The 144,179-nt window shown below is 39.7% G+C and overlaps 6 protein-coding genes across 13 annotated transcripts; 4 read left to right on the top strand and 2 right to left on the bottom strand.

The window, feature by feature from the left end:
• Positions 1-38,782: 38,782 nt before the first annotated feature.
• Positions 38,783-51,513, bottom strand: tes (testis derived transcript (3 LIM domains)). Its single transcript, XM_086299576.1, has 7 exons — positions 51,301-51,513; positions 46,958-47,043; positions 44,142-44,718; positions 42,455-43,174; positions 40,993-41,208; positions 40,693-40,851; positions 38,783-39,570 (listed from the first exon to the last, which is right to left on the bottom strand). Exons 1-7 carry the CDS (start codon positions 51,325-51,327, stop codon positions 39,379-39,381), a joined length of 1,977 nt encoding a protein of 658 aa, XP_086155702.1. The 5' UTR covers positions 51,328-51,513; the 3' UTR covers positions 38,783-39,378.
• Positions 51,514-56,912: 5,399 nt separating this feature from the next.
• Positions 56,913-63,061, top strand: LOC147325190 (carboxypeptidase A1-like). The gene is made up of 11 exons (XM_086299575.1): positions 56,913-57,111; positions 57,970-58,051; positions 58,252-58,386; positions 58,481-58,582; positions 60,655-60,756; positions 60,930-61,031; positions 61,165-61,275; positions 61,529-61,619; positions 61,867-62,066; positions 62,193-62,277; positions 62,726-63,061. The coding sequence occupies exons 1-11, from the start codon at positions 57,044-57,046 to the stop codon at positions 62,911-62,913; spliced, it is 1,266 nt and encodes a 421-aa protein (XP_086155701.1). The 5' UTR covers positions 56,913-57,043; the 3' UTR covers positions 62,914-63,061.
• A 1,077-nt stretch (positions 63,062-64,138) lies between these two features.
• LOC147325189 (carboxypeptidase A1-like) lies at positions 64,139-76,282 on the top strand. Of its 2 annotated transcripts, XM_086299572.1 has the most exons (11): positions 64,139-64,272; positions 64,837-64,918; positions 65,094-65,228; positions 65,335-65,442; positions 67,879-67,980; positions 68,270-68,371; positions 68,499-68,609; positions 70,880-70,970; positions 75,034-75,230; positions 75,389-75,473; positions 75,725-76,277. In XM_086299572.1, exons 1-11 carry the CDS (start codon positions 64,196-64,198, stop codon positions 75,910-75,912), a joined length of 1,278 nt encoding a protein of 425 aa, XP_086155698.1. In that variant the 5' UTR covers positions 64,139-64,195; the 3' UTR covers positions 75,913-76,277. The 2 variants fall into 2 exon arrangements, with proteins under 2 accessions (XP_086155698.1, XP_086155699.1); XM_086299573.1 differs by lacking the exon at positions 65,335-65,442 and having other exon boundaries at positions 75,725-76,282.
• A 3,620-nt stretch (positions 76,283-79,902) lies between these two features.
• cep41 (centrosomal protein 41) lies at positions 79,903-89,186 on the bottom strand. Of its 3 annotated transcripts, none has more exons than XM_086299570.1 (11): positions 89,153-89,186; positions 87,707-87,770; positions 87,557-87,604; positions 84,757-84,818; positions 84,438-84,507; positions 84,210-84,345; positions 82,386-82,552; positions 82,235-82,302; positions 82,010-82,124; positions 81,540-81,755; positions 79,903-81,177 (listed from the first exon to the last, which is right to left on the bottom strand). In XM_086299570.1, the coding sequence occupies exons 2-11, from the start codon at positions 87,765-87,767 to the stop codon at positions 81,059-81,061; spliced, it is 1,062 nt and encodes a 353-aa protein (XP_086155696.1). In that variant the 5' UTR covers positions 87,768-87,770; positions 89,153-89,186; the 3' UTR covers positions 79,903-81,058. The 3 variants fall into 3 exon arrangements, with proteins under 3 accessions (XP_086155696.1, XP_086155695.1, XP_086155694.1); XM_086299569.1 differs by lacking the exon at positions 89,153-89,186 and adding an exon at positions 88,085-88,248; XM_086299568.1 differs by lacking the exon at positions 89,153-89,186 and adding an exon at positions 87,851-88,025.
• Positions 88,448-140,107, top strand: poc1b (POC1 centriolar protein B). Of its 4 annotated transcripts, none has more exons than XM_086299565.1 (12): positions 88,448-88,970; positions 89,480-89,564; positions 89,967-90,138; positions 90,292-90,471; positions 91,668-91,775; positions 92,143-92,258; positions 92,452-92,585; positions 92,670-92,738; positions 92,848-93,000; positions 93,172-93,249; positions 102,935-103,024; positions 103,109-103,292. In XM_086299565.1, the coding sequence occupies exons 1-12, from the start codon at positions 88,956-88,958 to the stop codon at positions 103,286-103,288; spliced, it is 1,380 nt and encodes a 459-aa protein (XP_086155691.1). In that variant the 5' UTR covers positions 88,448-88,955; the 3' UTR covers positions 103,289-103,292. The 4 variants fall into 4 exon arrangements, with proteins under 4 accessions (XP_086155691.1, XP_086155690.1, XP_086155693.1 ...); XM_086299564.1 differs by lacking the exons at positions 102,935-103,024; positions 103,109-103,292 and adding exons at positions 136,824-137,132; positions 137,875-140,104 and having other exon boundaries at positions 88,460-88,970; XM_086299567.1 differs by lacking the exons at positions 102,935-103,024; positions 103,109-103,292 and adding exons at positions 136,824-137,132; positions 137,875-140,107 and having other exon boundaries at positions 88,462-88,970; positions 90,082-90,138.
• On the top strand, positions 97,492-102,014 carry LOC147325187 (sterile alpha motif domain-containing protein 3-like). Of its 2 annotated transcripts, XR_015130296.1 has the most exons (3): positions 97,492-98,425; positions 98,528-101,587; positions 101,618-102,014. XR_015130296.1 is itself a non-coding variant. In XM_086299571.1 (2 exons), the coding sequence occupies exons 1-2, from the start codon at positions 97,670-97,672 to the stop codon at positions 98,690-98,692; spliced, it is 921 nt and encodes a 306-aa protein (XP_086155697.1). In that variant the 5' UTR covers positions 97,492-97,669; the 3' UTR covers positions 98,693-102,014. The 2 variants fall into 2 exon arrangements, 1 of the variants encoding a protein (XP_086155697.1); XM_086299571.1 differs by having other exon boundaries at positions 98,528-102,014.
• Positions 140,108-144,179: the final 4,072 nt, after the last annotated feature.

The following is a 144,179-nucleotide window of genomic DNA, read 5'->3' as shown; positions in this document are numbered from 1 at the left end:
TCTACTGGTTACTCTACTCTTCTGAGCTCTCAAAGCGCTTTACACAACTTTTGCATTCACCCATTCACACCAGCACATTTTCTTAGTGCTTTCTAACAAACATTCACACACATTCATACTCCGATGGATGCATCGGAGAGCAATTTGGGGTTAGTATCTTGCCCAAGGATATTTGGCATGCAGACTAGGGGGAGCCAGGAATCGAACCACTAACCTATGGTTTACACATTTATTTATTTATTTAGGACAGTGCATGTTAATGAACATAAATGTAAAAAAAAATTACATGAATGTAAACATACCAGATTATAGCCAAGGGCTAATTTCCATCTGTTGTCCTTAAGCATAAAAATAGACATAATAATTCATAAAAATTCATCATTCATTCATAATAAAAACTCCATCACCAAACTTACACATACACACCATTCTGTTCCCAAATAAAACCTTAAAACTATACAACTCATACATGATCACACACTTGATTTGTCCATAACCAGTTTTTAACCTTTGCCTTAAACAAATTGAATGTCGAGCATTCTCTAATGGGTTGAGGAAGACTGTTCCACAGATGGCCACCCTTAACAGAGAGGACGTTCTGCCCAAATGCTGTCCGTCTGTGGGGTATAAACAAGTCTCCTCGGATTGAAGCTCGAGTGGTCCTGTCTGAGCTTTCTTTATGCCTAATGAACTGCTTTAGTGGTTTGCCAAACAAGAGAAACATCACTGGTTCAGTGCTAGGAGACGACACAAATCCCTTTGAACTTGCTCTAGAAGGCGTATGTGGTGTAAAAAAAAGAAGCAAAATCAAACACGCAGAGCTGCTTACTGAAAGTCCAGCTGCTAGAGCAGCTCTAGTATTGGTATACATATAAAATGCATGTGCTTGTTTGACACCCCTGTTGTGTTTCTCTTACACCATCTTTGAATGTTACTGTTGTGCCGGCCTTCTGCTTTGGGCAGGGCCTGCTGTCCCTTTCTGTTTGTCACTGTGTCTTCCATGTTCCTGGTAGGCGGGGTTAATCAGTACATCTGGGAGCACCTGGCCAGTCTCTCTGGAGCATTTAAGAACAGACTGTCCTCGTCTCTCATTTATCTATCACATATTTGTTGGTTTGGCTTTGGCCTAGTTGTTTGAGGTTTTACAACACTATGCATACTTAACAATCCATCGCCCATCTGTCATGGTTCCTGGGTCATACACCCAGTGTTATGGACTCTCTGGTTTTGTTCACTTTAATATTTCTAGTAATTCTGGCATGTTCCTGGGTTTTGGCCCCAGCGTTCTGTGTTTTCAACTGATGATTTTAATGTTTTGGCATTTGAATTATTAGTTCCAGGTTTTAGTTATAGGTTAAGTCTATTTGATTTGCTTGGAGTCCCCTTCTTGCCTCACTATGTTCCCATGTCCATCCTTGTCTCTCTGTATCTTGTCCTGAGTCTCAATAGTGAAGTTAGACTTGTCTCTGTGTCTGTTACCCTTTGTCAATGCAGTTGTGTCCCCGTGTCTGTCTGTTCTGTCTGTGCCTTGTAGTTTGTGTTGTTTTTCCCCAGTCAGTCATGTCTCCATGTCTGTTTCCCTTGTTGTCCATGTCAGTTCATGTGTTGTAGCCTCTATGTTTCCCTTTGTATTGTGATCGTCTCATATCCTTTGTGCATCGTGTTCAGTTTTGCTTTCCCTTGTCTCTTTACTGTATTCAGCTCAGCTGTTTTTTTCCTAGGTATCGCCACTTTGCCCTACTCCCTGTTGTGTATTTAAACTCTTGGTTTGAATTCCTCATTACTCTTGCTGTGTAACCCTCAGCTCCTGGTTTCCTAGTCCAGCTCTGTCCTGGCTTATGTATTTTTTATATTTCGTAAGTTAACAGTAATAAAAGTTAAAGTGGTTTCACATCCTGTCTCCTGCGTCCTGCACTTAGAGTCCAAAACCTGCCTTCAGCACAGCGATACATGAGAGCATCCAACTACTGACACACTGATAACTGATTAACACACCTCATGGAGTATTATGGTTTTCCAAATTATCTGGTCGATAAATCGCTAAAATTTGGTTTCATTGTGTTCTCTCCCATTATTTGTCATGGCACTTGAGCCAGACTCTGACACTGAGAAGTATGTTTGAGAAAGGTGGCTAATCACATACAGTACCTAAAGTGATATTGATACATTAACAGTTTGACAGTGTTTTAATGATGCAGATTGCTAAAGCCTAATTTGAAACATTTTAGAAATGCATTATTATAAATTTACCTTTCCCCCCCCTGAAAACTCTTGAAATAGTACAGACCTGCTCAAAATTTAGAAAACATTTACTCTAACTTCATCAGTTTACGAGTGTTTCATGGTAATTTTCTCAGCGTGGAAGATATCAGTCTTCCACAATCTACTAATCTTTTTAAAGTCAAATGATTTCTCATCTTATGTTTCCAAAGCTGATCCAATCCTCCTGATAGTGCAGAATCCCAGACTTCATATCCAGACAGAGAAATCTTTGTGCAAATTAAACCAAAGGTGAAAATGTGAAATCACTCAGTTGTGCAGCGGAAACTTTTCACAATACTGTGGCCATGAATGGTGCCACCTTTTTAACTCTTGTTCTGAATCACTTGTTATTTACAAAAAAATACACTAGACAGCCTCTTCCGCCCTTTCTTTTTCCTTGTCTTGAATACATCCTTCATAATCGGTAATGCATAATAAAACAAGATATAATCAGAAACCCTTGAGTGTGCCCAAGAAACCATTTTTAGTTTGCACCCTGGAAATCCCATTATGACATGGACGCACATGGACTTGTACCTCCACGATGTGCATAAGACATCATTCTCCGTGTTGGTGTTGCAATAGAACATCTGCATGACACCTTAATTTTGTCTTTAGATACTTCAGCAACAATAAAAGTGTATTAAAATCTGACCCAAAAGAAAAAATCACACAGCATAGACCCATGAATGTTGCTAAACCAAAAAGCGCATGTCTGATCGAATACCTTCAGGCTTCAGACTGCTGTTTGGTCTCAAGGTCATCACCACTGATACAGTTTGATCTTTTAGAGGTCCATGCTGGAACCATAGCGTGCTTAGAAGATTTGTATCTGTTGTTTTTCTTTGTTGGTCAAAGGAAAGCTGAAAGACTCAACATGTCTCCATCATATCTCCACGAATCTAAGCTTTTCTTTTGCTCCCCAAATGCTAAAAGTGTTTAAAAAATTTTTGAAAAATTAAACAGGTCTTTAGATGATGCTGGGTTGTACAAAAGATGCAGTGAGGTACATGGAATGACATTGGGAGTGCACTAGAGCCACCGAGGAGGCCATCTCTTGTACAAAAGGAGTGAACTGATACATGAACCTTGTTTATGCTCCAGCTAGACACAAGCATATCTACTCTAATTAAAAAGTAAAAAACAATTCCACAATCTCATATTTCTAACATTTATAATGGATAATAATGTGTCGTTGCAAATTTTCCGTGAATTAGAATGTGAACTTCATCATTCAGGAGGTTTACACTTCTTTCAACCATAAAGTCTTACTCGTGCTTCAACCATGACACAAGTATAAGGCTGGTCTGACACACCCGGCTCTTCCATGTGAATCAGCACATCCTCCTCAAGATGTACGTACACACACACACACACACACACACACACACACACCATCCCACGTACTGTATCCCAAACCACAGCAGTTCTGACTGGAAGCTCTGAATAACCGTTTAAAGATGTCTGTTTTTTCTTTTCTTTTTTTTAGCTGTGTGTGCTCCATCACACTCCATTATGCAGAGGAATGTGAGGACTTGGCTTTTACTTGGCAAAAACAAGATTTGAGAAACTATGCAGCTGAAGGATATAACAAAAACACAGCAAACTCATTTTTTTGGCAGAGGAATTGTCATTATGCTCATTAACACAAGGTTGTTTATGTCAAATGCCAAAGCTCCAAGAGATTTGTAAAACAAAGCGTCCAAAAAGGCCAAAGAATAGAACTGATATCATTAAACCTGAATATTCATCAGCTAAAATGTGGCTTATAATGTTCATTATCATGGCAGTCTTGAACACATACAAATTAATCAAATATAAAAATAATTTAATGCTACAGGCAAGTTGGGGTTTCTAATTCGAAAGACCTGCATTTGTGTAGACTGTGGCACTCAAAGACCCTGGAGGGGAATACATATTGAAAAAACCAAATACGGCTTTAGTCATGAAAATTCTCTGTTTTTTTTTTCACTTCAAACTGGAAAATGACCTGCAAGCGTTTGATGACTTGAAATCTGATCACAAAGACTTCATGACTTCCTGTTCTGCCTGCAAGTTATTGTTTATATACCAAAAACCTAAACTGTTCCCAGACAGTAGCTGATAGTTTTAAGATTGCACTTTGGCAATATGAGCAAAAATGTTTTCCCTCTTGGCTCCCTACATAGGCTGTAAACAAGAGCCTACTCAAACATGATTGGTCAGTAGTCCTTGGACTAAAAATGGGCTGCAAATCACAACGATTTGGTACAAAACATGGGGCGAACATGCAAACTCCACAAAGAAATGCCTTAGCCAGGTTTTGGAATTGAACTTAGGACCTTTTTCCTGTGAGGCAACAGTGCTAACCACTACACCACCATTCAAACTAATGGATAACATTCATGCAACTAGCATTACATGTTGAAGGTTAATGAAAATCACAGTTATGGCACAAAAATAGTTTAGCTTTAGGCAATAAAACACTTGGTTAAGAGTAGGGAAATACTTCAGAGATGAAATGCTATGCTAACTATGTGTAGCTTATACACCACACCAATTCTTCTGCCGGCCTTGTCCTTTGTGAGTGTTTGAAGACTGAAAAATGAGGTATTGTCTGATATTTATCTCATTTCTAAGAATTTTCAACAGGGTTGCAAAATGTTAACAGTGGTTTTTAGATCCTATTTTTATTCTCTTTGGCGGCTGCAAAATATTGGTTAAACTAAAAAATATATGACTGCAGGTGAGATTGCAGTGGACTGTTTTCAGGCCACGGTGGGTTGAGATTGCTGAGATTTATGGGAGTAGTAGTTTGAGACCACTTGAGTCTCAAGACCACCTGAGACCACCTGAGTTCAAAGTTGCAGATAAACCCTTAAAACCTCAGACTGCACAGAACAATTACCTTTTTGTTCTGTTGCCATTGTGATAAAGATTACTGTTATGGCGATGAGGAGCTAAGTGCCCTACTAGTTCAATAATGCTGGAGATAAACCTTTACAGGATGTCATATTCTGAACAAATGTGCTTTTTTTTAATTGAGTTTCTGACTTATATTGTTTAGATTGTGAGCAACATTTTTGATAATAAATGTATCCAAGTGCTTCAGTGGGTCAGTAATGCAGCAGATAAACTGTTAAAAACACATTCTTCACCTACCATGTAAGGCTCCCTGCTATCAATGTGCTGTATTCTCATTCCTGAAGAACTCCACACCTGATACACACATGGAGGGTGTGGTGAGCTGAGGAGTTATGAGCCAATAGACATCCTGGCTCACTCACACATAGATGCATGCACACACACATTCTCCGGTAGTTTTCCAGAGAAATCTAACCCTTGAGATGTGAATGATGCTTTCACACAAAATGGCCACCGTTGGACAGCTTTCAAAATGCTACAAAGCTTTCTTTTTAACACGGTGGGGGAATCTCTGGTTTTAATGATGCTACTTTGCGAGAGGGTTTCCCCCTTAAGACATAGCATGCGACCTGCGTAACTTTCACAAATACAGCGCTCCATTGTCTTCGCTGTGTGCACACACTGAGCCCCGGCTGTTAACCTTTTATTAAAAGTAGATAAAATTGACTTTGAGACTTTGATTTAAAAAAAAAAGACTTTGATAAGTCTAAGTCTTTGATGCATGCCCAGTAAATCTTCTGGCAGGAATTTCTCTTGGTGAAACTGATCCAGAGGCAGAGTTTATGGAGCTTTTAATGCAGTCCTGTTATAATAAGGTGAAGCTCTGAAAACTGTGCAAAAGTTTCTGCAGGAAGGAAAAAACAATCAAAAGTATGGAAAATTATCACTTGTGTCTGTTGGGTGAAGTGATCGAAAGTAGACATTTCATAAACTTAAACTCGTGTACTACTTACTTCATCTTCTAAAGACTGCACTACAAAGCAGGATTTGGGGCTTAGCGAGATAACTTTGGCATTAACGTTCGGGTGGTCCACTTCTAACTGAGTGTATTACCATGGCAACTTAGGCTACACACCTAACGTGCACTGAGGAGATTATGTTCAAGATCAGAGATTATTACGTGTGAAATCACTGTAGTGGTCGACTCTAGTGAAAGCCAATGGACCTCAGGGCACGGATGTTAATATTCCCTTGGGGATAAATAAAGTCTTTCTGATTCTTGCAGGGTCGGCAGGTTTTCAACAGTGGTTTAAGTGATAGTTGGTGTGTGTAGCAGTGCAGCGAAAAGAATCTTTTCAAATCAACTGACATAATAATTTGCATTTGTTATAATAGAATTATAATTTCTATTGTGAGCGCCTGTAAATTTTGAGTGTAATCAGCTGACTTATATTGCTGCTGCTGCTGTAAGATTCAATGCTCTTTGTGAATTCATCTAAGTGAATTCAATGAGCTATGAGCAGATGTTACTACAGTTGTCGTGGCTAATTTCCAGCACTGGCAGTATAAAGCTGGAATAAAGGTGGAATTTTATCAGACTTACTCATTTACTGAAGAAACCAGAACACCAGCACTTGTGTCCCTAATTAAAGCCTACTTTAAGATAGAGCATAAAGTTTTTGTCCATGTATTGCTGATGTAAGGTTTATTAAAGCCAGATAAAGACATCCTGGTTATCCTGAACTTGCTCCACAGTCCAGGCTCCCGATCTTATTTTTGAGAATTAAAGTTAGAGCTGATGAATCGCATAGAAACACTTTCAAAGCTGCACTGTCAAGATTTGTAAGAAATGTGTATCACAGAACATGTGGGTACATTGGACAGACACAGATCCCTGCTAATCGAGGAAAACTTCAGTATAAAGACTAGAATTTCCCACTCTAAGACTGGAGCATAAACCTCTTGGAGTGGTTGCCATTATATTTGTGAAATAATTTAATTCAAATTACCCTTAAGGCAACAAAATTGCAAATGAGGCGTTCATTTCTCTGACTGGAATTATCCGAGAAGATACCTGGCAAACAGCTATGGCCTGCAGACACCTGTGTTAGCACCCTTTAAATTGCCATGTCTGATTTAAAGTTCAACATTTGACAAAAAAAAAGAAAGAAAAATAAATTCTAAGTAGTGCTGTCAGCGTTAATCTTGTTAAAATGACGTTAACGCCATAACCAGGATAACGCGGATCGCCCTGTGTGTGTGGGCTGCACAGCTAATGCGTTAACGAGCTATCTGCGCTAACGAGCTAACGTGCTAACGTGCTGACTCCGTGCAGCTCCACGCATTGGGATATCCGCGTTAACTCGCTAACAGAGATTTGCTGCGTTAATGCGGTTATGGCGTTAACGTCATTTTAACGAGGTTAATGTTGACAGCACTAATTCTAAGATTAAAATCATAATTCAGAGAAACAAATGCATTACCTAAGAAAAGGTTTATTTTTTTCAGTGGCCTTCTTTCTCTTCTGCATTAGCTTATCTGTACTAGCTCCCTCCTCTGTACTAGCTTGGCAACTTTGACATCTGCTCCATGAAAGCACATGGAGCAACTTGAATTTAGCTTATTTCCAGTTTGTTGTTTTAAATAGTTACATTTTTCTGTAAACCATGTGTAGTATAGAGTACACCTAAGACTTGTACTTGCTCAGCTTACAAAAAAATTGCAAATAAATTTATCACACTTATAGCTTTTTTCCACTACTCCCTACTTGGGTTGGCTCCGCCCCTCGCGTTTTCAGGGTTTTCCATAAGGTGTTAGTACCCGGTACCAGATACTTTTTTAGTGTCTACTCGGCCGGGATTCCAAGCGACCTGAGGCGATTCGAGGTCAACAGACTGCATAGCACCGAGTGACTCGTCAGTGGGCTCACTCAATGACTCATGAGAGCGTTGCCTTCACAAATATCAAAACCACCATTTTTGAAACCCGGCAACGAGGGAAATGACTGCACTAAAAACAACAGAAAGGCCCCTCAAGTCTGATAAAAAAGCCATTAGGTATCTGCTTTCTGAGACAGCCTCAAGTGGACACTTGAAGAGCTGCAGTCTTACGTGTTGAGTTCACGTGCTGACTCAATTTTTCTGCATAGGAATAACACCATGACATTCAGTAGCAATTTACAAATGATCAGTAAAAGAGATGGTTTGTGTGAAATTGGCAATGTTTCTGAAAACCATCATATATCCAGAATTTGAATATACAGGACAAAAGTACCATGCAGAGTACAGTTTGTTTGCTATCGTGTCATTTACATCTAGGTTTTGGATATTTAAATAGCCTGGGAAGCTGAGCTCACTGCCAGGGTGATGCGAATGATAAGGACAAGTGTCTGGTTCCCATTTAATCCCAATGGTACGTTCTGCTGAGGAATCTCCCTGTGGTGAACTGGTTTGAGTGGTTACTATGCTGCAAACAGACGGTTGCTATGTTGGGAAGCAACCACAGGGCCAGTCAAACAAACATCCCTTCTCTGAGTCACAGGCCACCTCCCCCCCATCCTCTCACTAGTGCACGGAGTTCCCTTCCTAAACCTGACTCGTATGTAATTACGCCTGATTTCTCGCTCGCTTACATTCAGTTCCCCTGTAATCTCACATCATCCAAGCCCAGACACTGCCCCCTCTGTTACCTTCTTCCTTACCCTAGCTGCTCTCTCTTCACCATCAGATAGGCTTGACAAAATAGCTTCTGGATGATATTTTTAGGGGGTCACCCCCTCCCATTTTCTTTCCACCTTGCTCCACAAATAAGCAGTCCACTCCCCTTCTGGAGGAGGAAAACTCAATTGACTCACTCATTACGGCCTCATCTGGCACGCATAGTTCAGCCTACTGACCAAGTGCAGCTGTTTGCTTTGCTTTCTTCATCAACAGACGATGAGATGAAGACCAGATCAGAGCAGCGGAGAGCCGTTAGAAATCTGCCACCATTTGGACTGAATTTGAGCCTTATTTCAGAATGCCAGTTGGAGTGCCTGCTGGATAATGTGAGGAATCTAATGCCAGAAACACGTGGAAGCAAAAAATGATCGTCCATCATAAATTCTACATATTTATTTATCCCAAATTACCACCAAATATATGTCAAACTACATTAAATGCTGTTTAACGACAACTTCAAGAATCCGATTTTTGTTTTCTTTTAGGAATATCCTGTCCTAGTGGCTATCCTATACACTTTAATCCTTATCTTATTTTCCTCTGAAGTAACGGAAGCAATGGGATTTTATCTAAAACTGTAAGTAAATGCTAAATCTGCCAGAGAAACTATTCACAGGTCAGCCAGGCTTTGTATTAGAGGGCTGGACTGTGTTCTTTTGGGTCTCATCGTCACATGTGTGCAGACAAGGAACATTCTCAGAAAAAAGGGAGTGTAAGAAAGAGAGACCACACACCACAACCTGCAGAGTGCAACTGAATGTGTTTGACTCATTTTTAAAGATTACATGTGGTGAGAATAACTCAGAGGAAGAGAAGAGGGAGCCATTAAGCAGCAGCCTTTCAGGGGTGTGAAAGGTGACAAGAGACAGAGGGTGGAGATAAAAAAAAAAAAGAGGAAGAATGTAAAATGAAAGACTATAAATCCATACACATTTCATAAAAGCTGTAACAATAAATTTTGTTTATCTGGAATGGTGGGAAGATACTGATGAAAAGAGTGCCTTTAGGAAGTATTACATCTTTTTTTTGCTGCAGCTGTTGACACACCAGTTTGTTGTCTCTGCATGTTTCATCGGTGTTGAATAAAGGAATGATATATTAGTTAAAGATTATGAGGGAATAAATAAGAAGGACATGGGAAATTCTGTCATACTTCAAAAGAGAACTCAAGACTTGGTTCAGTCTTACAAACAATCAGTGGATCAGATCAGACTGAAAGGTGAATGATGGGATTTTAGCACAATCATTTTGGCAGGAATTAAGATGATGACTATCATAAAATAAGCAAATAGCCATTAAAAAAAATATTGCACATTATTGGGCAGAAATAACCCACGACACACAAGCAATGTGTGTTTCTTTTGCCTTGAACGTACTTGGGCATTTACTGAACTTTTTCCCATGTGAAGGAGTTGACTTACCTGCGTATTAGCCAAAACACAGGTCTGTGTTTTTTTCAAAGTACAAAGAGGTGCTTATAAATAAATATATTACCAAATTAAGTTTACAAATCCCTTTCTTACCATCCTTCATAGTGGCCCACCCATCGTAGGGTACACGATATGACAACCAGCAACCTCAAGATCTGAAAAATGAAAGTGGCAAAAACTGCAGTTCCTGCAATGGTCATTGGTGACAGGAGAATGATGAAGCTGAGTATTTTAGAATAGACTAGAATAGCCCTTTATTGTCGCTGTTAGGGATGGGTATCGTTTAGGTTTTATCCGATACCGGTGCCAAATCGGTACTTTTGAAACGGTGCCGGTGCTCAAACGGTGCTCAAACCGGTGCTTAAAGAATGGAGAACACAAAATTGGTCCAAAAACCTCTCATGTTCAGCTGGTTTTTTGTAAAAAGATAACAATGTTAGCCTTTTCTGCAGCTATGGGGCATATATGGTATCACTCTTGGCTGGAAGCAGTGCTTAATCAATGGAAAAAACACAAACTTTGTCCAAAACCTCTCATGTTTAGCTGTTTTCCACTTTTTCCTTGGTCATTTTAGCCTTTTTGGCCAGGGTGAAGGGAGTATCTGCCATCAAACAAGAGGACAGCCGCATGTAGTTATGATGATGTTTGCTAGTTCACCTTACATGCATTAATGTAATAACGTGGTTAGCCTACTCAACGTAACTTACACACGAACATTAAGCTACTCACGCAGAGAAGAACGGCTGCTGCTGCCATCATCATCCTCATCATTTCTGCTACACTGGCAGGGCTAGGGGCCAGGACTCTACTCTTCGGGGTTTTTGGGGGATATTGCTAACTCCGGGTCAGATAACAGGCAACCCACGCACAGTAGATGCGCTTGGTGTGAGGTCTTGCAGCAAGCTATCAAATACGGCGCATTTCTGGGCTTTAAAAAAAAACGCTATGCGTCGCCAGGTGTTTCATCAGATTTGAGGTGTTACCTCCTTTGACAGTATCACAGTATCAGCTTAAAGCACTTGTTGCAGGCTGCTGAGTTTGCATATTTTGCTGTGAAGTACAGCCAGACTTTTGACCGCTTCGCCTTGGGCATTTTTAATCTGTAGCTCTGCTCTAACAGAACGTACGTACCTGGCCCCGCCTACTATCCTCGGAAACGTAAAATTATTGGCTAGAAGTGTATCACAGCTCAGGAAAAAAAAGCACCGAAATAAAGCACCGAAATGTGCGCTGCTTTTCGGTCTGGTTACTACCGTTTATGTCAGAACCGGTGCCATCATGGCACCGGACACCGGTACCCATCCCTAGTCGCTGTACATGCACAATGAAATTATGTGTTAGGGTTAGAGCTTTACAGCTTAGTTTTAAAATAATGGTTTATAACTAATTTTCTCCTTGATAGCAGCGATGCTGAGGGATGAAGGGGAATAGTTTTAAGGCTTAAAGTTAGAAACTAGGTTGCTTTAACTAAAAGGTTTACCCACATGGGGATTTGAAGTTGATCACTCCTTGGCTGCTTCTCCACTAAAGAACCAAACTAAGTTACTGAACCGGAGCTCTCACATCATCTATGTGGTCTTTTGAACCTTTATAATTTTAATAAACTAACATGTAATAAAGTTTTCCCACGCTACATCATTGCAATAATACCTAATTTTACAACCATTATTTATCTCCCAGTAAGATTTCTGATAGTGTTAGTGCTTTTTTTAAAAATGTAACCGCACCAAAGAAGAATTTATGATCGGTAACTGCTTATCAAAATTTTACTGATAATAATAATCCACATTAACCTTAATTAGCTCTTGCTCTCATTGCCGAGACCTTGTCAGATATGAACTTCTTCAATTCTTGTCTGTCTGCTGGAGCAGAAACAGTGACACTGAGTTTTTGTTAATTCATCTTAAACCCTCGTGTTGTCCTGGGGGTCATTTCTGACCACAGAATATTTTATTTTCACTCAAAAAAACTTGTCTGGCAAAAAAAGTAAAGTTTCCCTGACAAAAGATGAAAGAATATATTTTTAGTAAATGTGTTGTGTTATTTAAAATTTGTTGCACATCTACATCATCCCCAAACACCAATCACAGACTTAACATCTGGCTTCTAATTCGCTCCAGTGAATGTTTAGTTTAACTGGTTAGAGAGTCATTATTTAAAGGGATTATTGCACTTGCAAGCAGATGTAAAATGGCTGCAAACTGGAACATTCAGCTCCTTTTATAGAAGACATTCTTTATGACTTTGTCATAAGAAAATTACTCCAGCAGACACTGTGCACATGGACTCTGACATTGTGCATCAAATTTTGTCTGATCGCATGTTTATTTTCAGTTTCTGTTAATTTTAGAGCAAATGTCTGAGCTTTGCATCTCAAATTACTCAGTTCACTTTTGGCCGTTGACGTTCTCATTTCCAGAGAGATTATTTGTAGATGAGACTCCCCTGTGAACCTCTTGAGCTTAATCATTCATCATGGACCATGTGGATGTTTCTGCTGAGTTTATTACTTTTTATCAGCACAGCTTGTGGTGTGTTATTTCTGCAAGACTACTAAATCAAGTCAGTCAGACAGTGCTGAATTAAATTTATAATTTATTTAACTCGTTTAAAGTTCATTTCGGTAAGGGGTCTTCTGAAGGAACACAGAGGACTGATATTTATTGAACATTTGTCATGCAAAAACTTTTGTTTTCCAATTTTAGTCCATTCTGCAGGTGCAGATCTGCGTTTATGAAACCCTATTATATGGTGTATGAATGTATGTGACACACAACCAGATTATAACACTTTAAGTTACTTTAAAACTATTCTTAATACTACATTTAAAATGCACTTCCAACTATCAAGGACCTTACATATACCATACAATAAATAGTTCCCTCACAGTGCTCTGATATGTCCTCCGGACTGTGATATAGTCAATCTGTGTCTCAGTAAAATCAGTATTTGCTACATATTAGGCACTTCCATTTAAAAAGCTCTGACGAAACAGAAAGTTACCACTCAAACACAGTATCTTGTTCTGCCAGAGATGTAAACACTGTGTCAGACTGAGACAAGCCCTCGTCAACATCCCACTCAGGAAGTGGTGTAAGGCAGATAAGGAGGCAACGGGAAGAGGGAGCATCGTACAGATCAAATGTTCACGTATTTGTATCTGTACACAAATTAGCCATGAACTAAATACAAGCGGCTAAGTTCAGGCTAATTAATAACAACCAGGAAGTGCAAGGTTTGTTTTCTTTGTGCAGCTGAACATGAAGTCACAGGCGTTATCTTGGCCTCTCAGCTCCCCGGTCTCCATGTCTGCCAAGATTTGATGGGATTTTCTAATTGAGCTGCATAGGTCAGAGGTCAGGCAACTGTAGAGCCGTAAAGGTCTTCTGAAGGTCACCTCACTAATACTGGCTTGCAATAACTAAAGGAAGAGAAAACAGTATTATAGTGGTATCCTAATTTTGTCAAGGAATTAAAACATTCTCATTTCAGCTGTATGCAGCTTTGGTAAAAGAGAGGGAGCATTATCAGCCCTCTTAGCTAGGTAACAACAGTGCCACAATTAACCAAATATACAAAGGCAACTTGAAATGATTATAAATCATATAATGCATTTGACTTTGCATCTCTCTGATAATTTGTGTGTCTAAAAACAATATAAATGCTTTTTTTTTTGCTTACACAGCAGGAGAAAAAAAACATTAGCTCTTCAGTGATGGAGGTGGTTAAATCAAGCGCTCTCATCAGTAATGCTTAGGGTGTTAGTTGTGGGGTCAGGCAGTCTCGTTCAGCCATGGTAGCTGATGGACACTAATAGCTCTCCGTGTTTTTCTTTGGGTAGCCTGTCACCTTTTGCTTCATTAGTTGCCAATCTGTCTCTGCTGCCGTTTTGTTCTTTTGCAATTTTTAACACCCATTGCTCTATTCATCAACCTTTCACTTCTTTATTTCCTCACTCTTTCAGAGCACTTCTAGCTCACTTGCTTCTCAGCATGCTCTGTTTTCCTTGCTGTTTATTTCTCTATCATCCTTTGCCTTTCTCCCCTTTTCCCTCTTTCTGCAAGGCTTAGCCACTAACATCAGCAAAGAAGTGTCTATATAAAGCCTCCCTCGCCCATCCTTTGCCCTTCCCACAATCCTCTGTGCCTCTCAACCCAACTGACCGACGCAGAGTTTCCTGGCTTTGGTTCAGGAAATTGCCGCTCCAAAGAAGGAGGAGGAGAAGGAGGAGGAGGAAGAGGAGGATGGAAACTTAGAGACGGCTTCTTTGCCTTGGATACAATAATAAAACACACGCAAACACACAGTCACACAACCACACGCAGACATTCAGAGATTGAAGGAGAGGAAATACACACGCCTTTATAAGCTGCCTCGACGTCTCTGTTATCAGGACATACTGTGAGAACACGGAGATACTTGAATGATCAAGAGAAGGAAAGGCAACATTCTGGAGGTGTTCCTCACTTCTCTCTTCTTCACTCTGTCTTGCATTACACTTGCTCTCTTCTCCAGTCCTAGCGTTTCTCCATTCCATCACTTTTCTTTCCCAACTTTTCAGATTTGTATTCTCTAACTGAATATTTGTTTGGGAGTTCAACAGCTTCTGTAATAGAGGTGTAAAAATGTTTGCATATACAGAGCTACAATGTTAAGTATCCCATCAAAGAAACACAAGAAGTTGTGTTTTTATTTCTCACACAGAGGTCAAGTTTATACTCAACCCAAGCAACTAATACAAATTTTGATCAGCAAGGATGCTTTCCCTTCTCTCGCTTCATCAATCTCCCTATTTCTTAATTGCAAAAGTTTTCTGTTGCCACTTAACCTAAAGTCTCACTATTCTTGAGCTAAAAGCATTAAGATGTAGTGATCGTCATTTAACTTTTTGATAAGATTTTGTTGACCTGACAGTTAATATGAGGAAAACAAATTTACTTTGATATAACAATATACATGTTTTAAATTCTTAATAACAGAAATAGAGCGAGATAGCGTCAGCGTTCCCCCTTCATTTTCCTCTAAACACATCTCGGTGTTGCCATTTTAGGCAGTAAAAGAAAAATGCATATTTCTTCTCTGGTGCTCCTCAGTTGGGTTGACTCATTCTTGCCTTTGAGTAACAAAGTTCCCTTCTTTCTCTCTGTATGACTGACCAGTGTTTTGTGTGCTTGTCGTACCATTAAAAAAACATTTAAAGCTGATTAACTTAACAACACGTATGTAATTTGGTGAAATAACTATCCACAGGATCATTACAATCTAAACAAAAAACTTTATGGAGGTGACAGTGCTAGTTAATGGACGGACCCTTCAACAAAGCATGCAGCAGCAGTGGCCATGTGTAGCTCCTTCCCCTCATCCCTCACCAACTTGTGCCAACTGGGAATCCTCATCCCCACACTATGGAGTCTTGGGTGGTAAGTAGGCTACGTGTGTACGAGCAGGCCTACACACATTCTCTACAACGAAAACCAGGGAAAAATGTGCGCTAACACACGTTGCCAATCCCTTTAGAAATAAACAGAATTACTCAATGAGTAACTCAGATACACATGTATGCACTCACTAGCTCATGTACACACATGCTCACAGTCAGAAACCACAATGCAGCCAGTCAGAATACTCTGCAGCTGACGTACATCCTGCCCTGCTCTGCCTCTTGCCTTTCTCCTTTTCTGTCATCAGCAGTGGTTCCTATGACAACAGGTTGCTTTGGTAAGGAGATTACATTTTGGATGGGGGCAGGACAAGTTTGGATACTGTACTGGGCTCTAGGACAACACAGGTAACAAATAAGACATCAGACACAAAAAATGTTCTGTAGAGAGAAAGCATGAATGAACTGCTGCTTTTTTTTTTTAATAGTTGTGACCGTGATTCAAATCGGCTCAAATTTTAACCAGAGCAGGATTCAACATATGCTTTTAGTAAAAATACTACAAACTTCAGTGGGTTTTTAGTCGATTTTGATGAGTTTCTTTACTTTGATCATTTAAATTTCAAATGAATAGAAATGTTGTCATGCATGGAAACCCCAAATCTTAGTTCTGACTTTAGCAATAGAAAACACACACTGAAAATGAGCTGCAAAACTAAAGAAAGATGGATTGTTATAAAGGAAGAAAAATGCGACTTTATAAATGAGCCATCAAATAAAACCCCACAGAATAAATTGACAGCCTCTGACAGTTTATGCATTTGTTTAAAAATTGTGAATGTATCTTTAAAATTTGGCAAGAAAAAGTTTTTTTGTGATGCAAACTGTAGGATATCACAGGGTAGTGTGGATGCTGGAACTACAAGTTTTAGCTCCATAAATAGCTGAAGTCTAATTCAGTATGAGAATGATTGCAGTGTCTTTATAGCTCAGAGCCACGGTGATGGGCTGCAGTATCATAGCTTTGTCACAACTAACTCACAATCAGAAAAAAAAAACAAGTGGCCAGAAAGACTAGAAATGTTGTCTGCCACATCTAAAGGAACTCCGTGGGATGTAGTACATTTGGTCAAAAGCCTGAGAGGGAAACCCTATCATCTCACGAAATTCCTTCCACAGCCTCTTACCACACCCTCACTCAGTCAGACACACACACACAGACAAACGCAATGTTCTAACATATGCATTCCTGTGACCTCACATGCGCTCTCACACTGGAATCCAACACAGCCTCATGCTCAATCGTGGACCTAAAGGGGAAAGCCCAGGAAAGAAAACAAACAAAAAAAACCAAACAGAGTCTAGATTGGGAACTTCACAGTCCCTGCATTTCTGAGGACAACCCTTCAACCAGATGGCTGCACGAACTACGTGATGGAATACAATTTGTGTGCATGACCACGTTTTGGCCAGGAGCAGGGATTTCCTCAGTCTGTTAGTGGAACACTTCTTTGCTAATGGGGCTTTTACTTGATGTGTGTAAATCTGTCCATAAGCCCGGCCGTGCAGGCATACACCCTTATCCTCTGGCTCACTTTGTCCCATGTCAGAGTGTTGTCTGCTGCCTCGTAGCAGTGAGGATATGACGGAATGTTTTGGAGCGTTGGATGTGAAAATGATACCCCAGAGAGTGTTCTTGTGTTACCTAAGTAGGCCTCTGCTGACTGCTTCCATGTATTGTCACCACAGGGGGGAGAAGGAGGGGAGGTGGCTGCAGTGGAGGGACTTGGCAGAGACTCCTCTAATGGATTCTTTCTAACAACTTAATCAGGAGGGAAAATATGAAAACACAATAGAGGAAATGATCCCAGAGGGTGTAAACCGTACTGTATACTTTTTCCTTTGAGCTGACATGGGAAGACATGTCACAGATTACCAAGAAAAGCTTTGATGTGATTGGACAAGCTTTTCTTGTGCCTGAAAACAGGGAATCCTCTGAAGGGCTCTGTAGAAGTACAACCAACCAGAAAACAGGCCAGCCTGTTTACTTGGTCCCCACATCTGTGCCTCTATTTTAGTGCAGTCATTCAGTAAGTAATGCTCCATTTAGCTAAAAGTATGTTTGTTAGGTAAACAAGCATACATGCGTGGAAGAAACTTTTTTTTAACGTTTTTTGCAACATTAGCATTGCTACTTTTAACAATCAAAATTTAAATTAAATTTAAATTTAGGATAAATAGCAGACATACGAGGCTTTAGACCAGTATGTTTTACACCAGGGCACTGATTATACCAAACACACTCACATATTAAGAAATACTTGAGTTTGTGTCAGTAGGGCGTCTCTGTAAATTACTTGTACAGTGAGCAGTTGCAGTTGTAAATGAGAAAGTTTGTGATACTGGCAGTGTTGGACAAGAGTATGCCCACATCTGCTCTGGGTCTTCTCTCTTGTAACTGGGGGAGCTGGCCTCAGGCCCAGATCAACCAAGGTTTCTAATTAATTTAAGGGGTTAATCTTGTTCTGCTCATGATCAAAGTTCAGCCTGCCGTCCCTAGCTGACCTTCCTTTTTGCCAAATACTGTTTAATAGCTAGCGATGAAGCATCTGGAGTTAATTTGGAGGTTTCCACTGCTGGGTAATGTCTGCTTTTTCTTTTGTGTAAGTTCAGACTAAAGGAACAGGAAAAAAAGACAGCGAGAGAGAGACAGAGGGATAAAGACAGAGAGAGAGCGAACCATGAACTTCTGTAACCAGATATTAAACCATAAACGGCATTATCTAGTTCAGGGCAGCATCTGTAAAGCAACAGGAAATCATACACGTCAAACATGCCTTTTGTGTGGAAAAGGACATGTTGTCATTTTAAATAGCTCGATGCTGTATTATTATCACTTTGACCTTGAGATTAATTTGCTGACCTTGAAGTTTCTAAGGCTTTTTTTCTTTGACCAATAAATCATTAAGTGGACCTTGAAAACCTTGGAGGATATCAGGCAAATTGTAATGGATCGTTAACATGACCCCACTCTACCACTCTACAAAACTGTATTAGAATTCATTCAAAACTTTTTGAGCTTACACACACACACACACACACACACACACACACACACACACACACACACACACACACACACACACACACACACAGGCTACCAAAAACATTGGTGGTGGTAATAACTACTTTTCTTCATGCCACTATGATATGTTATGACACTATTATAAACATACAAGTAGACCCCTGTAGGTCAATAGGTGGAATTAGAGGAGCTGTCACACAGCATAAACTTTCCATGTAAAAAAATTCTTTGACATGTATCCTGTGCGATGGTTTTGGAGAGTAACTTCAACAGACAAAAATAAACAGCTGGAGCAATAGTGCAGATAATATCATGGAATACACATTTGTATTCAGTCTGCTGAGTTCATCTGGAAATGGTGGAGAGCAAGCTGGTTAAAAAAAACCCCACACATACACAATCTGTGTGAAGGTTGTACACACACATAGCCCAAGGTGGTTCAAACATTAATGTGCACTTTATGTGAGCAGAAACAACGCAACACTATTTACCACTATTGTGAACAGGTCCACACACAGTAACACATTGTTCACAATCTACTTGGACTGAGTGCTAAATACAGAGACATGTGTGGCCACAGTGACCACAGGAAGAGCTAAAGCACTAATTCCTTCCATGGCTCCATGGTACTTCACATTGTTAGTAGATAGGATTTATCACAGTGAGCGGAGCCAAGTGTATTCTCCAACAGCCGCACAGAGAAATATTGAGGCTCCACTCACTGCCTGAAGAGAAATGGTAAGGGCTTTACAGTTGGGATAATAACTGTCCTGTCTCCCTTTGCAAACCCTCTTCTTGTACCTTTCACTCTCAGTCTGTCATGGCAGATTGTTTCCCCTCCCTGAGCCCAGTTCTGCAGGAGGTTTCTTCTTGTTAAAGTCGCTAACTAAGAGATCATCCTTCTTATCTAAAGAAGGCTTCAAAGTGGGACCTAATCAGTAATGCTATGGTGCCTATGCTCATCTTTTAGATATAGCTCATGGCATAAATCTCTGCATTGCCAGTGAAAACATTATGGCAAATGGTAAAAGCTGACAGTATGTTGCACAGAAAGAGAAGCGAAAATGAAGGTTATCTATCTTTTGGTGTAATTTATTTACAGAATCTCCAGGTGACACACAAACTGTAAATAAAAGATGAATACAGCCACTGTGACATCATCCACTGGTTATATACAACCCGTTGTGAAGCTAGAGATGAGACTTTTTGGTGTTACATTCTTCATGTTGTGAACCGGTACCAGATAAATAAGACAAAATAATCCACAGATGATTTAAAACTTTTGCAGTCAGAGAAGTTGCCTCCTGCTGGCCATTAGAAAGACAGCTTTTATTCATCTGGACTTAACTGTTGCATTTTGTCATACAGTTGTTTACTTACTGATAAAGATATGTTAGTGTCTTACTCAGCTGCTCACACAATCCTTAAACCAGGGCAAAGAAAATACAGTACCACCAGGAGACAGAAGAAGAAAGGAGGAGCCCAAAGGGAGAGGTATTCTGCACGTGTTTGGATAAGGGTGTGCTGGGTTTTGAAAGCACGAGTAGGGCTGGGGAATACCTTTCTTAAAAAGTTAGCGAGATTGCACAGGATTTTCCAGTGACCTGTGTATTACACTGAACACTTCTTATCTTTTAATCACCAGCTGCAAGACCAATGTGTGTAATGAACAATCACAGAAAGAGGTAAACACATTTTCCTAACATTCTTTCTTGGGAATGGTGCCAAAGTACAGCAGTAAATCACCAGGCATACAGCGAAAGCTGGAAATTCAACAATGACTGCCTTGTCTGTGTTTGTGCATTTGTGTAATGCACTACAGATTATGCTACATGTGTGATTCTCATTCTCCTGCTGCTGTGCTTTCATACCTCAGTGACTTTAATTGAGTCCAATCATGGAGACAGAGTCTCACTTCGACTTGAATTAGTTGTGGAAAATGAGTCGGCTGGCTCAATAGATGCTTGTTTTCAGGGACAACACAGGGAAACACATAGCTCAGTCAGCACAGCAGTCTGCCTGGGCTGCCTCGATGCTGATCTGAGCTCCAGATCAACATGTGAAGCAATCTGTCATGTTGAGTGAGATCTATTTAGAAAGGGGAAATCACTTAAGCAATCAAGGATATAAATACAGCCGAGTGCAAACAAATTATGGTTTTGTTTTTATATCTAACTGGTGTAGTTCTAACTTTTATTTATATTCCATATCTAACTCTAACCATAACACTTCTTCCACTGTCATGACTTGGAGTGTAGCTGAGGTGAGGACCCAAGTGCACAGAAGCAGAGTGCAGGAATGAAAAACAAGCTGTCTATTTAAGGCTGTTACAAAGTCTCTAAGATGAAGATTTAATAGGAAAATAAAGAAAGTCCACAATTTTACAAAAGCACAAAATTCAGAAAGGTAGACAATAAAAGCTAGAAGCTACAAACTAAACAAACTTAAACAAATCTTGCTTTTATTAGACAGTCCAGGTCATCATTTTATAGATTATGTTTCTTAATCTCCAACAGACTCACAGTGTTTTTAACTTTTACTTTACTTTAAAGCCTGACAGCTTGTTATGTTTTCCTTCAAGTCATACAACAAGCCCAAGGCCAATAAGCCCAAGTAGTAAAAGACAATGGATTTTTCTACATATAAATTGTGACATGTTTGCAACATCAAATGTACCTAGAAAGTGGGACCATAAAACGTACTGTACTGGATGTTCTTGTGAGTTTCAGAGTGTTACACCAAAACTCTGAATTTTCTTAAGGTATGATGTCTTCTCCTTCCCTGCAACAGCTTTGTTGCTAAATGAGTACTTAAAGCTGATGTCTGTCTACTCCCAATGCCAAAGACATGCTCAGCTCTGCCCATCAAGCCTGAATGTGTCCTAACTATTACCTAACTTCCAAAGAACGAGAGGAAAAATGACAAATGCTGCCAAAGGAACTCTTTTGATGTGTCTCAGTTTTATCAGAAACATAACACTTAACTGTTCGAGAGATCAGCGCAGGCCAAGAAACAGCAGAGATTAAGAATTTCACTGTCATCTGACATCTGTGTTTTTTGTAAATATACTTTCCCCGTATGCCTCTCCTCTCTGGAAGGTAACAGGTCCAAGTATGAAATGTGGTGTTTACGTCAGTGACCTCTAGAGTGCTTTCTTTACCTGCTGAGTATGAATGTTATGCAAAAAGAAGCACTGACAGATGATGCAGAGCAGGTTGGCCCAGATGCAGACAGCCAGTGTTAAACACATGGATTTATAAAGCACCGGATAAACATGACGAGAATTATAAGAATGTGAGACAACAACTGCAGCATAGTTAGGTTTACCAGTTCAAAGGTTTATGTATAGTTCTTTGTCATGCTTGTGTGCGTGTTTGTATGCATATATGTTGCACCTATGCACGACCTTGTCAGATTTTCATATTACAAAACTTTTTGGCTATGGAGCTTAGCTGATAATTATTTGAATGGAAACATGCAGTTGCAGAACTGACAGGAGCCGGACAGTTGAGGTAAAAGTTGAAGTGATTAAATTAAAACATAGAGTACACTGTTATCTTGTTCAATTTCAGATGCATCTGGTAACATTAATAAAATAGTTTTGGAGGATAATCTGCGTTTTACCTGTGTGTGTTTTTTAATCATAACTCTAATAATTCAGTTGTTATTCAAAATTAACATCTGTATCTAATAATTTCCTGTGTGAGAGTTGATTTAGATTACGGAGCTCTCATAAAGCAGGATTGGTATCTGGGAGACTGTAGGTTTGACTCATGCCGTACAGCATTCAGCTTCTGTTGTATTTGGCAAAACAGCCTAATCTGTGCCAAAACAGATAATACCACAATGTGACAGCGGTTTATAAAACTGAAGAAACATTTAAAAGATGTGAAGTGAAAAAAAAAGCACCTCAGGCCCCTCTACTTGTAATACAGACTTGATATCAATTTGTATATTATAATGGAACACATTCCATAGAGTCTTTTATGGGAGCAACAGTAATCTTTTCACATGCTCCTTACGCAAGATAACTTGTCCTTAACTCTTTAAAGCCAAGAGTATCGTATTTGATACGTGTTTTTTGAGTTTTTGAGACTTCTACATCATCAGCGTTACTTTGTTTTACCCTAAAAAATAATATAAATTGCATGACAAATTTTCAGTGACTAAAATGCAAAAATATAGCTTATGTAGCAAATGTGATACAAATTAAAACTCATATATGCTGATTAAAATTTGAAGTATTTTTATATATTTTATCTAAAGGTTCAACAAACACTCCATTATCAAAAAATTAAAGATTTCTGAGAGTTATTTCATGTTTCAGGTTTTAAAGGTTTGTACATGCCCATAAACAACTAAAGCTTCATGGGAATGTTTTGCAGTTGTAAACATCTTCTCAGTTGAATCTCAGTGTGGTATGTAAATTGCTTTAGACTGTGTGGAGTCGCTGCAGTATCTGTAAGCCACTTTGCAACCCACATCCTAGATGCTGTTTTTGACTTAAGCAATGTTATTTATACCTGATGTGTTCGCTAAGATCCCATGAAAACATCCTTACAATATACTCAGACTGGTACACATGAAACATATAGTATAAGTCAGATCTAGACACTGTTCATTGGAAAGCGTGAATATAAGCAGTGTTAAAACAAGTCGATCATTTTGATAACGTCACCTACATCTGCAAGCTGTTCAGCAAGTCCTGTAATTATGAAAAACTAATCTCTTACAGAGATATGACTTTAGACACTACTTGTGCCAGGAAAATGAGCTGCTCCACAGAGATATATGAAGCAATTACATTGCTAAGTGTTCAATCTATGTCTTCTTATCCGCGTCTACATTTCTCTTCACTTGCCAACAAACAGCTGATAAGTGCACACAGAATGGCTCATTTGTTCCTTTTCACTCAGTGTGCATGTGGGCTTTCCTCCAGCTATTCATGAAGAAAGTAGTGCAGGGCTGCCCATGGAAATCTTCACTCACTCAAACAGGAGATGTCTGATTTTGGCAGGTCAGTGCAAAACTGCATCAGCCGGAGGAGGTTTGCAGGGGATGCTTTGTAATGATTGGTGGAGAAGGATTGGGTTAGTGTGGGCTGGGTCAAAGAGCGGAGCTGATTAAATCTAGCAGCAAAGATTTTGGCATTGGTTAGAAGCAAGTAGTAGTGTGTGTAGTCAAAGGTCAGAAGGCGAGTGCTGGGCCCACTCCCTGTGAAAGCAGCGAGTGAAGAGGGATAAACCATTGCAAACACACTTTAGAGTAAAAGTAAAGTCAAATGCAGGGATAAGCCTCAAACAAATTATTGCACCTGATTATTGCAGAACTGCTCTACAAATCTATGTGAATCTGTTTATATGGTGGAGTTACGTGAAAGAAAACAAAGAAAAAAAACAGCAATGTAATAGTACACTGGTTTCCACTGTCTTTGCAATACAATCTGATAAGTAGACGGGAGCCTACACAGGCTTAACAAACTCCTATACACAGAAGCTGTAGGTCAGATTCTACAAGTTTATTTTCAACTACTGCCTTCCTGTTAAGATGCGTGGTATCATCTCATTTGCTTGTTTAATAGAAGCTGATTTAGAAAAGTTTTTTTTTTTAAGTTGCCATTCTCAGCTGTATCTTAGTCTGGCAAGTTTGTACTTTTACGGGCAGAGACAACAAAAATGTATTCTTCTCTCTCGCTGCTGATCAGGATGACAGTGTAAGGGATCATATTGTTACTTTTATGCCTGTAGCAATGGTTGTACTTGTTAGGATTCAGGTGGGGGTTTCCCATGGGTGTAATTAACACAGTTGGCCTGACTAAGCCTGTTGAACCTAATGCATTCTTAAATTTCTGAGGTATTCTGGTAACACATCTGAATCTGGAAACGGATAAACAGAAGTAGGTGGAGTAAAAATTCTATGGCTATATCCATAGCACCATTGATTCAGGTATAACATGCTCTGTATTCTGTGCAAGAACCATATCAAGAGCTATTGATCTAGTATATATATCTCACTGTGGTGAGGCTAAATATACTGGCCAGTCACATTAAAATGATTAATTGGTGGGACTGGAAAGTCTCCACAGTGTTAAGTCTTCACTTTAGGGAACAGAATATTTAGTGCATGCGTGGCACTGGGAGGGGACAAAGTAAATAGTGACACTAGAAGAGAAGTAGGTGTTATGGAGCCATGATCTTAGAGTTATCTGTAAACATCTCACACTCATTACCATCTAACTTACATGTATAAATGACACATTATGTGCTGGGTAAAAGGATTGGCCAGACAATGATGAAGAATTGGACAGAATATTTTAGAGAGAGTTAGACAGAAAGAGGGTTTGTTTCTATAAATGCATTCTTATGATTGACAATATTAAACATGTTGCTGTTGTTGTTTTAATCTAAATCAGGCACCGACTGTAACCAATCCCTATTTGTTACTGTATTCAATTCAATTCAATTCAAGGTGGGACACGTATAGATGAGAACCAGAAGGAGCGTGTTTCTCGCTCCTGAAATTCTGATACTTAATCTCCAAGAGTTTGCCAATTAATAAGAAACATGTAAATAAAAAGTGTTGGAAATGAGAATGTGTTTTTAGTTTTGATACTGAATGACTGGCTGCACCTACCACAATGTAATGTTTGCATGATGCAGTTTGATTGGTTAGAATATGCTTTGGAAGGTTTTAATAGACATAATTTTGAGTGGCAATCACCTGAGAGTTAAAGTAACAGGCCCGCACTTCAGTTTAGGAATCCCCAACATCACACCAGTTCAAAGTGAGTGTTATTTAAAGCCTGCGACGTGTTTTGTCCAGTCGCTTTCTGCTTTTTCTTTTTCCCCTCAACTACCCCTTGCAGCAGGAGTTTTTTTTCAGGTGGTCATGTGATTGTTGGGGTTTCTTTCCAATACTGTAGGATTTTTACCTTGCAATATAAAGTGACTTGAGGCAACAGTTGTTGTGAATTACGACTATATAAATAAAACTTAGTTACATGGGGATAGTATAAGTCCTAGACATTCTTTATGTGGTATCTTGTTATGTTATGTTCTCCTTATTATACAAATCTTTTTCCCAACTGTATGAAAAAGACACCAAAAGTACAAAGACAGTCGAAAGGAGTAACACTGTGTCTTTGTGTATCTGGACCAAGCATACAATAAGGTGCTAAGACAGGAGCTGTGGTACTGCATGAGGGAGTAATATAGAATATAGATAGTGTGTGGTTGGAGAAATAAGTGATGGTGAGATTACATAAGGGACCGGCTCTGAGCTCCTTCCTGTTTGCAGGGGTGATGGACAGGTAGACATAAGAGTGTCTGTGCACTTTGATGTTTGCAGATGGCAATGTGATTTGTAGTGAAACCATCATGGAGAGCAGTATAAAGAAAGCCTTCGAGGGTGGTGGTAAAGTCAGTAGAAGCAGGACAGAATACATGTGTGTGAATGAGAGGGAAACAGGTGTAACAGCGAAGCTGTAAGGAGCTGAGGTAGTGAAGGTGGATGAGTTTAAACGCCTGAGATCAACTATCAACCAAAGCAATGCGCAACGCTCAAGAGAGGTGAAGAAGAGGGTGCAGGCTAAGATGGTTTGGACTTGTGCAGAGGGGATTAATAGATGGTGAAGAATGCTGAAGGAAAAAAAATGGGAAAAGTAATAAGAAAATATATCAATCTGTAAGACCTATACATGTAACTGCAAGCTATTGAATTTATAACTGGAATAGCAGGGAAAAAAACTTTCTTATGGTAGCCTAACTGTTCATTTGAAATATAAATATAATAACCAGAAAAAGTGATGGGAATGGTCAGGTGACACCTCTTTGCTTTGCATTCGTTTACCTCCCATGTGGGCCCACTTCTTCATGAAAGTGAAACAGAACTAGCCCATCCTCAGTGAGGAGGGAAAAAAAAGACATGAGTATAAAAAAAGAACTAGCAGTCAACTTTTATGACCATACAAGGCTGCCACATTCCTGCCTCGGACATTTACAGGCTCTTAAACTGGAGCCTGGTGCTTGCCAAAAGTGAAGAGAGGAATTCTTATCAGTATTTTCATAGTATATGGAGGGAGTTATGGGAGCATGATGAGTAGTGGAAGAAAGAGTAAGTTTATATTAAAGGTTAACAAGAACAAATAATTGTGGAGACAAAATGGGATCAAATAGACTAATGGGAATCTTGGTCTAAAATAAAAAAATTCCTTGCCTGAGGGTTCTATTACACTTTCATAATATCCAGTACTGTGTGTAGCTGAAAATGCTTATAGACAAAAACAGGGAAATTTTTTATTAAAGTGTCTTCATTTTCTATATTTAAAAATTTGCTTCATATTTCATACTGAGGAAAACCTGTTTTCAATGCATGCGTAAAAGAAACTTGACCACAAATGTCTGTACTCAATATTTTTATCATCAATCAGTCTGTGCGTATCATTAATCATCACCAGTATTTGTTTAATTTTAAATTATGTGCAAGAAGTAATAATTTCAAATGCTGTAGCAGGTCATTAGGTTAATCCATGCTAGTCTATGAAGAGATACCAGACTGTCAACTAACACCCACACACTGGCACACTTCAATATCACAGTGCTGTTCTATGTCATGGGTTCAACATTTCATCTGTGAGTGTGTGAGTGTGTGGGCTTTAAAGTTAAACATCTTTGTTGTAAATATGTATTGACAGATTATACACTTTTTTCATCATTATTTATAACTTGCTTCTTGGAGTTCTCATCGTTGCTATTTCCAGCTTCAGAAACCAGCAACAATTTCAAATGTTCTCTACTTAGCACCAGTTAGTACCAGGCAGACAACAGTTGTTGTGGAGACCAAAATCAGTGGAACAAAAGTAAATGTTGCCCTTATACTGTATTTTGGTCAAGTGGGCTGAGTGTCCTGAGTGTCCTGAGTTTGATTCCACCACCAGGCCAGAGCCTTTCTTTGTTGTATTTGCATGTTCTACCTGTTTGTGTGGCTTCTCTCTGGGTAGTCTGGTGTTCCCCCGCAGTCCAGAGACATGCAGTTATTTGGGTTTGGTTAATTCACCCATAGGTCTGAATGGCTGTCTGTCTCTATGTGTTAGCCCTGTGACAGACTGGTGACCTGTCCCAGGTGTACCCTGCCTCAATTGAATTGATAGGCTGTGACGCTGACAAGGATAAGCGGCAGAGGATGGATGGATGAGCCGAACGTCCAACTATCTATCCATCCAGCTTCTTTCAATGTGGGGGAGTAACAGCTCTACACTGAGCTGCTCATCCTGTCTTTTTTTTTCTTTCTTCTATTAATCTAGCTAAGTGTAAACAGCAGTAAATACTAAATATTCAATGTTGTTGTGCAGCACGCAGGACAGACAGCGCACAATGTGCTTTGAAGTAGCAGCCAAGAAAGGTGTAATTTAAGTCTACGAACAGTGAACACCCATGTGCACACCTGTGTGGATCAGCGCGCTTGTATTCAAAAGGTTTCCCCCATGTAACGGTCTGCTAGAGGATGTAGAGAGCCATAGCCCAGTCCCCCAGGGCATGAAGCAGGCATGGAGGAGATCCAGGCCCCAGAGTGCGAGAGCCCAAGGAGGACCACCGGAGGGGCATCTGTGCCACCCTCATGGGAAGGGCTGAGGATCCCCAGACGAGGTGTCACCCAGTAGCCACCGAGCAGAAGCTAGAGGGGGCTGCACCGGCGTGCCCGCCGGCTCTGCCGGCAGCCAGCTGTGCCAGAGTGAACCGAGCCGCAGGCCCAGAGGCCGGAGGCCTGAGGGCCCCCGCACCCCGGAGGAGGCCTGACCGAGCAACAGACGCCAGGCCCCGCCAAGTAGCCACCGGGAGTGAGCTGGTACCTGAGCGCCCAGCCCCGGACACCAAGAACCACCAATGCACCGACCCCTGAGGGCATCAGTCACCGGCAGGGAGTGTGGTGAGGGGAGGCCTTGGAGGGCCTGGGAGTTCCCAGAGAGGTGGAGTCTAAGACCCGACCTGACATATAGACACAGACAAACAGGCACACACAGACACAAACATGCATTCCCACCCTCATGCACACATATACAAACACTCAGCACTCACCCAACGTAAGGATTGACATAAATGGACATGTACACACAATCACACTCCCCAAACATACTCTATATCCCGGGTCCAGGTACCCTCGCCCCCAAAGGGGGAAACAGAACCCAGACCCAAGAGATGTTACCCTTCCCCCCGGGGTGGAGGCAAGCAGACCGTCCCAGGCTCCGCAGCAGCAGGGAGGCCAATCGGACAGCCAACATCTCCTCCCAGCCCCCCCGCCCCAATGGCTAGTAGAGAACGGGGGTGTGTGAAGACCCCATACCTCCCTCCTCCCGCTCATGTGTAGTGTTGCTGCGTGTTGCTCTAAAGTGCATTTAAAACAAGGGAGAGCATGGTGCTGCTGCCAGAGAGCAGCAGGTGTTAGCACGGCCCCTCCCGAGAACCCTCAATGTCTACATGGATTTAAAATTGAGAGGTGGGCACCGGCGCCAGAGGTAGGTTTGAGTACACAGACCGTCCACTGGACGCCTTTAATGTGCCCACCCTCAAGGCCTTATATATATATGTGTGTGTGTTATGAGAGTGTAAGTAATGTGGATGTCTAAGTTGTGAGAAAAAATTGAGGCACAGGTGGCCAGACGGGGACAGAGGGGGGGGGGGGGGGGGGGGGGGGGGGGATGTCTCCCCTGCACCCTGGTGACACACCCGCACCCCAAGGCCCTACCTGTGTGGGTGAGTGTGGTGGAGCGGGAAGAGGGAGGTAGCCGGGGATGGGGTGGAAAAGGAGGGAGGGGAGGATGCCCCTCCCTAGGGCCAGCTCCCCCGCTGACCCCAGTAGGCACCCCCGTCCTCTGGTACCCACCAAGGCAAGGGAGCCCAGGTCCATCCAGACCGAGGCCTACGGTAGCAGCACTGCCAAGCCCCACAGGACCCGGGGCAGCCCACCCTACCCCACTGCAGAGGAAACTGTACCCACCCCAACATTCAATCATCTCCCAGACTACACACGACAACAGACACCCAGGTTAAGTTAAGCTCATCCTGTCTTTAAATGAGAGCACTTCTCACTTTTCCTGGCAGAGTACTAATTAGGGTTGCCAATTCCTATCCCAGCTGCAAACCACAGACTGTTGGTACACGATCAGCACTCAATTAAACAACAGAACCACATCATCTGCAAAATGCAGGGATGAAATCCTGTAAGGCCTTACTACTTTATAGTTAATATGCTAGAGGCAAGTGTCTTTCACACTGCTGTACAGCTTTTACTGGTCCGAATCGGTAAATAAGTAAAACATAATTTTTGCTATTCTTCCTATTCTCTCTAATATGCTTACAGTTTTTTGGGGAATCAACAGAAAAATTCCCAACCCCAGCCCACTGGAAGACGTGGCCTTAAAATTGCAGATAAATAATGTAGATGAAACTACTTTTGCAGGTATTATTAAGTAAGGGTTGCAGATTGTCAACTTTTCCTTCTCCTTTCTTTGAACTAAATGAAAAGTCAGTGTTAAGGGGGGGAGGGGCATGTGTATAAGGTTGAAATGAGTCATGCACATAAAGTAATGATGCAGTCAGGACGTGATACTGCTTCCTTTGTTCTCAAAATGCTGCTGTTATCCAACAGTAAATTAAAAATTCCAAAATGCCATTTAGCAAAGACAGAAAATTGATGCATATGTGAAAGCCAAACCCATAAGGACCTGTTGAGAGAAATTAAAAGAAAATACATAATGGCCCTCAATTTAACATTTTTAAATCATCGTTTTGATTAATGCCCTATAATCCTGAAAGACTATCACCATCATCATGGTGCACTATAACCTTGAGTGGTATTCTGATTACCTCTGTGAGAATTTAGCTCCAGCCTTTTCGAGCTTGCAGAATGGAAAGGAGGAAGTCTGTGGTTAACAATGGCAGGAAAGGGAAACTTGTTTTGAGAAGCTTGGCACATTAATGGCAGTGCAGGCTTAAAATAATTGGAGACACTGTAAATGTTAATTTCTTGGTTGTAATGTGGTGTCGGTAGCAAACCTATACTTTGATGTCTCATTATATTTTTAGTATTTTGTTCCCTTAATCTCATTCTTGTAGGCATCTAAGTAGATTTAAATCAAATTGGTCATAACTTAAAGTTTTAATTATACTTTATCCTGAGGGTGGAAAAAATGCACAGCTTAACTTATTTTGCAGTACAAACCCACTCAGTTACAGTGCATCCGGAAAGTATTCACAGCATTTCACTTGTTCCACATTGTGTCATGTTACAACCTTGTTCCAAAGTGGATTGGATTCATTTTTCACCTCAAAACTCTCTACGCAGTACCCCATAATCCAGGCAGGCAACTCTTGGTGTTCAAACTTCGCCCATTTATGGACGATGGAGGCCACTGTGCTCATTGCAGAATTTTTTTCTTTATCAGATCTGTGCCTCAATACGATCCTGTCTCTGAGGTCTACAAACAATTCCTTGGACTGCATGGCTTTGTTTGTGCTCACTGTCAACTATGCGACCCTACATAGACAGGTGTGTGCACAGGTGGACTCCAGTCACTTCAATCAGACAGGTCAGTGGAAACAGTATAAGCTCATTGTTGTGCGTCATAGCAGTGCCTGTGAATACTTACATACATAAATATTAACAGGCACTATGTCTTCATTTTGCAAGAATTTTAAGCAAACATTTTGTCAGTTTGTCATCATGGAGTATTATTGTGTGAAGAACTTCGAGGTGAAAAATCCATTTAAAACATTTTGAAATGAGGAACATGACACAATGTGGAACAGGTGAAGTGCTATGAATACTTTCTGGATGCACTGTATACCATACTGCTGTCTGAAGTATTTCCACAGTAACTCGAATTACTGCTTTCTCACTAGTATCAGTTTTACTCCCTCTTACAATGTGTAACAGTCCCATGACATTTGACTTAATAAATGATGGATCTTATCTAAATATGAAACAGAAGGCACCAGGGAGCACCCAACTCTAAGAAACCTCACTTGAACACAGACATGCGAGTCCTCGCAGAGCAAATCATATTTCGAATGGCTCTAAACACACCTTATCAGCATGTGTAACTGAAACAAATATTGCCAGCTGTAAGACACAATCATTAACTGGTGACTTATCGTGAAATGCAAACAGTAACCAAGCAACCCAGACTCAATGTGAAGTAGCTGAGAGCCAATAATCCTGCTAAAACAAGCGGGGCTCTTTCCACTCACTATTTTTCTACAAAAGAATAAATTAATTACTTGTTATCTTAGAGACAAAAAGCAAAGCTTGTCAGGTAGAGCAGCACTGTAGAAAAAAAGGATGAGCAGGTGAGATAATGGAGATAATGTTACAAGCTGTGAAGAGAAAGCGCTTTCTAAAAAGGTGCTCCTACATTGTCAGACATTCTTTGAAGTCTTGAAATCCTTCCCTGAAGAAAGGATTTCCAACACAAAAAGTTAGTCCAACAGAGAAACTCCAAATTATAAAGCACAAGCCTATAGGGAAGAGTGACTCCTGCTGGAAACAACAAAAAACTGACTGGTTCTAATGTTAGCCCATAAATGTCTCTTAAAATGTCCTTTGGGAGAAAAATGCCTAATTTTAGGAATGGTTTAGACGTTTATCTTTGTTCCTTCTCACCTAGGCATCTTTTTCTTCTTTTCCCCCTTTCTTGTCTTTCGTTCTATTATTTGTAAGAGCTTCTAAAATGTTCAGTAGTACCAGTGAACTCTATATTCTACTTCAATTTTAATTGCATTCATAGATAAAATCATGTAAGTCACAATGCTTAACAATATGTAACTACAAAACATAGCTAAGCAGCTATACAAAGAAAGCATATTGGAGCTGAATGGTTGTTTTTTGTTTACCTTTGTTTGCATTACCTTCATATAGTGTCAGAATGTTGACACCCTGGTGAACAGGTTCAGTGAGACTGATCACAACTGGGATCTCTGCTAAGGATGATTTTAGCATGAAGAAGAACCATGTGAGCCATACATATAACTTGTGTATCTGGAAGTATCTGTGCATGTGTAATTCACACCAAAATAACCCTGTGAGGCTTCTAGCACTTTAAAAACGAGGAAGACGTTGAAAGTTGATTACAAAATGTGTTATGGAGAAGATGGTAATGATCTGTATAATATTCAGATAGACTATAGGAGAGAGGTTAAAAAGAAGGACGGATATGGTGAGGGCAGATGGAAGGTGGCAAAGATACTAAAGAAGATTTGTAGGTTGGATGATCAGATAAGAGAGCAATGACTATAACTGGGGATGGAAAATAAAAATAAGATGGATGTCTTAGCTTCAACGAGCCACTAAATACTCAGGCTTGACAATTCCCCAATTATTTGACCTACTTTCTCAAATGGATTGGATGGATTATATGGAAATAATCCCTATTCAGGATCAGTGCTGTTTTGTTAGTTTAATGGAACATAGTTTCTTTTAAATGAGATTTATTTATTACGCATATTAGCAAGGATAATGGCAGATATCTCATAACCTTTGTGGATAAGCAGATTTCCTGTTATCCTTTAATCTTGTGTTTTTGTACTACAATAATGGCAAAGGTGAAATGAATCTCAACTGAAGTCTGAGTTTGTGAGCCACACATGAACATAACTTGTCTGATGCTACGATTAAACATGACTGCTCCTGTTGGCTGCTGTTAGCCTGTAATGCCAGGCCTGCTTTATAATGACATTCCATTAAACTGAATCACTCCTGCTCACTGGCCCCCTCCTCATAGGAGGAATGTGGGTGGTGAGTTATCGAAGTTTCATGTATCTGGCATTTATACCATCTGGGTTAAAATGCCTGCCCTGGCTGCTTTTTCTGCTCATCTTCAGCTTTAAGATTCCTGTGTGCAGTATGTCTGGGTTCAACCTGAATTATCCACAACTGGATGTTCTTTTTTAAATAGGAAGTATGAAGGTCTCACATTCTCATTTTTAATATCCTTACAATATTTTTTCCACAAGTTCAGTGAAAAAAAAAGTATCAAAGTGTATCTCTGCATGTCTCTTCTTTCCACATCTTCTCAAATTCTTTATCATAGTTATAACAAATGTTTTGCATACAGAAACTGCTACCTCAAACATATCCTTAAGTTTAATGACTGGTTTTTATTTTGCAGTCACGACATGAACTAAAGAATGTGAGATCAGATGATCTTCAGGTGCTCTCACCTCAGCGCATTTGGGGCAGTCCCAGTTAGCTCTCAAAGAAAAAACTCACGAGAAGCAGCACTTGTCTGAGATGTGGTATTCATCCAGATGGGCATCTGTGAAACTACACAGTTAGTCTAGATCCTGTGTTGTGTTTAAGGCGCTTATTTTTTCTTTTTGTTTTTTTCTCGTTGACATTTCATATAGTTCCTCCCTTAATTTTAGTTTATGAGGCAGTGGAACTTGGATTTGACTTCAAGGTTTGTTGCCAGTGCAGCTGAGGTGTGAAATTAAAAATATGGATGTAATCAGGAAGATTTCATCTGAATATATCTCCGAATAATTTTTCTGGAGAACTAAAACAGAGTGAGCATGGGTTATCTAACTGAGCTAAGGAAAACATTTACAAGAGCTCCATTTGAAGGCTTGTGATAAGCTATGGAAGTGGCTCCATGGAAATACTGCAGGTGCTTCCTTACAGTAATTAGAGATGTTAAACTTGAGCCCGCTTATTTGCATTTGCCACTGGACTCAAGCATTACTCTAGAGTATATTCTACAGAATGCCGATTTCTGAAACTGAAGAAATGTAATCTATGCATAGACTCCGTTGCAAACAGTCTCTGGTGCTTTCCATGTGTTTCTCCTCACCGCTCTACAATTCAATTCAATTCAATTTCTTTATTGTCCCACAAAGGGAAATTAGTTTAGCAGCAGGAGGATAAGAACAAACAGAACAATACTATAAAACAATAATAACAATAATAATGATAGAAAATTCAAGGACAATTATTTGCCATTAAGGAGACAAGACGCAGTAGGGATAAAAGAGACCTGGAGTCTTTTAGTCCTCCTCGGAGGTACTCTAAAACGGCGGCCGGAAGGCAACAACTCAAACTCACTGTGAAGTGGATGGTTCACACAATTAATAATAGAATGAGCCTTTCTAAGCACATTTCTATTGTAAATGGCCAAAAGTCCATCTTGCCAGCACCCTGAAATTTTGCTAGCAGTTTTTACCAGAAGTCCCAACCGATTCTTATTCTTCACCGTCAGGTTACCAAACCAGGCAGCGATACAAAAAGACATCACAGATTCGATAAAACTTCTATAAAACAAGGACAACATCTCAGATGAGACGTTAAAAGATCTCATTTTCCTTAAAAAGAACAGTCTTTGTTGAACTTTTTTAGTAGTGGCATCAGCATGAGATTCAAAACACAGTTTATGGTCAAGTACCACACCTAGATATTTATAGCTCTCAACGATCCCAATATCGGCAGTTTTAATGATAGTGGGTGATGAGCTATAAGAGGACTTCCTAAAATCAATAATCATGTCTTTAGTTTTTGACACGTTAAGTGAGAGGACTATGGTGAAAAACTACACAAACAGAAAACTCCAATTCCAAGAAGCTCATAAAATCTCATCTTGATGCAATCTTGTATGTCTCCTCATATGAATATGACTTACTGTTTGCATATTGGATAGACATAGATGCTGCCCTACATTCATGCATTTGAGGATTTATGATCTGTAAGCAATCAGTCTGAATTATGGAAATCAGACCTGAGTCAAAACTATTCTTCAACTAGACAACAGCTTTTAAACATATACTCCAACACACAAATGTGTTATTATAGAGACACAAATGTTTTTATTAAAGTATACTGCAGCTGGTTCTATAAACAGACTGACTAATACGAATTCTGGTGACAGCACCATGTAAATTCAGTTATTTATTTAAAAATAAAAAAAAAAATAAAAAAAATCACATTCAAGTTCCATCCTGTACGTATTACAGGAAGGTGACTTGTCCCCTTTTTTTCCGCTTCTTACAGTTTTAACTGTTTCCTTACTCAAGATACCACGTAAAACAAAACTTGATCAACACTTCAGTGAAATGCCAACAATGACCTGACTTCCTATGACAGAAGAAGTGGCCATGGAAGGAATCTCTGAAATGAGAAAATCAGAACAAGGTCACGGGAAGATGTTGGAAAGAGGTAATGAATGTGTGACCCTGGCCAGGCAATTCAGTCACATGAAGACTGGTAGAGTTGTGGCTGAAAGGGGGGAAATAACAGCACAGTTCTGGGCCGACTGCCATTTAAGACAATGGGCCTCCTCAGAAATGGCACTTCCTTGAATTGTGCACACTTTCCATATTGTAAATGAAAATACAAGCCCCTGAGTGGTGTTTTTTCCATCATGGTCAACCTACCACTGACTTCCCAGAGAGTAACAGGTGATTCATCAGAGAGAGCAACATCGGTCCTGTAGGAGTTAAAGTGAGCTGTATTTGGATTGCATACTGGTTCTCCTACAGCGGATAAATACTGTTCCTAAATGTTTGTGTACACTGATCACGCTCTGCATACTGTAGCATTTAGTGTACAGCACATGTGTAGTGTGGAACAGTGACAACACCTTTACAGTATCTTCATCAGGAGTAAATCTGCATCCACAGGTACTTGAAACCATGCTGGAAGTTACACGAGGCCAAGACAATAAATCTAAAAGATCCTTTTCACACAGAAAAAGCATCACTGTAGTTGGCAATTTATGGTAAGCAGCATTAATGATGCATTTAGTGAGTCACTGTGATGATTTAACATTTCAAAGATCAACCTGTAATTTTGAGAATGTGGCTGTACAAAGCTATTTTCACACATAAATTTCAGAAAATGTATTGTAATGCAGTTGGGATACAGCTTTAGAGCCACTCACAAACATAAAACTGAACACACTGATCAATGTCTCATCTGACTGACTACACAGGACATTTGCATGCACCTTTGACAAGTGCTGAGAAACAGGAGTGTGCAAAAGTCTTGAGCCACCCATGTCTACTTTATACTGTTGAGGTCCATGCTCACGGGGAGACCAACCCATGACTGAGATATGCTTTTACTGCATTTGCAGTGTGTTAGGGATCATTGTCACACTGAAAAATGAACCTATTGTCAATCAGAGGCTTTCCAGTGAATGGTGGTGCAAACTCTGACTGTTCTTTTCTGTGTTCATAATCCCATCAATTTTGACAAGATCCCCAACACCACTCGTTAAAATGCAGCACTAGACATTTACAAATAGCTGTAAGCACCATCTCCTGACCTCCTCCATACGTGTCATCAATGATTTGAACCAAAAGTTTAAAATTTGGATCGACCACTCTGAAGACCTGCTGCCACCGATTTTCATTCCAGGTCAGTCATATAGTCATACACTATCCTTTTCTCCCTGGTTCCCAGTTCAACAATATAAGCAGATGGTTAACAAGCTATATAGCTGATTTCCATCCCCAGACTTTAAAACTAGTATAAAAGGAAGCATTTGGTGAGTAAATCTAATAAACATAACCTTAAAGATACATTTATGTCTGCTACTGGTTAATGTAACACTGAACAACACACCCTGCTCTGCACCAGTCCAACATCACGGTGAGCGTCACCCTAACCAGTTTAGCCTTCACTAAGCTGTACCAAACTTCCTAGTACATTTTCCTGCATTCTTTAAATAACGTATAATTATTATACATCACATAGTTTCGCAAGACCTCTCACAAAAACATAATTCAGTAACACATAGATCCAACATCTGACATAAAAGCTCTAAAAAATGGGCCATTGCATGTAGGCTTTAAAATTCCATTGTGTAAAATTCTACTTTGAGAGCAGCCCTTACCTTTGAACATTGTATCTCATCTTTAAAATTTAATTTTTTTTCCTCAATGTAGGCAAAACAGCAACAGTACATAATCTAGCATACACGTTGTGTGACAAGAAACAGTTTGTGTTTTTTTGATATTTGTTATCTGCCACTTAAAAATACTTTACTCCATTTATGCATGCTGTTCTTCTGTGCCGCTAGATGGCTGAAGTACTGCAACTTTCTATACTACGAATGCATCACAGTGATAACAAATGATGTTATTATATTCTCATTACTGAGCAAGCGTCTCCATGCCAACACTGGAAGAAACACCAGGCAGCAGCACATTAAAATGAACTAGTTTGACAGTACCCTGATTTAATTGCTGGTTAATTGAAGGTTTCACAATGTCATTCCAGATAGTTTCAGCTCACTTTAATCCCTGGTGCTGAGGTCCCTTCCATGACAAGATAAGTATAATGCAAAAACCTCTGGGTATTGCAGCCTGGATACTTTGGTTAAACTGCTTTTTTTCCTATAACAGTAGGAGGTGAACAAACAAAGCACGTCTGAGATTCAGTGTAAGGTATGAAGTCACTCCAAACGAGAGTTTCTGGAGATATTTTTATCTCCTAAAAGCTTAATGCCTCTGACAACCAGTCAAGCTGCAGTTCATTTGTGTAAACACTTTATTACTGTATCCTTTGAGACATTTGTGGGATTTTCATTTCTCATAAACTATTGTGATAGTTTCAAGTTGCCTCAACATTCCTTGTATCCAAGAAAGCATTGTATTAAATGTGACAAAACCTCCTTCAAGGTGCTCCTGAGATACTGTGATCAAGAGCATGGAACAGATGGATAATCTGAAAAGAGCCACATTAAAGTCTAAACTCCGTAACAACAAAGTGCTCTTCAATTGTTGTCATCCAATAGTTTTGTAATCCAAGGTCATCCAAATAGAAGAAACAGCAGAACAATCAAAGGTTAAAGCTGTAACTATATTTGTAGAGATCCTATTAAGACCTTGAAAGGCAGGAATTTAACCATTTTAGCATTTTGTTGTATGTGAGAGAAGTAATTTTAGAAAAACCTGTTTTTAATACCACAAATAAACTAACAAGGAGCTATTTGCAACACCTTGTTGCCTTGATATAAGTATGAAAATACTATGATATAACATTGCTGGCTGACAATAAAACAAGACAGTATATGCCATTTGTAGACAGAGATGGAAGAATTTACTTTTAATGTCTCGTTGAAAGCACAAATTTAATTCATCAAAACTTCAAATTTAGCTACAGACTGCAAGTTTGATATTACATTGATTATTTACTTTCAACCAGCCTCAAATCTGGCTAACACTGACAGTAACGTTGGTGCATGGAAAGGGAATGTCAGTAGTTTTTATATAAAGTAGTAAAAAGGTGGCAAAAAACAACAACAAAACAAACAAAAACCCAGCAATAGGTTAGTGGTCACAGGTTTAACAAGAAAGAAATCTCATCTGTAAATAATAACAGTGCACGAAAAGCAAACAAGAAATTTAAGGCTGGAAAAAAGTGGAAACCCCCTTTTTTTTAAAACTATCTGAGACTACAAGATATATCAGTGCTGCGATCTTTCTGGACTTACAATAAGTACCTGAATTCAAACGGTTTCACTGTTACAGTAGATCTCCATACTACAGAGATCAGGCACTATTTCTGTTAAAAGAACCATAACAGACTATTGTAGCTGTACCAGTGTTCTCTCTGTACGATTCCTGGTTTCGCAAGTGATCATGAAGAAGATGAAGGACTTGTCTTGGCCCTTTAAGCCATGATTTTCTTCTTGCACTCCACAGAGCAGAACAGGAAGTTCTTCACTGCCATGAAGCGCTGGCCAATCAGGCATTTGGAGCAGCCGGAGCACTTGAAGCACTGTGGCTCGGCATGCCAGTGATAATCACCATAGGAAACCCTCTGGGCCTCAGGCTCTACTGCATTCTGGCAAGATGAGCATTTCTGGCAAGAGGTAGGAAATAATGATGTCAAGTTTTTTTAAGTTAAGTTTCAGATATCTAGGTTTTCCACAATTCATTTTAAAATTATTATTCAAACTCTTCAAGTTTCTATATTATTTCTATGTAGTTTCTTCCCCTAACAGCTTTAGCCTCCACTGCAGTCAAACTATGTATGTATGTGGTTTAAACTATAAGGTGTCCTCATGGTGCCTAATTAATACCTGACACGTTGAAATATGTTTCGTTTAAAAACTTTTAAAAAATGCTTGGCAGCACAGTGTAATTACTATCTCAAACAAAAAAGAGATTCCTCAACTCTTACAAGCAAAGGCAAGTATTTGGTTATATGGCAACATAAGCTTTGCTGTGGATTATGTTGGAAAAAACACAGTAAACACACACCGAGCGCTTCACATTCTTGGCTTAGGGTGGCCAGCATATATTCCCCTATCAATTTTTCACAAAGTTTGACTTGGGTGAGACGATTTTGCACGAAGCCCTAAGAATCCCTAAGTAATTTGATTGGTAACAAGTAAAATGCTATAATCATTGTTGGTGTGTTATAATGGCCTCCAAAAGAGAGTGATCAGAGTGAAATGTGACAATCTTCTATTTTAAACATCTGGTTTTAGATCAAACCATAACATTCCACTGTGGCGTCCAATATAAGATGTTGTTGTTCTTGTTAGAGCTCATTAGGGTGTTTAAGGCCAAAAATATGCACTCAAGAATCTGAATTTTGGTATGGCTACAGCTCCCTGCTAACAAATCCTTCAAGTTCAATTGCACTAATCAGCCAAAACAATATGACCTTCTACCTGGTGTGCTCATTTGTGTGCAACAAAACAGCTCACTGCGCTAAAACTTCAAAGGTACCCCAAGACATCAGCACCATAATTATTCTTATAGTATTGTATATAATGAGCTGTAGCCTCTGCATATCAGACTTGCTGACTAGTGGCCATATTCAAAATGTTGATTACGCAAACAGACTACCCACTTATGTTCTACTGTATCCCAGACCATCACATGCATCTCTGAGAGGTCATAATGTTATGGATCATTGGTGTATTTAAACCAATGAGCCAATTAAAGAAAGAAACCCAGAGCAACAAAGACTTACCACAGCATAGTTCGTCATGTAGCAGGGCTTGCAGACAGGCTTGTCATTCTCCATAACATACGTCTCTCCAGCCAGAATGCAGTCACATTCAAAACAGCAGAAATGCTTCAGATGCCAGTTCTGGCCCTCAGCCTGAGTGTACTCGTTACTGAAGATCAGCTGTAAACAGACATGCATCAGAATGTAGCATCAACGGTGCTAACAAACTCTCAGCTATGAATGGTCACACAGATGTGTATGAAATGCAATTTTTTTTAACCAAAATCAAAAGAGAAGCAAATGATCATATCCTCATCTCACCTCATCACAGCCTCCACATCGTGGCTTCTCGCTGTCTCCATAGTGCCGTCCACAGTACATCTTGCCTTTCTTCCAGAAGTAGATCATGTCCACCAGCAGTTCGTTACAGGTACAGCAGACGAAGCATGCTGGGTGCCACATCTTGTCATAACCGGCCCGCTCAGCATAGACAGCTGGCTCACCCTTACGCATGGGCTGCTGGCACTGATGGCATGACTTTAAGGGAAAGTACAGTACATTAGTACAGCTGTATAGTTCATTATGAAAATATATTCTATTGATATTTTATTATATAGGAGAAAAAAAATCAGAATAGTTTGTTACATCCTCTCCTAAATATTTGATTTGAACAAACTATCACTGCACAGTATTTCATAACAAGTTTCCATCAATGGTAACTTTGCTCTTTGAATGTTGTTGGGTTTGTTTTTATTTTACATGAATTGTAGTAAAATTGAAAGCAGGATGAAATAAAAATCCACAAAAAGAATTAACTGCACATGGTAATGATAAGAAAAACAGTACTGCATTAAATAAAAACCCAGCATCCTCAAATGGGATGGTTGGTCTATGGCTCCACCTAGTGTTAAGTTTGGAAATGACTGAAAACTGATAAATAAACCAAGTCATACAAAAGTTAAGATTTGAACTTAGTCAAATGTATTAACTTGAACTATGGCTATTTACATATTCTATTAAAAATCTATTTTTCATATATTACCAGCAATTCATCACATCTTTAAAGAAACATTTTGTGCATGATTTCTAAGCTTAAGACATCAAAGGGTTTCCAGATGAATGGGATGAGCAGAAAGGGAAGGAAATGTGAAATTATAGAAACATTATATTATAAAGGTGTGTATATAGGTGATTTGTATTGCAGGGTGGAGTGGGTCCAACTCTTATGAGATGTGAAGGTCACAAGTAGACGCTATGTAATTTCAAGGGTTTATATAAGTGTTGATCGGGCTTCCCGATGAGCCCTAGGGCAACTGTAAGAGGAGTGTGGCTGACCAAAGGAAAAATATATTATGAAACTAAGTTTGACTTACACACAGGAAATAAACTAGAAAACCACTAAATGAAACTACAACATGTGTAATTCCCCCGTTTGAGGGTATGCTAGAAGATAGGAAGGGAACAGGTATTCTGACCATGTTTTATTTTATTCATGATATTATAATAATATATATATTTTTTAAATAAAGTTCCTCTTAAAATTATTGTCTCCATCTATTAACTAGATGTCAAACATATCATTGTGTTCTTGGAACTTGTTCTATTGGTAAAGACTTTCATCTTGTATTATGCAAAACTGTGAGTGAGGATTTTTTTTTTTTTGCTTTGTATGTTTTCCTCCCATCTGTTATAGTGTGACATGTCATGTGTTTACCATATACATTTTTATTTAATTTAACTTTAGTGCAGATGGTCAGTGAACTGAGGGGGGGAAAAAACTTACAAAGTTCTGTTGTGGTAGTCCAGCTTGCTGACCTCCAGGGACACTCATGGCTCCAGCGGTGGCAGTAGTACCCATGGCTCCTCCAGCTGGTCCAACGCCAGGCCCTGAAAGTGGTCCACCACCAGCTCCAGCTCCACCAGCTGCAGGTCCAAAACCACCACCAGCTCCAACTCCACCAGCTGCAGGTCCAAAACCACCACCAGCTCCAGCTCCACCAGCTGCAGATCCAAAACCACCACCAGCTCCAGCTCCACCAGCTGCAGATCCAAAACCACCACCAGCTCCAGCCCCAACACCAGGTCCTGCAGCTCCAGGCCCTGAACCAAATCCAACTCCAGCAACCCCAGCCTCTGGTTTATAGCCAGCACCTCCACCCCCACCAATACTCCCAGCAGCAGCACCACCTCTAGGTCCAAACTCAGCCCCTCCTGCACTAGGTGCCCCTCCAACCCCAACACTAGATCCACCCAGCCCTCCTGCCTGAACCAGAGCCATCTCTTCAGGCAGCATGACATCTCCAACCCCCAGGGCTTCATCCTTGTACTTGCGAACGTATTGCTGCATCAGCTTGACCTCAGCAGGGCTCAGCTCATGACACCTGGACGGGTCCTGGTCGTGTTCAGGTAGCTGTCGGGCCATCTGCTGCCGACGGTAAGCAGCTCCCTCTGTACCAACCACTGGGCGTTTCTCTGGTGGGAGCAACTCAATATAACGCACAGCCTACAGAGAGACAGACAATAAAAGAGTCACCTCAGAGGGAATGAAGAAAAATGTGAAGGACAACCAGAAGAAGATCAGAGAGACAGATTAGATATAGACTAACCAGAAAGAAAGTGAAGTTTTGTTTTTTAGTGAGAAGACAAGGAATACATGGGACAGATACAAAAACAGACTAAACAAAAGACGAGAAAGTTGAGTTAATGTCAAACATAAGATTAATGTGGTGGTGAGAGATGCTGGCATTAAAAATGACATCCTCTTTACTGTAATCACCAGTGCTTCAAAAGTCCCCGCCACACATTTAAGACAACTGAATAAAACAACATTTTGTAACATATTTCTGAAAGAAATTGCTACTGAGAAGAAACAGACCTTTTAAACAAAAAAAAGACCTAAACAAAAACAAACAAACAAAAAACTGTTGATTCAGTGACATCAAATGTGCAGACCTTCTGTTCTGCAGTAGCTAGCCAAGGGTTTTCTAATACCTTGAACTTTAGGAGGCATAAACAAACAAAAATGATTCGGCTAATCTCCCCTTCAAGGTCGTCTTTCTCTGTGCACCTGAACAATGCCAGGAAGTCTAATTCTAACCATCTACACTCCAGTGTGTTAAAATGGTAACATCTTGCCTTAAATTTCACTTTGGAGACAAGCACAAGGTTACAGGAAAGTGTCATAAAGGAAGAGGTTGACTTTTTTAGTTGACTACACCTACATCGATCTATGGTTCATGTGTTTTTGCCTATTACCAAATCTTAAATGATGCAATACCACCAATACTTCCTGATCAAGGCAGGAATATTATCTATTAATATGTTAATTTTTTTATACCAATGAATCCTTTACCATATGATAATGCTTAAATGCTTTTTGGGGGTTTTATGAGGGTGGGGAATGAAAAAACAAAAAACCCCAACTCAATTTAGACTTGAAAAGTTATTTTCTAACTAATATGAACTCTTACCAGGTACTTGTTAGCCACTGGTGGTGCCCACTCATAGGTGACAGTCTTCATTGGTACATCTTTAGGAACTGGCACTACGTTGGCTGATGTGGCACTGACAGTGACTGGCACTTTGCTAGCCCTGACTGGTGTGGCATTGGCTGGTACAGGCTGAACCCGAGCATGACCCTGAACCCCAATGCCTGTCGAACCTGCAGAGGCTCCAGCTGAGGGTACAGAACCAGCTGTGGCAGACGGGGACACAGAACCAGCTGTGGCAGACGGGGACACAGAACCAGCTGTGGCAGACGGGGACACAGAGCCGGCTCTGGCAGACGACGACACAGAGCCGGCTCTGGCAGAAGGGGGCACAACAGTAGAGGTCGCACTGGGTGGTACCGTGTAAGCAGTGGCAGGGCTAGGCAAAGTGATGGTCACCATGTTGCCCTGGTAGCTGGGGATCCCATCCGTCTTCAGCTTGGCGATGAGGCCGGTGTACTTAGTGTCCTCAAACAGCTTGCCTACCTTCTTGTTCTCCTCCGAGTTCATCGCCACATCATGCTCTGTGAGGCCACATTTGCAGTTTCGGCATATCTTTCTGCAAAGAAGAATTTAACAAAATGTTCAGGACTTTGACTTTTTAAACCTTGATACTAATAAATTACCATTGCTTTATTCAAACTAAACAAGCAATGTCTCAGTTTTTTTTTTTACTACATATTCTTCTTTATAGCTGGTATATTTGATAAATTTGAATAAATCCTCACTTCATTCACCTCCCTCTATTTTTAGAATATTAAATAAAAACTCCTACACCATTATACCAACACAATAAGTTCTGTGTTAAAACTGAACTACTGGCATTTTTATCATGCCTCAACACATCTTTTGATATAACTATGACATAATTTGTAACTAGAAGGCATGCTCCAGCCCAAACAGGCCTTCAGAATTTTAGTGGAATAGGCAATACGTTATAGCAATACTCATAGGTAACCAGATGAAAACTCTGTAACACTGAAATAGAAAAATATCTTCTCTTTTCTTTATGTTTTTTTAACTTCATTTTAAAACTGATGAAGAAAGAGCTTCTCAACTTTGGGATAAATAACATATTTTAAAGAAAATGAAAGGTATTTTCATCAGTGTTGCAACAAAAAAAAAAAAAAGTGTCAGAGGATTGCTGTATTATTATACAGCAATCCTCTGACACACATAAAGTGAAATGACTTACAATAGAGTTTTGTTTTGTTTAGATTATGTTTACCTAGCTTGATTGTTTAAGACCCATTAACTTTATAATTACAAAAAAACTCTATAACTATAATAAATGATTATGACAGGCTCTACAATCAAAACTAACTTGTAGCTTTAGAGGGCAGGTGACAACCTTTAATTATAGCGTCTTCATAGAATTATGATAAAAACTTTGCCTGAAAATTCAGCCCCGGCCGCATTAGACTAAATTCTATTCTCAAGAACAGCATGTTCCCATTATGCCGATGGCTCCTGATGCTATAGGAATCCTTTTAATTAAGCAAGCTGGGAAGTTGACAGACTGGGTCAATGAGTGAAATGTTGTTGTCATGCAGAATAAGCATGCTTTTTTAAATGACGGCTCTGATTCATAATGGTATTCAACATTACTGAGTTGAGTTTTAAAATATATAGTGATATATTTCTACATAAGATACAGGAGGAAAGTAAATATTTTATATAAATATAGCTTAATATTGCATCAAAATTTTTGTAAAGAGTCTGCATTTCTCCTCTTACTACAATTACCATCTCATGCAGCTCCATCTCTATTTACTGCCCTCCTGCACCGCAAGCTCAACAATAAACTAAGCTTCAAAGTTAAGCTCTGAGTAAATATTATAATTACCAGTATTTCAACAGCTAACAAACAGTATGTCATTTCTACTATATAAGTCAAACAAAGAAAGAAACTGCTCATTTCCAAAGCCACCCATCTCATTTGACTAAAACAGTAGATTCTACATTACAAAGAATAGTTTCTGGAGTTTTTGGTGTGCCGATGTGTTTTAACATGTTAGTTTGGATCTGAGAGAGTTTAATAAATGCCAAAGTAAACCAACAACAAAAATAATCAGCAAGTTCTTTGTTGTTATGAGGTAAAAGTGTTTTATCAAAGAACTTTAGCAGCTTTTACAGGAGCAATGCTGCTTTCATTGTTTTCCAACAGCACATAAAGCACTGAAAATGTTGCAAACATGGGATACAGCTAAAGCAGTAATTATTTCTTGTAGATGACTAAAATGCTGACCATGACCACACCAGCGCTTATCTTCAGCGCAGGCTCTTACTCCTGTCTGTTAGCAGGCGTGTCACCTACCATCCACTATAAATAATACGCTGCCTGCAGTTCTCAAGGGTGAACAACTCCATTTCAAAGGAAATATATTATCCTTCAATGCAAGAAAAGCATTTCAGAAGTCAAACACTAATTATCAGAATTATTATTATCAGAAAGAATAATTATCAGAAAGAGACATACAAGAGATATACTCCAGCCAAGTTTACTGAAAATGGCAGCCTACTGCCTAAGACATCTTACCCATTGCATGAAAATAAGGAGGTATATTTTGTTTATTATCATTCAGCCCAAAAAGCACTAAAATATGGTGTTTGTTGACTGAACCTTACTAAACACTATTTTTTGTTTGTTTATTTTTGTTAAACTAAAGTCGTACTGAAGAGTTCACAGCTTTGCTCAAGACAACAGCGACTCACTCTTTAATCAGCAATTTGGACACAGGAAGCAAAGAAAAGGAAACTTGTGAAACTGTGATGATGTGCAGAGGAACTGTTCAAACCTCCAGAAATGCAGCTCAAAGCCCTCACACTTGTCCTTGCATTTCAAACAGGCAGCTCCAGCACCAAACTCATGGCCAAGCGTCACCTGTAAATAAAGCACACAAAGGAAATGACACATACTGTCAGTGTTTTGTTTTCTATTGAGCAGAATACGGTATTTAAATGAGGGGAAAAAGTTTATGATGATACTTGTGGGAGAAGAATCAGAATAAGCTTCACTGGCCAAGTATATGTACACATACATTTATTATTTAAATAACAGGACAGACAAACAGACAATAGCAACATGACAGAGACAATAACATGTTTAACATATTTATATTTGCATTGTTGCAAAGAGATCAGAGTGCAACGATGTTGGAACAACTTGTGAAAGAATAAGAAACAAATAAGTGTCTACTTATATGGGAATGTGACAGCATATTATATGAATAAATAAAGTACATAGATATTTACAACAAATGGGTTGTTTTGGTGTACAGTGCTCTGTAATGCCTATCAGAGGGGAGGAGTTGGAACCTGTTGTGTCCAGGGTATGATGTTTGTCTGATTCTGAATTTGTCTTGAAATCCTGAATGGAGAGAAAATCTGCGCCAATCTTTTTTTTTTTTTTTTCTGCAGTCCCAACTGTCCGTTTGATGATTGATGTGCAAAGAACAGACTTAAGTATTGCAGAGTACATTTTGATCAACAGTGCCTGAGGCAGATTGAACTTCCTGAACTAACACAGGAAAGACATCCTCTGTTGGGCCTTTTGATCATTTTGTCTATGTTGGACGCCCACTTCAGGTCTTGGAAGATTGTAGATCCCACTGCAGAGAGATTCCTACTGAAGACAGAGCAGGAGCAGCTTAAATGAGATTTACGTTTTGCTACTTTGTAGTACCACCATAAATCATGTTGGAACAACTTAAATTGGGCTTTTTAAAATCTCCCAGGGGAATTAAGTCTCACTCTGGAAATTGCTGCAAGTTTCACTTTTAAACAGCAGTCACTGTCTGTCTGCATTCCTCAGCAGAGAATGTCTTTTTGGGTCAAAAACATCTCTTGACAGCAGGGTGCCTGATGGGATCCCACCAGCCACTTAGTGTTATTGAATAGTTGCCTATATATGGTCGCAAACCATCCTAATGGCTTAATGTGTACATGAGTGAGAAATGCAGACAGACAGTGGCTCCTGTTTAAAAGTGAAGCTTTGATGCCAGACTTTTAACATTCACCACAATTTCCAGAATGAGACGTTTGTCCTCTGGGAGATGTTAAGAAGCCCAATTATAAGTTGTTCCAGCATGGTCCTAGAAAGTACTAAACACATCAGTAAATCTTAGTTAAACTGTAAGATGTACTCGCCTCCTGTGTCTTTTGCAATGAGCAGCTTAAACAGAACTTAAGGAGCAGCCTGGAGTAGCCTGTCACAGGGAACTAGGGAAGATGAGAGTTTCTGTGTAATTAAGCATGATTCTTTTGGGGTAGGACTGTGTATGATTTTACTTGCATTTTAATACTGATGCAGAAATATTTGTGGAAGGCAGTGTTGTCTAAATAAAAAGTTTAACCTGAATTATGAAAAAGTAAACAAGATTACAAAAGGTGTGCAGGCATCCATTGCTAACTTCCAGTCCTTGATTCTCAGGGGGTTTCAGATGGTACTACAAAGATGTTCAGGCTCTTGCAGAAAGTACTTGAACTTTGAGACAAAAGAACAAATTATTTAAAATGTCATTTTACACTACCAACTAAAACATCATTTTCAACTTTGCAAATGCAAACGTTTATCGGTATGCTTTAAGGGCGGACAGGATAAGTGGTTGAAGCCTAAATATTTATCTCAAGCATAGGGAGGACGACTGTTTTTGGCAGAGCTCATTCAGCATGTATACATGCTTCCCTGGAAGGCAGCTGCACCATCTGGATTCACACTTCAAGTTAATCAATGACTTTGTTTCATGACTAAGCCTGTGGGGTGATTAATTTTGATGACAACACTTTTGCTACAAGCCAGCTTAGACACAAAGTCTATGATTCAGGTCCAGTGAGTCATAGTTCATGAGTCACTTTACTGGAGAAGGGCAGAGCTGCAGGCCAGTGGCAAGGAAGTAGTCGCTTTAGCTGGAGCTGACCAGCTACTTTCAGACGCTGGACACAGTTTCTGTAACATCATGAAGATGATGTAAGATATGTAAAACACATATTTTTAAAAAGAATGTTCAATTACTTACATGTATACATCTTGTTTCTAATGCTTTAAATAACAGACGGTGTCAAGGAAGTTTCAGTCAAACCACCCTTAAATTTATGAACAACTTTTTCTATTTTTAAGGCAAACTTTCCTCTGTAAAGGTGGAATACGGTCATAAAAAATATTACTATTTTTCAGTTCGCTTACTGCTGTTTTAGACAAAGATTTAATTGGTTTCACTGGCTTGAACTGAAATTCAGTTCATAACACTGTAATCACTGCAGGATTTAAACAAACAGAGAAATCCTTTGGTGTGGTTCTATTTCTACCACAAAGTCATATGAAAGCTTTAATGATGGTTTAGGTGTTTAGGTAAGAAATAAACCTAGCCAGACCTCCACAGACTTCTAAGAGTCAGCAGAATGGCAATGCTGTACGCCGCGACCCTATAGTCACAGCCTATTACGTCAGACGTTCTGTTAATTAGAATGCAGCACCTTAATTGAGTATAATATCACCTAAACACAATGATAATGTTTCCTGAACAAGCGCAACACAGATCACAGCAGCATCTCTGTGAACTTGCAGCCTCCTGCAGACAGAAATCCTGCAGCGGTGGCAGGCTGATCTCCCCCAGGGATTACAGGCAGATGTCAGACTGTCTGTCTGGGTTATCCAGCTGCTCAGACCTATTTAAGGAGAGGATTCCCTCATCTTCACTGAAACAGTTTGTCCCTGTAAAATTCTCACTCTTAGTCAATTTTTCAGAGTGAAGCTGAAAGCTCTGAAATTTAATGCAGGAAAAATGTAAACCATATTTTTACAAGTGGCTGAAGACATTAAATTGCAGCTTAATAACTCATACAAAACAAACCACCAGTCTGTGTAACCACCTTCACTGCTACCAAATCTCTGCAGGTCTGTGCAAAGACCCCCCAAAGCTCAAGTTAACTTAGTAGCATAAATTAACAGTACAGTACCAATGTTTTTGCACCATGCCACCAAAACACAATCCTTGTTTGTGTATAAACTTGTCAATAACCATAAATAACAACAACAACAATAATAATAATAATAATCCATATAGTTTGATTCTGATAACTACAAAAGCTTTAACAGATGTTAAAATGCATTTTTCTTTTCCTAAACTACTTAAGAGGTTATAATAGCTTCTATGGAAAATGCTGACTGGTTGATATTCATGTGTATTCACTACATAAACCTGGATTCCTCGAACAGAATTATTTATACAGATTATCTATGGACCATAAGTAAACTAAGGAGAAGGGGTGCATAAGAGGAATCTAGTGAATGCCAACAACGAGTATCTACAGTGATCCATGATGATGAATGAATGACTATTCACTAGACAAAGCGTGTACTGTAAAAAGGTTTCCTGCCTGTCCTGACTCTTAACTTTTGTCTTCTCCCTTGGATGGCCAAACTCTATTTAAAAAACATTAGATTTTGATGCATCTGGCTTACAGTCTTAAGTGCATTATGAGTGACATGAGCCTTAATATTCTTGAAACCCTGCTGACAGTTCAACACTCAATTCGGCAGCTGTAACGCCAACATTTACTTATGGACAAATTAACTATCACAGCTGGTTTGCATTTTACTGTCATAGTGATTTGTTCCACTTAATAGAGAGCCGAGGACGCTGAGCACCGCGGATTAATACAGTATCAAAACCCTGAACAAGGAGGACGACTTTGTACGTAAAATGGGTCCGTTAATGGGTCAAGCTGTTCCGCTATTAAGTTACAGAGGTTGGGGGTTTGGTTGATACGCAGAGTGAGACTTTGTCACATTTCAAACGCAGTTTCTTACATCGGAACTTATTCTGAAAGGGAAGTAACTAAAAAGGGCGCGACCTATGTTTTCCAAGTTTGTAAACCGATCGACGTGAGTTTGTTCCAGCAATATCAACTACCCAATGATGTGAAATAAGCGTATTTAAGCGAACTAAGTAGATTTTTAATTGAAAAAAAAAAACATAAATAAAGACCATTAATATCTCGAAATTAAAACCGAAACTTAAACTGTAAAATAACCTGCAGTACTGTAACTTTTCTGCCACCTGTCCCTTCCTCTGCACACCTTAAGGGCGTTCCCCGAACTGTGCGAGATATCTACGAAGAACACGGGGGCAAAGCTTACCTTCTTTAGCTCCCTCTCTATTTCCATTTTTGTGTTCAACGTTTTCTTATTCCAGACGTGCTTCTCGTAAAAAAAAACAACAACTGTCGAATCCAAACACAGACAACAGGGAGAATGTGCCGGAAAAATGTAAAACAAATCCTGCTGCCCTCACTGATTTCCCTTTGGGGGTCCTGCTTCTACTCCGCACAGGTGATAACTTCGCCGGAATCAAGTCGATAGTTTCCGTTTGGGCATTTCAAAATAAAACGTACGTTGCCCACTAATGAGTCGGGTCTTATTTGTGTCAGTATGATGAAGTATTTAAATACTTGTGCATGTATTTTCAAAATCTATGTGATAAATTACAAATTGACTTTTTGTTTTAAACTCTAGGGGAGCCTCTAGGATTTTTTCATAGGGGTGGCCACTAAAATTACTGCAGTGGCACACGCCAGAGTGAAGGGGGCGATGAAATCACGAGGGACATACAAAATGACACAATATGAATGATAAAAATTGTATATGCAGGAATTAATAAGAAGCGAATGTTTCAGCTCATTGTAGAGTGTCTTCCTCTCTCTTGCGCTCATGTTTATTAAAATTATTACCTAATTTTGGGGCGTGGCCAGTGCTGGTCTGAAATAAGCAATGTCGTCCATTCACTAGTTTTCCATGTGAAAATATTAAGATGTGATCTGAAATTTTAAAATTAGCCTGGGGATCTGTGTTTTTAGACAAACAAATCAAACTGTCACTGCGCTCAACTGCTGAAGTGACAGTTCCATCTTAATGAATTAATGACACGTTCAGATAATTATTTAACAATGTATATATTAATTTCATTCTGGCACTCCTGGCACTCCAAAGCAACAAAGACGTAAAACCAAAAAAAGTGGTCTCAGAAAGGACTTTAAAAGGAAAACACAACAAAAATATTTACTTTTAAAGATTGATGAGGCTGCTTCATTACAGAACCCAAGATAGTGAAAATGAGGTATTGGACAAATAATAATTGGTTCTGTTGACTATATATTTATTTTGGCATGAAATAGTAAACATGGGCACAGTAATCACATTAATTAACCAAAACAGTATTTATTGTAAACACCTGTAAACACTTGGGTATGCTTATTATTGGTCAAAATTAGTATGTCTATCAATTTATAATCCTCAAAGACATATAAAAGATACACTGTGATGGAAAGACCTGCTTTAACTATCTTACTTGGAGCCTGGTGTTAACTAGTCACGACACTGCAGTTATTTAATCTTTTCCAACAATTTGGGCTCATCTGGCGCTTTTACTGTGAAAAAAACACTTTCATTACTTCCGGACTTGCCTCATTTCTTCTTTCTTTCCTTTCTAGCTTGACTACTTTCACTCGGGAGGTCCCGTACACTTTTCATTGATGTTTGAACAGGGCGGGACTTCCGTTTTGACAGATTTTCCGTCTTAACCAATAAGAGTACAAAAAAGAGGCACTGGAGGACAGGGTAGCCAACCAGGAAACAACAGGGCGTGTCTTTACCTAACAAAGGATGTGAGTGTATTTGACACATTCAACCTGCTGCAGTTACGGTTTTTCCTCCGACCCTCATCTTTATGTGTAAATACATTCTAAATTATTAAATTATCTAATTATACACTGATAACGGTGTGGTAATTTGTTTGTGACAAGACAAGAAATTTAATTTTTAATCACATATAGCAACTGAAATAATCTTAGGACTCGTTGTCCGCAGACTTACAGCTGGTCCGTGTTTTGAACTAATGTTTGTGGTTTGAACCGAAACAGCTGCAGTTTTGACTCAGTGACAGGAAACAATAGTCGTTATCAACTTCCTGTGTGTTGGTTTAGTGGAAGCAGCACTGTCACACCCGGCCACTTGATCTGTCGTGTTAACTGTTAAAGAACCGTGTTTTGATGCAGTTTTTTCGCCGATGCTCTCATTCCCTGTGATGTCTGATCTATGTTTTCTGGTATGCCTGTAAACTCTCAGGCAACTGTTTCATTCAATCGCTGCATCCAAACCCTAATAAAATCGCATCATGTCCGAAGACATGCTGTTAAATGTGACTCCAAGATGGAAAGTGGGTCACTTAAAAGTGACCCTGAACCAGAATACACCAACTATAATACTTTTTAAAAATCACACACATAAAATGAGAGAGTAACCAAAGTTAAAAAGTTCAAATGAGTGTGCCCCACCTTTCACCCTACAGATAACTGTATGGATGCATGGAAGGACTTACCCTCCCATGCTGATTTTCAGCTCCCCCCACCCAAACACGCAAGAATATCAGGAAGCTGTACACTCTCAAAGTGCTGCATCACTGTGACCTCAACAGATTTTACACTCTTTTGTATAGTTCACATTTCATGCACTTATTATCTCTCTAAACTTTGGTAGGGGCTAAGTTCAGTTCAAGGAAACTTTAACAGACACATGGATCAAAGATACTGCCTGCTTTGTTTTTGTAAGTCTGTGTGAATTCTGCAGATGCTTTTTACTGTTTATTTTTCCTCTGCACTGAGCTTATCAGCTTGGTTGCATAGGAAAAACTTGTAGATAGCAGACAGAAGACAGCCAATGGAGGGAGGTGGCATTAGTGAGTAACGTTACTTTGCTACCTTGTAAATTTCCTTTCAATTCTTAAATTCCCAAGTATGTCATAGATATCTTTTAAATCAGGCATTAAGAAGGAATCCAAGATGCTAGAATGCTGGAATTTTAAAGGCATTTCAAATTGTCAAATGTCTTAGCTGTTCAATACTTACTCCTCAATAGGTCAACATTCCCGAGAACTACATCCACTAAAGGTGACTGTGTAAGGGAAGAAAACAAGACAAAAGCTGGGTATTGATGCCCAGCATATTAAAAAAAATGATTTTGATGCCTCCTGTCTTCACAGGGAAAATTCAACTAACATTTGGTAGGTGTCTTTTTCTTAATGCCTCACACCTGCTAAAACGCCAGATGTAAAGTTTTTGTACCATTACAAAACAAGTTATCTCATGTCTGGAAATATTTTTATTGACATGCAGGGTTCACAGTACATGTGTCCAGGCAGCTGGTTTGAATTTAGCTCATTGATGCAGTTCATCTGTGGAGCTGCTCCACCAGTAAGAGAGAGGAAGCTCAGAACACTGCTTTGTGTTGAACAATGAGATTCCTTCCTGAGCTGTAAACAGCATTTAAGCCAGCCATTCAATACCAGCTAATAGTGGATTATGATTTATTAATGTTTCATTGTTTTTTCATCCAAATAATCTGTCTATTTCACATAAAGTACCGTTTTTGTTTTTCAAACAATAAAATGGGGAAAAGCAATGAGGATGCAGTGACTAAATATGGTTGTATAAATATATTATTCAACAATAAAGTCATAAAAAAAAAAAAATTCATAGCAAAATTAAAGCCGTGTATTCTGATGATGATGTCTTAGTGTTTGATTAAATAAATTTTTGCCAGTTTATATCATAAACACCCACAGGTTAAATAAATCTGTGGAAACAGCTATCCTCGCTCCATCAAAAGTTAGCAAAATCTGCTGAGCATCACCTCTATTTGCATATAAACAACAACAACAACAACACATACGCTAGAATGCTGTTTCAGTTCAGCATTCAATACAATCCACCCCTCACAACTCATCAGGGAACTGACAGACCTGGGCATCAGTTCCCTCATCTGCAAATGGTTACTGGACTTCCTGACCAACCGCCCCCAACATGTCCGGCTGGATAACCACTGCTCATCTCCAATCACAATGAACACCGGTGTACCGCAAGGCTGTGTGATGAGCCCTTTCCTCTACTCCCTCTTCACCCACGACTGCAGACATGCTGATGGTTCCAACACCATCATTAAGTTTGCAGATGACACCACGGTGATTGGCCTCATCAGTGACAACACAACACAATGATAACATGGACTGAACCACCACTCACAACCACTTGCACTTTATATAGCCTCTGTAGAAATTATCCACATATCTCACTTATCTTAACTGCACTACTGTATAGTTCTGTGTAAATAATCATTCTGTACATACGATAATTTTTAATCCTACAACTGTTTATAACTTGCAGTCCCCATTTCTGTATAACTGTATATCTCAGATTTCTGTATAGTTTTTTTTTATTTCAGATTTATATCCTGTTCATATCCTGTACATAGCTTGTACTCACTACAGCCTGTACATACTTATAGTTATAGAACATTCACAACATACTTCATACCGTGTACATTATAACATACCATAATAGACCCATTCCTGTAATATACTTACATATCTATATTATTGCTAATATATATTGTAATATATCTATATCACTAAAGCACTTCTGGATGGATGCAAACTGCATTTCGTTGCCCTGTACCTGTGCATGTGCAATGACAATAAAGTTGAATTCTATTCTATTCTAAAACCAGAGCATAAATAGGCCATGCAGGAAACTGAATAGGAAGTTAAAAAAGCACATTGACCGTATGCAGTGTGTGCACATAGTTCCCAGTTATTGCATGACAACATTACAGCAACTATGGGAGGAGCTAAGCTGGCTAGCTTCACTGCTTCTCATGAGAAAGCAAGTTATCTTATTTCCCAAATATCTTGTTAAAATCTCTTAAAGAAAAGTGTGACAGGTTTTATTTTTATTTTTTATTTTTTTATCTTTAAGCAACTAATACATCGACTAAGCCATCAAACAAAATTCTTGAGGATTTGCTATTTGCTTTTCTTATCATGCTTTTTGCTTTTTAAGCTGTAGAGGCTGGTGAGAAACAGTATTCCATTTCAGGTAGGGTGTCACCATACGAAATTACAATAAACTTCTTGAGTTCTTGACTTATACAATTGTATGTATATATATATATATATATATATATATATATATATATATATATATATATATATATATATATATATATATGTGTGTGTGTGTGTGTGTGTGTGTGTGTGTGTGTGTGTGTGTGTGTGTATTGCTAGCATTTGTGACAACATAAACGGTTTGAAGATGTTAGAGCATTTTTTACATGAGTATTTTTTATAATAATAATAATAATAATAATAATAATAATAATAATAATAATAATAATAATAAAAAGAAAGTTTACAGAGTGACAAATTTAGGCATGAAATGATTAAGCTGTGTATTTCTCCCTGGTGTTTTAATGAGCTCTTTCTACACTGGACGCATTCATAATGAAGCAAAGCAAAGGAAATGCATTGGATTTTTTAAAATCTTTTCCTCCTGTGACCTAAGTTGTTGTTTGTGATGCATTTGTAATTTCTCCTACCGATTTGGGATTAGATGGACCTGATAAGTACCAAAGGTTAGCATTTCTTTCCAAGGTTTTTGTTTGTTTGTTTGTTTGTTTGTTTTAAAAATCATGGGGACAATTGTGTAACAAAGTATTAAACACTTCGTTGAGCAGAATGAAGGAGGAGGTGCAGAACAGCCTAAATGTAATGTCCCCATATGAGGACCCATGTTAAAAAAAAGTGTTTTCAGTCAGACTAAGATTGAATTTAGCACCAGTGCTTTTATTTTGTAAACTAAACATAAATTCAGTTTGTTCAAAATATGTGTGTATGATGCAACTTCTGGTTCTGGTATCTCTAGGCTGGTGTGGGAAAAGGACCAGCCGGTGACAGAGCTCTCTGAACTCTGGCAAGGTCAACCTTTGGGCATATATCAGGTGGCAGAGGCAGCCATAAACGTCTGTTTCTGGCCCAACGTTCACACTGTTGGTCATGATGAGGGGGCTGTTCGTGTTCGCTGCGCTGCTTGTGGCAGTTTTTGGCAAAGTGACATTTGAGGGGTAAGTGGACCTGTCGACTAAATCTAAGACTATCTACTAAGTAAAGACTAAAGTAAATCAGTGTTTTTGAGCAAACGTAGGCACTATCATCAGTTTCCTTAAGAAGAGTTATGAATTAGTCATGATTGAATTAATCAGTCATTAGCAATGCTTCTACTTCTTGGGTTTTGATATTGACCCAGGTGTCATCTATGTATCTGTAGCTGTGGCTAGCTGCTGTCCCTGTGAAAGACCAAGCGCTTTACTTTCAACCTTTTTTTACTTTCGGACACTCCCGATTGGAAAAAAAGAAAAGCTGCATCATACATTTTTTGATAAGGACACAAGGTTATGCATGTGTAGAGATCCAAAAACCAATATTTCAGCCTGCAAACTCACACAGATTGAAGTGTGGATCAGAGAACAGAATTCAGGTTTATGCTATCAGTCCCAGCAATGTGTGGAATGACAAACAGTTTTTTTCTCAAACTGAAAAATAGTTTATAGAGGAAACACTGGCAAGCAGTCTTTTATAACTTCCAACTTTATGAAGCTTAAGGCTTCTCACTTCCTGTTATTTAAAATAGTGCTGTATGTATGTAATTTATCCGACACCCCTCTGTTGCTACAGCATGAATAAAACCCTAAAATCTAAATTTTCTTGCAGTTTTACATAGTATATATACATAGTATGTGAAATAGCTAATATGCAGTGCCTAGAAAACCTGGACTGTTCCTGCATCCAGTTGATGCCTGCCGATGAGAACTGGTTGAGATACCTAAACTGATAACTCTGGTTTCACAATAAATGACTTTTTTCTGCACAAGCAAGATACGCTGAGTAGAAGGCCGTAAAACTTAGCTGTTTGCTGTTTGCAGGCACAAAGTGCTTCGAATTGTTCCCAAGGATGAAGTCCAGCTGTCTCTTATCAAGGATCTGGAGGAAATGATGGAGTTCGAGGTAATTTATCAGCCACTAAATGACATCACCAGCCACCACTGTTTAAAATAAACTTTAAAAAGAAGAAGAAAGAAGAAAACAAACAAAACCACAAATTTTTAAAAATGCCTTAATAGCTCTATTTTTTATCTTTATAAGTTTTCTAAATTGAGTAGAAACTTCTTTTGTATGCTTTGGTTAATATATTTTTGTTCTTTCAGCTGGATTTTTGGAGGGGGGTGACTACTGTGTCTAATCCCGTGGATGTCAGAGTTCCCTTCCATGTCTTGAAGTCAGTCAAAGATTACCTTGAGACACAGAACATTGACTACTCCGCCATGATTGAAGACCTCCAGGTTGCTTATAAGATCAGAATACACCCTGGAGTTTTTTCTGTTAATAGTTTTGCTCAGTAACTCTAATAGTATGAAATCTATCATTGTACTGCAGATGATTCTGGATAAGGAGCAGAAGGAGATGGCTGCTGCTCGTGTACCTCAGGCCAAAAACACTGATAGTTTCGACTTCGCTAACTACCACACCCTTGAAGAGGTAAGTACACAAAACTCCTCTGGCTACTGTTATCCAGTGAATAGATTGTAGCCAACTGTGTATTTTCTTTCACTAACCCATGCAAAGCAGTAAGAAAAAGCAAATAAACTCTTTGAAAGTTTTTTCAAATGTGCTAAATTTGTAATAAAATATAGCATACAAATATAGCATACTGAGTGTCAGGATCCCTCAGCTGTGACATTTTTCTTTCTGATGCTTCACACACTATTACCAGTATCTCCTTTTGTCTGATTAAAAGCTATCATCTTTGGCTAAGCAGCTTAACCTGATGCTTCATTCTATGCAGTGTTTTTGCTAGCGAGTGGCATGACTGACAAGGAAGGGCAAGGAAATGGACTTGCATTTTTATAGCAATTCTCTGGTCTTAGAGACCACTGAGAGTATTTAAGATTACAAGCAGTGTTGGGACTAACGCGTTATTAAGTAACGCGTTACAGTAACTACGTTATTATTGTGGTAACGAGCACGGTAACTAGTTATTATGCTAAAACCGGGAACGCGTTACTCGTACTAGCACTTTTAAGCTTGATCAGCTGTTGTTAGAATTTATTTAATATTAATTTCTAGTATCAGCTGATGTTTGCTGGAGCCACAGCTGTAAACCTGTTGGTCATGATATGGTTTGGATATGTGATGAGAGGGAAACATGAAGATGAAACCAGGAGATGTCCTTACTGAATCATCAGAGCTGTGATGGAGAAACAGGTTTACCTTTTAGTTAACATGAATGAGTTGAAGGGAAGTTATGAACTGTTTCTGAGAGACAAATAACACCAGGATCCTTTTCTAAGTAGCTGACAGCTGGTAACTGTGCAGGGACGGGTCTAGCAAAGTGTTGCCAGGGGTCCATGTAGGGCATTAACAGGGAAAGGGGGGCACAAAGAAATACTTTCTTATTCTCATTTAAAATGTCTCACTTTTAAAAAATAATTATCTGAGTCTTACAACAAACGATTGATAGATTGATACATATATACCATCAGAACAGTGTACATCACTGTCACAACAGTGTTTATTTTCATTCAAAGGCTTTATGATTTTTCCTATAATCTAGTCAAAATGCCCGGGACGATTTTTTTGTCCCAGTCCAGCCCTGTAAGCAGCTCATCTGCAGTCTGGTGTTACCTACATCTTCCTATTCAGAAGGCAGAATTTCCGAGTTCTGAGTACAATCGAAAGCACCACGACTGCAGTTTTTGTGTTGGATGTAAAAAGCAGGCCAGGATAGAATCAGGTGTGGGATTTCTCTCGTGGAAATGTGCACATTATTTTTTTCTTTCTATTGGTAGGTGGCACAGTGCAGTTGTGGCAAGTAAGCAAGCTAGAAGACTGGCAATCTTGCTGGGTATCCAGTTACGGAAGCAACACATAAACAAGAGAATTCTGAGTAAAACCAAAGTTACTTTCCCTAGTAACTAGTTACTCTGAAAGTAACGAGTAACTTGAAGTAACTGAGTTACTTTTGATAGAAGTAACTAGTAATGTAACTAAGTTACTAATTTAAAGTAACTTACCCAACACTGATTACAAGCCACATTTAACCATGCATTAATACAATGCCTTATACATTTTAAGAACCATTGTACCTCTCATTCATGGCCAATTTAGAATCATCAATTTACCTAACATATAGAGAGCATATCGAGAATATCTATAGGGAGGCCGTGCAAACACCCCAGTTGGGGTTCAAAGCAAGAACCTTATTGCTGTGCAGCGACAGTACTAACTACTGCACCAATCACTATGGGAGGAACTTACTTGTACTCTATCTGTTCATGTGAACAATGTCAATTACATTTTTGAAGCACAACAAAGGACATTTATTTCTAAAAGTATGGGGCCATGTACAGTGTGTAATGTGCCAACACTGGAAATTTGGTGCTCAATATTTCAGTGACATTTAAACTGAATGTTAATAGCAATCCTAGCATTTAGCATTTCCCTATTGATCTACATCATGTTGCAATCCCCATGACATTTGAGGCCAGACAGTGGTACAGAATCATGTCGCACTCAACTGATGCTTATGCATTATTGTGTCTTTCATTCAGATCTACAGCTTCCAGGACATGCTGGTGGCTGAGAATCCCAACTTTGTCAGCAAGATAGTGATTGGGCAGAGCTACGAAGGCCGTCCTCTTAATGTGCTCAAGGTAAAAAAAAAACAAACAAGCAAAACTACAACTGCACAATAGAGCTGAACGAACATTAAAATAAAAAAAAAGACAAAACCTCCTATACTCTTCTGGCAAGAGTTTTCACCCTCATGCTGCTCTTCATTTTTTATTTGTAATGAAGTTTGCTACTTTCCTTTCCTGTCTTGTAGTTCAGCACTGGTGGAACCAACCGTCCTGCCATCTGGATCGACACTGGAATCCACTCCAGAGAGTGGGTCACTCAGGCCAGCGGGCTATGGTTTGCTAAGAAGGTGGGTTTTTGTTTTTTTTTTTCATTTTCTTTAATAATATTATTAACATTTGTTGCTTTTGTCTGTGTCTCTGCCACTTCTCACAACTTACAGGTTGCACTGAATATTGTGTCCTCTGCTTTCCTGTCATTAGATTGTGACTGATTATGGAACGGATCCCGCCCTCACTGCAATCCTCAGTCAAATGGACATCTTCCTGGAGATTGCCACCAACCCTGATGGATACGCCTTCACCCACAGCAGTGTGAGTCTTTCATACTGTCTACTGTCTGATTTGTTTTAGAGTAATTTGCTGTACAACCAAATGTCTGTTTATAACCTTCATTTTACTTTTAAACATTTTTTTCAGGGCTTATCCCAATTAGCTTAAGCTGACAAGATGATACAGATGAATTAGTAATGGTGTATTTAGTCGGTTTTGCACAATGAATTAAATTTTGAGAGTCATATAGAATAAAATATCTTTCTTCAAGCAAAGACTAACATTACTGTTTCAGAATCGTATGTGGCGTAAGACCAGGAAGCCCAATCCTGGTTCTTCTTGTGTGGGAGTTGATCCCAATAGGAACTGGGATGCTGCTTTTGGAGGTAATATTTTCCCCTGCCATTCACTTGTATTTAAAGCCACTAACAGCCACTGTATGAGGTAATAATGATCATATGTGTGTGTGTGTGTGTGTGTGTGTGTGTGTGTGTGTGTGTGTGTGTGTGTGTGTGTGTGTGTGTGTGTGTGTGTGTGTGTGTGTGTGTGTATTGCTTATGTCTTTCATATTTTTACATTCTAATGCTTTACCACAGTGTCTGTTTGTCTGGTTTTCTTTATATTAATAAATAGAACCTGGTGCCAGCAGCAACCCCTGCTCAGAAACCTATCGTGGACCCAGTGCACACTCTGAGTCTGAGGTCAAGTCTATTGTGGACTTCGTGAAGTCTCATGGCAACATCAAGGCCTTCATCTCCATCCATTCCTACTCTCAGATGCTCATGTATCCCTATGGCTACAAAAGCACTCCTGCCAATGACGCGGCAGAACTGGTATAAAAAAGATCTTTCTGATTTAATTTCTTTCTTTAGAATTCTTATTTTTATGATAGTTCTTATATCTTCTTTGGGCTCTGTCAAAAGTCCTTATTAAAAAGTATGATAATATTCTTTCTACAGCACAAGGTGGCTCAAAAGGCCATCAGTGATCTAACCTCCCTGTATGGTACCAAATACACATACGGCAGCATCATTGACACTATCTGTAAGTTTAAGCAACACTACTTACCAGTACAGACTTCTTTTACATTATTTTGCCTAATAATGACCAGATATATGAATATTTCTCTTCTTTTCCTATAACTTTAATTTCTTCAAATGCAAATATAGTGGTATTAAATAGTGTATACAAAAAAAGTTGTGGCAGGGATCTCAAACTTGCTTTAAATTGTAGCCATTTGTATAAAAGTAAAACGACACAGGTCTGTACTTCAGACAGTTTTTTGGTGTTTATGAACCAACCAACCACCACTCATGCATAAGTATAAACTGTGCTAAAATTAAATGTACAAATGGTGCAAGGTTTTTTTTTTATTTATTTAAACATTATTGCCTTGAAATTAAAAGCTTTTTCAGGATCTCCATTTTTTTCTTTCTTTCTTTTTTTTTACAGTACCATTTCATTGTTTTAACAATGCCTATTTTAATTTTAGACCAAGCCAGTGGTAGCACCATTGACTGGACCTACGAACAGGGCATCAAGTACTCGTACACCTTTGAGCTGAGGGATGAGGGTCGCTATGGCTTCCTCCTTCCTGCATCTCAGATCATCCCCAACGCTCAGGAGACTTGGCTGGCTCTGATGTCCATCATGGATCACACCTCCAAGAACCCATACTAATCTGTGTGCGTGTATAAAAGTGGAAATCCTACATTTGGGAAATGTGCCCCCTTTTTTCCATCCTAAGAGTAATTCAAACCCATCACGATCGAGGGCTGTTCAAACTTTCTCAAAACCACAAGACAAATAAACACAATCCAAAATCAAAGCTGAATTTCTTTGTGATCCTGCTTGCACTGTAGCACATGCAGGCCTCAGGAGTGTCCCTACACTGTGTGCTGGGTTGCGTGCTTCTTTTATTATTTTTCTCAATGTAATGTGACTTTTCAGACGTTGCAAAGCGTAGCTGCAGCATCATTGCCAGCTGCTCAGCATACTGTATCGCCTTGGTCCCAGGGCACTACTGCATAAATAGGAGAGGCAGAATTAGAAAACATATCCCACCTGTGCCAGCCAGGCTCTCCACAGCCTCCCGAACCTTCCACTCCACCTCTCCCTCTGCAGCTGAGACACCACCACACACCACCATCCAACCCATGTATTTCATGCACTTTATGCCACTCACACAAAACTGCAGCGCCACCGTGATCATTGCAAAAAGGAAGATGAAACATTAGACATATACAGGAACTTTTGTGGTCAGCAGTTTATTTACATTTTGAGCTCCAGACAAAATATTTTCAAATTCTGAACTACGAAAACTGTTGCTTTTTTTATGGCAGGCCCGTGAATGCCGTCTGTTAATATATTCTGACAGATGAAAGAAAGCATTTAAATACATTTATTCCCCTGATAAATTCTATTAAAGCAACAACAATAATAATAAAACATGTAACAAAAATCTATTGATTGAGTTGCAAATTGTTCCACATGTCAATGCAATGAAGAGGCCTTTAAAAAGAATGCAGATCTTTCTGTTAATTATTTAGTTAATCGTATAGCTAGATAGCTTTCTACTGAAAAAGCTTATCTTGGGGTCAAGCTTGTCAGATATGACAAGATATGTCAGATATTTTTTTTTAGATGTACATATGAGCAATTTCAGGATGCTGATTAATGATCAATTTATCCACAGATTAATCAATAATGATGGACTTCCACATAATCCATGTAGTACGTCACAAGCTGTCTGTAAAAAAATAAAATGAAAAAAGCAAAAGAGTAATCTTCCCTTTTTTTCAAACTGGTCAGAACTTCACTGTGTCAAAATCCATGATGCAATCGTTCTTGTGAGTCAGCCAAAGATAAACATGTATAACCATGAACTTCAACAAGGCTGTGGCTTGATCACATGACTCTGCACACTTAAAAAGATGGTGTTAAACCCTGAACTGGTCGCACAATGCTGGCCACGATGAGGAAGCTCCTCGCATTCGCTGTGCTCTTTGTGGCTGTTCTTGGAAAAGAAACGTTTAATGGGTAAGTGGGCCAGCCCGAACCTCTCGCTGCTGTTGGAGTAGGGTGAAAGTCAGCTGTATACATGGGAATGTGTAAAAGCTGTGAGCATTAGAAGTAAAGTAAGGATGTGTTAAAAAATAATGACAGCAGCATTTTTGATTTAAACCACCCTGACTAGTCACTGCATTTAAAACAGCAACATATCTCCTGGGTGCACTTGTGCAATTTTTGCGTTTGAAAACTTTAATAGAGTACTGTCGCTATATTATATGTATATTTGTACATTTAATTATTTAAAGTGTAATGCTTCCCCTTTGATAACCTAATGCAATCAGCTGAACACTGGGAAGTCATGAATTCCCATTCAAAGCAGAATAGTTTTATTTAAAGAGCACCTTTCATACAAAATGGCAGCTTGAAAGAGCCTAGGACATTGGAAAACACTAACAACAACAACAACAACAACAACAACAAACGATAAACGACAATTTCTCACAGTTCAACTTTTGAAGAAGCAGCACCCACCAAGCTTGAGAAACCATTATTTCACCCTCACGGTAAAACAGTGTGGTTCTCTTTTTGCAGGCATCAGGTCCTTCGACTCGTTCCAAAGAGTGATGGCCATCTGTCTCTCATCAAGGACCTGCACAACATGATAGAGCAGGAGGTTATTTATCACCCATGACATCACTGTCAAGACAAATCTAAAAAAAATTTAAATAGAAAGAACAGATTCAGTTATGTCACATGACACGCCATTTTTTTTATGCCGAACCTTTTTTTCTAATAAACTGATTGCAATTCAACTCAGTTTGGGGAATAATGACTGTTTGTTCTTTTAGCTTGACATCTGGAGGGAAGTGAGTGATGTGGGCTTTCCTGTGGATATCAGAGTTCCAGTACATCAATTAAAGATGGTCAAACGTTACCTGAAAGCCTACGATATACAGTTCTCCACCATGATTAAAGACTTGCAGGTAGCGTATGACACCTGGAATCAACCTGGACTGACTCATGCACCTGGATTTGAGATTGAGAGTACCTCTCTGATAGAGGTCATATAACTATGCTACTGTCCTGCAGGTGTTGCTGGATGAGGAGCAAAAAGCAATGGAGTCTGCTTTAGCCCATGTCCCTGAGCCCAGAAACACTGATAACTTTGACTTTTCTAGCTACCACAACCTCAGTGAGGTCAGCAAACACTTTTCCTTTTCATAAGTAAAAAGTAAAAGGATAATTACAAATATTTTGAGACAGCAACTTTTTAAAAATAATTTTGACCTTAGTCTTGGCACTAAAGGTGATGAGTATTGTTTTTTTTTTCTTGGTTATATACAATAACATATGCAATATATTCTTATATGTCTGAGAATAGCAGGTATTGGAGCCCAGTGATTTTTGAAAAGGTGACGTTAACTGCTTATTATTGTTGTATGATTTTTTCAGACTTGCAAATAACTTTGTTACTCACTTATGTTTACCATATTTTTCTCAACATATACACTATATGGACAAAAATGTTTGGCCATTTCGCTCAATAGTTGAATTCAGGCGTTTTCATTCCAACTGTCACCAGCAGTGTTGGTCAAGTTACTTGAAAAAAGTAATCAGTAACTAATTACTGATTACTTCCCCCAAAAAGTAATCCCGTGACTTTACTGATTACTTATTTTCAAAAGTAATTAATTACTTAGTTACTTAGTTACTTTTTAAAAACACGATTTACAACCTGAATAGGTGATAAAGCGATAGATCTTTCAGCCCAATTCTACTTTTTCTACATAATCCATCATACAAAATGTAATCAAATGGAAAGGTCCCCTTTTAAAAGTTGTTTTATTGGTTTTAATCTTTTAAAAAATTGTTATTATATGCAACATTCTGACTTGAATAAATTAGTTTAACATTTAAACCTATTTTCTGCACATTCCAGCACATAAAATAAAATATGTTTTGTGTTTACACTCTTTCAAATAGATGCAAGTAAAACACAGCAGAAAATAAATAACATCAAAGACTCAGCGGTCCTTTTGCTCTATTTTCACCTGTATAGCAGGAGTAGGGTAGGCGGAGGTTTACCCTGGTGCAGGTGTGCTGCAGCGATCAGTGGAAGAATCTGCGAGTTTCTCTGTGAATTTCCCATTATGTCGTAGCTACTCGGTGCTTGCTCGGAAGTTTAGGGGGTTTTTTGCTGTAAAAAGAAGTTTTCTTCCCACGCACAACGGACACTAATGTTTTTGTCACTTTTTATGGAATCAAACTCAAAGTAAGGTCAGTACTTTCACGCTTTAAACGCACGGCATGCTCATACTCTCTCCCGCACTCGATATATTATCCATTGTTGATCTGCACACAGCTGTTGTCACCAATGTCGCACTCGCTTACGTCACTGTCATGAGACGTTCTTGCAAAAAAAAAATCACGGTTTTAGTAACGCAGTGTTCCTACAGGAAAGTAACGGTAATCTAATTACCGTTTTTGCAATAGTAATCCCTTACTTTACTTGTTACTTGAAAAAAGTAATCGGATTACAGTAATGCGTTACTGCCCATCTCTGGTCACCAGTGTATTAAATCAAGTGCCTAGCTGTGCAGTCTGCCTTTAAAACATTTGTGAGTTTGTAAAATGTCTTTCCTCCTAGATATTCTCTGTTGTGATAAGTGATAATATTGTAAAGAGGAAGCATTTAGGACCCATAGCAACTCAGCCACAAAGTGAAAGACCACATAAAGTCACAGAGTGGAGTATGTACAGCGGTCCCTCGCTACAACGCGGTTCACTTTTCGCGGCCTCGCTGTTTCGCAGATTTTTTGTGCAATTTTGCATGCTTTTGTTTTTGTTTTGTTTTTACAGTGCATTGTGTTCTGCGTCCTGATCGGCTGTAGACCATTGTCAATCAATCTCCGTGCCGTGTCTCCTGTACAGTACAGAATGCGTTCAGCTTGTCAGATTTGCATAAATCTTCGATCGCTAGCAGTGTGACTGAAGTGCTGTACTGTATGTTTGTAAGTTTTCTCCCCAACAAACATAACACTGTCGACGAAACATTTTGCACGGCCAAAGGCACCTGCGGTAGCACCCAAAAGACAGAGGAAGATGCTAACCATCGCACAAAAAGTTGGACTTATGAACATGCTAAAGGAAGGACCATAAGGCACACCGGATTATAAGGCCAATTAAGCGAAACCAAACAGTCAGATAAGTCAAACTTTACTCAACTCATTCTTCTTGCGTCCTCTACTTCCGTACCATTGACTCATTAATACTGAATTCTCTCGCAGCTGCTCTATTCCCATGTTCTGGACCTGGAAACAGGGTTTGATCTTTGGTTTCATTCTATAATACTGGACTTATTTTTCTATGAAGGTTTGAACTTTGAGAGTGTTTAAACAGGAGAGAAAAGTGTGAAAATGTTCACGCCTGTCTGAGAAAAGTGTATAAAGTGTCTAGTGACATCTAATAAATGTAAAAAATAAAATGAAATAATAATAATGATAAAGTTGGCTACTTCGCGGGTTTCACCTATCATTCACGGGTCATTTTAGAACGTATCTCCCGCGATAAACAAGGGACCACTGTATAACAATTACCTGGTGCTTATCTATTAAGACTTCACTTGTCTTTCAGATCTACTCCTTTCAGGACATGCTGGTGGCTGAGAACCCCAACTTGGTGAGCAAGATAGTGATTGGTCAGAGCTATGAGGACCGTCCCCTTAATGTGCTCAAGGTAAACCTGCTATTGAAAAAGAACTGAATGAATATCATGGCAATGAATGCATGCTCTTTAAAAAGAACAAACACCCTGTTATTACAACAAGTACCTTTAAATTTATTAGCCTTTAGAAATGGATGGATTATTATTGTAGGGCATTTACCTTATAATATAAAGCGCCTTGAGGTTGCTGTCGATGTTTTTTGGCAGTATATAAATATAAATGGAATTGAACTGAATTGAATGGCTAGCTGGGTGCATGGATGGATGGATGGACCTCATGCTTTCCTTTCCCATGTTTTAGTTCAGCACTGGTGGAACCAACCGCCCTGCCATCTGGATTGATACTGGAATCCACTCAAGAGAATGGGTCACCCAGGCCAGCGGACTATGGTTTGCCCAGAAGGTGTTTTGGCAGTCTGGCTATTAGCATCAATACTTTTTTTGTTGTTGTTTGATCTTCTCTGTCTCTTCAAATTCCAATAGCTAACTGATTACACTCAAAATTGTGTCCTTTTTATTTTTATTGTTAGATTGTGACTGATTTTGGACGTGACCCTAAACTCACCGCAGTCCTCAATCAGATGGACATCTTTCTGGAGATTGTGACCAACCCTGATGGCTACGCCTTCACCCACACCAATGTGAGTCTGTCATAGTTAGACTTTTCACATCATAGTTTCATTTTCAGGGACTGACATGAATTTGTTACATTTTTACAATATTATCTTCTATAAAAAAATAATAATTAGAAGAAACAAACAAACAAACAAAAACTAGCTGTTTAAACCCTGTAAAGTCCAGGACATCACAATGATTCTAACCCTAACTCTGTACTATCAGAAGGTGTAATATCCTATATATTTGTACAATCGCAGTGAGAGCTTGGTCTGTATTGACAGTAATACAGCAATAATTTAAAAAAAACAACAATTCCTGGCCGATATTGGACACCAGCACTGCTGTCCTCTGTCACAGTTTTTGTTCACAATTTATATGGACAGTTTAACTATCTTGGGGTCTTATGATGTGGGGTGAAACGGGAGGTTTACATATGAACTGGTGCAATCTGTTGTGGTGAAGAAGGAGCTGAGCTTAAAAATGAGGCTGCCACTCTATGTTTCCACCGTGGGCAGATTTATCTTAGTGATAGGCTGAGAAGCTCAGTCATTCACGAGGGGCTCAGCTACTGTGTTACCTGTCACATATACAGGATTTAGAATTTGCAGTTAAACAAATGAACATGTCTTTGGGTGGAAACTGGAGCAGAAACCAGCAAAAGTTGAAAATTGAGATCATACAAATTCCACACAGCATTGCCCGTAAAGTTCACACAAGGAATGTCCTTGGTGCACTCTAAAAACTAAAACTGACATTTACTTAAAATTTTTGAGGCAACACTTTTGCACTTAAAAATATTGAGTAGTTTCGAAACCAGTCAAATCTGTTCAATATACTTGATCAATTGAATATAACTAAAGCTTAAACATGTTAAGTTGAAATGAATAATTGTAGTTGTTACACAAACATGAAAAAATTGAGTAAATAACACTGACATGCTTGGTCAAAGTAACTGAAATAGAGATGGTCAGTTAATCCGAAATTTTGTTCCATTTACTTAATATTGTAAACTGAACGTAATTAAAATTGTACTTAATATTAAATATGGTAAATGGCCTGTATTTGTATAGCGCTTTACTTAGTCCCTATGGACCCCAAAGCACTTTACACTACATTCAGTCATTCACACTGAAGGTGTGTGTGAATCATTCAGTCATTCACACTGAATGTGAGTGTGAATCATTCAGTCATTCACACACACATTCACACACTGGTGATGGCAAGCTACATTGCAGCTACAGCTGCCCTGGGCACACTGACAGAGGCGAGGCTGCCGGACAGTGGCGCCACCAGGCCCTCTGACCACCACCAGTAGGCAACCAGTAGGCGACCGAGACTGTCGGTGCCGGGGCTTGAACCGGCAGCCTTCCTATTACAAGATGAACTGCCAACCTTTGAGCCACGATCTCTTGAGGACTCTTGATCACCCCCTAACTTTCAAATATGAATGTTATTGTATTTCACTGGTAGTCTAAGTCTAAAAAAACCAAACAACCTAATATGTAGTTGTGTTTTTCATAATACATGTATGAAAAATGACCACATGTTAAACATTTTTCCAAATGAAAATGTAATTTTCATAAACATGGCAATAACTCGAAATAAACAAGCACTAAAAAGACAAGAGCCTTTTCCCTTTTAGCTCAAAACCTTACATACTTGAAGGATAAATGGCAAACCAGGAGAGCAAACACAAAAGCTCAGAGTATTTAAAAAACAAAATGAACAAAACAATGAAAAAGGCTCATGGTACTCAATTACTCTACGATATCGTGTTTTACTTACACTTTTCAGTTGTAGTTGCTGACAATAAATAATATTGATTTGAATAATTAATGATTTTGGTACAAGATACTGATGAGTATAGATACCTATTTCTTTTGATTCAATTTTAAACAAAAATATTAAGTACATGCAAAGAAGGTATTCTGTGAACCACATGCTGAATTTTTGTCTGAGATAAATGTAAATGAATACCTTAATTTAACACAAACATATAAGTTAACATTTTAGACATTTATTTCAACTTATCAAACTCAAATAATTACTAAAAGAATATTCATAGATTTTATCAGGCTCATCTAACTTATACTGTATTTATAGTGATATTTACTAAGCCTCTGAATTACTTTTTAGAGTGTGTGAGGCAACAGTCTTAACCACTGCACCATAGTAGTTGATGACTGAATGGATAATGGATGTGTTTATTTAAAGTTAAATCAAAGCTTAACGTAAATATACCTAACAATTAAACTAATAACCCACACATATTGGGATGCTTTGATGTTTCCAGTCCCGTATGTGGCGTAAGACCAGAAAACCTAATCCCGGGTCCCTTTGTGTTGGTGTTGATCCCAACAGGAACTGGAAAGCTGGTTTTGGAGGTATATCTTTTATCTAAATATGCATGTATTCATGTTTTCATGTAACAGGTTATTGCAGTTTTACTTTTACTGTGAATACATTTTAGAGCGAGGCATTCCTGACTTCCTCAGTATTGTTCTTCAAAAAATTTGAACTTTAGTAACATCACCTTTTTTCCAGCCTCAAGATGGAAACAAATAAATCAATACATTAGTAAAACCCCACAGACAAAGAGAAAGTGACTTTAAAAAGTATTTCTTAGTTTTGTCTTTCTTGTCTTTTTGTACAAATTATCAGCAAATACACACAAATAATGAAGTATTGTAAATAATAGAGTACTAGTAAATGTTTGGACAATGCATATAATTTTTTCTTTATTTTGATTAACAACAATGTCTTTGCAGCAAATTACAACATATAGTTCAGTATGTACTACAGTACTGTGCAATTCATTCTTCATATTTTTGTAGGAAAGTGGGAAATAGGTGCAGTGATTTATTGAACACACACTATGCGGACATACAGTATATATGGTAAAAACAACTTAAAGATTAATATTTGGTATGACTGCCATCACTGTTTAACACAGTATGACATTTCTTAGCCAAAGTTTCTTGTAATTTCTTTAAGTGGTCTTGAGGAATAGTTCCTGCTTCTATTTTTTAATGGGTTTTCAATATACCTTTCCAATTTGACCATTTCTGCTGTGATTTTAATGAATTATGAACTGAAAGGTCAAGTGCATCTCTCATGTCCTATGTCAGGTCTTTGCTTGATTTCTTCCTGTTTCAGATATTGTTCATCAGATTTTATATATATATATATATATATATATATATATATATATATATATATATATATATATATCACCCAGCACGCCCCCGCGGGCGGTTTATCCTTCAAGCTCGGGTCCTCTACCAGAGGCCTGGGAGCTTGAGGGTCCTGCGCAGTATCTTAGCTGTTCCCAGGACTGCGCTCTTCTGGACAGAGATCTCCGATGTTGTTCCCGGGATCTGCTGGAGCCACTCGCCTAGCTTGGGAGTCACCGCACCTAGTGCTCCGATTACCACGGGGACCACCGTTACCTTCACCCTCCACAACCTCTCGAGCTCTTCTCTGAGCCCTTGGTATTTCTCCAGCTTCTCGTGTTCCTTCTTCCTGATATTGCTGTCATTCGGAACCGCTACATCGATCACTACGGCCGTCTTCTTCTGCTTGTCTACCACCACTATGTCCGGTTGGTTAGCCACCACCATTTTGTCCGTCTGTATCTGGAAGTCCCACAGGATCTTAGCTCGGTCATTCTCCACCACCCTTGGGGGCATCTCCCATTTTGACCTCGGGACTTCCAGGTTATACTCGGCACAGATGTTCCTGTACACTATGCCGGCCACTTGGTTATGGCGTTCCATGTATGCCTTGCCTGCTAGCATCTTGCACCCTGCTGTTATGTGCTGGATTGTCTCTGGGACATCTTTACACTACCAGGCTATACAGCAATGACATTGGAATGTCGTTCGGACTGGAGAAGTGTAGTCGGATGGTAACAAAGAGAGGGAAGGTAGTCAGAACTGAGGGGATTGAACTACCAGAAGGCAACATTGCAGACATAGAGGACAGTTACAAGTACTTGGGGATCCCACAGGCGAATGGGAACCATGAAGAGGCCGCTAGAAAAGCTGCAACCACCAAGTACCTGCAGAGGGTCAGGCAAGTCCTGAGGAGTCAGCTGAATGGTAAGAACAAGATCCGGGCCATCAACACGTACGCCCTGCCCGTGATCAGGTACCCTGCTGGGGTAATAGGCTGGCCAAAGGAGGAGATAGAAGCCACTGACATAAAGACAAGAAAGCTCCTTACCATGCATGGAGGGTTTCACCCCAAGTCCAGCACCCTGAGGCTGTACGCTAAGCGGAAGGAAGGGGGCCGGGGACTGGTGAGTGTCAGCACCACAGTCCAGGATGACACAACGAACATCCAAGAATACATTGGGAAGATGGCCCCAACTGTCCGAGTGCTCAGTGAATACCTCAGGCAGCAGAAACCCAAGAAAGAGGAGGGAGACGAGGAACCATCATGGAAGGACAGGCCCCTGCACGGTATGTACCACCGGCAGATAGAGGAGGTGGCTGATATCCAGAAATCCTACCAGTGGCTGGACAAAGCTGGACTGAAAGACAGCACAGAGGCACTAATCATGGCAGCACAAGAACAAGCTCTGAGTACAAGATCCATAGAGGCTGGGGTCTATCACACCAGACAAGACCCCAGGTGCAGGCTGTGTAAAGATGCCCCAGAGACAATCCAGCACATAACAGCAGGGTGCAAGATGCTAGCAGGCAAGGCATACATGGAACGCCATAACCAAGTGGCCGGCATAGTGTACAGGAACATCTGTGCCGAGTATAACCTGGAAGTCCCAAGGTCAAAATGGGAGATGCCCCCAAGGGTGGTGGAGAATGACCGAGCTAAGATCCTGTGGGACTTCCAGATACAGACGGACAAAATGGTGGTGGCTAACCAACCGGACATAGTGGTGGTAGACAAACAGAAGAAGACGGCCGTAGTGATCGATGTAGCGGTTCCGAATGACAGCAATATCAGGAAGAAGGAACACGAGAAGCTGGAGAAATACCAAGGGCTCAGAGAAGAGCTCGAGAGGATGTGGAGGGTGAAGGTGACGGTGGTCCCCGTGGTAATCGGAGCACTAGGTGCGGTGACTCCCAAGCTAGGCGAGTGGCTCCAGCAGATCCCGGGAACAACATCGGAGATCTCTGTCCAGAAGAGCGCAGTCCTGGGAACAGCTAAGATACTGCGCAGGACCCTCAAGCTCCCAGGCCTCTGGTAGAGGACCCGAGCTTGAAGGATAAACCGCCCGGCGGGAGCCCCTCTTCAGAGCCAGTTTCATCATAGCATTCAAATAAGTGATAGGGCTTTACAAAATATATATATACATATATACACACACACACACACACATATATATATATATATATATATATATATATATATATATATATATATATATATATGTATGTATGTGTATATATATATATATATGTGTGTGTGTGTATATATATATATATATATATATATATATATATGTATGTATGTGTATATATATATATATATGTATGTATGTGTATATATATATATATATATATATATATATACACATACATACATATACATATATATATATATATATATATATGTATGTATGTGTATATATATATATATGTGTGTATGTATATATATATATATGTGTGTGTGTATATATATGTATATATATATTTTGTAAAGCCCTATCACTTATTTGAATGCTATGATGAAACTGGCTCTGAAGAGGGGCTCCCTGGAAAAGGCAAAGGAATAAGGCTGACCTCTGTTGCAAAGGATAAGTTCATTGGCAATATCAGCCATAATTTTACAATTACTGTAAAAGCACAGACCAGCTCAGATTAGAGCACACATAAGGATTTTCCAGAGTTTCTTTTTGTGATTCATGCCACGCAAATAAATCCTAGCTGAGAGAACCAAGTGCTGCTTAAGCTAAAAATACAAGAAAGAAAATTAGGCCAATGGAAACTTAGACCTTGAACGGTCCATTCTATGACCAAAGTACCAGCAGGAAACAGCACTGTATCATGTGAGCTAGCCCTTACAAAACACCTAACTTTAATCCATATGAAACTTTTTGGGATGAGCTGGACCAGAGAGCAAAGGGAAAGGAGTCAAGAAGTGCATGTATTTGAATTCCTTCATGACTGTGGGAAAAATATGTGAGATGACATTGTCATTGTTTTTTTTTCAGGGGGAATAGTTACTTATTTGTTTATTTAGTTAGTCAATTGGTTTTGATATATTCAGCTTTGTTTTAGTATTTTATTTAAAAAAAATTTAAAATAATTTACAATATGAAAATGGCACTGAATTTATTAATGGATGAAAATGTGTCTAAGTTTTGGTGTTTTTGCAGAGTATTCTATACCAGGTTTTAAAGCCCATTAAACTTAGGATGTGACCCAAATTTAGACGTTTTTAAGATAGTTTCTTTTTTTTCTGTTTTATCATCATGTGTAGGACCTGGTTCCAGTGGCAACCCCTGTTCACAGACCTATCATGGACCCAGAGCTCAGTCTGAGTCTGAGGTCAATTCCATTGTGAGATTTGTGAACTCTCACAACATTAAGGCCTTCATCTCCATCCACTCCTATTCTCAGTTGCTCATGTTTCCCTATGGCTACACCAGGACTCCGATCAAGGACTATACTGAGCTGGTAAAAAAATAAATAAAGAAAAGAAAACCTTAAAAATGTTTTCATGATCAAACTGGGTCTAGTACCAGTCATTTAACCTCTTAGACCTTGTGTTTGCCTGTAATGTAAACATGTATAACATTAATTTGAAAAAGTTTGATGGAAGTCTCTTGATATAGGATAACCTAGCACAAAAGGCTGTCACTGATCTGGCATCCCTGTATGGTACTTCCTACAAATTTGGTAGCATCATCAACGCCATCTGTAAGTGTCTGCAAAACATCTTAAAAGGGAGACATGTTTGACCACACTGAATATTTATGTTTTTTTCTTGCTCGCTTTTGTCTTACAATATGACTGGTGAAAGGAAAACACTTACCAATCAAAACTACTACTACTTGTGTTCTACTGCTATCAAAATCAAAATGTAAAGTAATTATTAGATATTGAAAACTAGTGACTTAGCCATCAAAAAATCCCTGTTTTGTACTTATGGTAAAACTGCTTGTTTGTAGACCAAGCCGGTGGTGGGAGCATTGACTGGGCTTACAACCAGGGAATCAAGTACTCGTACACCTTTGAGCTGAGGGACACTGGCCGCTATGGCTTCCTCCTCCCTGCATCTGAGATCATCCCCACCGCTCAGGAGACTTGGCTGGCTCTGATGACCATCATGGATCACACCCTCAAGAACCCATACTGATCTGTGTACAAATATAACCACTTAAGCATCATCTTCAAGACTAAAATCACAGTTGTTATATTCAGTGGATTTTTAGCCATTGTGAAAGTTACAAAGAAATAAATGATCATGCATTGAAATTGGTACTTCCATGTATTATGATTTAATTTAGATTCTATTGCACAAATACAGTATTTATGCAAGATTTATCTTTTTTTTTTTTTTTTTTTTACAATTACTAAAGGCAGTATTGAACCTTTTTTTAAACTACATTTTACATTTACAGTGGTGTGAAAAAATGTGTTTGCCCCCTTTCCAATTTCCTATTTTTTGTATGTTTGTCACACGTTATTGTTTCAGATCATCAAACAAATTTAAATATTAGACAAAGTTAACACAAATAAAGACAAAATGCAATTTCTAAATGAAGGTGTTTAATATTAAGGGGTTAAAAAATGAAAATCCACATAGTCATATCCTTTGAACTCGAGTCTATCACTAAGGCTGATTATGTGTGCACCGCTACTATGTCCGGTCAGTTAGCCATCACCATTTTGTCTGTAACTGGAAGTTCCACAGGATCTTAGCTCGGCCATTCTCAACAACACTAGGGGGTATATCCCATTCTTGTCATGGATCGCTGTGTGGCAGGCAGGAGGAGGACCCAAATTGCAAAACTCACAGACTCGGGGATGAACTCAAAAATCACAGCTTTAATGCTGGAGAGGCAGAACGTAGGAAATACAAAACTTAAACTGGGAACCATAAACTAACACTCGCAGAGAGACACAGGGAAATCCACGCAGCATGAGGGAGAACACGACACAAAACTGAGGGAGATGCAGACATAAATACACAGAGGGTTAACGAGGGAAGTGGGAGCACACGGGGAACACAGGTGACACTGATAATCATAACAAGACACAGCAGGAGTGAACACCACACTGGCGGGAGACGGGCAAAGTAAAACAGGAAGTACAGAGGTTCAGACAGGAGGAGAGAGAGCACGGGGAAAACACAGACATAACGGGCTGGGGAAAACATAGAATAAACACAAAGAGAGATGAGGGCTCATGAATACACAGAGGGGCACACAGGGGGTAAGAGTCACGAAGGGAAAACACTTAGGGAACAACACACCAGGGCAACTCAGGAAACATGGCCTAAATAAGGAACAAAATACAAAAATACATGAAAACTAAGAATACTGGGCCAACATGGCCCAGGACCATGACAATTCTGACCTTGGGATTTCCAGACCATACTTGGGACAGATGTTCCTGTATATTATGCCAGCCTCCAGTTATGGAGGTCCATGTATGTCCTGCCTGCTAGCATCTTGCACCCTGCTGTTATGTGCTGAACTGTCTCTGGGCCATTGTTGCACACCCTGCACCCAGGGTCTTGGCCGATGTGGTAGAGCACAGACTCTGTTCATCTTGTGCTATAGAGTTTGTTCCTGTGCTGCCATAATTCGTGCCTCTGTGTTGTCTTTCAGTCCAGCTTTGTCCAGCCACTGGTAGGAATTCTGGATTTCAGCCATTCCTCCTATCTTACGGTGGTACATACTGTGCAGTAGGACCTGTCTTCCATGATGGTTCCCCCCTTTGCTCCTCTTGTTTCTCAGGTTTATGCTGCCTGTGATGTTCACTAAGCACACGGTCAGCTGTGGCAAACTTCCTGATGTACTTTTTTTTCTGATCCTGGACAGTGGTTCTGATACTCATTAGTTCTTAGTGAGTGACGTCTCATGATGCTGGATTTGGGGTGAAACCCTCCATACATGATAAGGACTTTCTCGTCTTTCTCGTCACCTCCTTTGGCAAGCTTATTATCCCAGCAGAGTACCTGATGACAAGCAGGGTGTAGGTGTTAATTGCGCAGATTTTGTTCTTTGCATGCAACTGACTCCTCAGGACTTCCCTTATTCTCTGGAGGTATTTGGTGGATGCAGCTTTCCCAATAGCTGCTTTAGTGTTCCTATTTGCCTGTGGGCTTCCCAGATACTTGTAGCTCCCCTCAGTGTCTGCAATGTTGCCTTCTAGTAGTACAATCCCACCCCAGTGGGTGCAGGAGGGATTCTTGGAGAAGACCCATTTTATTTCCCAACAAAGATGACATCTCTTGGTCAACCTTCAAACACTGCTATCCTGTGTGATGATATTACACAATCCAATAAACTGCTTGTTTTGATAAATCAAATTAAAAACAATTAAGAGAAAAGTATGTCATAGCTGACAGCGTCAGATGCCTTTTTAGGTCAAGAAACGCTGCCCCCACAACACTATCATCATCTAAAAATTATTTAATATTTTCAACAAAGTAGAAATTTGCAGTTTCTGTAAAACATTTTAGTCTAAAACCAAACTTCCCAGAGGAACCCACCTGAGGGATTAATAAAGTTCTATCTTATCTTATCTATACTGGATGAAGATGTCGCTTAGTCTCTAATTGATCAACTGTATGTAGCGACACTTTTCTCAAGTATCTTCGACAGAACAGGAAGTATGGAAATTGGATCATAGTTGCATATCAAATCATTGTCCTCTCCTTTAAAAACTGGAGTAATTAATACCCCTTTCCATTCATTTTCATCTTCTATTTCTAACTGACAAATTTTAAAGCTGTAAATGTCAGTAAATTCCTGTATCTTTTAATGAAACAACCTTTATCTGTAATAACTATACCATTTAAATTTTTCCTTAATTTCCTTCCGACTCGATGATCTATTTATTAATTTATTTAAGTGATTCCAAAGTGAAATATTATGATCTTTAGCTTTTTCCATAAGAGCAGTGCAATATAAAGCTTTAGCTTTACATAATTTCAGGACTACTTTATTTCTCAGGCTTTTATATATCATGTGATCAGTGTTGATTTCGGTAGTCAATGCTGTTTTTAAAGCAAAATCTTATTTCTGTTTAAGTTTGTGTACTTCACTATTCAATCATGGTAAAGCTGTCTCCCTTTGCTTGCATTTGATGTTTTTTGTTTGTATATATTTAATTGTTATTTCACTCAAAACGTCATCATGGAATAACAACACAGATCCAAATTATCTATTGATGTAATATGATCGCAATTAATATTTGCAAGGTCATGTTCACATTTTGCAATTTCAGACAGAAATAATCATCTTTACTTGGTCAGAGTTTTTGGCACAAAAATACAGTCAGGAGTACATACCCTGCACGGTATGCACCACTGTCAGATAGGAGTGGTTGACATTCCTACCAGTGGCTGGACTGAAAGACAACACAGAGGCACTAATCATAGCAGCACAGCAACAAACTCTAAGCACAAGATGAACAGAGTCTGTGCTCTACCACATCGGCCAAGACCCCGGGTGCAGGGTGTGCAACAATGACCCGGACACAATTTAACACATAACAGCAGGGTGCAAGATGCTATCAGGCAGGACATACATGAGGCACTTTAGCCAAGTGGTTAGCATAGTATACAGAAACATCGGTGAGGAGTATGGCCTGGAAATCCCGAGGTTAAAATAGAATACGTCACCTAGGCTAGTTGTATGAGGTGATGTTCCATGTGCCACATGCCAATTTTGGAAACCGGGGATCAGAGGCCCAGGACTTCCACCTCTGACTGCCGCCCCATTCACAAATCACTGATCCCCTATGTCCACTCTTCTGGGGTAGTTGACTCACAGCAGGACTGACCCAAGTAGTTTCTTCAGGCTCAGCTCGGCCAGGCCCCATGGGCCAAGGCCCAAGCACCTAATGCTTGCCCTCGAGGCTCTACCCAAGGGATTCCTACAAGGTAGGACCTGTGGGATCACTTCTTTTGTTTGTTATTGGCTACCAGCTGCAAATAGAAACTATGCTCAAGTTCAGACATGTGTCTGAAATGGTCATATCAAACACTGAAATCACCGGCATCATGAAGATTCACAAGAAGAACACATTGCATTAAGCTGAAGTGAAGACTGCATTATTGTCTGTGTGGAATAAGACTCGCTTGAACCTTGTTGTCATTGCCATTTGGCCATATTTAATATAAACATTCACCACTGCAGTAGTACATATAATGTATGTGACATTTTAATTACAAAAGGTAATTTTATGCATCTCAGATGAAACCACAGCAGTACCTATGTGAAAGTAGGTGGTGGGTCAAATAAAACAAACAAAAAAGGTACAGGAAAACCATTTTACCCTTTATTTGATATTCATTACAAATAAAATCATGTAAACAATTTAAGACAGATGGTGAAAAGATGGTTAGAAAAAAATGCACTTGACAGGGAAAGCACATGTAAAGTCACTAACATGCAAACAACAGGCCACAAATCACAATATTGCTCTTAAGATGTAGGCAATGCTTGTAATAAATATGCTCTGGCCACGACAAAAACGATCATATATTTTCTTTAGTGACTGATCTGTGTCATGCATGTCAGTGTGAAGGTTTCCATTAATCACACAATGTGAACATTTCACAGTACTTTAGATTAAAAAAATACACTAAAATGCTGAAACTGCAGTTAAAGACTGTTGGTGAACTGTCATAATAGAAAGACAAAAGTTACAAAAATACAGCACAACTTTTCAAAACCTAATAAACTGGATTAAACTCTATAACATCACTTGTGCAATACATTACACTTCATTTCATAAAGAGATTTCCAGCATATGCTTCATGTCATATTAACATTCATTTTTTTCCTGGCTCCAGCCGAAATACCAAAATATGACCAGACCATGCACAGATTTATTTGTGCAGATTTATTAGCTGGTGAAAACTGATGAATAGTGTTATACGTGTGAGAAAAGTCCTTTGATCTCAGGTTCACTTTGAAAGACTGTTAAGAAATCAACTGGAAACCGTTCAGAGTCTCAAATAAAACATCTGTGTTGTTCCTAACATAGTTTTTATATGCAGAGTCACACAACTATCTAGATTTGAACGTCTTACTAGTGTGCTGGTTGTAAAGTGATTAGCATGATATTTCCAACATACAGAAATATATTTAAGGGAAATGTTAGCATTCAGAGAACATTCTGGAGGAAAGCTGACTTTTTATTTAGTTATTTAGTTTCTTCCACAAATGATACTGGATCCAGCTGAATGCTAGATTTAACTGAAAGACATGGACTGTTATTTAGAGGTATATTTGTTAACATCTGTGGTTAAGAAAGGAGTGGGGTTATTTCCAGGATCTACTGCTCTGAACTCGCGCAGTGCCTCTACCACTTGTAGACGAACTGTAACGACTTGATGCAGTAGATCGGGCACTGCTGGTTGACATTCGGCTGGACATTCGACCTGCAGTAAACATGGGCCATAGCATCACTTTATGGAAGCAATATGGTAATACTATTATTTTTATTGTTAATAATAATGATAATATTAATAATAATAATGATATTAATAACAACAACAACAACAACAACAACAACAACTGGAACAATCAAATAAGTATTTAGCTTCAACCTCAGTAGTCTATGAAATAGAAAATACTGCATATGGGACATAAGGTTTTAAATACCGTAATACAGGAACAAAAACCGTTGTTTTAATAGTTTAAAAGGAGAAAATTCTGGAAATGCAGCAAGTGGCTGCCAACTGCTGTGTTCTACAAATTGGATTTCCAGTTGGATTTTAAATCTTTAACAGTGTCTTCTTACTGTTAGAGTTACTGGGGATGAGTATTTCCTCCAGCTGTTCCTGGATCTTGGCCAGCTCGTCTGATGTGAACCGCCACCTCTTCTCTGCTGCTCGTGCCGGATGATGTGACGCGTTGCATTTTTTCCCTTTTGATGATGTAGGAGAGGACAGGCATGAGGCAGGGATGGAGCCTGTTGTCATACCGCTTGGAAATTTCTGAGCGATTACTCTGAGACCTGGCAAGGCAAGACACATGAAGACAAAGGCTTGGTTTTACAAAACTTATTTTTAATAATTGTAGACGTTAGTGTTTACATCCCAGAGCTGCTGCAGAAAGGGGCAACGGTGCATTTTGGCCACAGTCTCTGAGTTCATTGGAAAACATATATGCTTGGCAGGTTCACACCTGGACACATATCACATGTTCGCTATGAAACGGATTACTTCTAGAGAAAGTACTTTAAAAGGCTCCAGTGATATTAGAGCTTACCTCCACTGAGCATAAACAGATTCTCAAACCCTCGTTCACACATGGTGGTAGCTGCCTGGCTAGCTATTCTCTCATCCTCATCATATACAATGATGATCTTCCCTGGGGCATTTTTCTACACCGCTGGTGGGTTAAGGTACAGTCAGTAGTTAAGTGTTGCTATTCACATTTGTAACATGAAAGATTAACAGCTGCCAAATTTGCGATGTGACTATAAAAGGATACGTATTCCAGCACTTCTTTGGTGTAGGGGTTCATTGTCCGAGATAGCATGGCAATTGGAAAACTGTGTGCTGCATGAAAGACAGACAATTGAAATTAAAAATGTCATTTTTTTGTACAAGGAGTTCAATGATCCAGCTTCATGTTTACCTACCGCTAATGATGTGGCAGCAGTCATACTCGTCACGATCTCTCACATCCAGCAGCAGGTAGGGGCAATCGGTGTAGGGCCTGTCAGTTGGCTCTGGGCTGGACACCAACTCACTTGCTATCTTTTGATTGTTCCTGTCTATATTCAGCTCTCCCACACCACTAATGACACTGAAAGGTCAAAGATTGGAGAGCCTCAGACTGTCTGCAGCTTCTTGCATTTTATATTGTAGTTTTTCTGAGTCTGGCAACTGTCACATTTATAACTCAGGGATGCTAAAGAACTGAGTATCCAACATATGAAAATAACGGATAATTTAATTGTAAGATCGGAGGTATATATTGTGTGGACAGAGCACATTATTATCTGTACACTGAGGCAAAGACTAAAACCTGATACTGACACTATACTTTTTTCCTGATGTGATTCACCCAGTTCACCCACTCGACACCCTCTACAGTTAATTTTAGTCTAACACGGGCTACAAATCATTTCCACTCATTTAACTTCTCCTGACATATGACTATAAAAGCCTGGTGACAGCAGTGTTGAGTCAATATAGTAGAGTAGTCACTTTGTCTCATAAAGGACAGAAGGCCTAATAAGAGTTTGTCAAACAGCGCATCACAAGTTTAACCCAGTGCTGCCCTTATTTCTGTCTCCATCTGTCCCCAAGCACAGGGTGACGTATGCTCCAAAGGACTCCCATTACAATGGCAGTCTGTCTCCTTCAGAGAGGCCACCGATAGAATTACACCTGTGGGATTCCTATTTAAAGTGCACGATGATGATAATGATGATAATGATTGGAGAGTATGGGATGCTAAGAACAGAGTGAGGGAGGTCATTAAGTGTGAAATAAACAGGGATGTAGGGTTTTTGGACAAACAGATGCCCTTAGGTGCAAAAAGCATGTTGTATGTAAACAGATAATGAACAGTGGGTGTAAATTTCAGGTGTGCTTGGGGTTAATGTAGCGATTGTTATGTGCTGGGTGTGACAGAGGCTGATAATGTAACGCAGGTTGGCTGTCAACAAACTCTCTTTGTATCGTTCTACAAAACACTTCCCAGAAGAAAAATTTGGGATGTTGTGCAAAATGTAAACAACGACATAAGTCAATATTTAAATCACTTAGAAAAAAAATGGAGGCATCCAAGGACAACAAACCTATCACTTTAAAAAAAAAAAAAAGTGTCAGTGCAATCCTTTGCATGTTTTTGTTTCTGCTATTTCTGTATCTCATCCGTCACCTTATTGTGTCCCCAGAAACACATCCATTTTATTTTGGAATGTTTTAGCATTTTTCTTTTTATTTCTGTTGTTTCATTCAGCTTTTGCTGGGGTTTTTTTTCTACTTCCGTTGTGTTTTATTCAACTTATGTTGTGTTTTGTGTGCTTTTTCAATGTTTTGTTGCAGTCCATTTGACCTCTCAAGGCCACCATAGAAAGTTCAATTCTCAAGACTTTATAAGCCATCTATTAACCATGAAATACATGTGGGTAGATATCAAAAGACATCTTGAAATGGGTGAACTCACAATGTAATACCCATCCAGATCTGATCTATCTGCTAGTGCAGTTGCAAATACAAATTAGACTCCTGGAAAAAGAAAATTGACTTCATATAGAAGTCAGATACTGCATCGAGAAAGTTTCAAAATCTTTAAAAAGGAAATACAATGTAATGATATTTACTGTTGCCTTAGGATACATTTTAATATAAACAGTAATAATAATAGTAAATTTTGTCATAATAAAGTTTGTCTGTCCAAATACAAATAGTATGGTATACTCTGTAAAGGTTTACGGAGTGCTGTAAATGACCTTAGAAGAGTTGACCTAGCAGTGTAGCAGACTTCACTGGCATCTCCTGTCTCCTGACAATCTGATGCCAGCAAAGAGCCATTGGTGTGTTCAGACGCGAACTCTGAGTCTCCTCCAGACTCCAACCGCAGACCATCTACAAATCAATAACCATACATTACAATACACTGTCAGCTACTGTCAGTAAGTCATGCTAAGTGAACAAGTAATTCTGACTGCAACTATTACCTTCTGGACTGTGAGATTCACTATCTTTTTCATTTTCATTCAGGTCGGAAACAGAGGCCACCTGCAGTATCTGGTGTGGAAAAGAACATTTTGAAGATAAAGGAGAAGAAAATTTTTTAAACAAAATTATAAATGAAAGTGTAACAAAAGAAATACACATCCTGAAGCTTGTGGAAAATAAAAGAAGAAATATCAATAAACAGAGAGCCATTTGTTTAATCACCATCTATGATCAAGTTGGTCGGTAGACTTTCCACTGATTGCAACACCAAACTTACAGAATGTTACAGTTCTGGAAAAAGTCAATTTTCATGCTTACCAGTTGTGCAAATGTTGTCACTTTTAATCGTTTGAAGATTTCATCTTTTCGATACCTGTAATCTTAAATGGAAAGAAAACAAATGCATGAATCTAATATATATGCAACGCTGAAAACCATCAGTCTTGATGATAGCTGCTCTTTTTGAATAACCCTTGAAGATGAACGTAAATGCTTCCTGTGAAGTCTAATGTAATTGATAAGTGTGAACCAAAGAGTATAATAGAGTTAGCCACTGCGTGCAGCCTTAGTAGTTCAAATTCACCTGGGTCTATCAGGTCCTGTATTTCTTTATCCCCTTCCATTGCTTCACAGAGGCTACGTCCACACTGGACCAGATAGATTTGAAAACGCCCCGCATCCACACTAGCGTTTTCAGTCGCTATGCCCACACGTACCCGGGTATTTTTGAAAACGCAGATTTTTCTATGCGTTTGCACCTTTCGTCCACACGTAAACGGCGTTTTTGATCACTGAAAACGGAGATTTTTAAAAACTCCGGCCAGGGTGGATATTTTCTAAAACTCCGTTTTTGCATTTACGTGTGGACGAGAAAAACGGAGAAAACGCAGTGTCAAAGATGTGCGCCTTTTTTGACGTCACACTGTGCGCCACGTTATTGTTTCGGTGAAATGAATTTCTACAATACTGTTACTGTTAATTGTACTCTCTGCAGTGTTTAAATGCTTACATATACACACAGTTACTGTCCCTCCACACATACCACTCGGTTCTGCTTCTATGCCCCAGCTTTGTTTACTTTTTCCCACCAAGGCTTCTAGACTTCTGATTGGCCAACATTTCTACACGGTTAGGAATATAGCGCCACCTGCTGCTTTGGCATGTTCCTAGCAGCGTTTTCCTTCATTTCTGCCTTTATGTGTGGACGGGATTATTTTTTAAAACGAAAACGGAAAATCTCTGTTTTCAAAAATACCCGTGTACGTGTGGACGTAAACGGCCGAAAACGCTTACGTTCCAGTATTGCGCATGCGTGAAACGCAAGACGATTCAGCCTGCCTCATTTCTGTTTGTCATTTATTTACTTTGCCGCTCTTTGAAATGTTGCGGCAAAATGTTGAGGAAAAGCACCGAGTTTTTTTTCAATGGACTAACATTGAGGTGGAGTTGTTGCTGTGCGTAACACAAAAGTACAAAGTTGTAAAAGCGAGTGAGAGTTAAAGAATTTGAAGAAAAGCTATCTGGAGCATGTACAGACTGATATTAATCTTTAGTAGGGCTGTCAAAATTGAGAGCAAACAAAACATCTGCCCTCCGCTATCTTAGTTTAATTGGCCACATGACTGCATCACATGACTAAAATGTGTCATCGTTTTCAAAAAGTCTTCGTTTTTGCTGTGACGCGAAAGCACTGTCTTCAAATGTATGCGTTTTCGAGAGCGTTTTCAAAATGCTGCATTTTCCTTCAGCAAAAACGCCGTCTCAGTGTGGACGGGAAGCCAAAACGCAGAGTACATGATGCGTTTTCAAATGAAAAAACGCATTAGTGTGGACGTAGCCAGAGCCACAACTCTAACGTGTCTGTTCCCATTCTACCTTACCACTAAAGCTACCACCCCAGTGCTCAAATCAAACTGCTCAGCCTGTTTTTATCAGTGCAGCTAATGCTGGTATTATTACCATTCAGACCTCAGTAATTCGCACTGTGACAAAAGACCCTTGCTGGCACCTTGCCAGTATGTCCCTTAAGACTGGGTTCAGTCCCGCAGAGGAAAAAATGTGAACAGTGGTACAATCTGCTTCAGAGAATGGAGGGATCAGGGTCTCTTACCCCTGAGAAATCAGAAGGAAAAAAAATCACTGTCCACAAATTTGATTTATTAAACTGGGCTATATCAATAGGTTAGCACCTCACTCTTTTACCTTTTGACAGTACACAGAGAGCAAGGAGACACCCATTGATTATTAAGAAATTGGGAGTGCCAGGTTGGGAAATCTTGCCTTGAATGTACAGTAAACAGGTCTTGTGCACTTAAGGAAAGTGCATGGATCTTAGAGTTCTGCCAAGGTGTGCTATTTGAGCCATGTTTTCACTTTATAAAGAAAAGACCTCATTTGTAACTTGCCACAAGGCTGAACTGATGTTACATGACCAATAGTCAAAAGTAGCAGGCTAGCAGACCAGTGGGCAGAACAACTGTTTTGTACTACTTGGGTCAAAAATGTTGCCATTGTCAAGGAAGACACTGAAACTGTAAAAATAATCGATTTTTATTGTAACTGGTGAGAAAGATAAAGTATAGATCTCGGTTATAGAAAATAAAAGAGTAAGGAATAAGTATAGTTGGTTATCGCCTAAGAGAGCTGTTATTTTTGATGCAACTGTGTGGGAGGTGGCACAAGGGGGCGGTACATTAAACAGGGATTTTGTACTATTATGACCAGCTGCCTGGAGGAACAGATGTTTTGTGTTTCACTTAGGCCCAGTGGAGTAAGCAGGTGCACATCTCAGTCCATGAGGGTGTTGGCATGCAGAGTACTTGTGTGCAGGAACACTGATATGTGAGTTTTAGGACTGAGAGTGACTGGTAGTCATTAAGAAGCCAGATAAATGTATCAGAGCATTAATGATCCACGTTTAATACCTTTTTGTTGTTCTTTTATTGGGTGTTTGTTTGTCCAGAAAGGCTTTTGCATGGATGCTTGTTTTCATGGTTTGCAGTCAAAAGGATCACATATGGAATCATTCAGAGTGCTTTTAATATTGATGCACACTGCTGTTATGAGAACGCTTATAAGGATACTGCAATCACGAAATTCTTAAAGACAGGTTACTCACTTTTTTTAATCTCCTCCAGTCTTTCCATATACTTCGTGAGACTACATCCTGGGAAATAAACCGTGACATTAACATATATAAGGAAGTTAAAGAGCATTCAAACTGTGTGTCAAAATAAGCTACACAGTCACGTAAATCTTGCATATGTACCTGTGTCAAGCCTCGTTTTCACATGCTCATACTTTGCGTTTTTCGGTATCTTTTTCTTCATGTACTGCAGGGAGAAAAGAACGACACGTTAGCGTTAGCTGTGATAGCTTAAACGCAAATCGTACAGTCTAGAATAAAGAGCACCTTTTCAATAGTAGTGAGTAATCTAGCTAATGCTGTCATTTTAACAGGTGCACTACCGTTGATACGGTAACACTGACACCAATATAGCCGACTAGCTACCTCTTTGGAAGGGCTACATTATTTTTTGTTGCTCATGCTGTAGCCGCATTAAGTTAATGGATTTTTCGACAGTGCAGTAATGCCACTTAGCGTGTAAATAAAATAACTAGTGCTGTTTTTCTTCCCCAACGTTACCTCTGCGTTGCCGATGCTCCGATTCAGCGACATCTTTTTAAACCGCAATATCAAAAGTCCAGTTTCAAGGTTAACAATCTCAGTTTTGATTCGTCAATGTTTTTTCCCCGACCAATCAGGTAAGGTTATACTCTGGCGCTCTGTCGACATAGTGGTTTGGCTAGTTGCTTAGCAGCCAAAGACGCTCCACCCATGACATGGCGCGTTCAGGTCTCGTTTTTTTAGGTCAAAAGCACAACACATACAGTTTGCAGAATATTTCCGTGGTTTATGAATTTGGTATGTTCTACCCGATATTTTTACGCAGTCTTTCCTCTTTGTTGTTTAACACAATATGCTATGCTCGTTTTTTATATTTGTACGACACGTAATTACAGTAAGCCCTTAAATCCTTAATATGACACCAGAGTTTGAATAGAATAATTCAGCAATACTATTTTGTTCACTTTGAGTGATTTTTCTGTATTTGTGAATGGTTTCTGTGCATAAGTATTATCTTGTAAAGATGGTTTCCAGTGAAGATTTATACGTTTACTATTTTAACATGTGTCATGAATGCAACACCAGTCTTTGCTACAGAACACGGGTTGTTTTTTGTTTTCGTTTTAGCTTAACGCTGCAGATGAAAGGTTCAATTCTGTTATGCGTTTAACGAAACTCATTGTTTATTTTTGACCTCGGAAACCATAAAGTACGACGTGAATTCAGCTTACTGAAAAAAAGTGTTGAGCTATTATATCTGAGTTCGATAGGCCAGGTCTGAACGAGTTGCTGGACGCTCAGTGCTGTGTTGACAGTCATGGAGGTGCAGATGAGCGGGTTAGTTCAAATTTCCTTCAGACAACTTTAGCATTTTTACTCAACACACACAATGGCGTCTGTTATGGTAAGTATATTTGTTTTAAAACTTGCGTTAAAAGAAATGTGCTAAACTTTGTGTACATAACGTCATATGGCGCTAATATTAGCCGAGTCGGCAAGTTTCTTTTAGCTACGTCTGCTAAGAGGATTTACTGATTGGGCTGTCACACGGGGTCCTCTATATTAACTTATTAAAGCATCGCTTACACCTGCCTTTCTTCAGCTTCGCCAAGCGTAATGTTTGTAGTGTCGGACGACCACGCAGCAAAGCAGGGAAGTAAAGACTACCACGCTTATCCAGCAGTAGACTTGAGTCTGAGCAAGTTGTCCCTAACGACACGAAAAGAGTGAAAGTGTTCATGAAGCAGAGCAACGCCAGAGTGTCATTCGAAAATCAAAGTCAAATGTTTTACTATAATCGCTGAGTTTTCCTAGTTCGAAGAAGTTAGAAATTATTTATTGTTTACACAGATGATTTTTTTTTAAAACAATGCACGCAGATTTTTCTACACTAATTGAGCTTTGTAATTGAAGGAGGATCCTACGTTGGAGAGGCACTTTAAGGGACACAAAGATGCTGTCACTTGTGCAGACTTCAATCCGAACCGCAAACAACTGGGTAACCCTTACTTTTCAAATGCAGACATGCTTTTAACATCATGCATATATTTGCTCTAGTCTTGTGTCATTCTTTTGACCTTGAAATAACGTTATAAAAAAGAGAAAGAGCATGTTGACATTGCTAGGTATTTCAAATTTTTATTGATAATATTTTAACTAAAATGAACAGATTTAAGCTATTTTTTAGAACTAGGCAAGTAATATTGAAACCACCTATCCTGTGTTCCAAAAAGGGCTGTTTTAATGGGTGGACATTTAACCTGAACGTGTCCAATTTTTCCTATGTTTTTGCATTATTTCTCTAACAAAGGCCATCTGTACTGATTGTACTGACGGGAGTTTCATTTCACTTTTTGTTTGAAATGTCTCCATGTGTCTTTGTTACCTTTTGTCCCTCCAGCCTCAGGGTCATTAGATAAAAACTTGATGATATGGAATTTGGCTCCCAAAGCGAGGGCCTTTCAATTTGTTGGGCACCAGGATGTGATCACTGGGGTGCAATTCTCTCCATCTAGCAATCTGGTGGCTTCTTCTTCCAAGGACAGAACAGTCAGACTGTGGACACCTTCAATGTAAGCATCAGTCACTTTATCCAAGACATGTTTAACCTGTGAATTAAAACTCGGTCCAATAACATGCAGTTTGGTGTATAAATTAATGTCTTGCAGAGATTTGGCAACAAAAATAAAATGGCTGTATTTAGTTATTTTCTGTGCATCTCATAGGAAAGGCGAGTCGACAGTGTTCAAAGCCCACACAGCTGCTGTACGCAGTGTTGCCTTCTCCCATGATGGCCAGAGACTGGTGACAGCATCAGATGACAAGTCTGTTAAAGTGTGGAGTGTTCACCGGCAGTGCTTCATCTACTCCCTCAATCAGCACACTAACTGGGTGCGCTGTGCTAGGTACCAAAGACCACATAAATCCCTATAGTCTATTTTCATGCAGTTGTGTTATAACTTACTTGACATTTGGTTTGTATGTTTGAGCTCGTTTGAATTTCCAATATAGTCAAAGAAGTTAATATGTTACATAGAGTTGTGATTAAAAGTTTACATACAGCTCATTGGCATAAATCTCAGCAAACCTTTTAGTCTTTTAGTGATTTCTTTGAACTGTTCTTTTTCCCAATCCACTCAGGGTTAGAGAAGACCAATATTTATTTGAATGTCATTCAGAAAGTTGCACATCAACCAGATATTTTTGGTAGTCATCAACAAAGATGTTTCACCACTCTTCCTGAGTTCATTTAAATTGCTTGTTTTTTGGCACAGACCTGGATTTTTAGGGGAAGGTGACAACTTTTCAGTAGTGTGAGGTCGTGACTTAATGTTGGCCTGCTTTATCCATTCTAAAACAAGCTTTGTTGTGTGTTTGCAATCATTTTCCTGTTGGAATACCTAATTGCGGAGTTGCAGAAATTGGAGGTAGCCCTCCTTCTTCATTTTTTACTTTTATCTACTTTTTGCAGTCTAAGAGTACAGCCGGCAGCAAAATGGCCCCATAGCAGGATGATACCACCACCATGCTTGTGCAAAATTGTTTGAACTAAGGATTTTGGAATCTGCAGTTGTGTAGAAATGGATCCATGACATTCTCATTGGATCTTAACTTGGACTTTTCCCATTGTTCTTAATATTGATCAGTTCAATAAGTGCTGTCAAAAAAGTCCAGTTGTAGTTAATAGGTAAGTTAATAGGTTTTGGTCTTTTTAAGTTAGAAAACATTGTAGAACCTTCAGCATCCCCTTATTAAAATATTTAAGTGATTAGGTGTATATATTTAAGCCTGTATGTGTACTTCTGTACACTTAAAAATGAATCCAAAATAAATGTATACCCAGTTCTGTTTTTTTGCCTTAATTTAATCTGTTTGCTGTACAATCATTCCACCCTGGAAAAAGAATAGTTCAAAGCAGACATTAAAAACCCAGAATTGAGAGTATTGAGGAAAAACATTGAGCAAACGTCTGATCATAACTGTATAAACAACTCACTGATCAACTGAGTGTTTTTAACTATATGAGTGTGAAACAGCACAGTACTGCAAAAAGTGGATTTGAACTTTTTCTGTATTATCGTTGTGTGTTTATTTCCTGTAGATTTTCTCCGGATGGCAGAATCATAGCTTCCTGTGGGGATGACCGGACTGTCCGGCTTTGGGACACATCTACCAAACACTGCATCAACTGTTTGACCGACTGTGGGGGGTAAAATCTCTCCAAAAACTGATCTAGTGTTCTCTTTTCTCAATATGTTTCATATAAGTTTTGTGCATCAGTTACTTGAAATTCAAAATTCAATTTGTTGTGTTAATACAGTCACATTTTCTCTTTGATGAATTTTGCGCATACACTTTTCAAAAATGTATTAAGCTGCATATTTTTCTTAATGACGAGATATCCCGATTTGAGGGTATTGGTTGTGTTTGAAAATTTAGAAGCTGGATTGTAAAGTGGTGAAAGGCCAGAACATCATTAGATGTAATTTGATGTGAAAACTAACTCGCCTATTTTTGCTCTCCTATTCATGGCCACTGATTGACTTCTTTTTTTGTTTTTGTTTTTTAAACCCCAGATCAGCAACATTTGTTGATTTCAACTCCAGTGGTACCTGTATTGCATCGTCAGGAGCTGACAGTACTTTGAAAATCTGGGATTTACGGACCAACAAGCTTATTCAGCATTATCGTGGTACGATAATGCTTTTTTTTTTTCTTTCATCTTGTATAAACAAGTGTCTAAAATATCCTACAGTTAAGACTTTAATTGCATTTCTAGATTACTAGGTATACAATTAATTCACCTGATTTAAGTTTTCATTTAAAATTCAATTTTATATGTGTATTTTTGTGGTTGTGGCTTATTTTTTGTACAATTGGATCAGTTCATAGTGCAGGAATCAACAGTTTTTCCTTCCACCCATCCAACAACTATGTGATAAGTGGTTCGAATGATGGCACTATTAAGATATTGGACCTGTTGGAAGGGCGTCTGATCTACACTCTTCATGGGCACAAGGTGATGCTTAAAGAAATGTCCATTTTATTAGTTCTTCATAGTGTTTGATTGTAGTCTTTGACATTCTTTAATATATTTTATTAGGGTGCTGTGATCACTGTGGCCTTTTCCAGGGCTGGAGATGTCTTTGCCTCAGGAGGAGCTGACAGTCAGGTTCTGCACGATGACTGAACAATGAATTACCCAAATCATTCGAGGTCATATCTTTACTGTTGGAAAATGTGCTGAATTTGGGTCATGTGGTTGCATCTTGGTTGCTTAGGTGCTGCTGTGGAAGACTAACTTTGACAGCAGGTCATATCAGGATGTCTTACTTCAACACAGCCGGAGGTCGACACCAGATCCCCCACCCCACCTGTCTGACATTCATCCCAGGGGACCACACCTTCATCACCCACAGCCTACAGCCATTCAGGTCAGTCTTGTTTCACTTCATTAATACTAACAGACCATCAAAACTCTGTGCTATTAAACATTTTTTTAGACATTTGCCATTTTGATATAAACAGCAGATGTAAACATTTAAAGATCGTACTTTGTTTGGAAGGCACAGTGCTTGCTGCTTAATTACATGTTTTGTTGCCAGGTCAGTCCAGCAGTAAAAGACACCAGATCAACTGAGCCACATGTCATACAGCTGGGACAGTCTGTCCATGGCAACATGGTAAGCTAATGCAGATTTCAACACATCTAAACCGTAGGATATTTAGTCGGGTGTCTATGTAGATTATTATTTAGTGTGTGCATAAAAATGACTTGAAACACAAACATATTGAAATACAGAAACAGCAATATTTAACTACTACTCAAGATACTGATGAAAAATGTTCTTATAGTGTCTATGAGAACATTTTATAGACGACTTAAACTAATTCATACTTGTATCATTTGGAGGGGATGCGCATATCACCACCAGGTGGCAGTGCAGACCAGTGTTTAGTTTTGAAATCCTGAAGCTTTTCTAAAACTTGCTTCAGCGGATGTTAAGGATGCTGTGATGTATATCATTGTTTTATTTATTTTTGCTTTGTGTTTACGATTAGAATGACTGTAAACTGTTCATAAACAGGCTGTAGTATAATGGTGCAGTGTACACAAATACTGTAAGTAGACAAAGTAGGTTAATATCATGATTAAAAATAAACTGTAGATTAGATGGAGGCTTCCTGATTGTGATGGATGCATACCAGTTTGATAAGCGTGAAAATCATGGGCCAAAGTCTCCTCTTTAATGTTTGTCTTAGGATTCCTCAATTCTGCATAAATGGGAAGAAATGTTAATGAAGATGAGTAGTAATGCACATTTTCACAGAACTGAGACCGACTGATTTTGATTTGATTGTGCGGCAAAATACCTCATCCACTGTTACGTCAAAGACTGCACAGTGCTTGATTTTAAATCGAGGCTTTAGATTATTGTGAGAATTGGATGTGGATTTCGAACAGAATAGTTTAAAGGCAGGAAATTTAATTTCTAGACTAGAATCCAAGAATGACTCTTCCTCAATCCTCTGAATCCATTGCATGCATTATTATGCACTAGTTTTAATCACTGCACCATGATGTCACCCAAAATTTATACATGTACGTCAGTTTTATCGTTGCCAAAAATGGCAAGATGAATGAATGTCACACACAGACACAGCTTCTGACTTATTATAATATATCATCACTTTTCAGTGGCTTCTGCAGGTTGTCTTTGCATGAATGCATGTGCATATTTATGAGCATTGAATGAGCATTTACAGCGTGTGAATGTGCTAGTGATTTCCCAGTCGTTTGTGTGTGTTTGTGGTCGTGCTCCAGGGGTTTGTACATGACATGAGTCACTAGTTGTGTGTGTGTGTGTGTGTGTGTGTGTGTGTGTGTGTGTGTGTGTGTGTGTGTGTGAGAGAGGGCCATTCCTGTTTAAATTGGTTCAGAGCAGGGAGCCCTCAGTGCTACTCCTCCTGTCAGCTCTCATCTCCTGATAGCCATCTCTTAGAAACCTCATCTTTCCTCCCCCTCTGCCTTGTCCTCTTTTCCTCTCGTCTTCCCTTCTGGTTAGTTTCTTTGGTCTCTCACTGTTGTAGATGTCCTCAGAGAGATTTCCCTTCCGCTCTGTGTCCATGTTTCCCCTTCATCGCCCTAATGGGCCCAAGTAAAAACGAAAATAGAGAGAACGAGAGTGAGAGAGTGAGAGAAAATGACTGGGACATGCAAGTTGCCTGAGGTGGCTACATGGGTGGCCCCATGGGAAGGTTGCTATACTCTGGCCTTCCTGCTACCATTGGTAACCTCCCTGTCTATAATTTAGGGCCATCTCCTCTTATCACTTATGCTTTATTAGCTTTTTTGACTAATGGCCTTTAAACCTGCTAGTATTCACTTTGGTTTGCTTTTATTCTGAGTGTGTATTAGTTCCCTGGAGAGAATCTGACTGAGCTGCAAACATTCAAGTGTTTAAGGGGAAAACAACAATGTTATTCACACTTGAATAACATTGTTGTTTTCCCCTCTTTCGAAATATTTTTTTTAACTGGTGAAAATGTTTGTAGTTTTGCAAAAGTGCTTACAAAACTATACAATTCTGCATGATTACCTTCAGGATGTTTGTATGGAAGTGCAGGTGTCAGTAATGACATGATCACTCTCCTGGGGCATCAGCTGTTTCGTCTTCCTCTTTTACATGACTAATTCTGAGCGCTGAGCTAGCAGCACTAGCAGGATAAGGTTTTGAGCAAAAATTCAGTCAGAATCTGGGCCATTCTCTGTTTTGTAGCAACTATCAGCTGACATTAAAAAACTTTGATAGACAAACCAGTTTCACAAAATGATGTATCTAATCATCATCAGCTGCCATCTGCTGGTTGTCTCTGTATGATTGAGGAGGCTATAAGTATGAACATCTTGTTTCAAAGTTCTGTTTCTAACATGGTAACTTTATCCATTACGTTTCCGACTAAACGTGGAATTTGTTCAGGGACTGGGTCTCATATTTGTCTGGAAACCACACACTCTAAAAAATATTCATGGTGTTTGTAGATAGAACTTAACAAAAAAGCATTTTTCTACTTAAAAAAGTAAGTTGTCTACATGTACACGTTTCAGTGAGTTGACTAATCAATGTTAAAAGTCAGTGCAACACAGAAATTAATAAACACCTCCTTAACTTAAATGTTTTAGTATATTGAACAAAATACTTTTGTCATCAATCAACAAAAGAAAATATTAAGTTTGTGTAACATGTAAAAGTGAGTTGGAACATCCTTCGTGTTTGAACTGCCCATAACTGGACCATAACGAAAAAATAATTACAACTGCCATAAAAAAAGAAGAAACGGAAAAAAACAGAGGTTGGCACCACTACCTGGTAAGTTTCTTGTTTTATACTCTTTTATAAATATGTACTAGTTACAGGAATTCACTGCGTAAGTTTAGTCTGACAATGGCAGCTACATGATGTGAATTGACACTCTGTGTTATGCTAGTTGTTACTCTATAAAAGTAAAAGCATTTGTATTTTTTCCTGTTATTAATGAAATCTGTCAATTAAATCTGTCACTCTGGTGGTTACCTTGGTTAGCCATAGATGTGTATGAGACCATGCATACAGCAGAGGGTAACCCCGTAGCATATGTTCGTATCATCACAGGCGTAGCAGTTGTCTTCATTCTTATCACTTTGTGGGAGTAGAGGTGTGTTTCACCTAGACTGTATTCGGTGAGTTAACTAAGCATTGAATTCTAAATAGATTAATTACAAGTTATATTTGTACACTTTAAATTTGATGGTTTTAATCATAGTTTAACTTTAGCAACTTTACTATGCTAAAGTTGTTAGCTAGCTTTCTTTTAGCTAGCAAACGTTTCTCGCAAATATGAGAGTACATTGTCAATTTTTCCACTTATACTTAAAGTTTGTCACTTGTCAGGGTGCATTTGGTTAGCTGATAGACCTTGCAGACAGTAGAGCATGTTCAATTTGAACCTGTATATGTTCAAATTAACCAGTCAGCAGCTGCCTGCATTTTTATCATGGTGTCAGAGTAAATTTGTGTTTCGACGGTCTTGGGTGAGGTAACTAATTACTGACAGAGTGAAATGTGGGGAATTTATGCCAGAGTATTTATGTGAGTAAAAGTATTTCTATCAAATGTATTGATATTTTAAGCTCGAATGTGAAATATGCCTGAGGTTAAAGTTAGTTGACCTAGCAAGAAAAAACAAAATTGTGTGTGTGCACACGAATTGCTTTCGTTACCTTCTGTAATTGTAAGCATAATGTGAAGTGTGGTATTGTGGCATGTCAACAGTGGTCTTCAAATAATTAAAAAGAAAATTCTCTCACACATATGGATATGACACAATTTTTCCAATTTTAAACTACAGTCTGTAGATTTATTTTATTATTTTTGGATTCATCTTTTCAGTGTTTCATTGTAGTGTTTTAGAGAAGGTTTTATACTTAAAATAACTTGTTTACTCAAAAGCCTCGATAAGTCTTTGCATTACCAAAAGTTGCAATAAATTTCAAAATGCACTGGACTTGCAAAATTTGCAAATTTGAAACACCAAGAAGGAATCAGCTCTTAAAGCATTACAGGCTTAGACATAGCCAAGGTGAACTATTTATGCCTTGTCTATACTGGGATTGTTACTGCTCATTTAAAACATGGAATAGCTTGCGAACCCATTTATCAAGGAGGTAGGAGGTATATTCCACCACGAGTAAAATTCAAAAGCTAAATTCTGTTTTGTTTTTTTGTTTTCCTTTTTATATAGGTACCTCAATGTCTCATCCTGCTAAACTTCGGATCATACTCAAAGAGCATAACATTCGAAAACTGGACTTACCACATGGAATCCCTGGAACAGTGGAAGAACTTGAATCTATTGTGAAAGAGACTTTTGAGATTGATGGGAAGTTTACTTTGCACTATAAGGATGCTGACTTTGGAGAAGAATATTTTTCTCTGACATCAACAGGTGATATCAAGGACAAGGACACACTTAAGGTGGTTCAGATTATTGAACCTCTCACAATTACTCTGACATTTAGTGATGTAGACAGTTCCTTCAAATCTGCATCAGAGACCTTGGTCAATGCTTCAGCAATTTCAGAGACATCAGTCTCAGAGACATCAAGTGTGTCCTGTGGCACCAGTTGCTCATCTGGATCTCAGGATAGTCATTCTTTCCTCACCTGAACATTTGAGTCGGCGTTTACAGCGCTGGCCTACCAATTTTTCTGTTCCTCGCTTTGCTTATGACACAGAGCTTTTACTTGCTTCAGGAAATGAAACTTTCAAAAAGGATGGAACTAAACTTAACTTTACTCCACTTCTTCCAGACATCCTTGAGAAACTGGCTGAAACGATCTTTCAGTATGTTGCCTACCCAACATCTGCACAATTAGCAGATGTAGCTGAAGCACTTGTTCAACAACATCCTTGCCTTAAAGAACCGGGATCCTATAATGGATGCTATGGATGGCAACAAAGACTGAAATATAAAATGGGCAATTACAGAAGTAAACTCAGAGGGCTTGGGTGCCCTGAGCTGGATGTGAACTCTCTCAAAAGAAAGCAAGCACATGAGAAGACACCTTCAAAGAATCTCAAAAAGCCAAGAAAGGCTGAGGTGAACTATTTGCCACCTCACCCACAAGGAGAAACAGAGGAAAGCTTGGAAAAGGAAAGATTGGAACTTCTTGATGAAGTGAAGAAGAGGAACAACTATCGGATCATCAGTGAAAAAATGGCCAAAACATTCTCGAATCGCAGACAGGAAGTTGTTAATCTGGCACCACCTGTGAATGACTTCAGAAGTAGATGGCCTGCGCTTTTTGATGCAGCACAGGTGATTTTATTAAATAATTTATAGGATAACTTATAATTGTGACATTGTGCATTACATTAACACATTGTGCTTTTAATTATGTCTTTTTTTTATTTTTTACAGATAAATGATGAATTCCAAAGGATCACCACTGTTAACTTGGAAACAACATTCATGGCAAAACTGGACCAGTATTCCACAAGAATAATGTCCCTGGTCTCTTCAAAAGGCGGTGCTGCAAAAATTAAGATTGAGCGCATCAGGAACATGTTGCAAGAATATAATTGATAATCTTACACACCTTAAAAGTTAATTATCTAATTCATTATCTCAGGAGCATTGTTGGCTATCTTTTACTGAAGAGTGAAAAAGTGAACATCAGAGGTGGACAGAGTAAAAATTTGCTAAAGAAAACATCACTCAAAATATATTTGTCTGTTTTCTTTGTTGTAAGAGTCAAGGATATAGTGATGTATTTGTAACTTGGAAACTCAGATTGAAGAGAAAAAGTAAAACTCAGATGCATAAGTATTTTGCACCTCATAAGTGAGATGAAAAGACATTAATGTAACTTTTGGTCACATAATTGCAAACTGAGGTGGGTAAATTTAAATAGGTACTTTCCATGTCACATGTAACTTGACAATACATTAAGGTAAGTATGGGTCATATTACAAATAATGTGAGGAGAAAAAACTGAGGTAATAATTTGGAGTGTTACAAGTATCTTCATCAACTGCACAATAAACGTGTATGAGGAAGACAAGTTACACAAATACATTAAAGAGGGTAGATAGGAGCTTTTAATGTTTTAATCACATCATTACAAGACTTGTCCACAGGTGGCTTTTTCCAGTTCTGCATCACATATCTCACATATAACTATTATAGTTGAATCCATAGAACTCAACAAAAACTGTTTGAAATAGTCTCCAAATCTAGGTTATATTTACTTTCACTCACCTTATCCTACTGCTAGCAAAGGGTGCATTGAAAGCAGGGCAGTATGTAACAGATTAAATTAAAGTTATAAAAATTAAATTGTTTATTTGTTAAAAATTCATCCATCCATCCATCCATTTTCATCCGCTTTGTCCGGGGCCGGGTCGCGGGGGCAGCAGCCTAAGCAAAGAGGCCCAGACCTCCCTCTCCCCAGCCACCTCCTCCAGCTTATCCGGGGGAATACCAAGGCGTTCCCAGGCCAGCCGAGAGATATAATCTCTCCAGCGTGTCCTGGGTCCCGGTGGGATATGCCTGGAACACCTCACCCAGGAGGCGCCCAGGGGGCATCCTTGTCAGATGCCCGAACCACCTCAGCTGGCTCCTTTCGATGTGGAGCAGCAGCTGCTCTACTCTGAGCCCCTCCCGGATGGCCGAACTTCTCACCCTATCTCTAAGGGAGAGGCCAGCCACCCTTCGGAGGAAGTTCATTTCTGCCGCTTGTATCCGCGATCTCGTTCTTTCGGTCACTACCCACAGCTCGTGGCCATAGGTGAGGGTAGGGACGTAGATCGACCGGTAAATTGAGAGCTTCGCTTTTACACTCAGCTCCCTCTTCACCACGACGGACCGGTGCAGCGTCCGCATTACTGCAGCTGCAGCCCCAATCCGTCTGTCGATCTCCGGCTCCCTTCTCCCATCACTCGCGAACAAGACCCCGAGATACTTGAACTCCTCCACTTGGGGCAGGAACTCATCCCCGACCCGGAGTGGGCACTCCACCCTTTTCCGGCTGAGAACCATGGCCTCAGATTTGGAGGTGCTGATCCTCATTCCCGCTGCTTCACACTCGGCTGCGAACCGCTCCAGTGCGAGCTGGAGGCCCTCACCCGATGAAGCCAACAGAACCACATCATCTGCAAAAATCAGAGATGAGATTCTGAGGCCACCAAAGCGAAAGCCCTCCGCCACTTGGCTGCGCCTAGAAATCCTGTCCATAAAAATTATGAACAGAACCGGAGACAAAGGGCAGCCCTGGCGGAGCCCATCACCCACCGGGAACGAGTCCGACTTATTGCTGGCAATGCGAACCAAGCTCTTGCAACGGTTGTATAGGGATCGAATGGCCCGTAGCAATGGGCCAGACACCCCATATTCCCGCAACACCTCCCACAGGACACCCCGAGGGACACGGTCGAATGCCTTCTCCAAGTCCACAAAACACATGTAGACTGGTTGGGCAAACTCCCATGCACCCTCAAGTATCCTGGAGAGGATAAAGAGCTGGTCCAGTGTTCCGTGACCAGGACGAAAACCGCATTGTTCCTCCTGTATCCGAGGTTCGACTAACGGACAAACTCTCCTTTCCAGCACCCTGGCATAGACTTTCCCAGGGAGGCTGAGGAGTGTGATTCCCCCTGTAGTTGGAACACACCCTCCGGTCCCCTTTCTTGAAGATGGGGACCACCACCCCGGTCTGCCAGTCCACAGGTACTGCCCCTGATCTCCACGCAACATTGCAGAGGCGTGTCAACCAGGACAGCCCTACAACGTCCAGAGCCTTCAGGAACTCGGGGCGGACCTCATCAACACCAGGGGCTCTGCCACCAAGGAGTTGTTTAACTGCCTCAGTGACCTCGCCCCCGGAAATTGGCGGGTCATTCCCCTCCTCCCCAGACTCTGCTTCCTCCTCGGAAGACGTGTCAGTGGGATTAAGGAGGTCCTCGAAGTATTCCTTCCACCGCCTGACAATTTTCTCAGTTGACGTCAGCAGCGCTCCGCCAGCACTATACACAGTGCAGGTAGAGCACCGCTTTCCCCTCCTGAGACGTCTGACGGTTTGCCAGAATCTCTTCGAGGCAGTCCGAAAGTCTTTTTCCATGGCCTCTCCGAACTCCTCCCACACCCGAGTTTTTGCTTCAGCCACTGCCCGAGCCGCATTCCGCTTGGCCTGTCGATACCTGTCGGCTGCCTCCGGAGTCCCACAGGCTAACCAAGCCCGATACGACTCCTTCTTCAGCCTGGTGGCTCCCTTCACCTCTGGTGTCCACCATTTGGTTCAGGGATTACCACCACGGCAGGCACCAACCACCTTGCGGCCACAGCTCAATGCAGCAGCTTCGGCAATGGAGACGCTGAACATGGTCCATTCGGACTCAATGTCCCCAGTCTCCCTCGGAATGCTGTTGAAGCTCTGCCGGAGGTGTGCGTTGAAGATCTCGCGGACTGGGGCCTCTGCTAGACGTTCCCAGCACACCCTCACTACGCGTTTAGGTGCACCAGGTCTGTCCAGCGTCTTCCCCCGCCACCTGATCCAACTCACCACCAGGTGGTGATCAGTTGACAGCTCAGCCCCTCTCTTTACCCGAGTGTCCAGAACATATGGTCGCAGGTCTGCTGATACGATTACAAAATCGATCATCGACCTACGGCCTAGAGCATCCTGGTGCCACGTGCACTTATGGACACTCTTATGTTCGAACAGGGTGTTCGTTATGGCCAAACTGTGATTAGCACAGAAGTCCAATAACAGAGCACCGCTCGGGTTCAGATCAGGGAGGCCGTTCCTCCCAATCACGCCCCTCCAGGTCTCGCTGTCGTTACCCACGTGAGCATTGAAGTCTCCCAGCAGGACAACAGAGTCTCCAGGTGGAGCACCCTCCAGCACCCCCCCCCCCCCCCCCCCCCCCCCAGGGACTCTAAGAAGGCTGGGTACTCTGAACTGCCACTCGGCGCATAAGCGCAGATGACAGTCAGGACCCGTTCCCCGACCCTAAGGCGCAGGGAACAAACCCTCTCGTCCACCGGGAAAAACCCCAACGTACCGGCAGCAAGCCGAGGGGATATTAGGATACCCACTCCAGCCTGCCGCCTCTCACCAGGGGCAACTCCAGACTGAGACAGAGTCCAGCCCCTCTCCAGGAGACTGGTTCCAGAGCCCAAGCCATGTGTAGAGGTGAGCCCGACTATATCTAGGCGGTACCTCTCAACCTCACGCACTAACTCAGGCACCTTCCCCACCAGAGAGGTGACATTCCATGTCCCTATTGCCAGTCTTGGCAGCCGGGGGTCAGTCCGCCAGGGCCTCCGCTCCTGGCCGCCACCCGGCACACAATGCACCCGACCCCTATTGCGCCTCCTGCGGGTGGTGGGCCTGCGGGAGGATGGGCCCATGTCTCCTCTTCGGGCTGTGCCCGGCCGGGCCCCATGGACTAAGGCCCGGCCACCAGACGCTCGCCCTCGGGCACCCTCCCCGGGCCTGGCTCCAGGGCGGGGCCCCGGTAACCCTATCCCGGGCAGGGTAAACTGTTCCCTCGATGTCCTTTTCATAAGGGTCTTATGAATCGCTCTTTGTCTGGTACCTCACCCAGGGCCAATTTGCCATGGGAGACCCTACCAGGGGGCAAAAGCCCCCAGACAACATAGCCCCTGGGATCCCTGTGACACACAAACCCCTCCACCACGATAAGGTAGCGATTCAAGGAGGGGTATTTGTTAAAAACAAAAATGAAATCAATAATTAGCAAAACGCTAGTCCTATAAATGTAATATGTTTGACTTTTCGCCTAGTAAACTTTTTTTATTCTCTAGAGTTCGGTGGAAACAAGAAGAGAGGTCGCAATCCGTTGCCTGATGGTGTATCTGAAAGAGAAAGAAGAGGATCTCTTCAGAGAACAGCTGGTAGGTAAATATCACATTGTTTTGTGTTATATTTTTAAATAGCACATAAAATACCGACATGTTTCTTTTTAACCTACTTGCCAGGATGGTGAAGAACAGTTCCCAGAAGAAGTGGTAAAGATCGTAGTCACCAGACGTGCAGCAGTGTCTCTTCCAGCCGTCGCTAAAATTGTGATTGAAGGAACAGCTGTCCTGGAAGACCTTGATGTGCCCAGAGCGTGTGCCTTAATGATGGGACTTACAGTGGGGCAAAAAAGTATTTAGTCAGCTACCGATTGTGCAAATTCCCCCACTTAAAATGATGACAGAGGTCAGTAATTTGCACCAGAGGTACACTTCAACTGTGAGAGACAGAATGTGAAAAAAAAATCCATGAATCCACATGGTAGGATTTGTAAAGAATTTATTCGTAAATTAGGGTGGAAAATAAGTATTTGGTCACCTCAAACAAGGAAAATCTCTGGCTCTCACAGACCTGTAACGTCTTCTGTAAGAAGCTTTTCTGTATAAAAGACACCTGTCCACAGCCTCAAACAGTCAGACTCCAAACTCCGCCATGGCCAAGACCAAAGAGCTTTCGAAGGACACCAGGAAAAGTATTGTAGACCTGCACCAGACTGGGAAGAGTGAATCTACAATAGGCAAGCAGCTTGGTGTGAAAAAATCAACTGTGGGAGCAATCATCAGAAAATGGAAGACATACAAGACCACTGATAATCTCCCTCGATCTGGGGCTCCACGCAAGATCTCATCCCGTGGGGTCAAAATGATCATGAGAACGGTGAGCAAAGATCCCAGAACCACACGGGGGGACCTGGTGAATGACCTGCAGAGAGCTGGGACCAAAGTAACAAAGGTCACCATCAGTAACACACTACAACGGCAGGGAATCAAATCCCGCAGTGCCAGACGTGTTCCGCTGCTGAAGCCAGTGCATGTCCAGGCCCGTCTGAAGTTTGCCAGAGAGCACATGGATGATACAGCAGAGGATTGGGAGAATGTCATGTGGTCAGATGAAACCAAAGTAGAACTTTTTGGTATAAACTCAACTCATCGTGTTTGGAGGAAGAAGAATACTGAGTTGCATCCCAAGAACACCATACCTACTGTGAAGCATGGGGGTGGAAACATCATGCTATGGGGCTGTTTTTCTGCCAAGGGGACAGGACGACTGATCCGTGTTAAGGACAGAATGAATGGGGCCATGTATCGTGAGATTTTGAGCCAAAACCTCCTTCCATCAGTGAGAACTTTGAAGATGAAACGAGGCTGGGTCTTCCAACATGACAATGATCCAAAACACACCGCCCGGGCAACAAAGGAGTGGCTCCGTAAGAAGCATTTGAAAGTCCTGGAGTGGCCTAGCCAGTCTCCAGACCTCAACCCCATAGAAAATCTGTGGCGGGAGTTGAAAGTCCGTGTTGCTCGGCGACAGCCCCAAAACATCACTGCTCTCGAGAAGATCTGCATGGAGGAATGGGCCAAAATACCAGCTACTGTGTGTGCAAACCTGGTAAAGACCTATAGTAAACGTTTGACCTCTGTTATTGCCAACAAAGGTTATGTTACAAAGTATTGAGTTGTATTTTTGTTATTGACCAAATACTTATTTTCCACCCTGATTTACGAATAAATTCTTTACAAATCCTACCATGTGGATTCATGGATTTTTTTTTTCACATTCTGTCTCTCACAGTTGAAGTGTACCTCTGGTGCAAATTACTGACCTCTGTCATCATTTTAGGTGGGGGAACTTGCACAATCGGTGGCTGACTAAATACTTTTTTGCCCCACTGTATATACGCTCTCAATCTGAGCTACCCCAAACAAGTAAAGAACACTCTAGAGGTATTCCAGGTGTTTCTGGAACTTGATGGGCTTAAAGCCAGCCCACGGGTAATGTCTCTTAAGTACAAACTTCTGTCATAAAACAAATGTAATTTAGGCTGCAATATTCAGATGTGCTGATGCTTGTGTTTTTTATGCAGTCTTAGACAAGTGTAGTTTTGAGAGTTCATAATGCGTATAACCTTACCTTTGGATTGTTGCGTTGTTAAATATTAAAATGTTTTGTAATTTTCTTGATTCTATGATATTTACCAAGTTGATAGGTTAAAGTTAATGTTTAATAATAAGCAGATTTGCAAAAACAAATTGCCTTACGTTGCAATGTTTGTTTTCTGAGGTATTTTAGAAGGGTGTGATTTAAAATTATTGTTATTTGGAAGATTTTATAAATATATATTTGCTGCTTTATTTAATATACCTTTACAAATCTTTATAGTGGTTCTCAAAGTCAGTCATCAGGCCCCACTGCTCTACTTGTTTCTATTAATAACTAAACACTGTTGATTGGATGGTGTGTTCAGTTAATCAGAAGTTGTAGACACCATTGTGGAGTAAGAAAAACTAAGTAAATTGGCATGTTTTAGCTTCTGATTCAACCTTGTCCAGGTAATAAACATGTTACATTTTCTTTTGTTGCTGAGGTTGTTTGTGGAGGAATTGTACTGAAATACATTGTTTTTGCCCACTCATTTATAATTACAGGGCTGCTGTAATGTTTGATTTATGTTGTATGACACAGAAGTGTATTTCTTCGAAAATGTTATGCAATAAACTGTTTCATCAGTTGGAATAATTTAAATGGCTATGTTTGCATGGATAATTGTGAGTAGGATATATGTAAAAAAGTAAGTTAAATTAACTCAACTAATGTAATTTGTCAACTCAATATTACCAGGAATTCTAAATTAATATTAGGTTGCTTAAACTTAATTATGCTTTTAGAGGTCAAGGTAAATCATGTTGGTTTGTTGAACCAGTTGAGTTAGCCAAACCTAAAAATTTCTTGCTAGATTTACTTAATAATATGCAAAATTTGTAACTTAAAAAGCTGAGTGGAAATTGTTACCTCAATTTTTTTAAGTTAAGCCAACAAAACATTTTTTAGAGAGGTCACTAAGAGGCCTCTGGTTTTGTTGTTTGAAATATACAGCTGCACCATGCAACTACCTTGCATGGTGCAGCTGTATATTTCTACGTTTCTTTAAATGTAGCACAGTCCCTCCTTGCGTCTCTTATAGTTAAGTGGAAATACAGCGCAAGATATTACATGGAGAGTTTTACCATCCCATTGAACAGATTCCAGTCAGCAGTAAAAGAAATACAATGAATGGCAAATGTTTTATTAGTTAGAGGTGGGAATCACCATACATCCCACGATACGATATTATCACAATACTTAATGCACGATACGATATTATTGCGATTTCTTTTTTAAATATCTGCGATATTCAGATTCTGTACATAAAGGTAAACTTTATCAATATTCATTTTATCTAATATCAAAGTCTCGCACTCAGTCTTTCTCTCATTTCAGTCAGTTTTATTGTTGACAAACTGAACGGTTTGTATTACAGTCTAGTCCAACTTAACTGAATGCAGCCATCTGGTATAGCTATTCTGAACTATGCAATTTATGAAAACTATGCAGCCCATTCAGCAACTGAAGAATTTGAAAGTAAATTAAAACAAAATATAATTTTACATTAAATAAAAAAGTTTTAAACTTAATTAAAATAAAACATGTCTTAAATTAAAATAAGTAAACTGTCATGTTTATTGCTGCCAAAAAACAAGTTAAACACATTTGGACAGTGAAGGAATGTCAGGATTCTTGCTCAGAAAAAGGAGCTGATCAACATGCTCTGAAGTCAGAGCACAAAAACTTTTTTTGTAACAAAATATCGATTTCTGCTGTCCCTGTATCGATACATTATTAGCAAACAAAATATCATGATACTACACAGTATCGATTTTTTCCCCCCCACCCCTATTATTAGTTAATCGAAAGCAGAAGGTTTGATTTGGTTACTTGTGCCAATTCTAGTGTTCCTGCAGACGTTAGCAATACCAGTTTAAACAGACAAGGTGTCCTCTACTAACAGGCCGCCTACCATCTGTGTGGGAATGTGCCTCTTTTGTAGCCATGTATGGTACACTTCTATGTGAATAAGTGTGCAGTATTGATAGTATGTTAATTTATAAGGAACATCTGTCAATTCTCAACATGTTGGCCATGTGCATTTGTGTGATTGCATAGAACACAGAAGACCCTGCCTCTCTACAGTCCTCTCTGGCTTTCTGTGCAGGGGAAGTACAGGATATTGGATGGCCCGGAGGTTTAGATACCAGATTTAAGTGCTGTAGAGGAGAACACGAGTGACAAGACACGACGGAAATGAGCTAAAGATAGTAATGGGTGGAGGAGGGGTTCACTTTCCACCAGGACACAGACTCCCAGAGGCTGCATAACAGCCTCACATTCACACATACCCACACACAAATACACACTGCTGCACTTGGGCAAACGTGCTCTTGTACACTTGGTCCAAGCACTTTCATTCATACTATATCCTCCCATAGTCTGTTTGGTTCACACTGTCTTTTACTCACATGGTTATGAAGCGATATACTGATAAAAATGCAGGAATATAGAACATTTATGCACCTAATATAAATTTACATGTAATGATTATTTGATTTGTGTGATTTTATGTAATTTAAGAACTTTACAGGTGTGCAAACTTTTGCCCCTTAGGTTGCAGTTTTCACATTTTTACAAAGCACTATTCATATGTAAACTAGCACTGTGTTTAAAATGAAACCAGTGTCCAGTGTTTTTAAATACATAATGTATACAGGAGCATTCCTCTTAAGAGATGAGCTAAAAAGATTTAAAATCGTATACTGACCTGTTTTGTGTTTATTAATTTTTATTTTATTTATTAATTTATATGTTTTGTTTTTAAATGCTGTTCTGTCTTCTAGTCAGTAAACCATTAATAGTCATAAAATTAAGGAGTCACATATTTAGCCTTGAGAGGCCAAATATGGGCAGCAGTTTCCCTAATGCAGCTCACAGAGTGGAGCACAGTCTGTGCAAGTGAAATATTACTTAAGGCTTCCTGAGCATATGACGACTCCATGCAGTCACAGCGGAACCCCTTCTTCAGACACTGTACACGTCACATAATGCTGCGAGACTCCCCATGGCGCTTCCAGTCTATCCGATGCTTGCATGTAAGTGTCCCAAAACTTGATCCTCCTCATCAAAAATACAAGAGAAAGGCAAGCCTTATTACTAATTCACAAGGTTCTCTCTTCAAGTTCACATCTGTCTTTTTCCCCTCCTCTCCTCTTTCCCTCCTCCCTCTTTCCTTTTTCTGCTTGCCTTTAATCTCAACCTTGCGCAACACCGACTTACAGGAAGCACTTTGTGGTGTCCTCCAAACAAAGAAACATTTTTTTGTAACTCTTGATTGCTGTGTATAAAAATGGTGTTGCTTCTCTGTTTCTTAGATTAAATATGTTGCATAACCACAATTACGGATAGCATTTACATGCTTTTGTCAAAAAGGCCACTGTGTAAACGGTCTGCTCACGCTTTAACTTGACGTTCTCTAAAACCTGTCTACTTATGTAATGATCAGTTTACTGCTGTTTGTCAAACAGTTGTTTTCCAACATGAGCAGTTTGACAGATAGTGATTCACATAGTGCCACACTATGTGAATCACTATGTGGCTGAGCATGTACAGACATTAACACTTTACTCTTACAATGTGAACTTTTTTTTGACACTTTGCCTCCTGTAGGTTTCAATGAAGAAATCAACATACTTTTTTTTTTCTTCTTTTTTTTAAATATATGTCTTTGTACTCTTACGTCAGATAATTTTCAGCTCTGTGTGCTTTTCATTGATTGGATGGGTCATTTAGTTGCGGTATGTGTCATAGGAGTTTAGTGAGTAAGTTTGATATCTGTGTTACTAATTGCATAAGATTTTTCATTGTTAGATATTGCTTGGGACATTATCGATTACTTGGTATTTAGACTTACTTTAGGTTTATTTTATTGACAGTTTCATTTTTTTTCGAGGCACTGACTTTTCAGATTCTTACCAGGGCAAAAGGTTTTTCTTGTAGATCATTTATTTATACCATACCATACCATACCAACTTTATTTCTAAAGCACTTTAACATAAAACCAGAGTTTCACAAAGTGCTGTACATGTTAATAGCATACGTAAAGAAAATTAAAATGAGATACGATAAACGATAAAATATACGATAAAATAAATAGATACAATAAATTGAAACATGTTAAAACAAATTGAGTCAACCCCTCTAATCAATGCCAAAGGCTTCAGCGAATAAATATGTTTTAAGAAGACTTTTAAATTCAGAGAGAGAAGAGGCCTGCCTAACATGCAAGGGCAGATCATTCCACAACTTTGGAGCAGCTACAGCAAAAGCACGATCACCTTTAAATTTATACTTAGTTTTCGGTACCTTAAGGAGCTGCTGATTGGCGGACCTAAGGGAACGGGCAGGTGTATATGGTTGTAGTAGCTCCGAGAGGTAGGGGGGGGCCAGGCCATTAAGAGATTTAAAAGCAAATAAGAGAATTTTAAAAACAATCCTAAAAATGTAGCCAGTGGAGTGAAATTAAAATAGGGGTAATGTGCTCAAACTTTTTTGTTCCAGTTAAAAGACGTGCTGCAGCATTTTGCACAACCTGCAGGCGCCTAATGGACGCATCACTAACCCCAAAATAAAGTGCGTTACAATAATCCAGCCTAGAAGTAACAAAGGCATGGATTACTGTCTGAAAATGCTGTTTCGATAAGATAGGCTTTATTTTGGCTAATTCCCTCAAATGAAAAAAGCTAGATCTTACAGCAGCTCTGACCTGGCTTTCAAGTTTAAGATTTGCCTCTATTTTAACTCCCAGATTAGTGATGACTGGTTTAACATACTGTGCCAGTGAACCAAGATCTATAATAGTGGCCTCAGAAGCGCCACCAAAAACCATCACTTCTGTTTTCTGTTCATTAAAATGTAAAAAGTTCAAAGCCATCCAAGTCCTTATTTCATCAAGGCATCTGAGCAGCGGGTCTACTGAGAAGCCATTTATCTTTTTAAGTGGGAAATAAATCTGGGAGTCATCGGCGTAGCAGTGGAAAGAAATCCCATGTTTCCTGAAAATAGACCCAAGGGGTAGGAGATATAGAGAGAAAAGAAGCGGGCCTAAAACTGAACCCTGTGGAACCCCACATTGAAGAGAAGCAGTAGAGGATACAAACTCCCCTAGTTTCACAGAGAAAGTTCGCTCTGCCAAATAGGATCTGAGCCACTGCAGTGCGGTACTCCGCATACCCACCAACTGCTCTAAACGGGAAATTAAAATATTATGATCCACTGTATCAAAAGCAGCAGTTAAATCTAACAGCACAATAATAACACAGTCACCTGAGTCATTTGCCAAAAACACATCATTAAAAACTCTTAAAAGGGCAGATTCAGTACTATGTAAAGCTTTAAAACCAGATTGGAAAACTTCTAAAATACCGTGTTCTTCTAGGAAGGACATTAATTGCTTGTAAACTACCTTTTCAAGAATCTTTGAGATAAAAGGCAGTTTGGAAATAGGTCTGTAATTCGCAATAATATCAGGATCAAGAGCAGGTTTTTTGAGTAGAGGCTGAATCACTGCATGTTTGAGATTGACAGGTACAACACCAGAGGACAGACTACTATTTACAATGGATTGTACAGCTGATGCTATAGTGAGAAAAACCTCTTTGAAAAATCGAGGAGGGAGAGCATCATAAGGGGAACCTGAGGGCTTCATGTGAGCAACCAACTCCTGCAGGCAGAGCATGGAAACTGGCTCGAACCTGTCAAAGACAGCAGAACTAGGGACAGGGGTAGAAGGGTCGGGAACGGACTGGGAAGTCCGTTTATCATCTGAATTAAATAAGGTGTCCTTCTGATTGGATTTTTTCACTTCTGTGTCAGATCTACGTTGTAACTTGCACTATAACCGGAACACTGTACCCTACGCCGTTGTCTTCTACGTAACCTGAGGTTCACCTCCAAAGAAATGTAACCGCTGGGTTGACTTGCCAACACTGTTTGGATCAGCTGGTTGTTTTGTTTGTGGCTTTCTTAACCTTTTGCCAACACGAACATTGCAGAGTGCCCTCTGGTGGACAAACTATGAAACAACTCATAATATGGTTGTGCACCGTGTTATGCGGCTAATTTTGTTCAAGATGAATTTGTACGATGAAGGTATGATACCAATACAGCACAACTACATCCTGGATATAGATCCATTTTTAAAAAGATGACTCCCTGCACAAACCTGTTACTTCCAATGCCAACATCTGTAAATTGCTAGTTTATATCTGCTCTCAGTATAATCGTTTTCAAGGGTGATTTTGTGTAGAATCCATGTAGTACAAATTGCTATTATTAAATTAACTGTAATTCTATAATTGTCATTTTTCCACAAGGACAATACAACTATTTCTGAACTTTCATTTTTGTCATTTGAAACATCTTATTTTCTGCCACCTACCTCAAACAGTTCTTCACGTTTGACTAACTCTCTGCTCTCTTAATGCTCTCTGAAGGTTACACCAGTATCCTCAGGTGCCACTGGTAGGAATGTGCTGACAGTCGGTCCTTGCAGTAAGCTAAGAATAGACTGTGAGGTCTATTACAAGTATTACCAGGACACCTGAAAGGCAAAGATGTGTTGCATTTTATTTTCCTGCTTGTTGTGAGAATTAAATGGAGGCTAAGGTGAGAGATAAAAATAGAACTTGGATGAGACAAAGAAGGACAAATTTGATAATGATGTCATCCTTCCAATGAGAATCTGGCCAGAAGGGAGAAGGAAACACATATTGAAACATTAGTTGCACTTTAATTACACTTTTTATTAGGCTTTATGTTTATTTTTTGTTTGTTTTTTAATAATTCCAAACTTGCTAATTCTAAATAGGGAAGGATTCATTCACAGTTTGTTGAATATATTTTATTGCAGTGCAGTGTTTTGCTGGGAAACCTTGGGTCCAGGCATTCATGTGGGTTTTCCTTGACATTGGTATTGCTTTGACCAGCACACTGTCTACGGCAGCAGCAAGACATTGTAAAACAGCTTTAGGGAAATTAACAAAAACTTAAGGCCATGAACTGGAATCTATACAGCTGTCACTTGATCTGGTCAGGTGTCCCTGGAATGCGAGGAACAAGCAATCCACTACCAATGTGCTGATGCACAGACTAGTGAAAAATGTTTTTTCACTAGATGTATCAAGTGGGTAGTTTTAATGTTGTAGGTGATTATTGTATTGGTATTTTGATTTAAAATTGATTTAAAGTTTAATAATTTCTGATTTTTAGAAATATACTTTGACTTGAATCTAATGTGCACTCACACATTTGCTTTAACTGAAAATACAGGCTACAAATGTATCTAATATATTTAAGTTCATCTAACAGTGGTGGACTCAACTGCAGCTAACCCATTTAAGAGAACCAGTGCATATGTCTGTGGAAATAACAGGCTACCTTAATGTTTGGCTGTGTTGCACGTTGATGCTATTTTCTCCCTGAGTGGAGGCAGAGAGGATGTGGCCTGGTGAACTGTGTAGGCAGATCAGACGCCTCATGGCTCTGCTGCTGGCCGAGTCTATTTCTGTATAACTCATCTAGGCTTGCAGAAAAAGTGGACATTGATTTTTTTTTTCTTCTTCTCCTGAACAGTTTTTTATATTCTTTTCTTTTTTTCTTTCTTCTTCCCATTGAGAGGCCTACCTGCCGACCTTGAGTGACTAGGGGCAAGGTTAGCTAAAACAGGACTGTGCTTTGAATGGACTCTAAGAAATTGAGTTTTAAATGTGTTAGGCACTGGCTGCTTAGATAAAACCCAATATAATGCTCTAACTGAATCAGTATGGTGTGTTTTTGTGAAGCCTGATTTTGTTTACAACAGTCTCAAAGAAAATGTACCTTCTAGGGTGGTTTATAAAATATACCAGTAGAACATTTTCTTATTTACCTTTCTGTTTTCATTAATGCCTCATCCTCTTAGATAACTTAGTTGCTCATTCTACTGCTATAACTTTCTCTCTGTTTCTCTCACACACAATTATGCAGTATACCTCAGTAAGTAAACTGGTTTTCACCAGCTATTGCAGAAATGACTAAAATGTTGTAAGCTGGCTACTGCACGACTCAGAATCAGCCCTACACATAAGGACTTTCAGTTCAGGACTTTTTGGTGGAAAAAATAATTCACCTGGAGCTTGATCCCTGCAGTGGAAGTGTAGTGATTCCTAACAAACGTCACTAGTTCTTCGGAAACATTCTAAAACTTGGAATGACATGTTTGTAAAAGTGGCTGTGCGCCAGTCTTTTATTCACACATGGGTGTGTATGCGCATTACTCTGTATATGCGAACCCCTGTGCAATTTTTTGCACACCCATGCATATGTCTGCAAGGGAGGATTAATGGAAAGGGCTCAGAAAATAAATCCATTTCCTGTGAGATGAGAAAGCCACTGGTCACGGTTTCTCTCCGGAGGTGCAGCTGTAACCCAATACCTCGTCACTCCCAGGTTAAACCCCACCATCTCTCACTGCTACCCCCCTCCTGTTAAGCTCATAGTCCACCTGTGAGGAAGTCATTCATCTCTCTGCTCCCAGGAGAGGGATAAGTGGATCCCCCTAGTCTGGCCACAGTTGCCCTGATGCCAATAATGGGCTTTTATTGTTTGATGTAACCCTTCTCTTCCTCTTTCTTTTCCAGACCTAATCTCAGATCTTAATACTTCTGTTATAAATACTTCTGTTATAAACTATTCCATGTACTACTGTTCTACACATGTCGGGGTTTTTTTTCTCAGTCTTCCATGGACATTTCATACATTGAGCATTCACATCTGTTGCATAAGTCCAGTTTCCTCTTAAGTCATCTTCACGCACATTATACATTGACATTTTTCCCCCCACTTCTGTCTAATCAAATAATGTGAGGTAGAATGTCTTTAATCATGCACACTACAGTGCAAAATAGTGGGTGTTTTTAGGAAAACAAGCACTGACTCCAGAATTCACTCAGAAAACATGTTAAAAAAATGGAAATGGATTAGATTTCCATTAAAACCTCAGAGAGACAAATGGTTCAGGGATTTGTCCAGTAATCAGGATGATTCTAACTCAACTTTTGCTGCCGTCCGTTCCGGTCACGTTTTGCTACAAAGTTTTTCACTCGCAGCAGTCACGTTGCACATGATTGTTTGGCTCTTTGTCTCCAGACTTTGGGGGGATACCTGTTTGATCCTTTGAGAAAGTCATGCCTTAATCAAATTTAAACCCAAACAGCAAGGAAACATAATGAAGCTTTTGTGCTAAAAGCTGTGACTGTGTGGTTATTAGTGATATTGTTGAATTGTGTGTTTTACTGTATTATTTATCTTATTATTTTTCTTTAATTGTTTGCCACAGTTTAGATGCAGGGATTTTGGTTAAAGACGCTTAAGTATTTTGTGGAGGCTTAGCACACAGTATGTGTGGGAACATAGGAAAGGTTAGGTCGCCACTATAGTCTGAGAGGTTGCATTGTTTTACAACGAGACTATGAGCAATTAGCTGTGAGGTTGTTCTGAATGGCAAATGCCTTTCCCACAGGTGCTTTTGCAGTCCTTTTGGTATTAGCTTAAGAGCTAAAGCTGATTAGCAGGCATTTATGTGGCAAGGCAGTTCAATCAAATCTTTCTCGTGGACATTCATCGATGCTGTTTCTGTGCGAGTTGTAGCTTTTGAAACGTCAGTTGTAATAGTTGTGTGAATTGTGTTTAGCAGTATGATGCTTTTAGCATTCAGTGCTCCAGGGTTTCTAACTTTCAACTGCATAGTTGACTTTCTAAGATGTAAAAGGATATATAGTGGGATATGTGGCATGATTACATGCAAGCAATATGTAACTGCTGAAGTTTAAGTGATGCTATGAAGCGTCTTAGAAAATGTTTCTTAGTTTTCTCATATTTTTTTTTACTTGGCTTTTCATCCATTTTGGTGTTTTCAGATTCCAGTGTTTGATGTTCTCAGCTATAACACAGATGTTAAATTAACTGCTTGCTGAGCTGCTTGTTGAACTTATAGTCTATAGTGCAATTATGGGACACAGTACCAATGTTTTTGGTTTTTCTCTGTGCTCCAGCAGATTCCAAATTAAACAATCAATATGCGATTAAAGTGCAGATTTTGGGGCATCATTTCAAGGGGTTTTATAAAAAGTTTGCATAAACTGTTTGTCCAAACATTGTTATAATTCTTAAAAGTGCCCCCCCCCCCCCTTTTTTTTTTCCAGAAGTTCAAAATTAATGGGACAACTTAGTTGTCTTCTGTGATATTTCAGGAATTTTGTTGTTGCTGAGATTCAGTAATGCAAGGGAGAGAAGAAATGAAAATCTCTTGGGATGGTAAGGTGGTGAGGTGGTCTTATAGTTGAAATCGGGTTCTGTGACATAACAGCAGGCACATCCAAACTATAATTTATTTTTAGTGTGTGTTATTCAACAAAATTGGGATCTAAAGTTACTCATGGCGTCATGGTTTCCACATTTTTATAGCAGTAATTTAAAACTGCTTTTCAGAGTTCTTTTAGAACATCCTCAAATTTAGCCTTCCAGTGTCATAGAATTCATGATCTATGAACAAATGCCGTATTAAAAAGAGTCTATAAAACTGTTTAATTTGAGCAAAAGCATAGATGTCCTCATTTTGTCCACATGCCACCTTTTTGGTTGCAAGTCCCCTTGTGACCAGCTATATATGGACTCATAAGTGAGCCTAATGAAGGGAAGTTGCCCATTTATTTCCTCTCCACAGTTAGTTATTCTTAGAAAGTCCCAATGCTGCACCACTTCAAATGCCCCAGTCTAAACTGACATCCAGGACCCTTGTCAAGAACATCTTGTGACACACATCAGTAGCTATGTTTGGAAAAGCTCATGTGAAGCCAATTGACAAGAAGTCTCCTCAAAAACAAAATGCTTTACAAATCCGCTTGAATTCATGTAGGGTTGTGTGTTTTATGTTCTAAGGCTTGTTAACTACCATCAGCACCAGGTAAACTTATGCGGTATAGACACATCAGCTGACTTGTGTGCTCCATCTTTGAGCAGCACCACAGTTGCAGTGATAGTAATTATGGTGTCAGTACTGCTGCCTGGTACAGTGGCAGCAGCGTGGGTAGGTGGATTGATGGGGTTGTGAATAAAGTCTGTTAATCTACAGTTAGAAGATTAACTGTTTTTGAAAAATGATTTTGTGGTTTTGCTTCAGTCAAAACTACAAAGTTAAACTATCTAGTATAGCTGTGAGTTATTTGTGTAAAGGTATCCAGGCTTCTTACTGTAGTAACTACTTTACGTAGTTAGACTGGACAAACTGTACGGATGGAGAAATTGTGGCACGTTTGGGTTCACTCTCAGCAGTGCAGAAATCAGTCCATTCGTTGCTCCTGTCCTTTTCTTCTCTGAAAATATCTCTCCTGCTTTTCGTTGCCTGACGCAGTTTGATTTTGTTTGATTTTATTTTTTTTAACTTGGCAATACACCATGTTTCCTTTGTTCCTACCACTCACTGCAGAACACAATAGCTTTGGTGTTTGGGATTGCACAGGAGGAAACACTTGATGGTCTCCACAATCACCTTTCGCAGGAGAGGGCTGAAAGGTTTGGCTAGTTTGACATTAACATTTGACCCATGTGGAGGTGGTACAATAAAATCACAAGAAAGAATCAACTGTCTACAATTTTTCCTTGTCCCTACCGTTCCTACCTCTGGAGTCATTTAACTCCTCTGCAATGGATGAAGCCCTATATTTGCGTACCTTCTGGCAGAATAACTGGTACCTCCTAAAATAAAAAAATTACATTGTTATTATTACTCACACACTCAAACTCACACTTTAAATGGTCAAATGATTAATTTCTCATCAAATAGTGATTTAGAAATTGCCAAGGCTTAAATTTGCAGAGAACCAGGCTAACCCTGAGAACCTTTTGTTCTGGCCTTATAGGCAGAAGTGGACGAGACATTTTAGCAAGACACACAGAATCTGATGTAACCATCCGCTCTGGTATTTAGACTGGACGCCTACATAAAAACCTGGCTTTGATGTTAAGAGGAGTTGGGTGAACCCAGGAATGTCATTGGGGTTACTAAATAAGCATGTCTGCTGCCAACAAATCCTGTCACATCTTCAGAAATTCAAGAAGCACATTCTTATTGCTCACCCACCTCCTCCACCCACATTAAGGTCCGTTCGACTCGGAGCACACCTATACATTTGTCTACACAATTGTGATACTGCTCCTGCTTTTGAGAAATTAATACATAGCTCACTTCTTGGGAAGTTTTGAGTTTTATACCATTCAGTTTGTCTGGAGTAGCTGGAGGAATCGGAAGCGATGTTCTACTTAGAAAAATAGGCAGTATGTTTGCTGTTGAATTTAATCAGCTTTGGGAACACTACCAAGTTACTAATCTGTGATTTGGCAACCTTTTAAAACACATAGAATGCAGGCTTACCAGCTGGCAGACAGAGCTTCATTAAAAAACTACAGACAAATTAATCAGATTAAATATTGTTAAAGAGGAGGAAGTTTTATTTGAACTGGGATCTGAAGTTTAATATTTTCCAGGAAGTGAGTATTTATTTATTTTAGGTCACAGGGTGTCTGATAACTTTTTGTTAAAGTTGTTTTAAATAATAAAAACCTTGAATGTTTTAGTACTTTAGTAAAAAGTTCTTAAAGCTGAAGAACATAGAAAATGTTACAAACTAACACAGTTTACTTTCAAATGTTGTTGGTTTTAAAACAATCAAAAATCATTTTCCCTATTAAACGTTGTGTTAGCTGAATGGCTGTATGAGATAGCTAATGTTTGTATAGCATATTGGGTTAGGGTTAGAACAGGATCCTGTATAAGTCCATATACTGTACATGAATAGTGAAACAGTATGGAACATGTAGCTTTTGTGTGAGCCAAAAATCAGCCTAAATATGTCTACAAAGGACTTTAGCCTGAACAGACAGCTGAAGATGTACGGCAAATTTACACATACACTATTTGCTTACTGTGTTCACCTTAATGTGTCCCTCCTCCACCTTTTCAAATCCTGGTTTGTTGTCTTAAAGCTGCTGATCTTCTGGTGCACTGTCAAAAAAATTGAGCATCTACCTAAAAACTGAAGCTAATTTTAATCTTTAAAGAAAGACTGCTGTGAAGATGCACACACTGACTAATACATGGACACATGTGTGGACAGAAAAGGCCTGCTTGTTGTTTGTCTCTTTGATAGAGGGTTGACAGGCAGCTGGGTGCTACAGGGCTCATGAAGACAAACCACAATGCCCACCTGTGGCTGCCGGTGCCTGGGGGAAGTGCTCTGCTCCCTCCTGCCTGTACCGTTAAGGGCAGAGGCACAGCACGGCCTCTAACCCCCTGCTGCTGCAGCAGTCAGTCAAACAGTCTAGCTCTACCACCTTCTTTGAGTGCTCCCTCTGTTGCTCCACATTGATGGAAGCACTAGCTGCTTCCTCTTTGAGGACCTCTCCAGCACAATCAGCTGGCCTTTCTTGTCATTCATTTAGCCACCTGCTATCAGTGTTTCCCACAGGTTGGCATTTTGGAGGGGGTAGATAGTGTTAGAGCTGTATGTGAATTATTGTTGACATTTCAATAAGGAAGCCCGATATTTTGAACTATATTAGATTACGTTAGGTTTTATTTTCACAGCACCATTAAATTTTATATCCTCACCTAACACTGCTGCTTCAGTGAAGTATAGCAGTACTTCAGGTGAATGTCAAGTCTTTGCATAGCCTTGTTGAATACTGTCCTGTGCTTTGTCATCTGTGATTGTAACTGAAGCAACTGTAATCAGTTGCATTACTGGTAATGGGCAGGATTTTTTTTTTTCTGTTCAGCAGCTGTTCCATGTAGCATGGATGTACAAATAAACTCAGAGCTTTATACTTAAAATCGGGGTTTTTTAAATAACTGTTTTTCAACATGATGCATTTTTAATGAAATTTTTATTGTTTTATTTATTTTTTTGTTGCCAGTACAATACACTTTATTGTCAGTATTATTTGAAGCCACATTCAGTTTAAGTTTTTGTCTTTTTTACTCTTGAGTGAATTCTCTGTTGTGCCGTCAGCCACTCATTTGTGACTGTTAATGGATTACTGTAAGGGAGCAGAAGAGCGCCAAGAGCATGAACGTCACATCCTTTGAATTTCTGTGGAAAGGCCATCTGCATGTGGGGAGGGTGTCTGCCATTGTAGAAGGTCATTCAGTTTAACCAAGGACCTTATGTGCGCTCACTTCCTGAATGATTGCTCTGGTGTTTACTCTGCATTTGTTATGGTTATGCTTTCTGATTAAAGTAGTTGCAATATTTATACACCTCTCCATTTTGATCATTTCACTGCTATAATTTCAATTACACAATACTTACACTTGAGTAAGATCAATGAACATTGGTATTTCCTCCTTTGCATTACACCTCTGCTCTTATTTCATTCCTATGGATTTGTGATTTTAGCCGGCATGTGTATGTGTGGGTGGGAATGGCCATTAAAATGTGAATAATGTGGTTAAATCTTACTAAGGGGCTTTAAAATGGGCTAATCCTGTGCAAAGCCACAATGACGCTCATTCACTTCCTCGCTGTGAAAGCACTCGCCTCCTCTTGAGACTTTGGTGGGAAAGAAACCAAAGGCAGTCCTCTGGTTAGGATATGAGTTTCTAAACTTCTCAGTGAAAGGCTAATTTCCTCTCTAACAAGAGTCTTTCTTAGGAACCTTTGCTGTGATGTATACCTATTCAAAGCCATTTAAATGAAAGCTGCAGGTGTATGTCATCAGGATGGAAAGTTTTCAGATTGGTTTGCAAAGAGATTTTCCTAGATTTGTTATTTTATTTTTATCTAATGTTATTTTTGGCATTAAAATAATATAGGTTTAGAGTCAACTCAAAACTTAAGATGGTGATGAATCATAGCTTACAAAGATTTTTTTCAAGATACCATTGACTGCTGCAATGAAACTGTCAAAACAGACAGCGCTCACTATTTCTGTTTGTGGTCCTTTTTAGTGTCTGCACTGTTTAGTCAGATCTTTGTACAGGGTGTACCAATATAATCAGATAGCAGAGACTCTGCCATTTGGCACGTAACGGAGAGAAAAGTGGAAGTATAAAGAGGAAATCCAGTTTAAAAAAAGAAAGAAAAACAACACAACCCCCCCCCACCTCCACCCCATACATAGGATCTACAAGACCCAATGAAAAGTAAGGAACTGGGAGTAAAACAAAAGTAGAAAACTGACTTTGTTCCCTGGCATTGACATCAATGACGTAAATAGTTTTGGGGGGTTTTTTTTGGTTTTTTTGTAATTTGATTTAGTTAAATGAGTGTGCCTCGGGTTATGTTGGTACCTCCTGTTCAGCCCGGCGATGCATTGTTAGCTCAGGTTTTGGCAAAAAGATCTCTGTTTAATGATATCCGCATGTGCAGCATTGATTAAATCTGTCTACAAGTGAACCCAGAGAGCTATGTTTCATGTTCAGGCCCTCATGACGGTAAACATCCTCCAGAAGTGTCCTTAAGCCAAGTGGTGATTTTTATTTTTTTAAAACTTTTTTTCCCCATGGGTACTGCTGTTGGCTCTTACTTCAAATCTCCTGAGGGGAAGCAGTTTCAAAAAAGGATTTTGCTTTTCAAATTGACATAAATGAGAACAGTATGCAACGGCTAGGGAAATACAAAAAAAAAAAGACTTATTACTAATTGATCTTTGGTGATTTAATAGAGATGAATATTGAGGTCTCGGAAAGGCCACTGACTGAGCGTCAGTTGTAATCTAGAAGCTTCAGTTGTGGTGAATCCCTTGGGATTCATAGAAAACTTGGGCTCATACAACTAATATATTTAAACTCTCAGTGACTCTGTCTTAAAATTGTTATGTTGTCTTGTCAATTTTGGAGTTTTTTTTTTGTATTATAGCTATCAGTCGGTCTCTTAATTTGATATTTAGTCTCTGATTAGTTTGCTCATCATCAAGTGGCAATATATGGACTGACAAAAATTCTCTCAACCATGTTTACAGGTGTTATGTAATGGGTGAGCTTATTCAGCCATTACAAAAAAACTGACTTATTAAGTGAAAAAGTGCCTTCATATCCGACAGCAATAACAATTGCTGGCATGAAGACAAGAACTGAAATGGTGTGTGGGCGTATTTGCATGGGTGTGATCATTTATGATTCTGTCCATTGATGCCTCAATTTTGAAAGCATCACAAATGGTGCGCGAGTCCTGCTCATTTCAGATTCATGTTTACTGTGTGGGCATTTGAGAGTGAATTACAGCCATGTCAAGAAAACATGTTCCTGCCTGTCTTCATCATAGCATAAATTGGAGGTCGCCTCCACAAGAGCAAAACCAAAACAGACCCAGTGTTTTTTATGTTGTTATGACCTTGACTCAGTAGATTAAAATCAACACTGTTTGGTGTAAAACCTTTAGTGCCCTTCTGTTGTTGCCATCATAATTCAGTTGAGTGGAGGACATGTTGACTTTGTCGTCTTATCTTAGTGTGAAGAAAGTCGTGGCAGGAACCAAATGGTGTTCGGCATTAATGATTAACAAGATTCATGTTAAACATTATTTACGCAGTAGGAAGGGTTTTCATCAGGGAAACCATTAGGCCCAGTCGACCAGCAGTTTTTAGGGCAGTGTGGTGCTATTTAATGTTACACTTATATATTTTTTCCTTTTTACACTTTTTTTTAAACCTCTATTTAACTAGAAAGTGAAATTATTTACACTGTAAGACCTGTAACACTAACACTATCTGCTTGCTAACTGTTCAATTTGTAGAAACCTTTTAATACAGACCATAAACAGAGCGAGAGTTGTTTTATACTCAAAACTTGAGGATGAATAGGTATTTTATTAAAAATGTAGGGAACTTGGAATGTTCAAAGGAATGCATAAAAACACATAGAGGTAGAACAGCTGTGGATAGAAAACTAACTAATAATCAGTTATCCACAGTAAGGGAGGGCTTGGACATGACCTTCTCAGAGGCAGCAAAATTTAATTTCCTGCCCCTTGGTTGTCTTGTAATGCCATGTTAATAGCTTCCTGCTCGCATGCATTGTAGCCAGGCTGCCACTCGTGCTTGTCTATTTCCGCCACAGCATGCCACCCTTGTATTACCGGTACATGGGTGACAAGAATATGGACACAGACAAACACACACATATACCAGTTACATGACAAGAATTTCTTTCCTTTGACAGGTGAATATATTCATCTTTGAAATACATTCATTAAATAACCGACTGTATACAGTCGTGTGAAATTCACCCCAAGGTCAGACCATAGGGAGTGCAGAATGATTAGGCAAGTTGTATTTTTGAGAAATAATTTTATTATTGAACAACAACCATGTTCTCAATGAACCCAAAAAACTCATTAATATCAAAGCTGAATGTTTTTGGAAGTAGTTTTTAGTTTGTTTTTAGTTTTAGCTATTTTAGGGGGATATCTGTGTGTGCAGGTGACTATTACTGTGCATAATTATTAGGCAACTTAACAAAAAACAAATATATACCCATTTCAATTATTTATTTTCACCAGTGAAAGCAATATAACATCTCCACATTCACAAATATACATTTCTGACATTCAAAAACAAAACAAAAACAAATCAGCGACCAATATAGCCACCTTTCTTTGCAAGGACACTCAAAAGCCTGCCATCCATGGATTCTGTCAGTGTTTTGATCTGTTCACCATCAACATTGCGTGCAGCAGCAACCACAGCCTCCCAGACACTGTTCAGAGAGGTGTACTGTTTTCCCTCCTTGTAAATCTCACATTTGATGATGGACCACAGGTTCTCAATGGGGTTCAGATCAGGTGAACAAGGTGGCCATGTCATTAGTTTTTCTTCTTTTATACCCTTTCTTGCCAGCCACGCTGTGGAGTACTTGGACGCGTGTGATGGAGCATTGTCCTGCATGAAAATCATGTTTTTCTTGAAGGATGCAGACTTCTTCCTGTACCACTGCTTGAAGAAGGTGTCTTCCAGAAACTGGCAGTAGGACTGGGAGTTGAGCTTGACTCCATCCTCAACCCGAAAAGGCCCCACAAGCTCATCTTTGATGATGCCAGCCCAAACCAGTACTCCACCTCCACCTTGCTGGCGTCTGAGTCGGACTGGAGCTCTCTGCCCTTTACCAATCCAGCCACGGGCCCATCCGTCTGGCCCATCAAGACTCACTCTCATTTCATCAGTCCATAAAACCCTAGAAAAACCAGTCTTGAGATATTTCTTGGCCCAGTCTTGATGTTTCAGCTTGTGTGTCTTGTTCAGTGGTGGTCGTCTTTCAGCCTTTCTTACCTTGGCCATGTGTCTGAGTATTGCACACCTTGTGCTTTTGGGCACTCCAGTGATGTTGCAGCTCTGAAATATGGCCAAACTGGTGGCAAGTGGCATCTTGGCAGCTGCACGCTTGACTTTTCTCAGTTCATGGGCAGTTATTTTGCGCCTTGGTTTTTCCACACGCTTCTTGCGACCGTGTTGACTATTTTGAATGAAACGCTTGATTGTTCGATGATCATGCTTCAGAAGCTTTGCAATTTTGAAACTGCTGCATCCCTCTGCAAGATATCTCACTATTTTTGACTTTTCTGAGCCTGTCAAGTCCTTCTTTTGACCCATTTTGCCAAGGGAAAGGACGTTGCCTAATAATTATGCACACCTGATATAGGGTGTTGATGTCATTAGACCACACCCCTTCTCATTACAGAGATGCACATCACCTAAAATGCTTAATTGGTAGTAGGCTTTCGAGCCTATACAGCTTGGAGTAAGACAACATGCACGAAGAGGATGATGTGGACAAAATACTCATTTGCCTAATAATTCTACACTCCCTGTACATTGCTTGGAGAAACTGCAGGAAAATCCAGGTGAAAAAAATCCAGGAGAAAGCTGCTACTCTCCAAATAGAACAGCATGGCTTAGCATTTCAAATTTTCTTCTGAACAAATCGCAAAACCTCTACAATAGAGTACTTTGATTAGATGAGACCAATTAAAACAAAACAAAAAACCTTTAATTACAGGACAAAATTTGGGTACATTGCTCTTTATATCTAGATAGAAAATACAAACAGATCAACACACAAGATGGTGTCACGCCTGCTGGACATTTCTACCTGATGCACCTCCAACAGTGCTCTTTGACGGGACTACCCTGGGGGAGCCACGGTAAACACCTATAGGGCCTTGATTGGGTCATCAGCTGAGGACCACCAGTCGATTACGATTTGCTTTAACCTCAGTACATCTCCTGGTGGTAGAGTGATGACCAGGATCTTTTCCTGGCACCCCTTGTTGCTGCCTTAGGGTTTTTTTTGGTACCCACATCTCTTTAAACACAACCAGAAACTAGCTTTTCCTGCTTCCTCCGCCAGTTCCTTGGTTACTCTTCTGTGTCCTGCTTCTGTGAAGTGGAGTAGATTTGAAGTTGAGAAGCTGACGAAGCCCGACACCGCAGTTCCACTGGGAATACTACAGCATTACAGCCGGCCTACCTGCACTCAGCTGCCAGGTCAGGGTACTTGGATTGCTTCAGCTCATGGGCAGCCTCTGAATAAGTACCAGCTTCTTTCAGCATGATTCTATGGCGTCACTAATGGTTTAAAGTTCCACAGCTAATATGACGAATGACCAAAACTGTCTAGATCCTTCCGTCCGTCCATCCATCCTTCAGCCTATCTGAGGCTGCTACTACAGGTGTTGTAGCCTAACCAAAGACACAGACCTCCCTTTCCCCAGCCACCTCGTCCAGCTTATCCAAGGAAACACCAAGGCATTATCAGGCCAGCCAGAGATGTCATCTCTACAGCTTGTCGTGGGTCTTCCCCAGTGGGACATGCCTGATAAAACTCATCCAGGAGTCGCTTTTATAAAATGCCTGAACCATGTCAGCCAGCTCCTTTTGATGTAGAGGAGTAGTGACTCTACTCTGAGCCCCTCTCAGGTGCTGAGCTCCTCACCTTATCTTTAAGGGAGATGCCAGCTGCTCTTTGGAGAAAGCTCATTTGTTTGTAGTTGTGATTTCATTCTTTCAGTCACTACCCAGTGCTCATGACCAGAGGAGAGGGGAGACATAGATTGGCTGAGCTTTGCAGCGCACCCTCACAATACATTTTGGTGTGCCAGGGCTGTCTGGCATCCTTCATCGTGCCACCTGATCAAAATCCCCACCACGTGCTGATCAGTTGACAGCATAGCTCCTCTTGTCACCCAAATGTCCAGAACCACAGATCCAAAGATACAATTACAAAACTGATCATCATCCTACAACCTAGGGTGTCCTCGTGCCACGTGCACTTATGGAGATCCTTATATTCGAACATGGTGTTTGTTATGGACAAAGTGTTTGCATAGAAATCCAGTAACAGAATACCGCTCAGGTTCAGCTGCAAACGCGTCGTTTTACAGGAAGCAAACCGAGGTGATATAATACTCACCCCTGCTCGCAGCCTCTTACTGAGGGCAACTCCAGACTGGAACAGAGTCTAGCCCCTGTCCAGGACACTGGTCCCATTACTCAAGCTGCGCATTGAGGTAAGATTGACTATATCTAGTTCGTATCTCTCAATCTCACACACTACCCCGAGTTCCTTCCCCACCAGAGGTGTAGTTCCATGTCCAGACAGTCAGGGATCAGTCCAAGAGCTGTGTATTTGATTTAGGTCAGGTGAATATTGGGGTTAGTCAGTGGAATGAGTTCATTCATCCTCCAGGAACTGCCTGCCTTGAGTCTCATAATGGGTCCCACAGTGGGTCCAAAGATTTCATCCTGAACCCTAATGTCAAGCAGGGTGCCATTGCGTAGCCTGTAGAGGTCTTAGCATCGCTGTATGGATATGCTTTCCTAGACCATCACTGACCCACCATCAAAACCTACTACTGGTGCACTTTGTTTTTCACTGATGATACCAGGTTCACCCTGAGCAGATGTAACAGATGTGAAAAGGTCTGGAGAAGCCAAGAAGAACATTATGGTGACTGTAAAATCATACAGGACCCACACAGGAAGGAGCTAGTAGTGACGTGGCCATGGCTTCTTCAGGCCCTTTCACATCTGTCTCACGTCAGATTAATTTCTCACCTGTAAAAAGCACAGTGCGCAAATGGTAGACATGTCAACTCTGGTAATCTATGGCAAATGCCAGTCAACCTTAATGGTGCTCCGCAGTGAGGACAGAGCCCACTAGAGGATGTCGGGTCCTCAGCCCACCCTCATGTTCTTACTGCTTGTTCAGGAACATTGACACCAGTGGGCTGCTGGAGGTCATTTTTATGGGATCTGGCTGTGCTCATCCTTCAATGACCTGGTCAGACTTTCCTACAGTAACTGTCTGTCTCTTTCAATCTCCATGGTCTGAAGACTTTCCTGGGAGACATGGCAAACCTTCTGGCAATGGCATGTATTGATGTGCCATCCTGGATGAGTTAGACTGGTTTTTACACTTCTGTAGGTTCCAAGTATTGCCTTACGCTGCCAGTAGTGATACTGATCCTAGCCAAATGTAAAACTAGTGTGGGGGGAAAAAAGCAATCAGAAAAAATGAGGAGAGGAAAAAAATCTCAGTGGCCTCTTCCTGTAAAACCATTCCTTGTCTCATTGTTGCCCTTCTAGTGTACCTGTTAATGTAATTAACTGATTTATAATCCCATTTGCTACTCTATGTACAGTGGGGCAAAAAAGTATTTAGTCAGCCACCGATTGTGCAAGTTCCCCCACTTAAAATGATGACAGAGGTCAGTAATTTGCACCAGAGGTACACTTCAACTGTGAGAGACCGAATGTGAAAAAAAAATCCATGAATTCACATGGTAGGATTTGTAAAGAATTTATTCGTAAATTAGGGTGGAAAATAAGTATTTGGTCAATAACAAAAATACAACTCAATACTTTGCAACATAACCTTTGTTGGCAATAACAGAGGTCAAACGTTTACTATAGGTCTTTACCAGGTTTGCACACACAGTAGCTGGTATTTTGACCCATTCCTCCATGCAGATCTTCTCGAGAGCAGTGATGTTTTGGGGCTGTCGCCGAGCAACACGGACTTTCAACTCCCGCCACAGATTTTCTATGGGGTTGAGGTCTGGAGACTGGCTAGGCCACTCCAGGACTTTCAAATGCTTCTTACGGAGCCACTCCTTTGTTGCCCGGGCGGTGTGTTTTGGATCATTGTCATGTTGGAAGGTGATGGTGACCTTTGTTACTTTGGTCCCAGCTCTCTGCAGGTCATTCACCAGGTCCCCCCGTGTGGTTCTGGGATCTTTGCTCACCGTTCTCATGATCATTTTGACCCCACGGGATGAGATCTTGCGTGGAGCCCCAGATCGAGGGAGATTATCAGTGGTCTTGTATGTCTTCCATTTTCTGATGATTGCTCCCACAGTTGATTTTTTCACACCAAGCTGCTTGCCTATTATTCACTCTTCCCAGTCTGGTGCAGGTCTACAATACTTTTCCTGGTGTCCTTCGAAAGCTCTTTGGTCTTGGTCATGGCGGAGTTTGGAGTCTGACTGTTTGAGGCTGTGGACAGGTGTCTTTTATACAGATGATGAGTTCAAACAGGTGCCATTCATACAGGTAACGAGTGGGGGACAGAAAAGCTTCTTACAGAAGACGTTACAGGTCTGTGAGAGCCAGAGATCTTCCTTGTTTGAGGTGACCAAATACTTATTTTCCACCCTGATTTACGAATAAATTCTTTACAAATCCTACCATGTGAATTCATGGATTTTTTTTTTCACATTCTGTCTCTCACAGTTGAAGTGTACCTCTGGTGCAAATTACTGACCTCTGTCATCATTTTAGGTGGGGGAACTTGCACAATCGGTGGCTGACTAAATACTTTTTTGCCCCACTGTATATGTTTTTGAGCACTATATTTTAAAAACATGGCAGACAAAGGATTACATGTAACCACTGCCACTGAAACACAAAATTGCAGGTTGTCTCTGAGTTGCTGCTGTGACACATCTTTAATAAAGCCAGTCAAGGGTTTTTAGTCCATTCATCAAGTAATTAGTTATTTATGTTCGAACCACACGACTAATGATAATGATAATGAGGGCTTTACTCTGTGACTCATTACCCTTAAAAATGAAGACATCAGGTGACAAAGCTGCTGTTGTGCTGTGGTTTTAAAAAAAAAACCCATCTGCTTCATGATGTGCAAAGCCTGTTTCCACACCTACGCTGCAAGTGCTTGACCATATTTAATGAACACTGAACAACCTTTTTTGGTAGAGGCTTTCATGAAAAGTCCTCTGATACCACTGTATCCACTTTTAGCATGAGTGGTAACCTATAAACACTATTCATGTGAGTGCTGTGCTTTACCCATTAAGCAACTCCTACATATTTCACATTTAACAAAGCTAAAACTTCTCAAACCCTATTCAAACACTATCCACAACTTATAAGTGACAGAAGGTTTGGATTGCATAATATTTGTGAGATTTTCATGAGCTGGTGAGGTTAGTTTTTTTTTTTTCTTAATTAGCTCAACTCTGTTTTTCTTTTTGTTTTTCTTTTTGTTTTTCTTGTCCACTGTGGGCATTGCAATACATTTTCGTTGCAATGTTTTTGTAATATTGCCTTATTAACGGTTTTGTGAGTATGTAAGCTGAAGTGAAGCAATATCAACACATGTCGTGCCATGTTTCTGAGATCCTTTCATCCTCCTTTACTTTTTTTTTTCATCCTCCTTTTTTGTTCAGTTTTGATCTTTATCAAGTTCTGAGAGAAATCTGATCCCAGAACTGCTTGTTCCATGTCAGTTCTGTCTGTGCAGCTTCAAAGATCTTGATAGCTCTATTAAGGACTCTGCTATTCCATAAATAATACATCATAAATTCAGCCAGTCTAGCATTTTATTTATACTGGTTACTCTTAAACTGTTTATTCTTTATCAGGAGCATTCAGCCAGAACTGTTCACCTTTTTTGTGTGTTTCACTTTATTTCCTTTTCTCTTACTGATGATTTTTTTTTCTTTCCTTTTTTTTTTCTCACTTCTGCATTTGAAGGGACTGCACACCTTATTTAAAAGCAGCACACATTCATTTCAGCACCAGTTTTAATAACACAATGTATGTGTGTGTGTGTGTGTGTGTGAGAGCGATTATATCAAATTTGTTTTTCTTGTACTGTATGCTTGAGCTATGACATGGAGCATTTCTTGTAAGAATCACTTCCGTGTGTATATCACACATTTCTATTTAAGATATGTGTTGGTGTGAGGCAGGTTTCAAGCTGCTGTTTAGTGCATTCTGTGTGGTGTTATGGGTCTAACCATGTTATTCTGTGTGTGTGGTCTTCTGAGAATGACTATGCTTTCATTTGTAACAGCATAACTATTCCTTTTTTTCTTCACATTACCCCGCTTTGTGTGTTCAAGTGCTTTTAGCTTCTGTGTGTCTGGGTCATCTGCCACTGAAACATGGCAGGAAGCTACGGTTTTTCTATTAGCTGTGGTTGAGGTGTTTACAGTTCCATTTATGCGTGTGTGATGTGGACAGAAAACACTGCATCTAATGGCAAGCAGGATATTTTCGTTTGTGTGTGGGTGGCTTCTGTGCGGATGTTCGAGGCAGACAGAGGAGAGAGAGAGGGGGGGGGGGAGGGTGAGAAATCAAGTGGATATATGCACTTCCTCAAAGCCACATGAATGTCCTCTTGTTTCCTGCTCATCTGTGCTTTAAAAACATCAGTGTCGCCACACCTTTGACAAACATCTGTGCTAATTCATGTGACTGTGTGCTTTGCCTATTTTCTCTGTGTGTTTTTTGACACGTCACTGTGTGTTCATAGGTGGATGTGAACGTACTTAACTGTTGTGGGGTTTTTTTTTTTATTCATTCATTTCATTAATTTTGTTTGAGAAGGCACAATTTTGTTTTGTGGGTGTGGTATAGAGCACCTTGTCAGATGACAGTTAGGGGTGACAGAGATGAAAGGACAATGAGTCGTCTGCTGTGATGTCTTGGACCAACATGAAATGGAGGCTTCAGATGACCTGCCAGGTTAAATGTTAGGGGCAGATGGGAAGAGTTTTAGAGGAATCTCTAAAAAAGTGGTTTTCTTTTTTGTGAGGGGGAAAAAAATCAATAATTTCATATCACTTTCAGCAATCAGTACTAAATCTGATGCAATAACTATCGTTAGTCTGACTTTAAAGGCTCGTTAGAAACCAAATCACTGGAAAGAGGTTTCACAGTTGTCTTGGAGTCATATAGCCTTCACATTAAAGAACAACCAAAATTGTAGTAATTCCACATATTTGATTAGCTAGTTCAGCGCCCTTTCACTGAGTTATTTTGTGTGTGTATTTTCATGTCATTATTGAAAAAGCTAATCATCCTTGGCATTCACTGTGTCAATGTGCTGGCCTCATTCAAATGAAGAAGATGAGATTTTCACACAGGGCTAAGGCCACATTCAGGCCAGCAGCAATCTGACACAAAAAAAATAAAAGATAAAATAAACAAAGCCTCTTCGTTTAAACGGAGTCAGTCCATTGAATCATGGATTTGTACCACAATTAACATTTATCATTCTACAATAAAAGATGTACATTTGTTTTGGCTTTGGTCCCAATATATAGTGTTGTTTTTAGCTGTCTTGAGTATATCAAACCATAATCAGGATTCTGATTATATATAGCAATGTGCCAACGCCACTGCATTTCAAGGATTTCAGGAACGTTAACAGTCAAGGGAAGACTTCTGGACAGTGACTGTATCTTCGTGAGTTGGTAACAGTTGCTGGCCTACATGTGTGTACGTGCCACCTATAATGCATCCAGAGGCAAAACATTTGCTTGTGTGTGAAAATGAAAAAAGTGAAACCAGGGTGGAGGACGGTAAGAGGGGGGTTAAGGATTTCCTCCTGCCATGGAGTCTGCTTTATTAACTGCATTACATGGCATCCTGTGACTACAGAATGTTCTCTTCCCATTACAGGAAAAATATCGGTGGTGCATAAACTGTGTGATACAGGAAAGGCGTGCCAATGTTACATGATGGGTACTGATGTACTCTGTGGGATGTCACGTAGTAAGACTTTGTATTTTTTTTCTTTAAGATTTGTAAAGGCTGACAAAAAGCTTTGTGTATAGTTTAACTTTTTCTCATTGTCTACAATTTTCCTAAAATTTCTCAGCTTGGTGATAAAAGCTTTAATAACTACAAATGTACAGTCAGTTTAAAACCCAACTTCACATGTTATGCTATATATAGTAGGGCTGGGCGATATGACCCAAAATTCCTATCTCGATATTTTTTAGCTGGATAGCGATATAAGATATATATCTCGATTTTTTTTTTTTTTTTTAAAGCCATAAGTTAAGAACAAAAAGAGAGTTCTTAGTCACACTGTGTCCCAGATGTCACACGGGCACTTTTATTTACATACAGCGTAGATGTACATGAAGAAATTACTCAAAAATAAATTATCAGCATTTATTAAATAATCATGGTCCATAAATAAAAGAAAACAATGTTGTTTTTGTGCATAACAAAAAGCTCACAATTGTGCAGTCAAAATGTAAACTAATAGACGCTGAGCATAATAACAAAGAGACAGATTTCACAGCTGCACCACGTCTCTGAACAGGTGCCATTTGTGGTCCTTATACACACACAGTACGTATCACTCCGCGAGGCTCCTCCTCGGTAGCCGTAATCCTCCGACAATCCATCAAGCGGTGCAGCTCCGTAGCTTAGCAAAGTCATATTAAAACATTTTTTGACAGATTGCTGAGCGCTGTGTACCACATAAAATCGGTTCGCGGTCAGTAAGCACAACCAGAATTCATACATAAGGCGCACTGTCGATTTTTGAGAAAAGGAAAGGATTTTAGGCCGTGCAGCCCCTCCGGGCTGCATGTCGTTAGCGCGGTTAGCTCGTTAGCGCGGTTAGCTCGCTAACATGTTGACGCCGTCCAGCCCCACGCACGGTAACTTGCTAACGGAGATTTTCCGCTTTCATCTTGTCATTGCCTGCAGGTGAAGTTATGGGGGAGGGGGAGTTGGGTTCAGTGAAGGAGAGGCGAGGCCGAGTAACGTTGCGTAGAGACAAAAGTGGACGAAAGAGAGGCAAACCTGCGGCCCACAAGTATAATTCTAACGTAACATAGACTATATCGATATAAACGATATTGTCACATCTTATATCTCGTATGAAAATATATCGATATTTTTAAAAAACTCGATATATCGCCCAGCCCTAATATATAGTACCGAGAGTGTGTACATGCAAAACAGCAGTCGTAAACTAATGAGAGAGATGCAGATGATGTTGAAACTCTTGTAAAACTTGATGCGTGTGCAACAAATTCAGCATTGATGTCAGGCGCACTCATGCCAGTGAATGTGTCATGCTTGGCAAATTTGAAGAATGGAGCCATGAACCAAACGGGATCCTAATGTTGTTTTTATGCTCGTCCATCGCTGGTCTTGCCTGACAATTTTCACATCCATGTGTCATGAGACACAATCTTTGTGGCACGTCAGCCAGTTGTGCGCCTCCTTGGTTTTTTGGGGGGGGATTTTTGCGGCAACCCCTGTCATACCTGGATTGAAGACACAAGTGTAAGATTATGCCAGTTTTTACCACCATCTTAGAGACAGACACAGAGGGAGATGTTGCAACTGTTTGTCAAGTGTTGTTGTTTTTTTGTTTGTTTTTTTTTGTTTGTTTGTTTTCCCCAAAGTTCTTTAAAAAAATCATGTTTTCAGTGTCTTGGCTTCTGGTTTTGTCTTCTCCTCCATATCCGTGCGTTTGCTGCGATATTATCTGAGTGGCTTCACTTATCGTTTAGGAGAGTAACGCAGCGGCTTCTTGCGCCTTAACAGCAGGTGTAAATGCCTGCATCTGTGTGATGACGATGCAGCAGTGAGCCTTAATGAGGAAGAGGTTAGCTAGTGCTTTTCCAGCTATTATGAAACTGTCTGGTGGATTGAATATTGGTAAAACAATTACAGTGCCGCTTTGGTGAACCCTTTGCCTACCTACTTCATAAGGAGGATTTTCCATGTTAATTAATAAACATCAGGCAGGTTTTGAAGATGCGCGTGTGGCTTCACAAGTGGTAAGGGCAGGAACATCAGAGACGCCCTCCAATTAAGATCAAATGGCTTGTTATACAAGGGTCACAATGCCCGAGGTTTCCTGCCAACAATAGAGAGCGCAGCTAATTCTGGTGCTCATGGAAATGATGTTTTTGATCAGACATCTGTGATTTGATTTAGAAGCGGAGGTGAGGCTATTTGTGATCTGTTTTCTCCTGGGGATCCTTTTGATCGTAAACATCACAGCCGCTGTTAGCATTTTAACCTGGATTGTGGTTCTAATGAACTTCCCTTTTTAAGTAAATCTGCTGCAGTCAAGTTATCAACAATATCGTTGAATAATCAATGATTAGCATTTAATAGTGCTGGTTTGCCATTAGACACTCACATTTGTGTCTTTTATATTGCATCTCATTACTTGTGGAGTAAACTGTGGCCAAATTAGGAAGCACTTCATAGATTGGACAAGCACATGTACTTTGAGTACAGGCTGTGTTGATATTCTTGCCTTCCTATCAACACTTGAGCACACTCAGCTCACACAGTCTGCCACCTCATTATCATAGTGTCTAGTTTTTCCCCTGCTCTGCTTGGCTCAACCAACCAAACCCAACCAGCTACTCCTATCAAACAAAAAACACTGCCAGCAGAACTGTTGCAACATTCCTGCCATGACTGACCTCTGACATAAAGCGTAGTAGACACGATTTAATCTCTGAAATTATCCTTATCGTAAACTGTGAGTTTTTAGCTCCACTGACCCCTCTACATTAAACAATCCATGTTTCCGTGATTTTGTATATCTTTTATATACCTGATAATGCCGTGCACCATCTTTTAACATGCTTCTAACAAATTATAGTTAGAAGAAATTTCCTGTGTGTGTGTGCGTGTGTGTGTGTGTGTTTTTTGACTGGCACACTGGAGTGCCTTGCCTGTTAAACGTTAATTGTATCCAAACTGCCTGGTGGGGGAGGGGGTGGAGGGATGTTAACTGTAAATGAGCTGAGCAGATGTTGACAAGATGTATCAACGAGGAGTGAAAAGGTGTTCAAGACTCCACGAGACTCACCATCCACACACTGACAGCTATGTTCACCTCCTCCCAGCAGTCGATCCTAACCCACCCTCTCTTTCTTTAGACATCCTGGTATATTCTTCCTCTCTTCCCTCCACCCTCTCCTGCGTCCCCATACTCTCTTTGAAGTGAGGACAGTATGCAGGAAGTAAGCCGGAATCGATTGCTCCATGCATTAGGCTAGGAATGTGTGACATCCTCCTCCTCCTCTTAACCCTCCTCTTCCTGCCTGTCTTGATCTTCCTAAAACATCTCTCATTTATCCCCTTGCCTTCCCCGTCCCCCTCCTTTTGTTCTCTTTGGTGCAACCCATGCATCACATTATTATTGAGTACAATTTAACTTCTCATCATTTTTGTCTGGATTATTGTTTTTCTTTTATTATAATGTGATTGGCTAAGCAATAACCATTCTACAACATAACTGTTTGGACCAACAACAAATCAGTTCATATATTTATTTAGCCAAAGCTGTTGGTTGTCAAGACCAAACAGTTTTAAGATGCCACTGCTGTAGTTTTAGTTGTGGAGTGAACTTAACTTTAACTATTGGTTGTTGTTGTTGTTGTTGTGTTTTGTTTGTTTGTTTTTTAAAGCCCTGTGTTAGACTGGCAACTTGTTGACGGTGTAACATCAGCCTCTTCTTTGTGACTTGTAGGATAGGCTTCATTCCCCCTGTGACCTTGAACTAGATAAGTGATTCAGAATATGGATTGAGGTATGGACATTTTATTTAAAATTAGTTGATTTATTGAAAAATAATGGAATAATCATCCAAACAGGAAACAATTCGCTTGCCCCGGGTCACTGATGGTTCATTGTTACGAGGCAAATTAACATAATCCTTCGTTCTAATTGGTATTTGCTTCAGTTGTTTGCGTCTGAATTTTGTAACTAGGGACCTGCCCACTTCACTTCAGGCTATTTTGCCCGTCATCACTTGATGTTACTAAATGTCACTGCTAGCCCCTTAAGGCATGTGATCTGCAGAATTACAGTAATGTTTGGAAAGAGGTTACGGAGCTATGGTGGTTTTTAAGCAAAAGCTTTTGAAAACTAAAACATGCTAGTTTGAATCCCGACCTCCTAAAAGTTAGGATAGTTGCCCTTGAGCAATGATTGGTTCTTTAGAATAGATATTTATCTGCTGTATAGCTACTGTGTTAAATGCCTCTGCTGTAATGAATGCACTGTCTCTAACTCTGATTACACTGAATATAATGACCCCCCCCCCCCTTCTTTTCTCTCTCTCATTGTTCCATTGTTCACTTTCCCTTGTTATGTTCTTCTTGTGAAAGGAAAAACAAACAAACATTGCATACAAAATCAAAGGTCGCATTAAATACAAAATAGTTTTTTTTCTGCTTTGCTCTGTATCTGTAGCTCTTCAGTGCAAACAGCCTATGAACTTGTCTTTAGCTAGCAAGGTAGTCAGGCGGTCACAAAGTCTGCCTTTCAGTCAGTAATCCAGTAGTGTGAGTCATCCACCTACTTCAGTCTGCCAAGTTGCAACAGGCTCAAGGCCTCCTTCACTGACAGAACAGTGAGATAGCAAGCATGTTGGCTATCTCTGCATAGTGTTATGTATTATGATTGCATATCATCCAGGATCATGAAAGCCTCTGATGTATTCTTTCTGTCACTGTTTGATACATGTATATTTCAAACACGGTAATCTACTAGTATAGTAGAACTTTAAGTTCAAAAAGTAGTTACAATTAAACTCCAGTTGATACTTTGGTAACATCCAATACTTCAATTCATATTCCAGTTGATTTCTGCCATGAGTTCAGCGTCATTAAGAAGATGCCAGGTACCAACAGTGTTTGGAAAAGACAAAAATAAGGGGGGGAAGCTGCTCCATGGACTGCCAAGACAAACGAAGACCAAATGTTAATTTGCTTGAAAGAGCACTCCTTTTGGCACGTTGTGTATGATGTCAGATAATGGAAGAGAATGTAATTCTGACATGATTTATAGTATTCTTTGAGTGCGCTGATGCATCCCAGATAAGGCCCACTGTAACTAATGTTAAACCATCCCCTGTGCCACAAACTTTTGTCTGGTTGAACTTTATTCTTACTATGAGGATTGAGTGATACAAAGGTATCTTATCAACTCTCAACTTAAAAATTAATTTCCCACATGAAATTAGTTACAGGAGGCCGAGCCTTTATTTTTCAAGACTTTCATTTCAGCCTGAACCTTTTTTTTTTTTTTTTTTTTTTTAAATCAGGTAGATTTCAGCTTACATGTCAGACTTAAAAATAAAAGTGACTTAATCAGTCATTTCACTGCAAACTGAAACTTTAATTCCTTTAACAGTTTGACATTTAACGTCATTCAGATGTTTCTTCTACTGTTTTCTATTTCTTTCTGACTCCTTTGCTGTTCCAACAGGATGCTGAAGCAAGCACTTGGAAACACCTTGTATTTTTTAAGAGTTCTTTGTTTTCAGTGGCCTGTTCTGAATTAAATGTCAGAGAGTCACAATGAGTGATTTGATTTAAAATGGGTTTCTCGTGTGATACAGTGCATTTGGAACATAAATGGAACAAAACAATATCCACACAGTTTGCGTTTTCTCCTGCTTTCATCTCCAGCTCTTAAACAGTTGGCCCCGCTTGACACCCATGCAGTCTGCTGCTGCTAACAGTCACCACTATAACGGTTTGCCAGCATGTCATGTTGCCAATTCAAGACTGGACGGATGGATCGAGGGTGGAAGTGCAAGTAGGGCAGAATCGACTGCTGAGAATGAAATGAGGGCTAACAGAAAAGAAGGAAAAGGAAGACGAGAGGAAGAAGTAGAGATGTCGCAGACACACCCACTGGAAGTTCTCTCTGGTCATCCATCAAGTGTGAGCTCTACCCTGCGGCACATTGTTCAACAGCTGGATATTCTCACACAGGTCAGTTATCAGGCAAAGCTTATATATATCAACTCACAATATCGACAGCAGTGGAAAAACATTGAAGGAGGACAATTTTTTCCCTCTGAAGTGTTTAAGCCCAGCATCAGGTTGTTTACTATTCAACATTGCTATGTTGCACAGGTCTAATAAAAGGTAAAGAAAAGCAAACGGTGGAGTGAGAATATTTGATTTAGCTGCCCACTTCTTTGTCTGTTTGAGAAGTGTCACCATTAGATGGACAGAGACATTTCCTCATTTTATGTTTTATGACATTTGCAGACAGAGAAGAAAAAAATTGAACACATTTTCAGTTCTGCAGTTTTATGAGAATTGTCTCCAGAAATAAAAAATGTGCTGCTGAATGTACTTTGTTTCACAGACATTATCATCTATAAGAAATATTTGGTGCATTTTCTGATTCCCAGAAACAAATGACACCTAATGAACTATTAAATAATCTTTGTAATATAAATATTTAAATTTAAATCACTTCTGCTGTCTCTACTATCTCGACTATCTCATGCATCAAGGCCAAAATGAATAATAATAATAATGATGATAATTTGAAAGCCATGACGATTTCTCATTTACTTTTGTGTTTTGTTTTGTTTTTTTCTACATTGGGAAAGGATTGATTTCAGACTGAACTTTGCTCTGCTTAGTTTCTACATGTATAATTATTCTCTGACTTCTCTGTAATTATCATGCTTTCCCACCCCCACCGCTTCACCTCATGCAGACTGTTTCAGTGCTGGAAGAGCGTCTCACCCTGACTGAGGACAAGTTGAAGGAGTGTCTAAGCCATCAGTCTCAGATTCTGAAAGACCTGCGAGCATCTAGAACGAGGCGGAGGACAGAGAGTGAAGGGACAGATGAATCTTCTGTTCATTCCACTTGAGGACAACTTTGCCTCGTCTCAGACAGCAGCACAAAGACATGAAGTGTGTTGTTCTGCTAAGCCCCCAGATTGCCAGATGTGTGTGTCAATTTAAATGCCCTCCATGGTGGTCTTTCTCATAGGTCAATCAGGATTCGATCAGTGGTTGCAGTGAGTTTGTGTCTGACTGCGTGCTTGTACGTGTGTAGTACCAACATAGTTTTTCCATGCCTTTCGGTACCTCTTAAAGACATCCAGCTGCACAGAAGAGCTGCAGCTGAATATATATATGTATTAAAAAAAAAAAAAAAGTGCTTGTCTGCTGCGTGTATTTACCTGTTCATTTGCAGGTGTTTTAGCAGTTCACTGCTTCAAGAATAACATCTGTTTTGATTGTAAATGCTATGCCATGCCATTTTAAACCCCAAGTTGTGTGCATTTTTCCTAAAATACATGTAATATAAATTTAATTTTTATGAATAGATAGTGCAACAGGGTGTACTAATTGGTTATTACTTACTGTATCCAGACAAAAGGAGACAGCCTTGTACTGAGAGAACCTCAAAATGGTCAAAAATAAAAACTGAGATGACCAAAATATAACATGATGTGCTCAATTTTGAGTTGAATCTCCACTCAAATATCCGACAGTTGGGATATGTGTTAAACTGTTTTCCATAGGCAAATAAAAGTCTATAAATGTTTAGATGCACATTTTAAATGTGTCAAAGAAACTGATTGTTTCACTTTCAAAAATGCTTCCCGTGCATACTTTTTTTTTTTAATCGTTCCTCTCGTTTTCATCATGAAATGTAGGTGCACTTGATATGTCTCTATGGATGATACATTTGTGCTGATTCTTTACTGTCTTAGCAACAAGTCCTCAAATGCATGGTGCATTCAATTGTTAGTGGAAAGCTGGGATATTTGGCCTATTGGTGGATTAGTATATAATTTCACAAGACATCTTTAACAGCTTGACTAAAATGTATATTTACCAGCTATAGACTGTACACAGTCATACTATTCAAAAAGTATGCCACTTAAGAACTTTCCGGCTTGTCAACTACATGCATTCGTAGTACTACCAAATATTAAATAGCAATAATTTATATGTAACCAGTAAGATTTTTTTATTAGTATTTTCTTACTATTGAAAGTTTTTGAATTAATATACTCATAATTAATCAATTTTAACCTTGTATCTGAAAAATAATTTACTTTCAGTTCAGCAAGCCCTTCCTGTATTTTGTTTCTATGTGCCACTGTGCCTGAAATGTTCTGGCTTGCTCTCGCCCAGTCTATGGTCTCTAGCTGTTTATGTTGTTCCAGCGGAGGCCATGCGGTGAGCGATGCGGCTGGGACGGGAGGAAGCAGTAAAAAAAAAAAAAGCCACACAAAGAGGGAGCTATCAGAGGCTGCCATTTGCTCCCTCCACCACATCCTTTGCTTCCTCTTTGGCTTCATTGGTGTTCATCCTCCTGCTCCTTGTTCTCCTTTCCAGTTACATAACGCGGTTCAGGCTGCTGAGAAACCCAGGTCCACTTTACCTGAAGCACAGTGAAGTGTTGCAGTGGTCAAAATCCTGTTGTTCAATCCTGTTGTATCATAGGTGCTGATGAAATCTGAAGTAAAATGACTTCTACATGAAAAATCTTCCAGGTTTGCTCAGTACTTATCCACCTGTAAATTTCTCAAATGTCCTTTTGCACTCACCAGTAAAAATCCCTATTTATACACTCACCGATCTCCTTCACTGACACATTTGTGAAAAGTGTGTGATTCATCAAGAAGATGAATGTTTAAGTCCCTTAAAATAATCTTCAGTTTCATGACGGCTAAAAATGGAAAATGAAGACGGTGAAATATGATCAAGAGCTCCTGAACTGCAAGAAAGTGGCTCTTGAGTGGTGATTCCTTTGAAATGCATTAGGTCTTAAACAGATGCCTAACACTGAATGTAACTCTAAACTGAACCAGAGGGCTGATGAAAATGACTTCACTTTGCTAAAATTTGCTCTCACAGCCTGCAACTCTCATTACTTTGTATAAGTGAAAACACACAAACCAACAAACGTAGTCACAAAATCTTTTGTGCACTGAAGCAGGAGACTCACATGCAAACATTTAATGACCAGCTTCCCCCTTCACTTCCACTTAGATCTCGTTAAGTGCACACAGAACTTGCTTTACAGTGAGCATAAGCGCTGTGTGTGTTGTTAGTGCATTGTGAACATGATCCCATAACATGTTAATAGCTTCCTAGAGGAGGGGCTTCCTGTTTATATTGAGGAAGGAGCTGTAACAACCGGACTTGCCACCAGGCAATTGCACGGTCACAGTTTACTACTGAATGATGATTGTGTGTGTGTACGCATATGTCCTTCAGTTAATTAAACATGGAATTATTTGCGGAAGCAATGCTCTGATGCCTATTTGAAGGACTTGTCAAACCAGTATTGACTATATTATTAAATGAGCCTTATCTGCTCTTCTTTGTCTGCTGTAAATATGGTGGCCGGTCAAGAAAAAAAGGATGTAAAGCTCATTTAAAACGGGGATGTAAATCTTTATCCTTCAGATTTGATCTTTTTAAGGTTCTGTCAACCCAAATCCCCAAAAGAAAAATAGAAAAAAGCTGGTGTCTTTATTTGTGCAGAATTTAAGAGATAAACTGTCAACCCCAGCACAACAGAGGCGTTAAGTTTACAGCACTGAAAGCTGACATTAAGAAACATCTAACATACAGTTTTCACTTCACTTATTTTCTTTAACATTAAGAAAAATCAATAAAACACAAAGTTGAACAAAGTTTTTAAAATTCTCCTGCAGTTTAACAGATCAAATGTGTGAAAACCTGTGTTTCACAGGTTTTTCAAGAATGTCAAGAAGATAATTCTGTTTTTGCTTTAAAATATGCCCTGCTGTTAAAATAACTCTTCTGTTTTCAGATGCTAATCTTTGCCACAAACCTTTTTTCATGTAATATTATTTTACCTGGTAAACCTGCTTGTTGCCCCAAACCCAGCACAAGCTGGAAAGCAAACGCCTTTAGTGCCCAACTGAACAACTTCTCTTATTATTTTACTGCTCCTACACCATTTCTAAAAAAAACATGGGATTGTCTTTTCAGACATTCCATGGTAACCCATGCGAGGTGGATGAGGTGATAAATGGAGGCCAGAAAAAAAAGAGAAAGGAGGGGAAAAAGAAGAAAGACTGCGGGGGAGAAGGGGGCCCTCCACCCACGCCTATTAAGTTGCAGTATAGTACTGGCTCTCACTGGTCTCAGCATATGGCTTTAACAGTTACTGATTGTACTTTATTTAAGATGCACATGCACAGAAAGATATTCATGCTACTTCATTTACTGTATGATGTGACACTTGTACAGCCCTTAATCACTGCCTTTGGTTCAGCATCTAAAAATGAGGACACATGTTGCTGGTAGGAAGATGAAAAAAATGTTTTTAAAAACAGTGTTGAAAAGATTCTCTGAACTGACCTTAACTAATTGTTTATTTTCATTATTTTATTTATAAGGAATCATAAATATTTGGGAATATGTCTTGGCAATACAGATACGCAAAGAAGTTATCTTAAGTGGTTGCTTACGCTGGAGGTCACAACAGAGACATTGGAATGATGGAAATAAAGCCACAAGTAAAATTTGATTATAAAAGTAATTCCAGTGTGAGCTCCAACCTTTGGGGCCGTCATCTTTTTAAACAAGGCCATGTGTATTTGCAGTCTAACTCTGCCATGCAACTAGGAATCTCCCCCCTGTGCCACACACTACAGCAGCTTGATGCAGCATCACAAATTAGGATATCTTTGCAGAATGGTCTCAGCTTAAACACTTAGGCCTGTTTTTACAGGGTTTAGCATGTTAAAGCTTATCTCCGGTAGAAAGGGGGGCAAAAAGAAACGTAATGAAAAAAGAGAGCTCAGAAGAAAAAAAAAACAGTTTACTTCCGCACTGAGAAGGTTCAAAGCAACCTGTAGATCTGTTTGTTGTCATTTGATCCCTAAGCTAAGTTTCTCTCCGTCTGTCTTTTAGCCTTCCTGTTCCTCTTTTTCACTTACGAGAAGCGCAGATGCATGTACACAAGGTTCAGCCTTTTCCATCCCTTTGTGTGCCAATAAAATGGAATTTGTTTCTCCTCAGACTTCCTGTATCCTGGGCACAGCGTGTATCGAATCCTAAATAGTTGTGCTTACATGACATATTTTTATCCCATATTTAATACAGGTGACTATTTCAGCAGTGCTTTTACAATGCAATTATAATGAAAGCTCTTATGGCTGTTTTTGAGAGAAAAACATAATAATCAAGTCTTAAGCACTTCCTAAGGCTTCCTGCTTGCACAGATTGGGTTAAGACTTTCAATTTAACTGCTAAACAGGAGTTGTCTTCTTTTTTTTCTGCCTGTAAACACATTGTGCAGCTAAAAAGAGGAACAGCTCTCTTAAATAGCTGATAATGCAAAGTTAAAAGAAGTAAACTTTATAGGAATATTTCAGCTTAGAACGTTTGTTTTCATCTATTTAAAAAAGCTATGACTTCCAAATGCAACCTTAATCTCAATATTGTGTGTGCATGACTGTAAAAACACAGGACTAACATCATTTTGTTAGATCTACTTTCTGGCAGTGCGAAGGAAGATTTTTTTCAACATTGTAAAGTACAGGAATCATAATTTGAGACGAAGACCCTGAATACCTCACAGTTGCCTTATCAGGCTAATCTCAAACTCAGCTTTTTTTTTTTTGACTTCCCAGAAAACGAAAGAAAAAAAACATAAAACAAAACAGAATATAAATCTCTCCAACTCCCTTCCCACAAATCCTGCTGGACTTCCGATGTGGCTCCGTTTCAGCGTTTTTTTCCCCCCTGTTCTTTTTTCTTTGGAGTAAGGGACACAATGTGGGAACAGGTCGTCTCAGTTCCTCAGATAAGGAAGCGGTGGACTTCCTGACATCATGGGGTGTTATTGCTCCTGGGCCATGTGGGTTGAAGGTCATTCTAGTGGGACACGCATCCTTCCTGCTTTGCCTCAACCGACTTGGTGAGCCTCCAGAGTACATTTGATCTGAAACCACTTTGTCTTTTGACTTACTATTTGCCGTTCTGGTGAGCACACTTAAGCAGCGACTTGCTCCAAACTGTGTGTGTGTGTGCGTGCGTGCGTGCGTGCGTGCGTGCGTGCGTGCGTGCGTGCGTGCGTGCGTGTGTGTGTGTGTGTGTGTGTACGCACGCATGCAGAGGAACACAGATTTATGGGAAGTGCCATCTGGGCTGTGGGTAGCAGCTCTGACTGCTATATCCTATTAACCCTTCTCTCTCTCTCTCTCTCTCCCTCTCTCTCACACACACACACACACACACACACACACACACACACACACACACTAAATACAATAATTTTCTGGCTGTTATTCACCTTGCGAGGAATGATCCATACAGTATATTAGGAGTTTAGTCTTTTACAGGCTGATTTAGATACACCACAATGTAAGGGACAAACACAGACTGGGCCAAAACTCAATTTACACAATCTCTCTCACAATCTTACCATAAATGGGCAATGTTGCCTCTCTGCATGAATCATTAGCCTGAAATGTCTATAATACCTGCCAATATCTACCAGTGCTGCTGTGGCCAAGTGTAACAGTTTATTTCCACCATGATGTATTCTGCTGATGTCAGTTTGATCTCAGTGAAACAACACTGTAGCTGTAGTAGATTTTTCTTCCTCCCTTTCTCGTCTCATATGTCTAAACTAATAAAAATGATTTAAAAATGCAACATTGATTGACTTTTTCAGCCTCCTGGCAGGATTTTTTCATATCTCAACCTCTACATTAATGTTTTTGATAAGGAAAAACACACCTATTGAAAAGCACTGCACTTTGTCAGTGTTTCAGAAGAATATTCAAAGACCTTAACGCCAGATTTGCAGTTTTCTTGAAGGTGAGCACACTTAAGCAGCAACTAACTCTATATATATATATATATATATATATATATATATATATCTTTAGTTGTGGATTTTTCAGGATTTTCTGACTTTTGCTTTACTTAAAAAAAGAAAGAAAGAAAGCCATATTATATTAATAGTTAAAAGAATCCCCACATGCAGCCCTAAACTAGTGATTTACAGCAC

The sequence above is a fragment of the Aulonocara sp. 'chitande type north' Nkhata Bay genome, linkage group LG7 (genome assembly GCF_057382095.1).
Source record: "Aulonocara sp. 'chitande type north' Nkhata Bay isolate Kocher_YH1m ecotype deep benthic linkage group LG7, A_spYH_male_GT1.1, whole genome shotgun sequence".
Taxonomy (NCBI): domain Eukaryota; kingdom Metazoa; phylum Chordata; class Actinopteri; order Cichliformes; family Cichlidae; genus Aulonocara; species Aulonocara sp. 'chitande type north' Nkhata Bay.
Note: the sequence above shows the minus strand (reverse complement) of the source record. Positions and strands in the feature narration are given on the sequence as shown.

Excerpts from the sequence above, each read along its gene's own strand:
- tes (XM_086299576.1), bottom strand. The coding sequence starts at position 51,327 with ATGGAAATAGAGAGGGAGCTAAAGAAG. Across the intron at positions 44,719-46,957 it reads TTTGAGCTGCATTTCTGGAG|AAAGATATGCCGAAACTGCA; the intron begins GTTTGAACAGTT and ends TCTTCTTTGCAG. Across the intron at positions 40,852-40,992 it reads GATGTGGAGGCTGTGATGAG|CTGATCTTCAGTAACGAGTA; the intron begins GTGAGATGAGGA and ends GTCTGTTTACAG.
- LOC147325190 (XM_086299575.1), top strand. The coding sequence starts at position 57,044 with ATGATGAGGGGGCTGTTCGTGTTCGCTGCGCTGCTTGTGGCAGTTTTT. Across the intron at positions 58,387-58,480 it reads CCATGATTGAAGACCTCCAG|ATGATTCTGGATAAGGAGCA; the intron begins GTTGCTTATAAG and ends ATTGTACTGCAG. Across the intron at positions 62,067-62,192 it reads CCAATGACGCGGCAGAACTG|CACAAGGTGGCTCAAAAGGC; the intron begins GTATAAAAAAGA and ends TTCTTTCTACAG.
- LOC147325189 (XM_086299572.1), top strand. The coding sequence starts at position 64,196 with ATGCTGGCCACGATGAGGAAGCTCCTCGCATTCGCTGTGCTCTTTGTG. Across the intron at positions 64,919-65,093 it reads ACAACATGATAGAGCAGGAG|CTTGACATCTGGAGGGAAGT; the intron begins GTTATTTATCAC and ends TTGTTCTTTTAG. Across the intron at positions 68,610-70,879 it reads ACGCCTTCACCCACACCAAT|TCCCGTATGTGGCGTAAGAC; the intron begins GTGAGTCTGTCA and ends TGATGTTTCCAG.
- cep41 (XM_086299568.1), bottom strand. The coding sequence starts at position 87,889 with ATGACAGCATTAGCTAGATTACTCACTACTATTGAAAAG. Across the intron at positions 84,819-87,556 it reads ACTGGAGGAGATTAAAAAAA|ATTACAGGTATCGAAAAGAT; the intron begins GTGAGTAACCTG and ends TTTCCATTTAAG. Across the intron at positions 82,125-82,234 it reads CCAAAGAAGTGCTGGAATAC|AAAAATGCCCCAGGGAAGAT; the intron begins GTATCCTTTTAT and ends CCAGCGGTGTAG.
- poc1b (XM_086299564.1), top strand. Across the intron at positions 92,259-92,451 it reads GCTTATTCAGCATTATCGTG|TTCATAGTGCAGGAATCAAC; the intron begins GTACGATAATGC and ends CAATTGGATCAG. Across the intron at positions 93,001-93,171 it reads CACAGCCTACAGCCATTCAG|GTCAGTCCAGCAGTAAAAGA; the intron begins GTCAGTCTTGTT and ends TTTTGTTGCCAG.
- LOC147325187 (XM_086299571.1), top strand. The coding sequence starts at position 97,670 with ATGCTTCAGCAATTTCAGAGACATCAGTCTCAGAGACATCAAGTGTGT. Across the intron at positions 98,426-98,527 it reads CGCTTTTTGATGCAGCACAG|ATAAATGATGAATTCCAAAG; the intron begins GTGATTTTATTA and ends TATTTTTTACAG.